Raw genomic sequence first — 137442 nt, forward strand, 5'->3', positions numbered from 1 at the left:
TGGTGGGGGTGGGGTTGGGGAAGGCTCTGGGTACACGTCTATGAAAAAATGTCTACCTCCCTTCCACAAGACATCCCTTCATACCCTTGATAACTGCTATTCTGCCACCAAGTGTCATAATGATCTTTCAGATCACATTTGAAGGCATGAATACTCAAAAGTTAACAGTAGTTAACTCTGGAAGGTAAGATTATGGTTCTGTTTTTACCGCCTTGTTTATATGTAAATTATAATTTTCACAATAAAACTTCCTTTAATAACATCAACATTAAATGTTTTGCATTTTTTCTAGATGCTAGTTCTTGGCCTGTCTAATTTTCTTATAATAACCCTAGGTATAGTGACTATAATCATCCCTATTGTACAAACAAGGAAAGTAGGGTCCAAGGTCACAGAGCTAAAATGTGGCTGAAGGAAACTGAAATACAGATTCGTTCACATCTTTTCTGTTTTGTTTTGTTTTGCAAAACTGGGTGTTGAACCACTGTTGAACCACTTCTCACCAAGCCACATCCCCATCCCTTTTTTATTTTTTATTTTGAGACAGGATCTTGCAGAATTGCTAAATAACCCAGGCTGAAATTCAGAGTGCTGGAATTATAAACCTTTTTTTTTTTTTTTGGTACTGGGGATGGAACTCAGAACCTTGTGCTTACCAGGCAGGTGCCAGAACCACTGAGCTAAATCCCTGGCCAGTGCTGGAATTATAGGTGTGCACCATCATGCCTGGCTCAGGTTTGCCTGATTTTTAATCATTCCTTTTGTAATAAGAAAAACAATGTATTTCTTTTAGCAGCAAAGATTAGGGAGTATTTGTAGTGTCCAGAAATTAATGCAATATGCTAGATTTGATTTGAACAGCACGGAGTACACAGGGATTATGACATCCTTTGATCAGACACACAGCAATCTATTGATTACCCAAAACTGTGTACTGTGTACTTGTCCCAGTTAATCTTGGCTGTCAGTCTGGACGATTGGATGGTAAGGGCACTGACCTCATCAGTGGGTTAACCCACTGATGAATTCATAGCTGAATGGGTTATTAGGAAGTGGGGCCTTGTCCAGGAAGTGGGTCATGGGGGGATGACCATGGGGACTACAGCTGGTTCCTAATCCCACCCTCTCTGCTTCCCAGTTGCCATGAGTTAAGAAATGTACTCCACTCCTTTTGCTATGATGCTTCTGCCTCGGGGCCAGCTGACCATGAACTGAAACCTCAGGAACTGTGAGCTAAAATAAACCTCTCCTCTGTTTAGTTGTAGGTGTCAGGTATTTTGTCCCAGCAACAGAAGGCTGACAAATACAGTACTTTGCCTGTGGTAGGAGATTACTGGCTCAAGTAGGGCTTAAAAAAAAAAATCCTCAAAAAAGAAAAACATGCAAGCTCAAGGACCCGAGTTCGATCCCCAGTACCAAAAAAAAAAAAAAAAAAGAAAGAAAAACAAAAACAAAAACAAGAAAAAAAAGAGGAAAAAAATCCTCTGGTTTTTATTTTAGTTTTCCTTTTTCCTTGACTACTTTTCTTCCTGCCTCCTATTTTACTCCATCAACTCTTACCCTGTCCCAGTAACAAATCTATTAATCTAATTGCTCATCCAGTCATCTACAGACAAATAGAAATGCCTGCAGGTTCAATGTAGGATTTTTTTTTTTTTTTTTTGGTACCAGGGATTGAACTTGGGTCCTTCTGCTTTCGAGGCAGGGGGCAGAACCACTGGGCTAAATCCCCAGCCCAATGTAGGATTTTTTTGTCGTTCAAAAAGTGATTACACTGTTATCCCAGCACTCAGGAGGCTGAGGCAGGAGGATCACTGTGACTTCAAGGCCAGCCTGGACTACATAGTGAGTTCAAGACCAAGCTGAACTACATAGCAAGACCCTGTCTCAAAAAAAAAAAAGTAATTACAAAAAAGTGATTACTTAAAAAAATATTTTTGTGCAAATTTTAAAAATTTTATTTTGAAACAGAGTCTCACTAAATTGCCCAGGCTGGCCTTGAATTTGTGATCCTCCTTCCTCAACCTTCCAAATAGCTGGGATTACAAGTGTGCACCACTGTTTTATTAAAAACAAAGAGAAATCATGCTTTGTAGTGTTCTTTGCAGTTGGCATTACAGTTAACAAGAATGTTCTCGAGATTAAATGTTAAGCTGCTTTCCTTACCTGGAAGGCCACCTTTCATTAGAATTCAATAATGAGACTGAAAAATTAATTTATTTTATTTCCTTTCTGAATTTATAAAGAGTATCTAAAAACTAAGAGACTTCCTTTAAAATTTCTGATAGCATCTAGGCTGTTGATTAATTCCTTCAGCTTCTCAAAAATTAACTACTTTCTTGCCTCTTTTACTCAAAACAATTGCTTGTGTAAAACTTTTCTAAGTCAAATGGTAAAGTACAAATTCATTCATAGATTTATGGATGTTCTAAAATGTGAATGTACTGTACTTGGTTTTTTTTTGGGGGGGGTACCTGGAATCAAACTCGGGACCTTGTGCTTGTGAGGCAGGCGGCAGTACCACAGAGCTAAATCCCCAGCCCTGGATATACTGTAATTATTGCAGCTATTACTTTGTTAATGGGTGTGCATAGTTCAGCTAAAGCTTTTTTTTTTTCTGGTACCGGCCATGGAACTCGGGACTTTGTGCTTTCAAGGCAGGCAGTGGCACCACTGAGCTAAATCCCCAGCCCCATTTTTTTTTTTTTGGTACCGGGCATCAAACTCGGGACCTTGCACTTGAGAGGCAGGTGCCAGAACCACTGAGCTAAATCCCCGGCCCAGCCCCATTATTTTTAAAAATACACTTCTTCACTCAGCAAACTCAGTCTTGGGAACCTACCCTATTGAAATAAAACCACTATTTCAATAAAACTATTGTATTGGAATTAGAATAAAAACACTATAGGACATATGTACAAGGATATATATTGTACTAGCAGTTTAGGTGGCAAAACACACATGCAAATAGTAAAAATAAGCTGATTATCCTTTATCAGAAATGCCTGGGACCAGGGATTTAGTTCAGTGGCGCCACGCCTGCCTGGCAAACACAAAGTCCTGAGTTCCATCCCTGGTATGAGAAAAAAAAAGAAAAGAAAAAAGAAATGTTGGCATCAGAAATATTTCAGAGTTTGCATTTTTTTCAGATTTTGGAATATTTATATATACATAATAAGAAATCCTGGAGATAGAATCCAAGTCTAAACACAAAATTCATTTATGTTTCATAATACTTTATACACATAGACTGAAGGTGATTTTATATGATATTTTAAATAATTTGTGCATGAAACAGTTTCGTGGTATGGGATTTTCCATTTCTTGTTTCAGGTTGGTGTACAGAATGCTTCAGATTTTCAGATTTTAGGTCTCAGATTTTTTTTTTTTGAGACAGAGTCTTACTATATAGTTCAGGTTGGGCTTGAATTCACTATGTAACACAGGCTGGACTTGAATTTACAGCAATCCTCCTACCTCAGTCTTCCAAGTGTGTGCCATCACCCCTGGATTCAAGATGCTGTTTTAAAAAAAAATTACTCAGTGGTACTGTGCCTGCCTCGAAAGTGCAAGATCCTGATTGTAAAGCAATCTGGCAATGGCTTTTTTTTTTTCTGGTACCGGGGGTGGAACTTGGGACCTTGTGCTTTCAAGGCAAGCAGTGGCACCACTGAGCTAAATCCCCAACCCCACAGTCCTGAATTTTTTTTTTTTTTTTGAGCCAGGGTCTCACTAAGATATATAACCCAGGTAGGCCTTGAACTTGCTACCCCCCCTGCCTCAACCTCCTGAGTGCTGAGGTTACAGGTGTGCACCACCACATCTGGACCACAGTCCTGACTTTTTTTTTCTTTTTTGGGGGGTGGGGGGCAGGGAGTGGAGGGGGACAGGGCCTTACTCTGTAGTTCAGGCTGACTTCAAACTCACAGCAATCCTCCTGTCTCTGCCATCGGAATGCCAGGATTACAGACATGCTGCCATGCCTGGCTTCCTAAACTTTCTTGACAATAGACTAAGGAGGCTTATTCCCATCCATCTTGAAAATTCTTCTTAGAAAATTCTAGAGACTGTGGATGGGTCAGACCATCTTTTTTACTTGTAATAAATATGTGTCATATCACACAATGCAGGATAAGAGTTAGTCTCTACACCCAACCTGTCCTGACTTTTAACACCACACAATAGTTTGCCTGGTTCTGAAATACCTAGTCTATTTTCTTTATTGTGTATGTCTTCTTCATTTCCCTCAACATTATCTTTGTGAAACTTCTCATGTTTTAGGTAGCAGTAGTAGCTCACTCACTTTCGTTGCCATACCATAGTGTATAGATAATAGGCAGCAATTCATTAGTTCAAGGGTTTTCAAGTACTTCTGAATTGAAAACCTGCCACCATACTCCCAGTTTTGGGTCATTAGAAATTTGACACCAAAAGGACGGTGTCTGCTTATAGTTGAGCACTAGGAATGCTAAGGCAGGCGGATCATGAATTCAAGGCCAACCTGGGCACACAGGAAGACCCTATCTTTAAAAAACAAAGCAAGCAAACAAACAAACAAAACCAAGCAAAGAGATTGTGAGCTCTTCTCTCTGTCCTGCTCCCACCCTGAGGAGTGTATCCTGGCTAAGAAATCTATGCTTTGCTTTCACTTCTTAAACAACAACAACAACAAGCAAATAAACAATAAGGAATTTGGATAATTATAACATTTCTATCTACACACAAATTATTGACTTTTAGCTGTTTGACAGGAACAGACAAACTTATATTGGCCCATTAGGGATCTCTCTTCAGGTTAACCTTAATACACTAATAAGTATGTATTATTTTTTTTTGTACCGGGAGTCGAACTCGGGTCCTTGCACTTGCACAGCAGGTGACGAAACCACTGAGCTAAATCCCCAGCCTAAGTATGTATTATTTAGGCAAATTTGTTCAATTAGCTAAAATTTTAGCTATCTATAGTATAATTCAACATATGCACCTCATCCAATTGAGTTTAACAAATACTTATCAAAAGTCTAAAAAAAAATTAAAAGTCTATTGTAAAAAAAAAAAAAAAAGTCTATTGTGTTCAGGCCCAGGGATGTAGCTCAGTGGCACCGCACCTGCCTGGCAAGCACAAGGTCCTGAGTTGGATCTCCATTACCAGAAAAAAAAAAAGAAAAAGTCTATTGTATTCACCCACACATGATGGCAGACACCCGTAATCTAAGCACTCTGGAGGCTGAGGCAAGAGAGTCACTGTGAGTTCAAAGGCATCCTGAACTATATAGCAAGACCCTGTTTCAAAAAACCAAAAAACAAAACAAGAGTCTATTGTGTTCTAGGTACTGACTAGGGCTGGAGCAGTGAACAGAAACTGACCAGATCCACACCCTCCTGGAGCTTACATTCTAGTTGATGAGATAGAAATAAAAACAAGTAATTTAGTCTTGTTTATGTACATGGTGAAAGTGAAATAGGGTAACATTATAGGGACTAATGAGGAGGGAGGCGGGCAACTTTAGAAGGGGCTGGTCTTGTGCAAACTGGAATATGAGATTCCAGGCCCGGGAAACAGGAAGCAGAGGCCCGGAGGAGGAGATGGGCTCCAAGACACAGGAAACCCAGTGTACCCAGAGCAAAATGCAGAAGCAAGTGGAAGAAGGTGGACAGGAGCTAGGGTGTTCACTGTGTGTGTGTGTGTGTGTGTGTGTGTGTGACTGAGTATTTAACTCACAGCCTTCACACTGAGCTACATCCCCAGCCATTTTATTTTATTTTATTTTATTTTTTATTTTGAGACAGTCTCACCAATCCACTAAGTTACCCAGGCTGACCTCACATTTGCAATCTTAACTGCCTCAGCTCCCAGAGTGCTAGAATTACAGGCATGAGCTACCGCGTCTGGTTTATTTAGAGTATTAAAGTACTTCTATTATAAGTGCTTCGGTGGGATGGACCGGGAGATGTGCCACCGAGGTCTCTGGAAGGCTGTGGTCAGCAAAAAGCTTTGAGTTTTCAGCTGTGTCAGGGTCAAACTCAACCACAAAAAGCCCTACTACTTAAGAAAAGAGATTTCCTGCAGCAGGCCACATCTAAAGACTGGGAAGAGATATAGATAAAGCCCCAGCAGAGTGTGATGGCATAAGTCTGTAGTCCCACTACATGGGAGGCTGAGGCAGGGGGATCTCCAATTCAAGGCCCACCTAAGCTACACAGCAAGACCCTGTCTCAAAACATAAAGTCAAATGATAAAGCCCTAACCATGTCCCATTCTGATCAATTCATTTTTCCTCCTTTTTTTGGTTATATTTTGTTTCTGGGGATTGAACCCAGGGCACTGAGCCATATCCCCCACCTTGTCTATTTTTTATTTTGAGACAGAGCCTCACTAGGTTTCCCAAGCTGAACCTGAACTTGCTGTCCTCCTGTCTCAGCCTTCTGAGTAGCAGCGATTATTACGGTCATGTGCCATCCCACCTGGCTCTTTCTGATCAATTCTGAGGGACAATTCTTGTTTCAGAGCTGATGGATTGGCCAAAGTGTTATTGTGCTACATCACTAATTCTTTCCTCTGCCAATTTTGTTTCCTCCCACTTTCTTTCACAAATATTTAACTTGAACAAGCCAGGTGTGGAGCCACACCCATATCCCAGCCCTTGGGAGGCTGAAGAAGGGGGACTGTCCTAAATTCAAACCCAGCCTGGACTACAGAGTAAGACTATCTCAAAACAAACAAACAAAAAACAATTAAAACCAAAACCACACACACAAAAAAATCTTAACAAGTATCTCAAGTCCCAAACTTCATCTCTGCATCTGTGGTAAACCCAACATTTAACAGATTGGAAGCCATTGAAGGATTTTTTAAAAAAGATCCAGGCATGGTGGCACATACCTGCAATCACAGCACATAGGAGGCTGAGGCAGGCGGATGTTGGCCAGCCTGGCCTATGTAGTGAAACCCTGTCTCAAACAAGCAAGGAAATGAACAAACAAAAATTCAAATGATCTGATTTAGGTTTCAAACAGGGCATGGTGGCATATATCTGCAGTCCCAACCCTTTGAGAGGCTGAGGCAGGAGCATTGAAATCCCAGAGTCCCAGCCTGGGCACCTTAGCCACTTAGTGAGATTCTGTCCCAAAATAAAAAATTGTAAAAAGGGCTGGGGCAGTAGCTCAGTGTGATGGCCCTGATTTAGTTCTTTCTTCTGAGTGCTCTTCACACTTTGCCATCTGACTTCTACTCGTCCTTCAGGGCTGGGTTTGAGTGTGTCGCCAGAGTGCCTCTTCTCTTGGGGAGGCCAGTTCCCCTAAGGACCACAGAAGTCCCTGTTTCACCTCACCGTTTGTAGTTACGCTACGACTGGCCATATCTCTCTTCTCCACCTGTGTTCCACCAGGGGCAGGAATGTGCCTGTTTTCGACTCCACTCCCGTGCTGCGCACATAACTGGGGCACAGAGGGCACACAATAAATATTTGTTGAATGAATGAACTCTCCCTCAGTCCAACCACCTTGGCGGTGAGGTTTAATTCCTTTTTCTTTTTTGCCATGTTGGCAGCGAGGGTTAATTTTGTGTGTGTGTGAGTGTTTGTGTGTGTGTTAGTAGGAATTGATCCCAGGCCTACACACTGGGGCACTGAGCTACATCCTGAGCCCTTTCCATTTTTTTTTTTTTTTTTTTTTGAGATGGGTTATCACTCAATTGCTAAATTGCCCAAACTGGAAATCCTCCTGCCTCAGTATCAGAGTGCTGGGATTAGTGACATGCACCACCACACCAGTCTTCTTATCCTCTGGGAAGGTGCCATGCATTCCAGAGTGAAGGGGAGGAGGGAGAGCAACAGTGACTGCAGAAAGGCAGAAGCCGAATAGTGTAAGTCAGAGACTCTATCTAAACAGAAGGAAGTAATGAGCACCTTTCCTGGTTCCTGTCATAACTAGCATATTGTTCTTTATTCATATCTTTAGTTCTCTTTCAAATGTTGTAGAATTAGATATAAATTTACTTTTATATAGTTTGGAGTTATGCTACTGAGGTCCACTTTAAGAGTCTTTTGTGCTCTAGAGATTATTACCTCTGGATATATCAAAGTATAGTTATATCCCCAGTCAAATATCAAATGTTGCTGTGAGTTGGGGTATAGCTCAGTGGTAGTGTGTATGCTTAACATGAGCAAGGTCTTGTGTTCAATCCCCAGCACTGGGCTAGGGATGTAGGTCAGTGGCACTGCGCTTGCCTTGCAAGCGCAAGGTCCTGAGTTCGATCCCCAGTACTGAAAACAAAAAAATTCTGCAGCACCACTAAAAAGGAAAGAAAAAGGCATGATGGTACACACTTGCAATTCCAGCACTCTAGGAGGCTGAGGCAGGAGGACTGCAAGTTGGAGCCCAGCTTCGGTGTTATGGTTTATATCGAGATGTTCCCCCAAAGCCTCATGTGATCATAGATGAAGAGTTTCAAAGATGGCTGGATTAGTGTGTGTGATTGTGGGTTAAAGTTGTGGTATTGAGATTAAGGCTGTGGATAATGGAAGCCCCACCTTGGATATGGGTGGCATCAATCAAAAGGCTTAGTGAATGGGATAAAAGGAAAAGGCCAACTAGATGTTTACTGCTCACTGCCTTGCTGCTTCTTGCCTGCCATACCATGCACTGTTTCTCCTCACTAATGCCCCTCTGCCATGCCATCCTGCCTTAGAGCCAGCCTACTATGGACTGAACTCTCAACAACTGTGAGCTGAAATAAACCTTTCCTCTTTTAACTTATGGGTGTTGGGTATTTTGTCTCAGCCATGAGAAAAGTAGACACTAGGCAACTTAGCAACTTAATAAGACCCCATCTCAAAATAAAAAATAAAAAATGGGATGATACATACCTCAATGTGAAAGCCCTGGCTTCAAACCTCAACATAGCAAATGAAAGAAAAAGAAATTTTTTTTTTTGATACTAGGGATCGATCTCAGGACCTTGTGCTCGAGAGACAGGTGCCAGAATCACTGAACTAAATCTCCAGCCCAAGAAAAATTTTTGCTCAAAGATTATAACAGAATTTTGTATAGCAGCATACCCCCGCCCTGTCTCTCTCTCTCTCTCTCTCTCTCTCTCTCTCTCTCTCTTTCCCCTTCCCTTCCTCTTCTTTCTTTTGTGGTACTGGAAAAACCGGGGTCTTCACTCTGAGGTACATCTTCAGCCCATTTTTAAATATTTTAAATTTTGAGACAGGGTCTTGCTAAGTCACTGTGTTGCCCAGGCTGGGTTTGAATTTATAATCCTCCTGACTCAGCTTCCTGAAGTGCTGGGAATACAGGTGTGTGCCACAACGCTTAGCTTAATTTTTGCTTCAAAAAATGTAAAAATGTGGGGCTTGTGGAAAAAAATCTATCACATTTAAAATTCTGAGGGCCAGGGATTTAGCTCAGTGGTTCTGATGCCTACCTCGAAAGTATAAGGTCCTGAGTTCTATCCCTGGTACAAAATAAATAAATAACTAAATACATAAATACATACATACATACATACATAAAATTCTGAAATCAGGCGTGGTGGTACACAACTGCAGTCCCACTAATGTGATTGGGTTGCTTGAGTCGGAGAATGTGAGAGCAGCCTGGGCAACCTTAGTATAACAAGACCCAATCAAATAAATAAACAAACTAAAATCAGATTGGCCTTAATGAGGGCTCCTTCCCCAAATGGGAAGAATAGTAGAGAGAATAAAAATGAGGAGAGGAAAAACTGATTAGGTTGATGGACTGAAAGTCTTTAGGCAAAATTACTGAGTTTGACTATTATGCCTTTCCTGTGTAGTTTGGGAAGAAGTCTCCTTGGCAATCAGGACAACCTTGCCCTGAGGGACTTTCCTGCTAGGCAGAGGGGAGTTGGGACCAAGCTGATGAAGATACGTTTTGGACCAAGCTTAGATCTCCCTCAGTTCTCAGATCACACCATGAGCAGCCTCTTCTTGGCCATAACACGTTTATTTAGGCTGAGTCAAAGTTTCTGAGTCAGACTGACTGGGGAGGGGGGCCATCAGGAAAGAGGACTTTTCACGACACAGTATATCTTTTGTACCTTTTGAATTAGTACCCTAATGTTTTATTTTGTTTAAAAAATTAAGTTGTTATTAAGAAGACTTGATTAAGGCTGAGAAGAGAAATTTAGGGTTTCATTTTCTGACCAGTATGACTTCCTGGATTTACTCTTCATGCCCACCTTGTTCACTAGCTTTGTGATTTTGCACTGTGAAGTTCCAGTCTGGGGAACTCCCCCTGCACGTCACAACCAAGTCATCTCATGGAAACAGATCGGTTTACGCGCGACATCTCCTTTCTTTCCCTCCACTCTTTGTGTCCCTCCTGCATACACCGCGTCTCGTTCAGACAGAGGCTGTCAGCCGGAGCTGGGGATCGGAATGCAGTCACGTGCCCACCCCGCGCTTTACTGGCTCCGACCCTGTTGAGGCAGCAGATGCTCTGCATTTCCTGTACCTGTGCTGCGCAGGGGAGGGTCAAATTGTGCGCTGGGGCTTCTGGCTCTCCCACCTTGCTGCTGGGTGAGCTTCGGCATGCTGCTCATCCCTCAAGCTTCAGTGTCTATAAAGTGGGGCCAATACTTCAGTTTTACTTTTTTAAACGGGAATTGCCAGCTCCATAAAGCCGGCTGTGCAGTTTCCTTGCCTCTCTGAGTGGTTTATAAAAATGTACAGCAGAAAGCAAAATTTGTGGCTCTTTGAGCACGAAGCTGTGAATTCCTCTGACCTTTCTAAATTGTGATTGAATTCCAAAAAAGATCTGTTTTTCTAGTTGGGAATTAGGCAAGCTTTTCACAGGGCTTGCCCCAGGCATCGGGGTGAGGGTTGAGGGCCAACGATTTCCCTGCTGGAAGGGAAGCCTGAGGTCCATACTCTTCTTCAGGGCTGGCTGTGGGCTCACCTCTCAGGGGCACGGATGCTGCTGTAGACCTTTGAAACACTTTATCAAAAACTGAAACAGGATGCCCAAACTGACAAGGATGATGATCCTAATAATATTAAAGCCAGGGTTGGTGATGCATGCCTATAGCCCCAGCTACTTGGGAGGTTAAGGCAGGAGGATCTCTTGGGCTCAAGGATTGGCTAAGTAGCAGCGTCTTAAAAAACAAAACAAAACATCAAAACCAACACACACACACACACACACACACACACACACACTCTATAATGAAGCGCACCTGCTGTTCATATACTTTGCTTTCATATACTTTGTGTGCCCTAGGAGAGGTCAGCACAGTGACTTCAACATAGTACTTTGATATTTATTTAAGGCCTTATTGTATTTTCCATTCCTTCTGAAGTGATATAGATAATTTAAAATTTTACATCAGGGGAAAATTTTTTTTAAAATGGGTCGAATTGATGAGTACGTTCTCTACCCAAGAACAGTAACAACAAAAAGGTTGAGATATTGTACTAGACACTGAAAATGAGCTCATCACGGTTAACTCACCAGATACGTTCCTGGGCAGCAGCAGAGCGTACGTGCCTAAGTCAAGTTTCATGTATAAATCACAGGTAAACTGTTTCTCAATACATTGTTTGTCTTCTTCCTTTCCTACTTAAAAAAATTACACATGAAAAAAATTATACACATAGCCAAGTGTGGTGGTCCATGCCTATCTCCCAAAACTATGGGAGGCTGAGGCAGGAGGATCATGAGTTCAAGCCCCAGCCTGGGAAACTGTCTCAAAACAAAAACCATAAAAAGGGCTGGGGATGTAGTTCAGTGAAGCCCTGGCTTCAATCACCAGTTTAAAAAAAAAAATGACCTGGATAATTGATGAAATCATTCTCGGTGTAAAAGAGTCAACACCCCAGAGCAAAGAGACAGAGGGGCCTTCTCCACTGTACCAGCTCCCAGGCCCCTGCCCTTCACTTCATTCCCCTGGGCTAACCACAATGACCACTTGGTTTTGTGTTCCAGGCCATTTTCAAATTAAAGTTTCCTTGTTGCTGTCTTTAAATTATTCCATTAAGCAAACAGAGACTCTAAAAAGAGGGAGAAGAAAGTAGGGTTTAGTAACCTGTGAACCAGGCTGGCCAGGATGCTTTTCAAAATGCAACATGCAGAATGCAAGTTGACCCTTGTGCAGCTTTCAGATAGGGCATCTGGCCACTTTCTTCTCCATAAATCCTGCTGATGAACTGGCTCTGGCTTCCCTGCCAGAAGCAGCTGAACCTGGGAGACCTGACAAAACCCATGATCCTGCGGTTCTTCATGTTGATTCTTCATGCTCAGCTGTCTCCCTGTGCCCTGCAAATGGCTGGGAACAGGAGTTTCTTTTACAGTAGCAGGGACACACTTCTCTTGTTTCTTTCCTAAAGGTTAATGTCAAAGATCTGTCCAGGCCAGGTCAGAGAATGTTACATCAGAGTTATTGCTGCTATATTTACCTCCCCACTTGCCTTTCAAGCAAAGCAACTTGTACACGTTGAAAACTGGCAGAGACAAACTGTCCTCAGTTATGTTCAGAGGAGGAAAACATTGAATTTTAAAGTCTAATTTTACTTTGCAGTAATTCCTTTAGGGGACAAATATCCTTTTCCTTTCTCATTTCATTCCCCTGCCCCATACTGGGGATGGAATCCGGGGCTTTTGCACTGAACTGCATTCCCAGTCTTTTCATTTTTTCTTTTTGAGACAATCTTGCTCAGCAGACAGGAGGTTTAACAGAGGCATCCCTGCATTTGCGTTGATTAAAATCTAAAGGAAACATATAGACCTCTGTACCTTCCCCCACTGCCCCTTATGGATCAGTTGTTTTTATTCTTCAAGCCTCAGGTTTCTGCTTTCGGTAAAATAGGACAAATCAGTACTATCTCACCTGAAAGGGTATTGTTAGGAAAATAAATGTGACAAATGTGAATGAAGTCTTGGAGTGTGTGGTTAATTCAGCTCTGATCCAACTCAACAAACAATACCCCAGGGCTGGGACATAGCTCGGAGGCACTGTGCCTGCTTGGCAAGCTCAAGGCCTTGAGGTTTTTTGGGGGGGGTACCAGGGATCGAACTCGGGACCTTGTACTTGGGAGGCAGGCGGTGAAACCACTGAGCTAAATCCCCAGCTCCCAAGGCCTTGAGTTTGAACGCGGGTCTTTGACACTACCTTTTTTTTTTTTTTTAAACAAAGTCTCACTAGGCCGAGGATTTAGCTCAGTGGTTCTGTCACCTGCCTCACAAGCGCAAGGACCAGAGTTCAATCCCCGGTACCAAAAAAACCCCAAAACAGAACAATAAACAAAGTCTCACTATGTTGCCCAGGCTGCAGTTGAACTCCTAGGCTCAAGGGGTCCTCCTACCTCAGCCTCCCAAGTAGATGGGACCACAGATGTGCCCTAGGACACTGCCGGGAGGTGCCTAAGTGTGGCAGGAGGTACTACCTGGAGTAAGACAAAGGGTTTACAATCTGATGACAGGTAAGAGACAAATTTACAAAGAGCCACAATCTCCTAATCTCCTGCAGCAAATGATAAGACTCTCAAGGTTCATCTGAAGGAAAGCTAAGGGGATTAGGAGATTAGGGGAATTTTGTGAGAAAGGAGGTATGGAATTTGAAATGGAAAGGGACCAGAGGACATTCTAGATAGAATAAAGAAAGGTGTGGAGGAGCAGAAGTTCAGGATGTGCTTGGGGGATGATTATAGCACTCTGGCACATGTAGAGAAGCCATGGGTCATAGATCCGGTTCACACTGGAGAGGCAAGGAAATCTGTGATTAATTCCATGGATAATGGAGTATTGCTGATTTTTTTTCCCCCAGTACTGGGGATTGAACTCAGTACCTTGTGCTTGCCAGGCAGGTGCAGAACCACTGAGGTAAATCCCCAGCCTTTGCTGATGTTTTAAGTGAGGAGTGACACGATTAAAACTGTGTTCTAGGACAAATAACATGGCAGCTGTGGTGATGGTGGGGAGAGACTGAGGGAGAAAGGCCTATGTACAGTGGTGAGGGTGACAGCAGAGTCACAATGTCTCCCTCGGACAGTCAGTCATCCACAGTAAGTTTCTGTCCAATACTGTTCAAGAGAACCTTCCCTGCCTCACCAAACATACTTCAGGTGGGCTTTCTTTCTTTTCCAAGAGTTCACACGGTGGAGTGGCATTTCAGATGGGAGGGGACACAAGGACATTCCAGACAGAATAAAGGCTCCTGATTCCCCGGAGAGGATGAGCTTCCTGAAAGTGGGCCTTTGTTTTTTCTTTGCCTCTTCCTGCCTTCTGTGGTAGAGGCCTAAACCCCACCACGCTGTGGGCAGCTTTGCTCAGGGTAACAGACATGCACTCTTCTGGCCACCTACACTTTCCTGCACTTTTGTTTCAGCCATTTTTACTTTTCTGCATGGAAAAAAGGGATTAATTGGTTGGCAGGTGGGGAATGAGATGTGCCTATGTCATAGTGAAAGATAAATTTGGGTCATGGTCCTTTTAAAAAATTTATGACATTTATCAAGCAGGTATCTTACTTTTTTTTGTGGTACTGGGGATTGAACCTAGGGCCTTCACACTGAGCTACATCCCAGCTCTCTCTCTCTGTTGTCTGTCTTTCTCTGTCTCTCCCTTTCTCTCCCTCCTGCCCTCCCTCCCTTTCTTTTTTGAGACAGGATCTTACTAAGTTGCTAAATTGCCCAGGCTGGGCTTGCATTTGTGATCTTCCTGCCCCAGCCTGGTGTGCACCCCTACACCCAGCTGGTGCATGCTAGGCAAGTGCTCTACCACTGAGCTCCATCCCCAGCCCACATTTTGCACTGTTTATGTGTATATGTGTGTACATAGATGGGTAGGTGCACTACTGGAGATGGAACCCAGGGCCTTCAAACTGAGCTACATTCCTACCCTTTACTTATTTATTGTTTGTTTATTTGTCTGTTTTGATAGAGGGTCTTGCTAAATTGCTGGGACTGAGTTCAAGCATTTGATCCTCCTGCCTCAACCTCCCAGAATGCTGAGATAAGATAGGTGGGCACCACCACACCTGGCCACCTCGCACTTTAACTGCATGCCATTGGCATCCTCTGAGATAGTTATTTTTATTTTACAGATGAGCAAAATTGATGCACAGAAAAGTTCAAGATTTGGTCAATAGCTCATAGCAAACAACAGAGTCAGGATTTTAGTTGTGCTTGTTGTCAAAGTTATTTCTTGAAGAATTTTCACACACCCTCTCCACCCCCCACCCAACCCCCCAGTTCTCAGCATGAATAAAGCCCATTATTTTAACCCTGCAGAGGACAGATTCTATATTAGGGTCCTAGATATCAAGGTCAACGTATCTTCAATGAATTCAGTCCTTCAATTCATACAGCTCTCCTGCAAAATAGTGGTCCCACTGAGAGGCAACCTCTGCCCACCACCGAGCTGCATTTCCAGCCCCCGGATGTTTACTGAAGGAGTTTGGTGCTTTGGTTGAAGACTTTCTTCCCAAGGGTTAAATTGCACCGGGATAGCCTTTTCATTAGTAAGTATCTCTCAGGAACAGATCTCAATGCTTCAAAAGATCTTTCATTTCATTAATCCCTTTTCCCTTAAGATAACCGGCAAAACCCATGGGACTCAAGGCAAAAGCAAAGAGAAAAAGCCAAAGAAGCCGAAAAGAACTGACAGTTTTGATAAGGTTCTTTTGTACCAAAGGGAACTGCTGCCACGTCTTCATTAGCACCTTGGTAGAGCGGGGGGGGGGGGGGGGGAGCGACACTGCGGGGAGGGGTGGAAATGGTTCAGGACCCATGATGGAAACCCCAGTTCCCACCACTTTCTGGGTTTTTTGGAAGCTCCATTTGATAAGAAGGAGGTTGAGAAAGAGGAGAGACCAGGTTACTGAGCAATGTGAGCGGGAGGAAAGGATGGTGAGAGGGAGACAAGGAGAGAGCAAGAGGAAGGGCTCTGCTCTGGGTATTTGGCCTTGAGCATGTTGTTTATAAAGCTGTAGCTTTTAGCCAGCTAAGTAAATAGAGCTTACTTGGGTCCAGCTGAGAAGGCATTGTATTAGAATGGAGAGATTACAGATTCTGGATAGAGGCACATTTGGGTTTCAATTCCTGCTTTTTTCACTACCTCTATAACTTCCAAATCTCATGGGATGAATTATTCTTGTAGTTGTTGTGTATGAGATAGGATATGTTCAAAAAAAAAAAAAAAAGAAAGAAAGAAAGAAAGAAAGAAAATCCTGGGCTAGAGATGTAGATATACCCATAGTCCTGAGCATGTTTGAATCCCTGAGTTCAGCTATCACCCCCCCACACACACACTCCTGGTATTAATAGGTATTAATTGAAATTAAGAATTACCATTATGAGGGCCGAGGATTTAGCTCAGTGGTTCTGCCTCCTGTCTCTCAAGTGCAAGGACCTGAGTTCGATCCCTGGTACCAAAAAAAAAAGAATTACCATTATGTATGGATTTTTTACTTTTGAGACAAGGACTCCCTATGTCTAGTAGTTCAGGCTGGCCTTAAACTCACAGTGATCTTCCTGCCTCAGTCTCCTAAATGCTGGGATTACAGGCATGCACACCATTCCTGGCCTTAAGAATGGATTTTGAGGCCTAGAATTAGAAGACTTGCACAATCTACATCCTCACATATTTTTAGTTGAGATAAATTATGAGCCAAACTGAAGAATATGACCTTAATGAGTTTGCTGATCCTCAGGGAGGGATAGAATGGGGGCAAAGCCACCAAACTGGGTCAAAATTTTGCATTTTGGGTAATTGTTTTCAACATGAAAGTCAGCAAGAATGTACTGAGTGCCCTTATTTCAAGTTAGATCTTGAGATATGATTTTTTTCCTATTTGAGAGTCCTCATTCTGAGACCTTTTGTGTTGGAGGTGTGACATTTCAGGGGTGCAGTTTGTGCTTCCAAGCTTCTGCCTGACTCATGTTTGTTCTGTTTTGCTGACTGAGATGCTGAGCCCTAGCCCCAGGGTCCTGTCTAAACCAACAGCCTGGTCTCTCCATCTCCCCAGGGGTTGGGGAGGCTGGGGGTGGAAGGTGAGCTCCCTAAGTGCCCCCTAAGGAGGTTTATTTTTTGTTTGTCTTTGTTGTAGTGATAATCTTTGTGTTTTCAATGGGTATTCTTGTTGGGTCTGAGTCCCTCAATTTCAGAGAGAGTAAAATAAAATAAAACAAACCGCCTTCATTATAATTGACTTTAAAAACTCAAAGAATGAATAAGGTTCAGAGGGCTGGCTCTCTTCTTTGCCTCTTACCCAACCCCCAGGTTGGTCTGCTGGAAAACCGGTTTAGTCAGGTGGATGGACAGAGAGATTTCTCCCTATGTAAGCACGTTCCAGAGACAGGAGTCAAAAACCAGCGAATATGTGATGGATTTCTCTCAAAATGGTCAGGAGCTCCTTGCGCTGATCCAATGAAACAGCAAGACCATCCACGAGCAGGGTCTCCTTCCCATTCTCCCCTGGGTCAGAGTGAGCTCAGCCACCCTCAGGGGAGCTTCTGACCTCCCCATAGGAGTGTGGCGGCTGTGAGCTTACAGCCTCCGTAAACTGCCTTAACCTCCAGTGTGGTGTAGTAGTTATTACGAGTAGGCAGCTAGAAGAGCCTGAAAAAAGGGGTTGGTCAAGGGATCAGATAAAGCCCACATTAAGAGCTAATTCAAACAGCCAGCTGGTTAAATTGAGAAATGTAAAAGAAAACACAGGAACAAAAGATAAAGGGTTGGGATAAGAATGGAGAGATAAAGACCTTTCATCCCAGGAAGAAAAGTTCTCAGGAGCATGCTCAGTTAGCGGGCAGCTCCTTCCCACCTAGGGATTTGAGAAACTGCAGAAATGCAAGAAATGCAAAATATTTATAGCTCAGTGGATGCACATTGAGGCAATACTCTTAAGTGAAATAAATAGGATACATATGTGTAAATACTGAATAGTTTCTCTGGTGTGAAAAACTAAAAGTGTAAATAAGGATCAAAATGTATAATTGGTAATGTGAAATAGGAAGAAAAGGTCTGAAGGAATAGGGGAAGTGGGAGGGGTAGGGGAAAGGAAAGAAGGGAAAAGAAAAAATAAGAGAAAAGGAAAAAATGGAAACAAAGTCTTGGAAATAGGGAAGGGTGGAGGGGGTGAAGGGAGGGCAGGGGAATGGGAAAAAATAAGAACCGAGATACATCATGTAAAGATACAAGATCCCAATGATGAGTGTAACTGTATTGCATACCTAAAATCTACCAATAAACTTAATTTAAAAAAGAAATGCAAAATAACTAGTTTCTTTTGAACTATTCCTATGTGCTCTGCTATTCACACAAAAGCAGGACAAAGAACACAATTTGGACTTCCTTTTGGAATCCCCTCGTGGTGGGCATCCACCGCAGCGTTTTCCTATTTCCAATAAATCTCTCCTAACTTCCTCCTTTTGGTTTGCGACTTCATTCTTCCACTTTGTGCGACCAGCTCAGATCCGTTTGTACAGAGTTAACCTTCTCAGTAGCTTCGTAAGAGACTGATCGCCACGGCACAGCATTATGTCTCTCAAGAGGTTTTTTTGTGTTGTTTTGTTTTTTGGTATTTTGACAAGTATTTAATACCAGTTTCCTCATAGAAAGGAGGCAAGGGAAGAGAGGAAGAGAAGGAAGGGAGAAAAGCAGGGAGGAAGGGGAGCAAACATCACCAGCTCCCTTCTTTTCAAGTTCCAACTCCACTAATCCCACCCTTAACTCCGTCATCCTGCCCTGCTTCCCTCTCTTCTAGGACAATTTCCCCAGTTGCCAGGCAGGGAATATCAGTAGTTTCCTGTTAAAGCAAATGCATGTTTAGTTCCCAGTTCTTCAAGAATGGCATAGAAACATACAAGGTGTTTATGCACTGATAGCATATTTTTTAAAAAATTCCAGTTTCTGTCAACACCTTTGTTCTGAGTCCAGTCTAGCCCTGTGAAGAAGTTGAAAGGTCCATCTCTGGTTTTGACTGATGATAACCTGAGGGCCTTCCCTTTGCTTCAGTTTGTTCATCAAATGAGTCTGTGTTTTAGTGTGTGTGATCCGTGATCCCCCAGTCAGTTGTGTCATCAATTTATGAGCAGGTTGAGACTGGCATTTTAAAGCTGAAATCAGAGTGTACCATTTGTGATAAGGTAAAGGTTATTTCATGACACTTGGGTTTAGCTGCATTTTCTGACACAGGTACTGGATCATGGTGTAAAATATACTTACTGTGCGTCAAAGTTTTAAAACAAATTAAAGAAAAACAGCAACAAAAACTAATGAGCAAAATGTAAAAAGACTTTGGACAAGATGATTTTTAAAAGTCCCCTCTTGGCTTAATCCACATGAATTTGGCAATGTAACCATTCTAACAGGGGGAAAGAAAGACTGGCAGGAAGTGAAGAGAGGCAGTTTAGAATAGTTCAAAACAGGAAGCACACTATAGAACAGGAGGAACTGAGAGAAGGGCACCAGACAAGTAAAAAACAGAAATTCTCTTCAAAAGAGTTGTTCAGTTTGGCCCTGAACTGCCTTTCCGGCCTTAAGTCTCTGGCTTGTCTATCGCCCCTATCTGGCTCTGCCTGTCTGTGCAGTCCTGCAGTCTGCAGGACGCACTCCACACTGTGTCTGGAATGGGGGTTGGGGTGGGGCATACAAGAGACAGGTGAATTGTAGATTGAGTCTGCAGTGTAGGGGTAGAGGGAAATTCCCCCTCCACCTTCTGAAGGCTCCCTGAAATGAACTGACAAATGTGAATTATATGGGAGATACAAATTTATTAAGGTGCAAAGGGGGAAATCACAGCACAGGAAAAACCACAGGAGTGTTATTAGCCACTTGCCCAATACGAATGAGAAACTTACGTACCAAGACTAGTGTAATGGTACATCATTCTGGGAGGCTGAAGCAGGAGGATCAAAGGCCATAGGTTCATTCACCAGTACCAAAAAAGAAAAAAAAGAGGAGGGCCGGGGATTTAACTTAGTGGTTCTGCCACTTGCTTTGCAAGTGCAAGGTCCCAAGTTTGATCTCCAGCACCAAAGAAAAAAAAAGAATGAAATTTGTAGAACTCTCTCTCTTTTTTTTTTTTTTTTCTTGGTACCAAGGATTGATCTCGGGATGTTGTGGGACCTTGCACTTGCGGGGCAGGCGGCGAAACCACTGAGCTAAATCCCTGGCCCTGTAAAACTCTCTTAAGGACAGAGCAGGGAGTATCAGAGAAATTGTAAATGAATTTTAGGGGAACTTAATGGTTTTGGAGAACAGTACCCTTGAGATAAAGTCCAATGAACCTGCAGAACTGAAAATGGATTGTAAATGACTCTCCACAGATTTTTTTAAAATTTTAAAGTTAAAACATTTAAAAAAAGTTTTAGTTAAAAAAATATCCTTGGACACAGTCTTGTTATATAGCCCAGGCTAGCTTTGAAACTCTCCCTGTGATCTTCCTACCTCAGCCTTCTTGAGTGATGGGATTACATAATTAAAAAAAAATTTTAAACATTTAAAAAATTTGAGATAAGTTCTGGCTAAATTTCCCTGGCTGAGGTAGAATTTGCAGTCCTCCTGACTCAGCCTCTTGAATAGCTAGGATTACAGACATGCCTCATCACTACCAGCAGATTGTAAATGACTCTTTATGGTACCAAAATAGAAGATAATGCTGTGTAACAAGTCTGTCCAAGTGAGTAGACACACTTATCTTTCTTCCTACCATATGAAATTTCAGCAAGAAGACTGAAAGCAATTGTGTTCTTTTGGCTTCCCGATTCAGGTATAGAAAAGGGACTTTGCAGAAAGGCTTTCACTCAGCTGGGAAGGGGAGAAACAAAGGAAGTTGAGAGGAACTTTGGTGCTGAAGTAGATTCTGAGGCTTCTCAGCACGTCAAAGCCCCAGTCTTTGGGGTATCATTTTCCTAGCCCCAACACTAGCAATAATTTACTTCGGAGCCAGTCTTCCCAGGGAGGTGGACGCATGTAGGTAAGTTGAAAACATATTTGATTACCAGTCATCATCTCAGGTTTGAGATAGCGTGCTCAATGGTCAGAAGTGCCTCCCATTGCCCAGTTCCCTCTTCAACCCCAAGCACCAGACTTCGTTGCAGGGTGAGGAGGCCAGGCAGAAAGATCTAAGCAGAGAGAGATAGAAAGGAATCTGAGTCTTCAGCCATACCACTGGGGCCTGGTTAGTATTTGGATGGGAGAAAGGAGTCAGAAACTTACCTTGAAATGACGGATTGGAAGTGTTTGGGCCTTAGGGCAAGGACAATCTGACTCTAAAATTCCTTGTAATTATCACATTTTAAAAGAGCTTTAAAGATTTAATGAACAAATGAGAAGTGACAGAGATTTTATCAGGTATTTACTGTTTCAGCCCAGCTTAGGATAAGGAGATAAAAGCCCTCAGTTCCTAAGCCTAGGCCCCCTTCTCTGGCTATGGGTGCTTCAGGGCAGTGCTTAACAGAAATCCATGAAAGAAATGATTATTCTGAAAGTCTGTGGAGGAAAAGATGTTAAAGCCATCCTTCCAGATTTTTGGACAACCTGAGTCTCTGCCTGGAGAGCTGAAGGTGAGTAAGATAAAACAGATTTCAGGGTTCTCATTTTTTACGACTGACCAATCAGATGACCTTTGACTTTTGGCTTGTCCTCTATTTCTCATTCTTTTTTTGTTACATGAATACTCATGTAGGCTTCCATTGCTAGGTACTTTTAAGGTAATTTACATAAATTTTAAAAAGTGGTAGCAGCATATATTATTTCCATTTTATAAATCAGAAAACTGAAGTAGGGCCGGGGATTTAGCTCAGTGGTTTCACCACCTGCTGCGCAAGTGCAAGGACCCGAGTTCGATCCCGGGTACCAAAAAGAAAAAAAGAAAACTGAAGTAGAGAGAGGTTTAGTAACTTGCTCAAGTATGCTGAGGTATTTGTGTACGTGACTAAGTGAGGCTTGGCTTTACCAGAGGCTGTGACACCAAGGTGAGTAACCCCTGCTGGTTGCTGGGAAGTGGGGCTGGAAATAGTTAACAAGGAAGTCAAAGACCATTCCAGACTTGCTCTGGAGGAATCATGGATTCCAGTGTTTCCTGGGAAAGGCAAATCTTGGTTATTCTGGTTTCTCCTCCCATGACATTGGCCTAGAGCTGCAGTCTTCTAATGCTTTTTGCTCTTGTAGCTTGTAAAGAAAATTCTGAAAAATCAAGTACTCTTTCATACATTTTATTAGTTTTTTGTTTTGGGCTTTTTTTTGTTTGTTTGAGACAGGGTCTTGCTTTGTAGTCCAGGCTGGGCCTGAACTCATGTAGCCCAGGCTGGCCTTGAACTCATGGCGATTCTCCTGGCTTTGCCTCCCAAGTGCTGAGATTACAGGCATGTGGCACCATGCCGGGCCACTTTCATACATTTTAAAGTTGGTATCTAACATTTTTTGTTGTAAGTTTAAAAGTTGTAAAAATATAATTATTGTGACTATTAGTATAATAAAACTATGAACTCATTTTTAAATGGATTTAAAGGAACATAAATATAAAAATAATTTTCTATTATTTTGTATCAGGAGTCACTAGAGAAACAGATTTAATATATATGCATATATATATATGATATATAAAGGATATTCAAAGTAGGCTTACAATGGCTGCCTGCAGAGCCAGAGGATGCAGTCAGAAGTCAAAGGCCTGGAGCTCACTGCAGAGTCCTGTGCCAGTTTGTATTAGAAAGCCAAAGAGTCTACGTTGGAAGGCTCAAGGAACTGGAGATGAATGTCCAAAGGTGATGGAGAAGACCAGAGCACCTTCCAAAAAGCAAAAGGGCAGACTTTCTTCTTTCCCTTTTTATACCATCTAGGGTACAAGCCTATTGGTTGATGCCACCCATATCTGGGATGGGTCTTCCCTACTCATTTTGCAGCCTATGTGTCAAGCATCCACACCCAGAACTATGCTCCACTAATCCACTCGGTGTTTCTTTTGTACCAGGGATTGAACTCGGGACCTTGCTCTTGCAAGGCAGGAGGCAGCACCACTGAGCTAAATCCCTGGCCCCCACTAGTTGTTTCTTACTCCATTCAGGTTGATGTCACAATGACCAATCACACCATAACTGAGTTAGAAGATTTATGACTACCTTCTTTCAGTTGGAAATTTTATATTGTTCTTTTTTTCTTTGAAATTATATTTTGTTGTTTGTTTTTGTTTGTAAGACAGTGCCTTGCTATATGGCCCAGGCTAGCTTCAAACTCTCCATCTTCCTCTTCAGTCTCCTGAGTGTTGGGATTATAAGTATACTTCACCACACCCCGCTTTTTTTGTTTGGTTGGTTGATTTTTTGAGACAGGGTCTTGCTTTGTAGTTCAGACTGTCCTTGAATTCACTATGTAGCCCAGGCTGGCCTCAAACTCATGGCGATCCTCCTTTCTCAGCCTCCCAAAGGCTAAGATTACAGGCGTATGCCACCATACCCAGCCACATCCAGCTTTTGAAATCATATTTTGATTCTACTTTTATGTAATCTTGCCTTAAAATGACTTAGTAATTGAAAACATCTTTTTGATCACCTTCCTATGAATATTTTTTTTTCCAGTACTGGGGATCAAACTCAGGACCTTGTGTTTGCAAGGCAGGCACCCCGGCGCCACTGAGCCAAATCCCTGGCCCTCTTATGCATACTTTCTGTAACAAAAACACTAACACGTATATTGGAACTGTCATGCACAAGGCCTTGGGTTCATTTTCCAATACTAAAAAAAACAATATAAATATTGAAATTGATTGACTATTTTCAGTGAGCATAAGGTTCTATTTGAGAAATATTACTGTTACAAGCAATGTTTACCAACCAAGGGATAATACAAGTTTTTGTTTTGTTTTTTTTTTTGGTACCGGGGATCAAACTTGGGTCCTTGCGCTGGCACAGCAGGTAGTGAAACCACTGAACTAAATCCCCGACCCCAATACAAGTTCTGATAATTAGTAAATATTAATGTTTCACATTAGTAAAATTTTATTATAAATTTGTCTCTTAAGGAGATGAAAGCAGTGGGGTGGTATTTATAGTTCCTTAATTAAAATAATTATGGAATTATCCCTTTGATATCTGGAAGATTTTCATACCCTAGAGCAATGTATCATTTACCAAGATTAGGGGAGGGGAGGGAGGGTAAGAGGTAGACTTTTTTTTCTTTGTTTGAGACAGGGTCTCACTGTGTAGCCCAGGCTGGCATCAAACTCGAAGCCTCGGCCTCCGGAGTGCTGGGATTATGGGTGTGCACCACCTGTCTCAAAATAGAAAGCCTCCCCACCCCCTTTGCCCCTTTCGGGGTTTTTTGGGGGTTTTTTTGGTACTGGGGATCGAACTCAGGTCCTTGTGCTTGCACAGCAGGCGACGAAACCACTGAGCTAAATCCCCAGCCCCCCTGTAGGTTTTTTTAAAAGATTTTTTGAGACAGGGTCTTGCTGTAATTCAGGTTGGGTTTCAGCTCAGATATGTAGCCCAGACTGGCTTTGAATTTGCAGCAATCCTCCTGCCTCAGCCTCCCAAGTGCTGAGGTTACAGGCATGTGCCATCACACCCGGCATTCTCTAGTTTCGGAAGGTGGCTTATTGGTACTAACAAACCGTTCCTGGCTCCTTTGTGCTCATTTCATTCATCTCTACAACATTGCAGAGCTATTGACCTCTATCTGCTAGAGTAAAATACAGTAGTTTCCCTTTTGCACGATTTCACTTTTCAGTTTCAGTCATTCATAGTCAACCATAATCCAAAAATACTAAATGGAAAATTCCACTGGAGTCATAAGTTTTAAACTGTACACTGTTTTGAATAACATGATACTTGGAAGGTAAATCATCCCGTTATCCAGCATACCCAGGCTGTGTACGTACGCTGCCTGCCTGCAAGTCACTTAGCTCTCTCAGTTACCGGATTGACTGCTCAGTGTCACAGAGCTTATGTTCAAGCCACCCTTGTTTTGGTCAGTCCTGGCCCCAGACCACACTGCCCATTTAGGAGTGCTGAGCCATACCTAGCCCTTTATATTTTTCTATACTGAAACAAGGTCTCTCACTAAGTTGCTAAGGCTGACTTGAAACATGTGATCAATCTATCATTGGCTAGCTGGGTTTTTGCTTCAGTGAAATTGAAATTTAAAACTGAGACAACAGCTAGGCCTGGTGGTGCAGGCCTGTAATCCTGGGCCTGTCTCAAGAAAAAAAGTATATATACATACATATATATATAATACTCATAATTATTAAATTATTAAATATCTGTTATATGTCTATTATATATTATCCATGTTATATATTATTTTATATATCTATTATATATCTGTTATCTATTATATATATAAATTATTATATATATATGAAGGCCCTGGGTTCAATCCCCAGTACTGCCAAAAGAAAACTCTGAGGCAACAGCATGAATTTACAAAGGGAAAAGCTTAAATTGGGAAGTAACACGGACTAATTTTAGGGTAAAGTAAAAGTTTATTATAGAAAAAGAAAGAGAGGGGAAAGGGAAGTAAAAATGATTAAAATGCACTATTCCCCAAGATTAATGTAGTTATTGTGCATTGGAAACACATACTAACAACAAAAGAGAAAGGAGTGAAAGAGTGGGGGAGGGAGCAAAGCTGGACCTCCTGTAGGTAGCCCCAGGAAAGGGACAGAGAAATTGGCCTCATTGCAGACAGCAGACAGCTGCTCCACAGACAGAAGCAACTAACAAAGGATACAGTTTGTTTTTATCAGGTCTCAAAGAAATACTCATTATTCATTTTTTCCCAAAAGGGGCAGGGGTCTCTGGACAGGGTGGAGTTTAGTTATTGCGCTGGTGTGAGTTTGCAGGAGGTCCAAAGTGTGCTTAGAAATGTGTTCTGTCCCTCTGTGGATAGAGACTTTATTATGGAAATGCATTATAATGAGGATATATTGAAGTTTAGGGTCAGATCTTGGTCAGAACTGTGGTCATCTTTGGCTGCACTGGTCTTACCCAGTTTGCTTGCACTTCCCTTTTCGTTTTTATCTCAAAGAAGACAGCAGCTTGCTTGTTTAATTGGTACCTGATTTACTTCCCCTCTCACATTGCCAAATGTTCCTGCTGCCTGTTCACTTTTTCTCAGGCTTGCCAACGTCTCCTTGATATAGTTTTTTTGCGGGGGGTGGGTACCGGGGATCAAACTCGGGTCCTTGCGCTTGCGCAGCAGGCAGCAAAACCACTGAGCTAAATCCCTGGCCCTATTTAAAGCTATAATAGTTTTTTTGACTGTGGTGCCAAATTTAAATTCTTTTTTCATGGGGGTACTGGGGATGGAACTCAGGACCATGTGCTTGCAAGGCAGGCAGCAGCACCACTGAGCTAAATCTCTGGCCCCCAATTTAAATTCTTAAGTGGAAGAACATACTGAAGGCTACTGAGAAGTGTTAACAGGGAGGAATTAGGGGGCTGGGTGTGGTGGACCACACCTGTAATCCCAGCACCCAGGAGGCTGAAGCAGGAGGATCCTGAGTTTGAGCCTGGCCTGGACTACATAGCAAGACCCTGTATGAGGGAAGGGGATGTAGCTCAGTGGCACTGTGCCTGCCTGGCAAGCTCAAGGTCCTGAGTTTGATCCTCAGCACCAAAAAAACACACCAAAACTGTATGAATAAGTAAATTAAAAAATGTTCAACATCTCTGGCCATTAGAGAAACGCAAATTAAAACAAGACTGAGATTTCACCTTACTCTAGAAAAAATGGCTATAATCAGGAAATTAAATAATAACAAATGCCAGGGGCCAGGGATTTAGCTCAGTGTTTCCTCTGCCTGCCTTGAAAGTGCAAGGTCCTGAGTTCGATCCCTGGTACCAAAACCAAACCAAACCAAACCAAACAAACAAAGAAAACACAAATGCTGGTGAGGCTGCAGGGGAAAAAGAAGCCCTTCTACAGTTTTGGTGGGATGTAAACTAGTTCAACCATTGTGGAAATCAGTGTGGAGACACCTCAAAAAATTAAAAATAGAAATTCCATTTGAACCAACTAATTCCCTTCTAGGTATTTTTCTGAAAGTTAAAAACATATTACAAAAAAAGTATATATATATTATATATATATATATTGGTACCGGGGATTGAACTTGGGACTTTGCCACTTGTGAGGCAGGCACTGGAACCACTGAGCTAAATCCCGAGCCCCTGCTATGCCTGTCTTGCAAGCACAAGGTCCTGAGTTCTATGTCTGGTACTGAAAAAAAAAATTAAAAATTAAAAAAAAAATTACAGTGGTACATGCACACACATATTTATTTATTTATTTATTTTTGGTACCGGGGATTGAACTCGGATCTTTGTGCTTGCACAGCAGGCAGCAAAACCACTGAGCTAAATCCCCAGCCCTCACACACATATTTATAGTAGCAAAATTAATAATAGCTAAGCCTTGGAAGCAACTTATATGTTCATCAAGAGATGAATGGATAAAGGTATATATGGTGTAATGGAGTATTGCCCTGCAATAAAGAAGGATATATTTGAGTCATTTGTGGATAAATGAGTGTACGATGGTGCCTTGCTTTATGAATTTAATTTGTTCTGTGATTTTGGAAAAGATGGCTACATTTGTGTCTGTGTGGGAAAGATGGCTGTGGTTGTGTTTATTACCAGATGCAGATTTTGCAAACAAAAACAAAAATTTCCCAAACAATCCTGCTTGCAAATTTGTGAACCAAGGTTCCACTGTACCTTGAAACCATAACGTTATGTGAAATAAACTAAACATATAAGCTTAGGTGTTGCATGGTTTCTCTTATATGAGAATCCCAAAGGATAAATACATTAAAGAGGAAAATAAAAGATAGATAATAATAAAGGAGATAGACGGGGGTGTGGGGAGAAAGGAACCCTGCTCCACTGCTGGTGGGAGTGCAGACTGGTGTGACCACTGTGGAAATCAGTATGGAGATACCTCAAAGAACTAGGACTGGAAGTCCCATTTGACCCTGCTATTCCCCTGCTGGGGATCTTCCCCAAAGAATCAAAAGAATCATACCACAGTGATATATGTGCACCCATGTTCATAGCAGCACAGTTTGTAATAGCTAAAACTTGGAAACAGCCCAAATGCCCATCAACTGGAGACTGGATAAAGAAGATGTGGTTTTTTTATAAAATGGAGTACTACTCAGCCATAGAGAATGAGAAACTAGAGACATTTATAGCTAAATGGATGCACATTGAGGCAATACTCTTTTATTTTTTTGGTACCGGGGATCGAACTCTGGTCCTTGCTCTTGGGCAGCAGGTGGTGAAACCACTGAGCTAAATCCCGGCCCTTGAGGTGATACTCTTAAGTGAAATAAATAGGACACACAGGTGTAAATACTGAATAGTTTCTCTAGTGTGAGAAACTGAAAGTGTAAATAAGGGTTAAAATGATTAAAATGAATAATTGATAATTTGAAATAGGAAGATAAGTCCAAAGAGGTAGGGGTGGTGGGAGGGGAAGGGGAAAGGAAAAATTATGAGAAAAGAAAAAAAAAATGGAAATGAAGTCTGTGTAAATAGGGAAGGGTGGAGGGGGTGAAGGGGGCAAAAAATAAGAACCGAGATACATCATGTACAGGTACAAGCACCCAATGATAAATGTAAACGTATTGTACACCTAAAATGTACCAATAAAAGAATTTAAGAAAAAAAAAGGAGATAGATCTTTTACAAAGGGGAAAGGGACCAAGAAATAGAGGGAAGGGAGAGGAATGGGATGTTAAAAGAATTAAGATGTGTTATGGGCCAGGGATTTAGCTCAGTGGTTTCGCAGCCTGCTGCACAAGCGCAAGGACCCAAGTTTGATCCCCAGTACCAAAAAAAAAAAAAAAAATGTGTTATGAGACGGGTGTGGTGATGCACGCCTGTGATCCCAGCACTCGGGAGGCTGAGGCAGGAGGATCCCCTAGAGTTCGAGGCCAGCCTGGGCTATATAGTAAGTTCAGGGCTAGCCTGAACTACAAAGGGAGACCCTGCCTCAAAAAACAAAAACAAACAAACAAAAAAAGATGTGTTATGTACATGTACAAGGTCCCTACAATGAATATAATCATTATGTACTGCAAATGTGTACTAATGAAAATAGGTAAATAAACAAAATATAAAAAGAGGAATTAGAAGACTACATCTACTGTAGATGGGGAAGATGAAGAAGAAACTGGGCCTGGCAAGGTGGCAAGTGTCTGTAATCCCAAGAGGGTCACAAGTTAGTTCTCACTTGGGCTACATATGGAGTTCAAGCCTGGCCTGTGCTGCAAAGCAAGACCCTGTCTAAGGAATGGGGATGGAGCTCGGTGCTAATGCTCTTACCTGGCTTGTGTGAGGCCGCAGGGTCAGGCCCTATGTGTGGGGAGGGTACCCAAGATGGCAGGGCTCAGGCTTTTTGCCTAGGCTTCGGGCTTGCTAGTGAGTCAGTGTGTGTTATGTTACCTGCACGGGCGCAATGAAGATGTAAATAAGTTGTGTTATATAACTCGGTGACAAGCTGTCGGCTTTGTGTGATATTGTATGTAAGAGAGTGGGACTTTTCAGTGTTGCTCTCCATGCCGCTGAGACAGTAAAGGCATGTCGCACGTTCCCGTGGCTCCGAGTCTTGTCTTTGGGCTGCCTGAATCTCGAGTTAAACCTTCCTGGCCTGGACCAGTGACAGAACATAAAAAACGAAGAAATGCGGGTCAGAGATTTAGCTCAGTGGTGCCGCCGCCTGCCTCATAACCACAGGGTCCCAGTTTTTATCCCTGGTACCAAAAAAAACCAACCCAAAAACAAACATACAAAAGAAGAAATGGAAGCAGATCCAGTAATGTGGATATAACTGAAATTTACCAAAGGGGTTTGAATTGCACAGACATTAAAAGACAAAAATTATGGAATATGATCTTCACATGGAACAGTATTAAAGTCATCCATATGACTGCTGGCATATTAACACTTCATGAGTTAAAAAGAAAGAGACAGTAGGGCCGGGGATTTAGCACAGTGGTTCCGGCCGCCTGCCTCGCAAGCTCAAGGACCCAAGTTCGATCCCCAGTACAAAAAAAAAAAAAAAAGAAAGAAAGAAAGAGACAGCAAGCAAATTACAATGTTCTTTCAAAAGGTTTTGGAAAAACAAACAAATAGTCCTACAAACCACTGACTGTCAGGGTCTCCAGCCATTGATATCAGCATAGCCATCATCTGGTCCTGACATCCAGCACTGACACTGGGGTGCCTGGTGATCCAGGATAGTTAGAAACAGGTACTCCTCCTTTTGAAGTATCTCAAGACTCAAAAGTATCCCCTCTGGAGGATGAGGATGTACCTCAGTGGTAAAGCACTTGCCTAACAAGTGCGAGGCTCTGTTTGATCCCCTGTACAACAACAACAACAGCAAAAGACTCCTTGCCTTTTGTCTCCTTGGTTGGGTCACATTTAATCTCCAAATCTCAACTCAGTTTTGGCAGTACTTAGGTTTGAACCTAGGGGTGTTTTACCACTGAACTACACATTCTCAGCCCTTTCACTTTTCTTTTTAATTTTGAGACAAGGTCTTGCTAAACTCCCCAGGCTGGCCCTGAATTTGTGATCCTCCTGCCTCAGTCTCCCAAGTAGTTGAGATCACACAAGTTTGCCACCATACCTGGTCAATCATTTCTTTTGGGGGGGGGGCAGGGGTTGTTTTTTGTTTTTTGGTACCTGGGATTGAACTCAGGACCTTGTGCTTGCAAGGCAGGTGCAGTGCCACTGAGCTAAATCCCCGACCTCAATCATTTCTTTCAAGACACTTCCCTTTCCTTTGATGGCCTTGAAGGTTTTCAGTTAACGAGCAAGAGGCAACCACAGCTCTTCCTATCCCGTATATTTTACCCAGACTACTTAGGGAAGGTAGCACTCACACCCTTAATCCTAGTGCCCTTGAGCCTAGCATTGCACCATGAATCAATTCCTGAGTCACATACTCTAGACCCAGCCACTTTTTAAAAAATTAATTTTATTAGTACATTTTAGGTATACAATATAACATTCATCATTGGAAATTTGTAACTTTATGTAATCTCTCTTGGTTCTTATTTTTCCCATTCCCCTGACCTCCCTTCAACACCTCCATCCCTCCCTGTTTAGAAAGACTTTGTTTCCATTTTTTCATTTTCTCATATTAATTCCATCTTCTTCTTTCCTTTCCCCTACCCTTTCCACTTCCTCTTCCCCTTTGCCCCTTTTCTTCCTATTTCACATTATCTATTATACCTTTTAGTCCTCATTTACACTTTCAGTTTCTCACACCAGAGAAACTATTCAGTATTTACATGTGTGTTCTATTTATTTCACTTCAGAGTATCACCTAGGGCCGAGGGTTTAGCTCAGTGGTTCCGCTGCCTGCCTCGCAAGCACAAGGTCCTGAGTTCAATCCCTGGTATCAAAAAAAAAAAAAAAGTATCACCTCAATGTTCATCCATTTAGCTATAAATGTCTCTAGTTTCTCATTCTTTATTTTTTATTTTTTATTTTTATTTTTAAAAATTTTTTTTGGTACCGGGGATTGAACTCAGGTCCTTGTGCTTGCAAGGCAGGTGGCGGAACCACTGAGCTAAATCCCCACCCCGTTTCTTTATAAAAAAGTACATTTTATTAAAAAATACTTTTTTTTAATCCAGTCTCCAGTTGATGGGCAATTGGGCTGCTTCCAAGTTTTACCTATTACAAACTGCTGCTATGAACATGGGTGCACATATATCACTGTGGTATGATTCTTTTAATTCTTTTGGGAAGATCCCCAGTAGGGGAATAGCTGGGTCAAATGGGACTTCCAGTCCTAGTTCTTTGAGGTATCTCCATACTGATTTCCACAGTGGTTGCCCCAGTCTACACTCCCACTAACAGCGGAGCAGGGTTCCTCTTTCCCCACAGCCCCACCAGCATTTGTTATTGGTTGATTTCATGATAGCAGCCATTCTTTCTGGGGTGAGGTGGAATCTCAGTGTTCTTTTCATTTGCATCTCTCCAATGACCAGTGATATTGAACATTTTTTCATATGTTTATTTGCCATTTCTACTTCTTTGTCTGAGAAATGTCTGTTCATTTCAGATGCCCATTTTTGGATTGGGTCTTTAAATTTGGGAGGTCTGATTTTTTTAAGTTCTTTATATATTCTTTGTTTGTTTGTTTTTTTGGTACCAGGGATCAAACTTGGGTCCTTGCGCTTGCGGGGCAGGCGGTGGAACCACTGAGCTAAATCCCCGGCCCTATATATTCTTGATAGTAGACATTTGTCTGAGGAACAACTGGTGAAAATTTTTTCCCACATTGTGGGTTGTCTCTTCACACTGTTGGTGTTTCTCTTGCAGTGTAGAAGATTTTATTTATTTATTTATTTATTTGGAGATTTTTAAGAAGAGATCCCACTTGTTGATTCTTTGTGCTAGTTCACGTGCAACTGAGGTTTTGTTCATGAAATCTTTTCCTATTCCAATGTCTTCAAGAGTTATACTTAACCTCTTTTCCAGACAGTTTAGTGTTTCTGTTTTAATATTTAGATCTTTAATCCATTTGGATTTTAGTTTAGTGCATGGTGAGAGATATAGGTTTAGTTTTAATCTCTGGCAAGTTGAAATCCAGTTTTTCCAACAGCATTTATTAAAGAGGCTATCTTTCCTCCAGCAAGGGTGTTTGGCTTCTTTCTCCAAGATGAAGTCTGACTGTATAGCCACTTCTGAAAAACCCCACCTATGACCTCATGAAGCTTTCAGGAGACATCTATTTCTTTTTGTACTGGGGATTGAACTCAGGGCCTTGGGCTTGCCACGAAGGTGCGGCCCCACTAAGCTAAATCCCTGGCCCTTGGGAGACATCTAAACGCAATTCAAAACACAAACCAACCTTATGAATAAACCTAACTAAGAAGGTGAAAGACCTCTAAAATGAAAATTACAAAACACTAAAGAGAGAAATTGAAGAACATATAAGAAGATGGAAAAAAGTCCTATGTTCATGGATTGTTTTTAAAATTTTTTTTCTTCTTTTTTCTTTTGTGTTTTTAATTAAAATTTTTTTTAAAAATTTGTTTACTTATTTAATTATGACACTGAGGATTGGACCTAGGACCTTTGCACTGAGCTACATACTCAGCCTTTTTATTTTTTTACATTTTTAGACAGTTTGTCACTAAGTCACTAGGTTGCCTAGGCTGTGCTCAAAGTATTGATCCTTCTGCCTCAGCCTTCCAGAGTGGCATGCACTTCCATGCCTTTATTATTTGTTTGTTTGAGTATTTATTTGATTTTTTTTTGAGACAGAGTCTAGCTATAGTGCAGATTTTCCTTGAACTCATGATCCTCCTGCCTTAACTTCCCACATCTAGGATTATTGGCATGTGTCGAGGCAGCTGAGTTAATTGGGAGAATTAATACTGTTAAAATGGCCATATTACCAAAAGTGATCTACTGATTCAATGCAATTCCCATCAAAATACCAATGATATTCTTCACAAAACTAAAAAGAAGTGCCCGACATGGGGGTACACATCTATAATTCCAGCACTTGGGAGGCTGAGGCAGGAGGATTGCTGTGAGTTCAAGGCCAGCCTGGGGTACATAGAACTGAGACCCTATCTTAAAAAAACAAAAAACAAAAAAATCACAAACCCTGGAAAAACTTCATATGGAAGTACAAAAGAACCCATATAGCTAAAGCGATACTAAGCAGAAAGAGCAATGGCTAGAGGCAGTAGGTTAAAAATATGCTCTAGCCAAGCACAGTAACCCATATCTGCCCGTAATCCTAGTACTCTGGGAAGCTGAGGCAGGAAGATCGCAAGCTTGAGCCCAGCCTCGGCCACTTAGTGACAGGGAGTCTTGCTGTGCATGATGGCATGTAGAAAGCCAATGATACAGGTGGTAAATAATTTACCAAGAGTAGAATAAGTACAGAAGGAAATTTATTGAAATACACACTAGGAGAAACAGCAGGGCAATAGGAGAGGGGACTGCAGTAGAGCTGGAAGGATGCTTTTCTTCTGGCAGGCAATAGGCGTGGGTCTGTTGTTGCCATTGGCAACTGCATCTTTGATTGTGAAAGGCAACAGCACACAGTGTGCTTGTGTTTCTGGGTAGGTTTCATTAGTTTCAGTTTTTGTGTGTGGGTTTGTTTGTTTTTGAGACAGTGTTTCACCATGTAGTCCAAGCTGGCCTGGAACTCTCCGTGATCCTCCTGCCTTAGTTTGTGGAGTGCTGGGATTACTGGCATGTGCTACCATGCCCTATGTAAAGTTTGTGTTTTGACATTTGAAATGTTGGTTGTCAACCATACACTGAGGGCCCAGATCATGGGGAATGTTCTCATTGTCCTTCTGTCTGTAATGGAAAATTATTTTCATTGAACTATTATCCACAAGACTGTCTCAAAAATCTAAAAAATAAAAATAAAAAAAGCTGGGGGTGTAGCTCAGTGTAAGGGTTCTGGGTTCAATCCCCAGTCCCATAAAAACAACAATAACAGGGCCGGAGATTTAGCTCAGTGGTTCCCATGCCTGCCTCGAAAGCACAAGGTCCCGAGTTCGATTCCCGGTACCAAAAAAACCCAAAAAACAACAATAACAACAGCAAAAACCTCAGAGTCAGGCCGAGGATTTAGCTCAGTGGTTCCGGCGCCTGCCTTGCAAGTGCAAGGTCCTGAGTTCGATCCCTAGTACCAAAAAAAAAAAAAAACAAGAAAAAAACTCAAAACAAAACAAAACAAAAAACCTCAGAGTCATAGTAACAAAAACAGCCTGGTAGCTGGGGATTTAGCTCAGTGGTTCCGGCACTTGCCTCGCAAGCACAAGGTCCCGAGTTCGATCCCCGGTACCAAAAAAACAAAAAACAAAAACAGCCTGGTAACAAATACAGACAAAATAACAAAATGGAAAACAAACAAACCCCAGAAATATAGTACAATGGAATAGAATAGAAGACTCAGCAATAAACCTAGGCACCTATAACCAACTGACTCCCAACAAAGGTACGAACACTATTCATTGGAGAAAAAGAACTCCTTCACAAATGGTGCAGGCAAAGTTAGATATAAACAAGTAGAAGACTAAAACTAGACCCCTGCAACCTGTACAAAAATCAACTCAAAAGGATCAAAGATCTGAAACTTTGAAAGTACTAGAAGAAGCTGGGTATAGTAGTGCATGCCTATAATCCTAGCTACTTGGAAGGCTGAGGCAGGAGGATCTTGAGTTTGAGGCCAGCCTGGGCAACATAGTGAGATCCTGTCTAAAAATAAATAAATAATTAATTAATTAGAAATGAAACTACTGGAAGAAAACATAAGGAAGACATTTCAAAACATTGGCACAGGCAGTGATTTCCTGAATAGGACTCCAATAGCTCAGGAGACAGAAGCAAGAGCTGAGAAATGGAATTACATTAAATTAAAAATCTTCTGCACAGAAAGGAAACAATCAACAGAGTGAAGAGACAACCTACAAGCCAGGAACAATGTTGCATGCCAGTACTCCTAGCAAGTCAGGAAACTAAAGTAGGAGGGTCTCAAGTTCTAAGCCAGCCTGGCAACTTAGTGAGACTGTCTCAAAAATAAAAAGGGTTGAGGATGTAGCTCAGTGTAGAGTATTTGCCTAGCCATGTGACAAGGCCCTGGGTGGTTCAATCTCTGATACTGCAAAAAAGAGAAAGAGCCAGGTGTGTTGGTCCACATCTGTAATTCCAGCCTAAATGACAGATAAATATATGAAAAAATGCTCAATAGTCTTAGCTGTCAGGGAAATGCAAAGCAAACTACATTGAGATTCTAGCTTATCTGAGTCAAAATGATTATTACCAAAAACAAAAAGTGTTGGTGAGAACATGGAGAAACCGAGCCCTTATACACTGTTGGAGGGAATGGAAATTAATACAACTGAGCTGGGGATTTAGCTCAGTGGTTTCGTCACCTGCTGCGCAAGCGCAAGGACCCCAGTTTGATCCCCGGTACCAAAAAAAAAAAAAAAATTAATACCACTGTTACAGGACAGGTGTCCAGGTGTCTGTCTCAGCAGTATCCAGGTGCTTTGCATCCTGAACAAAGGACTTGCAGGACGCAGAAGTCGTGAGAAAGGGAGAGATGTATTCAAAGGAAAGTACACTCTACTGAGTCACTGAGCAGAGCCAGAGAGAAAGCTCAAGAGTGAGTTTGACTCAGACCTGCCCCTATTTCAGGCTTGAGGTTAATGTCCCCTTGGGAGAGTTCCAAGCAGGCAGAGATCAGAGATGGCAGTTGACAGTGACGAAATCCATCTTCAAGAGCAGGCTCTGCAATGAGTACCGGGTAGGCTTCTGGAAATTGGTCAGTTGTCAGGGGAGTAAATAACGGGACTCTGTCCAGTGATCTGAGAGTCCACTCTCACTGGGGAGGGGAGAGTTTGACTTTCTATGGATCTAGGGGGTAGCATGTCTGCCAAAGCCCGCCGCAGGGAATAGAACACTGGGCTAATAAAGCCATGGTGATGACATTGGGTTACCCTATGGTACACTGAAACAGTTACAGTGTACACTCCGCCGTGCATGCTCAGCTTGAAGCTCTAGAAAGTGTAATAAGAGAGTTAGTTGTTTAGAGTCAGGATGTTGAGGAGACATGGTAGGAGCAGGACCTGACTGTTGTGGTTCATATCTAGATGCCCCTCAAGAGCCTCAGGCACTCAGGTAAGGGTTTTGCAAGGTGACTGGATTATTGGGCTTGCAGCTGACTTAGGAGGTGGGGTGTGGTAGTGAGTTCAAGGACAACCTGAACTGCATAGTAAGACCCCATCAAAAAAAGGAAAGAAACTGGCCTGTTTGGGAATATGGCTATCTCTCTAATCCAGAGTTCTCAGAAGAACTCAGAGAAACAGTTTAGTTTCAGCTTGGTGATGTGGGACCCTAACTGCAGTGACATCATTTTAATTTTGAGCCTGGCTTGTTGGGGCCTAGTGCAGGAGCTTAATCTAAAACTGTGGCCTTCTGTAATTTTTATTTAACAAACCCTAGAGTTTAACACAGCTTGTGCAGAGAAAACGCTCAAAGATTTTTTTTTTCTGGTACTGGGGATGGAACCTAGGGCCTTCATATTGAGCTGCACCCCCAGCCCATTTCTAATTAAATTAAATTTATTTATATATTTGTTTTTACCTTGTTTATTATATTTTATTTTGATATAAGGTCTTGCAAAATCACTAAGTTCCCCAGGCTGAGCTCAAACTTGTGATCTTCCTACCTCAACCTCTCAAAGTGCTGAACTTACAGGAATGGACCTAGCTCAAAGGATACTTGTTGTTGTTGGTTTTTTTGGTACCGGGAATCGAACTCGGGTCCTTGGGCTTACACAGAAGGTGGCGAAACCACTGAGCTAAATCCCTGGCCTTCAAAGGATATTTGTTGACTTGAAAGACCTACCATTTGAAAAAACTGGAGGAAAAAAAAATAGGAGAATTCCATTGATTTTGGCATGTGTCTTAAATGAAGATGAGAGATAAGAGGTGTCCCTTGTCTAAAACAAAATACTATAGATTGAGTAATTTATAAACTATAGAAATTTACAGCTATGAAGAATAGAAAAGCCAAGATGAATGTGCCAGCAGATTTGATGTCCAGTGGGCTGGTTCGTCATAGGTGGTTCTTTCTATGTTCTCACATAGCGCAAGGGAACTCCCTTCACCCCCATTGAACCCAGAGCTTTTGCACTGAGTTTCATCCCTAGCCCCATCCCTTAAGTCTTTTCATCTTTTTTTTTTTTTTTTTTTTGGTACCTGGGATCAAACTCGGGTCCTTGCACAGCAGGCTTCGAAACCACTGAGCTAAATCCCTGGCCCAAGTCTTTTTATCTTGAGATAGGGTCTCATTAAGATGCTAAATTGCCCAGGCTGGGCTCAAACTTGTAATCCTCCTGCTCCAGCTACCCAGAATGCTAAGATTACAGGCAGTTCTCAAGCCTTATTTATAAAGGCTGCGCCCTGATGATCTAATCACTTTCTAAAGGCCCCAGGCTTCAGTGGTAGCTATGATGTTTTTCAAATCTAATCTTGCCAGATGTGGTACTGGGTGTCTGCAATACCAGTACTCTGGGAGGCCGAGGCAGGAGAATCACAAGGTGGAGCCTAGGCTGGGCAATTTAGTGAGACCCTGTCTCAAAATAAAAAATAAAAAGGGCTTGTAGTGTAGCACAATGGTAGAGTACTTCCTAGGGTGATTGAAATCTTGGGTTTGATCTTCAGCAGTGCAAATAAATAATAAATAAAAGGAAACAAAAGCCCCAGCTCTTAGCCCTATTACATTGGGAAATACATTCAAACAGATGAATTTGGTGTGTGTGTGGGGGGGACATATCCATATTCAGGTCACTGAGACTTCTCTCAGTCTTGTTATCTTTTGGTGTGTATAAACAGAACAGACTGGCTCTCTAAATCCACCTTAGTGCCTTTATTTATCTTACTTAGTTTCTTTTTTTATTAGTATATGTTTGTGATACATGGCGATTGCACTCACCCTGGGGAATTGGTGTATACACTGTACTTATTGTACCTTAATCGTTTTTGCTTTTCTTGCCTTTCCTAGCCCTTGAGTGGCCTTAGGTGTCTTGAGGATAGCAGTTTATTCCACCCGCCCCTGTGGCTCTGGAGGCTGTCAGCCTGGAGGTCCAGAGTGGGGATAGAGCCTTGGGGCATGAATTGTTGAGCCCAGTGGGGGGCCATATTTATGTAAGTATCCATTTCTGCCCGGGGGTGAAGGCAGGACCTTCTGTGATTCTTCTGCCAGCTAGAAGGAAAGAAACAGTCCATGGAGAACCAGGCTATTATCTGAAATCAGCCTCCTCCAAACAATGCTCTGGTTGATTCTTTCTCAGTGCTGCTTTTGCTGCCTTTTCCAAGGGGAGGGAACAACAGTTGGCTGATCTATGAAATCTTCTGGTTTGGAGTTGCAAGGATCCGACTGACTTCTAGGAGAGGTCATCTTATCAGAATCTTATCCAAAACCCCTGACCCACATTTACACAATCCATGCATTGCATTTGTACACAGTGGAGTTATCCATAATATGATCCTCTCCGGCATTATTGGAATGAATACCTTGGGAGAGTTAAGAATGAAAATTCTTGAGATCCCTCTCCAGAACTACAGGGTCAGAATTCCAGGGTGAGGTCCAGAAAGCTGTGTTGTAACAAGATTAGCCGGTGACTTTTGTGTAAGCTGAAGTTCAAAAAGTACTGCCATGTGAATCATAGCCACAATCTCTCTCTCTCTCTCTCTCTCTCTCTCTCTCTCTCTCTCTCTCTCTCTCTCTCTCTCACACACACACACACACACACACACACACACACACACACACACACACAGTTGTCTACAACTCCCGCAGCTGCTAAAGCCACTTGCTTATTTTCCTGTGGTTTCCCTCAGCAGGGCCCTGGGATTTGTTTTTCTCCACTGTGGACCTTGTTGGCTTTCTACTGCTTTGCAGAGGCTGGGAGAGGAAGGGGAGCGGGAATAAAGGCTGGAGGCAGGGAAGGGGTTAGATGAGGTAGCTAAGCTTTCTGAGAATGAGAATGGAAAGAAAAATGCTTAGTGACAATGTTCCTTTGTGCGCAGTTGAGCTTTATGTTGACGGAGCTGCGAGCCATTAGCAGCCCTGGCGCGCAGCGGGAGTCGACCAGGTCCTTCTCCAGGGCCAGATCGCCCCCTGCTGCCAGCCGATGAACAACAGGTCGGGACTCGTCCTGCCAAGGAAGAGGAAGAGTCTCACGAGCTGGAGTAGGAGAGGACGTGAGGAAGACCAAGAGGTCAAAAAGTCACCTCAGAGGCTGCAGCAGAATGTTGTTAAATTCTTGTTTGCGGGAAAGGAAGATACAGCCAATTCAGTGGGTGTTTCCAAGACTCACCCAACAAACGGGGTTCTGCCAGGTTCTCTACCAGCTCCCAACTGATTCCAGGCGCCTGCCTAGTCTGGCTCTGCTGCCACTTTCCCCTTACTGCTCACCCTGGCCTCACCTTGAGCAGAAAGGGTGTTGAAAATAGGCGAGAGAGACAGAAAGAGAAAATACAGTGGAAATTTCTGGTGTGAAGACATTTAGAGCGAATTAGTCAAGGCTCAGGGTCCTCTCCCCCCCCCCCCCATCTCTTTTTTCTCAGAGTGTCTTTGTTTCTTTTGTTTCCATGCAAGCGCCGTGCCTTTCAGGCTTTCTTCTCCTGCCAGGAACTCTTACCCCACAGCTGTGGCGTCAGCCCTTCTTTCCAACTTTATTGCCCCACTTTATTGCTGTTGGGAATGATGGTTCACGTGGCCCACTGGTGGAAAGAGCAAAGATTTGTTCCCCAATGAAAAGATCAGGCGCAGCAGTTGCTCCTGCCAACCATGAGCAGTGACCCATTTCGTCCTGCTTCTTGCCTTTGTCTCTTCCCAGCCCTGACTGTAGCTGACACCACAGTGCCTTCACCCCTGTCGCCCACCCTTGGCTTTCTGCAGCATATAAAACTCCTGCAGGGGGGAGAAGCCTTCTTCAGCAGTTTGGGAAAATAATTTAAACTAACCTGAAGGTTCTGGGGGCTGGTGATGGGAGGTGGAGGGGAGAGTGGAGATGAGAATACAGATGGGGAGGAGATGGGGCAGCGACCAAATTCCTCAGGCTATTATGTCACGAGATCCTCCAGCCGTTCCCCAAACATCCTCAGGTACCATGCCTTTCAACCCAAATTAACATCTTTAGGTATAAATTTGTTTGCTTGGTTTCTGATCTACATAAGACAAAATATCTGGATCTTTAGATAACCACATTTGGATAGTTTTGTCTATATGACACCAAATATATGCTGGTTATGTATTTATTTAAAATGAGAGTGTTTTATTCACTGTCTTCTGGTTATGGTACCTGAAGGAGAATTTCATCTCTTGCAAGTAATTTACTTAGTTGCCTTCATTGCGAGCAGCGTTGCATCTCTGGAATTGTGTGCCTGGAGTTGGACCAGATTTCCAAGTAGGAGGGCACTGTTTATTCATGGTACTTGGCTTGGTGAGAGGTGATTTGGGCTCTTCATACACTGGTAGATAGTGGCTGAAGGAGAACAACAACTGCATACTCTGTAGGGCCTGGTGCAAAATGAAAACACAGTGTCTGTTGCTCAGATATTATTAAGAATTTCAAGATAGTTATAGTAGAACATTAAACTAGGCATGAGGCCCCTTCTAAGATTGGGGACTATATGATCTATAATGGCACAGGTCACAGACCCATGAAGCCAGCTGTGGTAGAGAAAGTTCCTGCTCTAGTTTGGGTATGAAATGTCCTCCAAACACTCTTGTTAAAGCCTGGGGCCCCAGCCTGTGGTATGAGGGAGAGGTGGTAGAACATATCCTAGGCAGTGCCCAGTAGAAGTCAAGTCACTGCAACTGTGTCCTTGAAGTGGGTATTCAAACCCTGCTTCTGATTTTGCTTCTCAGACACTATGAGGTTAATAAGTCTCTGCTATGCACTCTGGGCAGTGTACTGTGCTGCTGCAGGCCCAAAGCAACAGGGCCCAGTGACACAGACTGAAACCATGAACCAAAATAAACATTTCCTCATTTTGAATTGACTGGATCAGGTATTTTGTAACAGCAACAGAAATCTGAGGGAAACAATCCCCTAGGGAGGGTGAGGGCTAACAGACTCAAGGAGCAGTATACATTCCCCTTCAGGTGTGATTCCCTTCCATTTTATCATCAATCTTTTCTATAATCCCCAAGACTCTATATAATCCCCAAGGCTCTCTTTTTTTTTTGGTACCAGGTATAGAACTCAGGACCTTGTGGTTCCCAGGCAGGCACTGTGCCACTGAGCTAAATCCCCGGCCCCCCAAGGCTCTTTTTCAACACCCCATTTGTGATCTTAGATGTTCTTTGAGGGGTGATGGGTGGAGCCTGTGATGGGCTCTGGGGAGATGTGCTTGGGGTAGATCAGCAGCAGCAGTGTTGGAGGTGGCTTCAGACGGCGGCAGGTAGCCTCAGACCTACAGAACTGCAGGAAAGGTAGCAAATGTGCTCGGGGAGCAAGCCTGCAAATGCCAAGATCATATGGGATTCCTTTCAGGATTCCTGCCAGAAAGGAAGGAAGGCAGGCAATGTGGGAGGGAGAGAGGGAGGAAAGAAGAAAGGAATGGAGGGAAGAAAGGGAAATCTAGTAAGAATCAACTTACCATATCCTAGAGAGAATGTCTTAAAGTCATTACAGTGTGTATATTAAAGAAATTGCGACCTGATTCTGTAGTCTTGGGTCAATGAAGTCTTTTTTTTGGTACTGGGGATTGAACTCAGGACCTTTCAATTGTGAGGCAGGTGCAGTGCCACTGAGCTAAATCCCCGGTTCCAAGTGAAGTCTTAAAATACTTGGCTGTATAGTCAGCTGTACTGCCATAGCATGCTCTGTAGCTTGAGGGTATAACATAGTCTCATCTCTTATTCTTCCTTTAATCACACAAAACCCCAACAACCAGCCAGCCAGCCTGCCTGTCTTCCTTCTTCCCTTTCTGTCTTTTTTCTTTCCTTTCTTCCTTTCCCTTTTCAACCTCTTTTTTTCTCTATATCCAGTAACCCAGAGCCTTTGTACTGAGCTACATCCTCAGCACTTTTTATCTTTTTTATTTCCAAATAGGGTCTTGCTAAGTTACTAAATTGCCCACACTAGGCTTGGACTTGCAACCCTCCTGGCTCAGCCTCCCCAAGTGCTAGGATTACAGGTGTACACCACCGTGCCTGGCAGCCCAGAGAATTATATCCCATAGTTCAGTAATTTGTAGATGACACCATAGAACTACCATCAACAATCTATCTTTGGATGTAAATATATATATTTTAACTTTAAAATATTTTGGGTGTTGGGGACTTTAGCTCAGTGGTTTTGCCGCCTGCTGCACAAGCGCAAGCACCCGAGTTCGATCCCCGGTACCAAAAAAAAAAAGATTCAGTTTTTCAGGAACATTTTGTGTCAAAATATCTACATTTATTTTTATAAGGTTAATAGATATGTAAATTAGCACAATAGAACACACTGTATCTTACTTTTAGCAAGATGATTGCCAAGTCCCTTGATACCATTGTGGAAATGACAAAAAAACATGACAAGATCCTAACAAGGCTGGCTGGATTGTAGAGGTTAAACAGTTTGTGTCAAGGGGAATAGATTCAAGGCTCTTTGATCCTATCCTGGTTTCTGTTTTTATCAAAGGCTAGAGAAAGTACTTTTATTTAATTTGTAGATGACAAATTTGGGAACAGTTTATTTTATTTTATTTTTTATTTTTTGGATACTAGGGATTGAACTCAGAACCTTGCATTTGTGAGGCAGGCGCGGTGCCAGTGAGCTAAAACCCTGGCCCATATGCCCATCAACAGATGAACGAATAAAGAAAATGTAGCATTTATACACAGTGGAGCACTACTCTGCCATAAAGATAAACTTGAATCATTTGTAGGAAAATGGAGACCATAATCTTAAGTTTATAAGTTTAAATATCACATTGTTTCTCTTGTGTGAGAAACCCAGAGGGTAAATAAGGAGCAAAATGGAGGATAGGTATTGGGAAGTAGGAAGGACATGTTCAAATGGGAAGGGGAACAAGAGAGGAGGGAGGAGGAAGGGAAGGAAGGGCAAAGGAAAAAAAGAGAATGGAAAGAAAAAAATGGAAACAAAGCTTTTGTAAATGGGGAGGGGAAGAAGGGTTGAAGGGAGAGGAGGGGAATGGGGAAAAAGAAGAATTAAGATATATTAGGTACAGGTACACATTTCCTATGATGAATGTGATCAATATGTATGACAAATATGAAGTAAAAAGAAACTAGGGAATATTCAGTGATTACATGTGCAAGGGGGCTTTATTATGTATTTTGTCACTTTATTCTTTTTTTTTTTTTTTTTTTTTTGGTGCCAGGATCGAACTTGGGACCTTGTGCTTGCGAGGCAGGTAGTGGAACCACTGAGCTAAATCCCAGGCCCCTGTCACTTTATTCTTGTAACACTTTTACATAGTAGCAATGCCACCTGTATTTGACAAATAAGAAACTGGGCATAATAAGATTAAATATTTACCCCAAATCCTACAACTACAATCAGAATTTAAACACAAGTCTAGATGACTTCCACACCCATATGCTTAGTCATTCATTATGTACACTGCCTTTCAGAGGAAGGAGGATCGAGCCAGTAAGTTTTTACATTTTTGGTGCTACTAGGGATTGAACCCAGCACCTTCACATTGAACTACCATCCCAGGTCCCTTCTTAAAAGATATTTTTATTTTGAGACAGGGTCTCCCTAAGTCAGTAAGTGTGGGCTTGAACTTTTAATCCTCCTACCTCAGCCTTCCAGAGTGCTAGTTAGTAAGATCTTAGACTGTACCCAAACACAAATTGTTGAAAGGCGTTGGGTCTGTTTTATTTAGAGAAACAAAAATGTTATGGCTATTTTCAAATATTTTAAGTTTCATGTGGAAAATATGGGATGTGAGGGTATAATTAGGCAAAGAAGTAGATCAATTATTTATTCCACATAAGGAAAAACTTTATGATCACAGAATTGTTAAAAAATGGAACGAGGGCCGGGGATTTAGCTCAGTGGTGCTGCGCCTGCCTTGCAAGCGCAAGGTCCTGAGTTGGATCCCCAGTACCAAAAGAAAAAAAGAAAAAAAGACACCTGGACATAGACATTCAGAGCAGTTTTTTTTAGTACCGGGGATCCAACTCCGGTCCTTGTGCTTGCGCAGCAGACGGCGAAACCACGGAGCTAAATCCCCGGCTCAGAGCAGTTTTATTTGTGACAGAAACTAGACATGACTTAAGGGTCCATCAGTAACGAATAGATAGTCAAGTTGAGAAACAAAAAGGAACGAAGTATTAATGCACATAACAACATGAATGAAACTCAAAATAATTATATTGTGTGAAAGAAGTCAAGAAAAATAGTACATGCTCTGTTATTTTATTTGTATAAAATTCCAGTGTATGTAAACTAATCCAGACGGACATAAAACAGATAATTGGTTGCCTGCAGACAGGGTTGGTGGGTGGGAAAGTGAGAGGGGGATTAGAGAAACACAAGGAAATTTTGGAGGCGAGTGTGTAGTACATTTCTTTCTTTCTTTTTTTTTTTTTGTAGTACATTTCTTTGTTTTGATTATGATTAAGTTTCCACAGATGTATACATTACGTCAAAACTCATCAGATTGTGCACTTTAAATATCGGCAATTTATAATGTCAATTACACTTTAATAAAGCCGAACTTTAAAAAAAAGGAAAGAAAGGCAGCTGTAACAGTAACTACCTCTGAAGCTAGGACGGTGGAAAGGATGACTTCATTTTCCCTTTTTGTGCTGTTTAAACTTTTTATGAAAAATCAAAACAAAATATTTTAAAAATAAAACTGTTCACACGGGCAAAAAAATCAGTCTGCACTGAGGTTAAAAACTAATGGATTTAGCTCAGTGGTTTCGCCGCCTGCTACGCAAGCGCAAGGACCAGAGTTCGATCCCCGGTACCAAAAAAACAAAAAAAAACACTAATGGATTTGGAGAAACTTTTCAAAATGGGATCTATGTGGAACAGAAAAGGCTGTGGTTGGGAGGCACCTTCCGATGTCGTTTAATTGCTGAGAACTGCAAAGGCTGAGCTGTAAACTCTTTCAAAGGTTCCCTAGTGTTCCTCTTTCCTTGAGGCCAAAATCTTTGGTGCTCAGCAATAATCCAAGAATAAACAGCGTTCTACCTCTCTGGGATTAAAATAGACATCGCTAGCATAGGAGATCTGGTCATTGTTCATTTTCAACAATGTGAAACTTGTTACCGAGCATTTAAAACATACAAAGCATTTCGCCGCCTACTGCGCAAGCGCAAGGACCCGAGTTCGATACCCGGTACCAAAAAAATACAAAGCAAAGTACGGGTACTAATTGTCAGTGTTGTGTAATTAGCACAGCCTGTGCTAGGCACTTTGCTAAAGGATTTTAGGTGGAGTATATTGTTTAATCCTGTCATTTGTGCTATGAAAATTTCTCCCTCTTCCTTCCCCGATGGATATTATTTTTAACTCTCATTTTGCAGATGAGGAAATTGAACAAAGAGAAGTATTTTATCTTAGGTGTTAGAGATACTGTAATGAGTGCTGGAGCTGTGATTTGCTTTTTTTTTTGCCCCAATGCAAATCCAGGACCTTGAATACTAGGCGAGCACTCTTCCACTGAGCTACCTCTCCAGCCCTAGAGCTGGATTTTAGGCTAGGTCAGTGATGGCAAACCTTTTGGAGTTTTCAATGATACAAACAGTCTGCGGCACCACATGTGCCATAGGTTTGTCACCACTGGTGTAAGTTCTTCCAGAACCAGTTTACTTTACTATCACTCTGTATTGCCTCTCTGTGTACCTGAATGAAAAAGACAGCAGCCCTGTTCCTGAGGTGTTTATGGTCTGGTTGGGGTTATGGTTACTGAAACACATTGATCCTTTCACCTGATGAACACTATAATGAAGGTGTGTATCAGGTACCATGAAGGAACCAAGGAAGACTCCTCCCAGCCCTCCCTGTGGAAAGCAGGGAAAGTGGCATTTAAACTGGACCTGAAAGGACAGAGGAGATTTGTCACAGCGAGAAGGGATAACAGGCATGGCAGGCAAAGGAAATTGCATGTACAAAAGGTGTGGGAGAATGAAACATGAAAGCATGTCAGATTTGGGGTCAAGCAAATAGTTAGAAGAGGAATAGGGTGGTACAGTGGAGTTGAGAAAGGAGCTGGTTTGGGGAGATGCATTGCTGACTGTTGAGGAGCCACACAAAGGGTGCAAGCAGAGTGACAGGGTCAGAGCTGCAGTGATGAATCCGGGGATACTCCACCTCACCCACTTACCATGGAGAACCGGGACTTTGGCCACAAGTTCAAAGAGACCTGGAGCTCAAGCTGACTATGACTTTGGAAGAAATGGTGTTACTGGTTGGTTTGTCGTTTATTCTCTTTTGCATAGGAAAGTCAACTTTAGGCTGCTGATTCTAAAAGGCTTTAGCAAAATACTTGCCATTTCCCTGTAGGATAGAAGGATAGAAACAAACACTAGAACAAAGGGGATGAGGAGAAGCCACTTAAAAGTCAGTTCTCTCTCTCTCTCTCTCTTTTTAAATTAATATATATATTTTTTCTTACTATGTTTCCCCTTACTGAATTGCTAACTTGTCCTTTGCACTGATGGAACCTGGGGTAGGACCCTAAAATAGCCAGTCAAGTTGTAACACCCTCCAAGGGGGAGAGTGTTTCTTCTACACTAATCAAACTGGCTGAGGACCAAGGACCCGGGGTCTTCCATCTTTCCTCTTTATCAAGGTAGCTGTCTATCTCCTCCTTTTCTCTCTCCTTTCCAATAAAATGCCTTCCTTTATTAAAAAAGAAAAGAAAAGAGGAAGAAACACTAGGAATTCCTCCCTGACCATTTTTCTTGCTACCTATATAGGGAAGATTACTCTCTTGAAAAGCTTTCAGGTTTTTTTTTTTTTGGTACCAGGGATCGAACTCAGGACCTTGCACTTGTGAGGCAGGCAGTGGAACCACTGAGCTAAATCCCCGGTCTGCTTTCAGTTTTAATTAATAGAAAAGCAGATTTGAATCCAATGATTTATCAGCTCACAATGCTGTAATGTTCAGAGGCAGCTTTAGGTGAGGCTTGATTGAGCAGCAAAACACTGTCCTATGTGCTTCTCTCTTGTCTTGAAACTAAAGCTGACTCCTTTTGGTAGCAAGTTGGCTAAAAACAGCTTCCAGGACTATCTGCCTTCTTATTTACATGGAGCAGGAAAGACAGCACCTTTGCCTTAGTATACCCAACGGCAGTGCCGAGATTCTAACAGCTTTGGGCACATGCACACAAAACCAATCCCAGTGGCAGTGGATAAGATATAATGATTACCTTAGTCTTTAGGGGACCCCTGTTTGGCTGCTGAAGTCAGCTTCCCAGAACTGCTCATATCTCCAAATAGAAAAGAGGAGTACTGGGAAAGCATAGAGGGATCATTCAACCATCATCCTCTGTAATCATGTAAAAAAGATTTGGAGGACTCACCAAGACTTGATTTTCACATAGTATCATTTATTGTACTTAGTAGTTCTTAATACCCAACGTGGCCTCTGTTTAATTCAGTGGTACTAAATACCTTCAAGGATTCTGATTTCACTGGTCTAGGCATCAGTCTGTAGTTTTCAGCTCCTTGGGTAATTCAAATGGGCCCCAAGGGCTGAGAACCACTGCTTTAATCTTTCATTATTGCTACTTCTTCAGTCATATGCTTAGTTTTATGTAAACCTGGATGATGTTGAATCTAAACAAACAAGAATAATTTCGGTGCTATGATTTAAACCTGTCTCTCAAATTTCATGTGTTGGAAACGTAATTCCAAAAGTCATATATTAATGGTATAAGGGGTGGGACATTTGGGAGGTGACTGGGTCACAGGGTTCTGGGCTCATGTCCTAATACACTCATGATTAATGAGGCATTGTAGAAGTGGCTTTGCTATAAAAGTGAGCTCTCGCTGGATCACTTTCTCCATGTGATGGCGTCTGCCATACTATGATGCATAGAGAAGCCCTTATCAGATGCCAGCATCATGCCCCTCGATGCCCCAGCCCACAGAACTCTTATGGTGCCTCCTCTCCTCCTTCTCTTCTTCCCGCTCCTCCTCCTCCTTGTTCTTCTTCTTCTTCTGTATTTTCAGATGAGCTCTTGCAAATTTGCCCAGGTTGGCCTTGAATTTGTAATCCTCTTACCTCAGCCTTCTGAGTATCTGGGATTACAGGCATGTGCCTGGCCAGACTCTATTCTTTATAAATTATCCAGATGTAGGTATTTTGTTATAGCAACAGAAAATAGATGAAAACAATAGAATATAATAAAAATAACTAACCCTTATTGAGACTTACATGTCCCAGGCACACTGTAGGTTATTTTATATATTGTATGTCATTTTATTTACTCAACAATCTTATGACTTAGAGAATATTGTCTCTTCTTTTTACACATGAAAAAACCAAGGCTTAAGGAATGTTACTCATTTATCCAAGGTCATATATCTAGTATGTATATAAGACAGGACTTGAGGGGCTGGGTATGGAGTTTAGAGGTAGAGCACTTGACTCTCATGCATATGGCCATGGGTTCAATCCCCAGCACCAGATGAAGGGAGAGAGACCCTGAACCTACATGTACCTCACTCCAAAATTGCCTGCAAGTGACCTCTGCTAAACTTTGTTCCAGAATCATGATTATAAGAGATCTTATTTATAATTTAACATTGCCCAACCTTTTTTAGTCCCTGACACACCCAGGGCCTGCCAGGTCATGTTTAGGTGGGGTTTTTTTTTTGGTACCAGAGATCAAACTTGGGTCCTTGTGCTTGCACAGCAGGCGGCGAAACCACTGAGCTAAATCCCCGGCCCAGGTGGGGTTTGTTTTTACAACCACCTCTTAAATGTCTTCTGTACCACCTACCACATTTTATATACATTGTATTACACACAGAGATTATACTTAGTATATATGTATATATGAAATAGGGCATAATCTAAACGTGTATTCATAAATTGCATATAATGCACTCAGAGTTTATATCTGCACACACCCCTATATTTTATACACATATAAAAGTTGTGGATATAATAGGAGGGAGAGAATACTGACTTAGAATTCTGCTTTTGACTAGCTCTGTGAACTTACACCCAGTTTATTGACTATCCTTTTAATTATCTGTAAACAAAAGACAGTGTTTGCTTTTTCCAACTTCCCAATTACCTGAGAATAAATGATATCCTGTACTTAGCAAGGAGTCTTGCCTATATATTTTTTTCCTAGCTAATGAGCTAGAAAAAACCCAAATATATATGATGTGCAGGCACCACCTTTACAGAGCCATGTTGTGTCTCTGTATATCCCGGACTTCGATGCCCTAAATTCCTCTCCTGTTCTTATTTGCTGACATAATTCTGGACTTCTGTGTAATAAGCATGGCTTAAAGATTGTGAATTTAATAGAATGTAGGGGAAAGGGCAGAAAGAAAGAGAAAAAAGAAGAGGGATTTTTAGTACTTTTCAAAATTTTTTTATTTTTTTAGTACTTTTTTTAAGTATAAAAGAAATCCCTTGGTTTTGTCTTTTGTTTTTTTTTCTATTTGAGATGTTGGGATTGAATTCAGGGCCTCACATATGTCAGGCAAAACTGGATCACTAAGCTACACCTCCAGCCCCAGGTATGAGCACTTTTTGGTTTTTTGAGGCAGGGTCTTGTCATGTAGCCCCAGCTGGCCTTGAACTCAGGAGTCTCCTGCCCTCACCCTCCAGAGTGCTAGGATTACAGGTTTGTGCCACCACCCCTGGCTCTGAGATGGGCATTTTACATGCTATTGGTGGGTGTATAATTTGGCAAAAAGTTTGGAGAGCTTCTTATCAAACTGGAGACCAATGTATCAGCCCCATTTTGTACTAGATAATCAAAAAAAAAATAGCCAGGTGAGGTGGCACATGTCTGTAATTCTGGCTACTCAGGAGGCTGAGGTAGGAACATCTCAGGTTTGAGGCTAGTCTGAGCTACTTAGTGAGACTTTATCTCAAAATAAAATATAAAAAGGCCTGGGAATGTAGCTTAATAGTAGAGGTCCTCTGGGTTCAACCCCCAGTACCAAAAAATGTAAAACTGAAGCTCATATTTATATCAAGATTTACACAAGAAAAGGTACAAAAAGATAGACAATAAATGGTTAACAGGCTATCCCTGGTAGGTGGTAGTATCTAGTAGAAAAAGTTTCACTTTTTCCTTTACATTCTCCTTATGATGTGAAGTTGTCTATAATTATTCTTTATGTATACGTGTATGTATGAATGTATCTTGGAAATACTCAATAAGCTGAGAGCAGAGAGCAGCTAGATGTGCACGTATCAGCTGCATGCCTGAGTCCTTAATTCTTGGCTCCTCTGTTGGCTCGCAGCAGAGGAGCTGACCCCTGCCTGCCCCTTGCTCCTCGTGCTGTTTTGCAGTCCAATACCAGCTGCTTAAGCAGCAGGTTCCCAGTGGCTGGTCAGCTGGAACTGCTTCAGTAGGACAAACAGGAAGGACACAGCTGCCAGGGCAGATTACCCTGTTTGTGTCCTTGATGGGGAGAGAAAAAAAAATCTTTAAACCTCAAAATGTTGAGGAAAATGTCATGCCATTAACAACTCCTCCATGCCCCTTCCTGCATCTAGCGGTGAGCTGGACTGGGGTTCCTCTGAAGGAACCTTTGCAATTGCATGAAACAAGCTTCTAACCTGCCCCCTGGCAACCTGCTCCTGACACACACTTGTTACCGCTTCAGTTCCACAGGCTAAATTCCAAGGCCACCCTTATCCTGCTGTCAAACTGGAGCTTCCTTTATGGGAAAAGAGAATCTCTTATCATTCTTGTACTCAAGAGGCCTTCACTTCAGTAGCTCAGAGCCAGTGAGGCAACAAAATAAGGAAAGAATTCCAGCTCTGGAGCCAGGTAGCTGAACATCCAACTGCTGTACTGACCCTTCCTAGTTATATGCCTCTAGGCAAATTACTTTACCTCTCTAAATTTCCTCACCTGTAAAATAAACATACCTGCCTCATAGGGTTGGAGGTGCTGCTGCCTGCAAAAGGCTTGGTACTCTGTCTGACCCAAGGAATGTTCAGAAAGTGCTACATTTATTTCGCCTCATTTTGTCACTTCCCACATAGTAGTGGTTTAAGTTCTGGCCCCAGCTAGCTCAGGGTACAAGTGTAATTTTGGGTAATCTGTTTTGGGTTTCAGTTTTCTCATCAGCCAAAAGAAAATGAGGATTCCCATCTCATACAGGTCTTGAGATTTACTGAAGTGAAGCATGTAAAGCAGTTCAGTGCCTGGAATATAGGCATTTAGGAAATGGGGAGGTTAGAATTTGCTGCTGGTGAAAAATTATCACGCTTCCTATCAAGAATATGAGGTTGTAAAAAAGGAAGTAATTCCAAGAACAGGTTTTATATATTTTATTTTCACATTGAAAATCAATCAGATTTGCTTCAGCCTTAAAGAGTGTGTTTATGTAAAATTAAATAAATGCTGACAGGAAAAGAAAAGAATATGAGGTTGTAAAAGCACCTTCCCAATCCACTCTGTTCCCACTCCAAACAGTCAGAAAGTGAGGGCGAGTTCCAATGTGCATCCTAGTCCTTCCTTCCTGTGCTGTTGAGATGTTTCTGTCTTCACACCTCTGGCGGCCTCTTTTCCAGCTTCATTTTCCCTCTGCCCAAGGCCTCTCATTAGTCCAATTAATGAACAGTTGCTGTCATTGCAGTTCAGCTCCAGGATCAGGGTCCCTTGGGGATAGGCATTGTGCTGGGGAAGTGAGATGGTGGGGGCTTCAGGGTTATCCTCATTTCCACAGGAGTTAACAAGGAACTAGGGTTGGCAGCATGAACCTTCCTGGGCCTGGTCTCCTAGGCATCATCAAGATAATCACTGAGAACTTCATTAGACAGAGTGCCAGTTTGTCCTTTTGGCAGAACAAAAGGGTCCCTTTCAGGGACAGGAAGGCTCTGGCCTGGAGATAAGGGACAGCCTTAGGCCTCTGGCCTTCTTCCATGCACTGGGCTTCAGCTTGCCTTGGGCATGCACACACATATGCAGGCAGGCACGCATGCAAGTTTCCCTAAGCTTTCAGTCAGCTGAAGAGTTTGTGGGTTCATTCCCAGCCTCAAAGACCAGTGAACAGGGTAAGGCTGGAGGGTTCAGGAATGCAGGAGTGCCCTTGCTGATTGCTGAGAATAACCAAACTCTGAGGTTCCCAAGAGCTCATTAAACCACCGCCAGTGCCTCATCTGCAGTGAGCGCTGGTTCCCTCCCACCCTTGGGAAGATAATGCAGCAGGCGTGGGGAATGGCCTAGCTAACTAAAAATAAGAAAATGGGACTTGCTGCAGGTCACCTTAAACCTCAGGCAGCCCAGGCACAGGTTGGTTGGTTGGGTACTTGTGGAGGTCAAGACTTTCAGCCCATGCTTCCCCACACATTTGTGGTATAAAACTAGTTTATACCAAGGATGAGGGGTGGAGTGGGGACTGAGGGGCCCTGGCTGGATTAGAAGTCAGACCAGTTAATGTCCCAACAAGTCACTTCACACATGTCTATTTTCTGGCATATGTCTGGGAGAGAGAGGGTTCCCTGGCTCCTACCTGCTGTACTGTCAACACTCCCACTCACCACCTAGAATTATGAGCTTCTCCGCTGGCCTTAGGCCAAACAGAATATGGAGGAGGAATGCTACATTTTCCTTCATTGCCTTGTCTCTTAATTCCCTGCAACCACAAAAACATATATAGTGTGTATAATAGACATCATTGTGAATCTCAAAGTGTGGTTTCAAAGTGTGGTCCATGCTCCAGCCACTTAAGCATCACCTAGGAACATGATAAAATGTAAATTCTCAAGTCCCACACTCTAGACCTATTGAATGAGAAACTTAGGGGCTGTTTCAACAATCTGTTGATTGCAAGGCCTCTGTGTGATTCTGATACTCGATGAAATTTAAAAGTTTTATGTTTAAAGGTAACTTGGGATAAGAAACAATGCAGGGAAAAAGGAGGAGATTAAAACTGAATTGTAAATAGGACTGTTCGCAAACTTGCAGGAATACAAAAAGGTTTTGCTTCCTCCGCTGGGAGCCCACCTGTGGAGGCTGAGGAGACATGTGCTTTCTTGCTCTCCCTCTTCTCCCTACCTCATGTCAGACCTCTCTACAAAAGCCACAACATTTTTGAACTTGGTACTTATCATTTCTCTGAATGTTTTCACCAGATATTTACTGCCTCATATATTTTGCATACCTAAAACTTTGTATATTTTGAAAATACTGTAATAATTTGCTTTTTTCCTATTTGCTATTAAGATTGAGATTTACTTTTGTTGCTCTTACATTTACCCATTTTCTTCTTGGTGGATTTTAGGTTGCTTCCAATATTCAATGACTTAAATCATGATGCAATTAATACTCGTGTATATGACCCTTTCTAGTAATGTTCAAGAGTTTCTCCAGGATACACACCTAGGAATGAAATTGCTGGGTCATTGCCAATGTGTATCTTCAGCTTTCCTAGATTTTTCACAGTTGTTCTCCAGAGTGGTTGTATTGATTTAAGCTACTAGAAAAACAGGATATGAGCTCCTGTTGCTCACTGACATTTGGTATTGTTAGACTTTAATATTTTTTACTAGTTTTTCCAGTATTTGGATGTGAATGGTATTTCATGTAGTTGTTTGATTTTTCTCTAGTCTTTTCTTTCTCTTCTTCTTCCTCTTCTTCTTCTTCCTCTTCCTCCTCCTCCTCCACCTTGTCTTCCTCCTTTTTCTCCTTCTTCTATTTTGTATCACCTTTAGGTCTTGAATTGTTTTTTGTATATGGTAAGAAAGAATCCAATTTCATTTTTTGCATGATTATCTAATGAGCTCAGGTTTACCTAATGAAAAGTTTATCTTCTTAGCTGAGCGTAGTGGCACATGCCTGTAATCCCAGTATTCTGCAAGGCTGAAGGCTGAGACAGGAGAATCTCAAACTTGAGCCCAGACTGAGTAGCCTAACAATTTGGTGAGATCCATTCTAAATAAATAAATACGCTGGGGACTAGTTCAGCAGGGCGGCTGAAAAAAAAAGTCTACCTCCCACTACTGGTATGAAGATCTGTGTCATAAATCAAATGCCTAATCAAGTCTCTGACATGTACTTTCCCCAGGGCAATACTCTACCTTTTATATTACAGTAGCTTTAAAACACATCTTGATACCTGGTATGGCAAGTTTTTTTTTTACATTTTTAACTCAAGAATCTTTCCTATTATTTTTACTTTGCAATACCATATATCATACATTGGAATATTTATTGGGATTGCATTAAATCTATAAATCAATCTGAGGGAACGTGACATCTTTATATTCTTTTAGTCTAAGAGCATGGTATATCTCTCCATCTATTTAGTCTTCTTTTATACTTTTCAACAATATTTTATAATAGCTGGGCATGATAGCACATGCCTATAATCCCACCACTTGGGAGATTGAAGCAGGAGGACTGCTTAGTGCTCAAAGCCTGCCTGGGATGCACACATAGTGAGTTCAAGGCCAGCATTTCTTTAATGATTAGTTATGTTGAACATACTCCCCCCCCCCCCGCCTTCAGATGAGGTTTTGTCATGTACTTCAAGCTGGTATTGAACTTGAGACCAGCCTTGAACTTGAGATCCCCCTGCCTGAGCCTCTTGGGTCCTGGGATTATAGGCATATGCCACCAGCATGCATTTTTTATTTTTGGTACTGGGGATCAAACTCGGGACCTTGCGCTTGTGAGGCAGGCAGCAGAACCACTGAGCTAAATCCCTGGCCCATGCCTTTTTTTTGGTGTATGGTGCTTCGATTTGAACCTCTGACCTCCTGCATTCTAGGCAAGCCCTATTACTGAGTTACAGCTCCAGCCCATTGTGGATACTGGCTGTAGGAGACTAGATAATGAGGATTGAGGCTTAATTGACCTTTTCTATGAGCACAAAAGAGAAAAAAAGCAAGCTATGCGTCCTTTGGCAACATTCAGGCATACTAGCATATTGCAAGTTCCAGAGAAGAGTCAATGCAGCTGAGATCTGGATGTTTACCTGGGTACATGGTATAGATAACAAGAGGCAGATGAACCTTCTATTAATCTAATGTTTGTTCCTGAGTCTAAGTGAATAAAAGCAAGGTGAGTCAAATGTGCAGGGCTCATTGTCCACTAGAGGCAAGAGCCCCCTGGTCCCCTCATTCCAAAGTCTCTTTGTGTCTTTTGTCTTTCATCCTCATTTGCCCATTTGTTGGGGATAAACTCATAGGCTGGCTCCTACACTGGCTATTTGTGTATCTTTGGAGAAATGTCTTAAGTCCTTACTCATTTTCCAAATTGGGTTATTTGGGTTTTTGTTGTTGTTGTTGTTTAGTTGTAGGAGTACTTTATATTCTGGATTTTTTTTTTTTTTTTTAAGTGCTGAGGATTTAATCCAGGGCCTCACATATGCTAAGGCAAGTGCTTTACCACCGAGCTACTCTGCAGCCTTATATTCTAGGTAGTAATCTTTTATTGATATGTAACTTGCAAATGCTTCCTTTTATTGATAGTGTCCTCCTCTCTCTCAGTACTGGGGACAAAACTCAGGGCCTTTGCAGTGAGTTATGTCCCCAGCACTTTTAAAATTTTTTATATTGAGACAGAATCTAATTTCTTTGGCTGGACTCAAAGTTGTGACCCTTCTGCCTTACCCTCCCAGAGTGCTGAGATTACAGGCATGTACCACCAAGCCTGGTGATCCTGTTTTTTTTACTGCTGTACTTTTGGGGTGGGTGGTTTGTGGTGCGGAGGATGGAACCCAAGGCCTTACACATGCTAACCAGCACTATAGGACTGAATTACACTCCTAGAAATGTACAAAACTTTATTTTATTTTGTGGTGCTAGGAATCAAACCTAGGCCCTTACATATGCTAGGTGAATATTCTACCACTGAGCCACATCATCATTCCAGAAAGGTTTTAATTTTTTTTTTTTTTTTTTTTTTTTGGTACTGGGGATTGAACTCGGGACCTTGCGCTTTCGAGGCAGGCACTGGAACCACTGAGCTAAATCTCCAGCCCAAGGTTTTAATTTTGTTGAAGTCTAATTTATCTATTTTCTCTGGCTTTATATTTTGCTTCAATGATAATAAATAGTAAATAATGATTATCATTCTTTTTTTTCATTTAGTGGGAAAAGGAGAAGGAGGAAGAAGTGGCAGGAGACAAAAGGCAGTGTACGTAGATTTGGGTTTATTTAGTACAGTAGCAGTGAGGACAACCAGAAAAAAGTAATTTCCACACAAAGCGATGACATGGAAGTGGCATATATACCATCTGTGTGTGTATGTGTACCATGGACTATTGTAGAACTGAGGCAGAAACCAAATGCCTAGAAGAGTCAAAGCAATCTTTACAGAGGAAGAAGACAAGCACATAGAAATGCCTGGCCATGAAGGGGGGGGAAGAGCAAACAGCATGTGGAACAGCACATAAAAATAAGTGTATACATTTATGGCCCAGTCTGTGAAAGGTAAATAGTTTTTCTATGGCTGGAATATGGAAAAAATGAAGAGAAGATATGGGAAATGTGGGAGAGAAGTATGCTCAGATCTGAGAGCCTTAAAGAGTGGTACAAAGAATTTGTAATTTGATAACATAGGTAATGAAGAGTCATTAATTTAAATATTTTTCCTGTGATCCAAAATAGTTCATGTTCATTATAGAATGTTAGGAAAACAAAAATAATGAAATAAAAACCACAAGGAACATAAAATATTTTTATGTAGGGAGAAACTATCAACTTACCTGTATCAGTATTCTTTGGAAAGATCATCCAGTCACAATTTATTTTTAATTTTTAATTTTTTTTTTTTTTGGTACTGGGGATTGAACTTGGGTCCTTGTACTTGTCAGGAAGGTGGCAGAACCACTGAGCTATATCCCCAGCATCCAGTCACAGTTTAGAGCAGTGGTGGTGAACCTTTGGGATGCATGCGCCAGAGGGCACACAGAGCCCTCTCTGTTGGCACAAGAACCAAATTGCCCCAGCTGCTGAGCATTGGATAAGTTTGGTTTTTTTTAAACTAAAACCTCAGTATATCAGGTTTAATTGCAGTGACCATACTTTTCCATAAGTTGGTTTGGGGTTGCAGTTTGGGCACTTGTCTCTAAAAGGTTCACCATCACTGATTTAGAGGCTGAGAGAATGGATAGACAGGAGGACAGGAAGCTATTGCAGTAGTACTCATAAGGGACGAAGGTCTAAATAAGTAGCAACAGAGATGGATAAGTGGAGAAGTGAGTTATTCCTGAGCAGGAATCAAGTAAGTCTAGTGACTAATTGGATATGACAGGTAAGGGGGAAGCAGTATGGGTGATCCTGAAATTTCTGAGAGAATGAAGTCAATCAGGCTAGTCAGCTATCATTTGGCAAACACCAAACTTGTGCAATAATGAGACTTAGGTAGGACAGCTAAAATGTAAGGGGACTGGGCTCATGCGAAGGTTTGGAATAAATGATGCAAAGTGAGTGAGAAGGCTTCTTTTTCGTGTGTGTGTGTGGGATCCAGAGCTGAGATACTCTTTGCTCATGTATTTCACTGGATTTTAAGAATTCTGCCCAGGATTAATTAGGCAGCTGTAGGGTAATGAATATAAAATCCCTAATTCCATTGTTAATGAGAAAAGAATCACTAAACTGTTAAAAACATGTTATTTGCCAAATCCAGGTAGATAGATGGGGGCTTATTCTGTGATTCCCTTTATTGCTATTTTTAGTTATAAAATTTATAAAGAAAAATATTTAGGTAATTTTATCATATTAGTTGTACTATAATCTCATCTACTCATTCATCAAACATTTACTAACTATCCATTTACTATGTGCCAGGTGGTGTGCTAGCTGATATGGGGAATACGAAAAAATATATAGCGATATAAGTGCTATCAGAATGGTAAAAATTATGCGAAGAAATAAAGATGGAGAGAGTTCTTTAAGTTGGGGTGATTTATGCAGATTATTGGGGAGGACATAGGTTAGAGAACATGAATTCCTAAAGGGCCCATTTTGCATAGTTTTATGGGGAAGCTCTGAAATCATAACGTGGAGAGGTACTCTGATGTCCCCCCTAATTGTGGGGCTCATGCCTATTCCTGTTTCTTACTGGATTTTATTAACCCTACTCAACAGCCAGGGAAAGGAGGCTAAGAGAAGTTTCACGCTGTTTTTATGGCTTTAAATATTTGGTTTGGGGGCTGCATGTAGAGGCACATGCCTGTAATCTCAGCTACTCGGGAGGTTAAAGCAGGACAATCACAAGTTTGAGGCCAGCTTGGGCAATTTAGGGAAACCCTGCCTCAAAGTAGAAAAATAAAGGGCTGGGGATGTAGCTCGTAGTAGAGATCCTTGGGTTCAATCCCCAAAACCAGGCCTTGAGGGGTGTGTTTTGTTTGAGGCCTGAGGATATAGCTCAGTGGTGGAGCACCTGCACATATTGAGGCTCTGGGTTCAATCCCTACCACCCCCAACTTCCACCCCAGTTTGAATTTAAACAATGGATATGGTCTAGATTCCAATAAGAACTTCCACATTTAAAAAATGAAAAATAAAACTGAGGACTAAATCCGGGGCCTTTGCACTGAACTACATCCCCAGCCATCTAAAAAAATGTTTATTCTGAGACTAAATTGCTCAGATTGGGCTTGCATGCATGATCCTCCTGCCTCACCCTCCCATAGTGCTGGGATTACAGGCATGCACCACTATACCTGGCTTGGTAAAAGGCTTTTAAAAAGTATTATTATGACTTCAAAGCTGCCATGGGAAAGCCTGACTTCAGTTACTTTGTAGCACAACCCTATAACCCAGGTACTATTACTTTTTAATCTGCTCAGGTTTTAAATTTACAAGTCAGAAAACTCATATTATTTCCAACCTTGCATCTGCCTTGGAGTAACTCAGCTTAACCACTCAGACACTGTTTTCTTGTAAGCAATAAAACTGTCTTGTCTCTTTCACAGTTAGAGGTCATACAAGGTAACAAATGCAAATACTTGAAAAGTATAAACAATCGACACTTAAGTGAACCATTACTGTTATTCTCCAAGTCTTATTAATAATGTTGGATATAATTCACAGCTGAGTGAGCATAAAGTAATTAGACTTTAAGTTTTCCATAGCCTCTGCATCAGGACAAGTAAAAATTTCCCTCAGGCTTCATTTTGACGACAGCCAAAAACCCCTATCTTTATCTACTTGTTCCACTTGTTTTTCTGAAAGTATGCATCGAGACCATCACCTTCCCAAAAGGAGCAGAGTATTTCCTGAGACACGCTGGAGTTCAGCACTTACTGAACTGCAAGCTACAACAGAAGCTGGAAGTGCCGAGATGAATAAACTGAGCCTGTGACTTCTGGAATTTACAGGCTCTTTCCAGACTTGAGTATGCTGTCAGGAGAGCGGAGATGCAGGACCTTTGCACGCGCGGCAGACAAGCAGCAGGGGCCAGTGAAGGTCGACGAGGCCCAAGCCAGGATGGAAACACACGCCCGTGTTTGCGGTTTGGAAGGCAGCCCTTTCTTGGAGCCTAGAGAAGAAGGTAAAACTTTCCCAGTACGAAGGTAGCTACGCCCGTAGTGAGCACTGTGGACTGCCAGGGCTTCGCTCTTCTGCTCCCTCTTAAGGAGTCACCGAATCCTCCATCCGAGAAACTTTGGCGGAACTGCAGAAAGACAACCAGATTGCAGCACACTTTAACACCCTCCTCCTAAATAAACCGGAAGGCTATGGGGCCTCGCCTCCTCCGGAGTCCTGCCCCGACGCAACCCGTCCTGTGGTGCCGATTGGCTGGTTTTTGTGCGTGAGGACGTTGCGTCGCGAGGCGGGGCAGAGGAGCGTTGTCGGTAGTGCTTTAGCCTTGTGTCCCCGGCCGCCGCCCCAGCTGTTCCACGGCGTCTGGCTTTCGTCTGTTTTTAGAGAGTACACGTGACGACCAGGGTTTCAGGGAGTCTCACAGCAGCCAAACGTCTCCGCTGAGCCGCCTAGTCTAGCAGGCGGCTCTTTTCGACTGGTACAGGTTGCGGGGAAGATGGCGCCGGCGCCTCTAGGCGTCCGGGAGGAGCAGCTGTTGGGGTGTGGGTCCGGACCCCTTTCCCGGATCCTCTTCCTCGCCCAGGCGGTCCTCCTGCTGCCCGGCGCCCATGCAGGCCCCTGCCCCGCACCCTGCTCCTGCAACGTTCCTCTGCTGGACTGCAGTCGCAGGAAGCTGCCCGCGCTGAGCTGGAGGGCGCTGTCGGGCCCACTGCCCCCCGACACAACCAGCTTGTGAGTAAAGTGGCCAAGCTGAGGGACCAAAGGAGGGCGAGCTCCCCTCCACAGGGCAGAGCAGGTGACAGGTCTGGTGGGGAGGGGGGGGGGTCAGGTGGGAACCTCAGGTGTTGAAGGGAACTGCCATTTCGATGTTGTGAACTTTGGGGTGGGTGGGGAGCCTGAAAAAGCCGATGTTAAGGTTTCTAGAGACGTGTGAAGACCACGGTTTTAAGATTTTTCCTGTCGGGGAGTCTGGTTTTCTGGAGTAGGTAGGAGTTGGGGCGGGGATAGTTGATGTTAAGGACTCAAGGGTTCCTGCACTATCACAGACTCTGATGGCTGAGGGGCGGGTCGAACACGCAACCTCTTTCGGCTGTATCGTTTGTTGTGTATCTGAGCTTGTAGGGCCCGCTGGCACATGATTTTATAAACACGATCGCCAAAGACGCGTGAACTTTTGTCTCTAGTTCGCATATTTGCTCATTTTGTGCTGCAGTTTTGATACTTAACAGGACTGAAAATTTCATCATGTATCAGGAGATTCAGTACTAACCAAGAATATCTTTGTTTTTATTTTTTTGAGTCAGGGTCCTTTTGTAGAGTTCAGGCTGGCCTAGAACTCAGTATGTAGCCCAGGCTGGCCTTGAACTCCCGGTGACTCTCTTGCCTCAGCCTCTCAAGTGCTGGAATTACAGGTGTGTGTCACCACTCCTGGCTCCAAGAATATCTTAATTTTTTAATTTTTTGTTACCAGGGATTGAACTTAGGACCTCGCGCTCACAATGCAGGCGGCGAAACCACTGAGCTAAATCCCCAGCCCCCCAAGAATACCTTTATAAGTAGCATTCTTGGATTGACTTAATATAACCATGTAAGGCAGGGAAGGAGTACTTTTTCTAGAGCCATGTGATGCTTTAGGTGTTTTCAGCCCATTTCTTTGTGGCAAAGAACCCCAAAATTAGGCCTCTTTGTTTATGTATGTTAGACAAGTACAGTGATTGAATGAATGAATTCTGAAGTCTGCACTGCTGAGTTTTCATCTTGACAGGTCTTTATTAGCTAGTGGCACCTGAAGAGCTCATTAGTCTGAGTCAGCCTAGTGGCTTTAAGAACAACATTAGGTATTAAATACTGCAATTACGGGGATTCCTAACTACCAACATACAGTTACTTCTCTGCCACTAACTGAACAACACAATTATTAATTGACAGGCTTGTAATAGAGTCGATTCTAAAAAAAGTCATCATTAAAAAGAACATCTTGGAGTATAATTAAAATTTGAGGGGCTGTTTGCATTTTCATTGGAAATAGAATAAAATAATACCTTTTTTTTTTTTTTGGTACCGGGGATCAAACTCAGGACCTTGCACTTGCAGGGCAGGCGGCAGAACCACAAAGCTAAATCCCTGGCCCTGAAATAGAATAAAATAGAAGGTCTCTGTTGGAGAGATGAATATATATGCACATGTATATTTACATATAGGTTAGCGTAAATAGGAAAGAAAGCTACTTCATATATTCATTGAAGAAATTAACCAAATGTTGTACTAAACAATTGCAATCTAATAATACGGTTTCTTTTTATAATAGTGACTCCTGTAGCTAACTGATTCTTTTGACTCAAATTTAAAAATTCATATCATTGTGCAGTGCTGTGGATCTTGTTTGCAGCAAGAATCTTTTTCTAAGAAATTTCTGGAACAGCAACCTGATTATGACAAATAAATCCTGCTCAGGTTTAAAAACAACACAACTTCATTTAGCAGTAATTGAAATAAATGTGGCCTACTTTTATGATTCTCCATTGGTAGGTAAACAGTAATTAGAAATATTTTTATGTAAGATATATTTATTTTTTGTTTGATTTTTGTTTAATCAAGACAAGTTGCCTAAAACCAAGTGATATTCAGAAATTTTAAATGTCCTATAATGAAATCGACATTTTCAGTTGAAGTGAAATGCTTTGGAGAGCAGTTCTGTCACAGAAATGTAATTGGATGGGTCTTATATTAGCAGAAGAGCTCTTAGAATATTAAAAAATAGGATTGTGCTGTTTTAAACTGGGAAATGAAACATTCTTCAGCAGTTGCCATTGCCATAAAATCACCAGGTACTCTTGGGTTTATGTTATATGAATTTTTAAAACACGTATGTGATGCTCTGTATTAGTAATTTATTTTTATTTATTTATTTTTTTTGGTACCGGGGATCAAACTCGGGTCCTTGCACTTGCATAGCAGGCGTTGAAATCACTGAGCTAAATTCCCGGCAGTAGCTTTGTATTAGTAATTTAAACTTAGATGTTCAAACTTGTGGCAGTTGTTAAAGTGATTGTGGGAAAGAATCATCATTATTATTATTATTATTATTATTATTATTATTCTTGGGTGATGCTGGGGATGGAACTCAAGGCCTTGAACCTGTGAGGCGAATGCCCTGGTGCTTTGCAAGAATGCAACCCAAACCCAATCCTGTTTTTTTGTTGTTTTTGTTTTTGTATCAGGATCGAACTCAGGACCTTGCCCTTGTGAGTCAGGTGGCGGAACCACTGAGCTAAATTCCCAACCAATCTTGTTTTTTTGAGACTGGATGTAGATACTGTCTTTTTGCTTCTCTAAATATTAGTATTCAGAACTTGACTGAATTCTTTGTATCACATTGTTCAGATTACACACACACTTTGGGGGACCAGTTATATTAGTTTCTAGTTTTGTCAAGGGTGTTAAAACCCATACTTCCAGTTGTTGTCATGATCACTTCATGATAGTGTCAAAAATACTAAGAATTATATATAGTACTTATTATAATAAAGGACAGTTCTATTTACCAAATAAATTTAGCTTTATGAGAAACTTGTAATCTTGTCCTTACTATTTTCATTGCACTATGGACTGCGAAAACTCCATCATGGGTCAGTATTTGGAACAACTGCTGTATTAGATTAATTTCATTGGATTACATGTGTTTAATGATCATTTTTTAGTCCCTTCTGTTCTCGTTATAGTAAGTGTTTCAAGAATTATTTGCATTTGCTCCTTTAGAATGGTTGTAAACAGGTTAGTTTTTAGTGCACAAAGGATATTAACTTATGTTGAATTACTCTAGGGAAGTCTTGTCTAGTCATATGAAACTTGAGGTTGAACCTCAGTAGCTGTCACTGTACTTTAGTGACATTGGCAAAATGTTTTCACTGTTGACATGTGGACTTAGTCCTAATCTCTTTAAAAATCCTGGGTTCTGGGCCGGGGATTTAGCTCAGTGGTTCTGCTGCCTGCCTCGCAAGCGCAAGGACCCAAGTTCGCTCCCCAGTACCAAAAAAACAAAAAACAAAAAAACAAACAAAAAAAAATAAAAGTCCTGGACTCACTACCAATGACCTGTGTGATATCAAGCAAAAAATTACATAACTTTGCTTGTATTTCATATTTCCTTCCTAGAGGAAGGATAATTTGTTGTATCCTTCCTTTAGCCATTTGTGGTGATACCGGTAAATATTGAAATACTCTTTGGAAAACACTGTCAGGTTTTAGAAGGTGATAATGGTAGGGAAGTTAATTCCAGTTCTTGTTTAATTCTCTGAATATAAACCTTTTCTTTTATTTGCAGTAATGGGAATTGAACCCAGGGCCTTTGCCCTAAGCTATTATCCCTACACTACCCTTTTTTAAAGTTTCAAGGTAGGGTCTTGCCAAGTCCCTAAGTTGCCCAAACTGGACTCAGACTTGCAGTCTTCCTGCTTCAGTCTCCCTGAGTACTAGGATTATAGGCATGTACCACCATACCTCCATGAACTATTTCACTTTCAGCAGTCATTTCCAGACATATGTAATGTGCATTCTTTAACTGCATTGAAGATTTTAACATAGTTTATCTTTATTCTGGTATATTGATAAGTAGTAAACAAGATGTGAGCCCACAAAATCTAATGCAGTATTCTAGGCATTTTTGCTGAGAAGATACCTGAATAAGAGAGTCTGCAATGAGAGAGCCTTAAGGTATTCAACCTAATAATGATCTGATACAGATTGCTTAGATTTGGTGTTCATGCAAGTCTAGCCTGAATCATTTTAATATTTTAGATTGAGCCTAGTATAATTCACTGATTTAAATACCTTTTGGTGTTATGAATATGCCTGTTTGATCACACATTCCCTAGAATTGATTATCATTGTTAAATTTTTTTTTTTCTAATTTGAAATGAGAAAAATCATATACATACCTCCCTCCATTATACTGGGGATTGAACCCTGGGCCTTGCACATGGTAAACACATGCTCTACCACTGAGCTGTCATATCATTTTAATTGCTTTAGTTTCTATAGGCAATCAGATTGTCTTTTTTTCTTTTTTTTTTTTCCGTACTGGAGATTGAACTCGGGACCTTGTGCTTTCGAGGCAGGCACCGGAACCACTGAGCTAAATCCGCAGCCCTCAGATTGTCTTAATATTAACATACCCACACTAATTTTGTTGCTATGCATGGCACCTAATTTTAAATATGAGAGCCACTTAGAAGAAACTGCTAAGTGTATCCATGAGAACTTTAATATTCAACCTTTCCCCTTTTTGATATGATCTTCCTGTGCATGGGAACAGTAGCTGAGGAATTAGGAAAGATGAACAAGGCTTCTGTTGGAAAGATGGAAAAAGTAAGCTAGGGCTATGCAGCCTCAAATCTCAACCTTCCTCCCTAATGAAATATATAGCAATGACGTGGTATTTCCTTCTTCTTCTTTTTTTTTTTTTTTTCTTTTTTGAGACAGGATTTTGCATGCTGGCCTTGAACTCTTGGCCATCCTCCTGCCTCAGCCTCCTGAGTGTTGAGATTACAAGCATGTGCCACTATGCCTGGCAACATGATATTTCTTTAAAAGTTACTATTTTGGGTACTGGTGATCTAACCTGGGGCCTTGTGCATACTAAACAGATGCTTTGACCCTGAGCTACATCCCCACCTCAGTGAAATATGTTTGGATAGGATAATCTACCAATTTGTCTTGCTGCATTTAATCTTGGCATTCATTTAAAATATTATTTTAGAAAACATAAAAAATTATAAAAAGGCATATGTGCTCATCTAAAAGCCAATTAAAAAAGAAATATGTAGAAATAAAATATTTCTTTCTCTGTCCCTTCCCTCCCACTTTTCTGAAGTACAAATAGAAATTCATTTTACAGCCAGGGGATGGTGGTGCATTCCTGTAATCCCAGCCCTCGGGAGGCTTCTGCAGGATTGCTGTGAGTTCCAGCCCAGCCTGGGCTACATAGCAAGACCCTGTCTCAAAAAACAGAACAAAAAAAATCATTTTATAGATATTTCATATTGATAGTAAGTAAAACTTAGTGGTATTCTGGTGCCTCAGTGAGGCTTTAGTTTACAGTGATGCTATAAACTTCAAATGGTATCCTATAAACTCCAAAAATGTCTGTTTGGTTCACTGCTTTGTGCAGTTTGCAAAAAATAGTGGGAGTCAGATCTTTGTTGATAGGTTTACTGTAAGGTGAGAAAAAGAAAATTGAAGGAATCTTAGTAGAGCATCTTTTGCCTATCAGGCTTTGGGTACACTATTAGATAGATTTCTGAACTACTGTAGTGATTTTCAATCTGGCTGGACATTTGAGAGCTTGACAAGATTTTAAAAAATCCCTGTGGTTGGGTCTTACCCTTCAGTGATTCTGATTTAATTGGTCTGGGATAAGACTTCAACGTCAGTACAAGTTGAGTATCACTTATCCAAATTGCTTAGGATCAGAAATGTTTCAGCCAACCATAGTGATGCACTGTGTATTCTCATCACTTGGGAGGCCGAGGCAGGAGGATTGCTGCAAGTTCGAGGCCATCCAGTGCTATATAGGGAGTTCAGGGGCATCCTGAACTATATAGCAAGAGACCCTGTCTCAAGAGAAAAAAAGAAAAGAAACAAATGTTTCAGATTTTTTCAGATTTTGAAACATTTGAATATATGTAATGATATAGCTTAGAGATGGGATTCTTTTCTTTTTCTTTTTTTTTTTTTCTGGTACCAGGGATTGAACTCAGGACCTTGCACTTGCCAGGCAGGCATGGCACAACTGAGCTGCAATTCCAGGCAGATGCCATTCTTTTCTAAACATGAAATTCATTTATGTTTATGTTGGCACCTAAACCTTATACACATAGCCTGAAGATAACTTTATACAGTCTTTTTCTTTTATTATTTTATATTATTTATTTTTGATACATGGTCGTGCTATGTAGTTCAGGCTGGTCTTGAACTCACAGGGATCCTCCTGCCTCAGCCTCCCAAGTACTGAGATATATAGTCTTTTTAGTGCACATTTTTTGTTTTGTTTTGCTTTGTAGTACTACAGATTGAACCCAGGGCCTCGCACTGAGATAAATCACCAGCCCTTTTAAATTTTTTTTTAATTTTAAGGCAGGTTCTCACTAAGTCATCAAGTTGTTCAGCATGGACTCAAACATATAGTCCTCCCTCCTCAGCGTCTCAGAGTGTTGGGGTTATGGGTGGTGCCGCCATGTCTAGTTTATACCTGTATTTGACTGTGACTCATCATGTGAGTTCACATGGAATTTCACTTGTGGTATTCCGTCAGTGCTCCAGAGTTGGATTTTGGAGCATTTTGGTTTTTAGGTTAGGGATGCTAACCTGTATTTTAAAATCCTCCCAGATTGTACTGATGTGAAACAGTGGTGGAGAACAACTGAACCAAAGCAGTTGTATGGTGCTAGGGACCAAACCCTGGGCCTTGTGTTTGCTAGGCGAGTGTTCTGCCACTTAAACTGTAACCTCAGCCCTGGTTGCTGCTTATCAAATGTTAATTTAGGAGATCCTGTGCTTTGCTTAATTCTTTTATTGTTTTTTTTTTGTTGGTACCGGAGATCAAACTCGGGTCCTTGCACTTGTGCAGCAGGCGGCGAAACCACAGCTAAATCCCCGGCCCTTGCTTTATTCTTTTAAAAACCTTCATGTATTGGAGGATCCATTTATGTTTATACAAATTAGTGTCCTAATTATGTTTCATTACATTGAAAATAATTTGCATGTCTCATTTTACAACTTACACAGTCAACATACAAGTAATCAGATACTTTATATTGAGACTCACTTGGCTTCATAATGCTTGAAAATTTATTTCTCTTGTCTTAGGTCTATGCCATTTTATACTGTATTCTTTAAAGGTCCTTCTAATCTAATGAAAAACTGGCATTTAACCAGTGGAGAAAAGATCACATCATATTAAGAGATTACCAAAAATGTTTTTGAAGAGTACTCTAATGCATTCTTGACTTTTTTTTTTGTACTGGCGATCAAACTTGGGTCCTTGCGCTTGTGAGGCAGGTGGCGGAACCACTGACCTAAATCCCTGGCCCTCCCTAATGCATTCTTAGGCCATATTTTCTTTTCTATACCAAAGTAAGTAATTCAATGCATTTATTCTCTATTATTTCAGTCATGAAAAGTGTTAGGATGTTCAGATGATACAAGTAAATAAAAGCAATTTAAGTAATTATACCAATTCCAAATTATTGATTTCATGTTTGGGACAAAAACCAGAAGAATGGGGAAGAGTTAATATAAACTTTAAACTAAGTTTTTAAAAAGTATGTGTATTCTTTACCCCTGCTGCTTTTGCTCTTCCCCAGCCTTTCCTTAAAAAAAGAAACTGTAATTATGTCATTTGTAACAACTGCCAGAATAACACGTAGTGATTAGCAGTTTTAAATTTAAATTGTAAACAGTTAAATTGTAGTGAAAAAGTTAAATTGCAACAGTAGTGAAATCTGGTGTAAATTTGTAACTAGAAGCTTTTTAATTTTGGTTTCTTTTACAAATTTTGTTTTTTATAAAGTCACTGTGACAATTTGCTTATATAATGAAATTCTTCACATACAAGTAAGAAGAGCATAGCAAACCCTCAGCCTAAGTGTGCTTGCTTTAGAAGATAGTTGATTTGGTGCCGGGTTAAATTACATGGGCATTAAGGAATGATGGATTCTGTAGGAACAGTCATTTTATTTTTTTCTTTTTGTGTGTGTTGCTGGGGATTGATCACAGAGCCTTGCACATGCTAGGCAAATACTCTACTACTGGGCTGCATCTCTGGCCTAGTTACTACTTAGATTTGTTAATTTTTTGTTTTTGTGGTGCTGGGAATTGAACTCAAGGCCTGACACACGCTAGGCAAATACCTTACCATTGAGCTACACTCCCAGCCCTTAGGAAGAATTGTAATCTCAAAAAGGAATTAAAGTCCTTGGATAAAGAAGATGTGCTTTTTTTTTAATAAAATGGAGTACTACTCAGCCATAAAGAATGAGAAGCTAGAGACATAGCTAAATGGATGCACACTGAGGCCATTTTTTTTTTTTGTGCTGGAGATTGAACTCGGGACCTCGCACTTGCGAGGCAGGCGGCAGAACCACTGAGCTAAATCCATGGCTAAGGCCATACTCTTAAGTGAAATAAATAGGACACACATGTGTAAATACCGAATAGTTTCTCTGGTGTGAAAAACTAAAAGTGTAAATAAGGTTCAAATGGTATAATTGATAATATAGGAAATAAAATGAAATAGGAAGTAAAGGTCTAAAGGAGTAGGGGAAGTGGGAGGGGTAGGGGAAAGGAAAGAAGGGAAAAGAAGAAATAAGAGAAAAGGAAAAAATGGAAACAAAGTCTCTGTAAATAGGGAAGGGAGGAGGGGTGAAGGGAGGGCAGGGAAATGGGGAAAAAATAAGAACCAAGATACATCATGTAAAGGTACAAGATCCCAATGACGAATGTAACTATTTTATACCTTAAATGTACCAATAAACTTAATGAAAATGTAAAAAAAAAAGATAGGAGGCCAGCCAGATACTGAGAGAATACACTGACAAAATACACACCCAGTAAAGGACTTTTATCCAGAATATACAGACGCTTTATACTCAGTAAGAAGACAGCCTGGATAAACCCGGGTAGACGCGGACAGACCCTTCCCAAAAGGCCCCGGATGTAAGAACGCCCAGAAACGTGCCCAGCATCCTCTGTCCTCAGAGAAACACAAATGACAACCTCAGAGGCCCCGCTGCAAGTCCACCTGGGGTGGCAGATGCCTCTGAGATGCCCTTCGGTCCTACTGGTCCCTCCTCCCCATCTGGCCCAAGCCGGGCACCTCCTCAGAAACAGGATGTGCCAGAGTATTGGAGGCCTCCTCCACGGTGAAGGCGCAGAAGGACTGTGGCTCTTGTCTGGCTCGCTGCCCTCCGCAGAGGCCAGTGTGGCCGGGAACCAGAGAGCTCTGGCAAGCGCCCTTAAGAAGTGGACCCTTCCGACAGCCACTGGACCCTCCGACCCAGCCTCAAGGGAACAGCAGCTAGCTAACACCTCCGTGAGGCCAACCAGGGACGCAGCTGAGCCTGGCACCTTGGGGGAAAATACTGGTTGTATCAAGCTGCTGAGTTTGAGGTGATTTGTCACACAGCAACAAATAACTAATACAATAAGTCCCCGACTTACGAACATTCGAGTTGCGAACTTTCACAGATGTGCATGGACCTCAAATTACAAACATTCATGGACGCAAAGAAATCGTGGAAGTAGAAATCATGTGGAAATCATGTGTCTGCCAGACACTGTCACAGCTGTACTGCTGTGTGCTTCCTGTACAGTGCCACGGGTGTGAAGGGAATTCCGTCTTTCCCTCCACCTCCTGCTGCTGACGATCCTTCAGCTCTGCCTTCTCTTCCCGACCGTCCCTCCTCCAGTAATCTCTTGTCAGCTCTCTCCATGCAAGCCCCTCATGCCAGCTGCTGTACTGTACCATACCACTTTTTTTTTTTTTTGGTACCCTGGGGTTGAACTCGGGTCCTTGTGCTTGTGCAGCAGGCGGCGAAACCACTGAGCTAAATCCCTGGCCCTCGTACCACTATTTGAAGGTGACTGTATAAGTAATTATTTATTTACAAAAAAAAGAATTAAAGTCTTATTTCCTGGAACATTCTGGAAAGGTAGACTTTTTAAAAAAAATGTTTTTGAAGCATTTAGAAAGGAAAAGTACAAGTTCTTTTATCAGACTCAAGGAAATCTCACTATTAATTATTTCCTGGATATGCTTCTTAAAGTTTTATACAAATAGTTCCTTTTCTTTTAAAACACACACTGTACCAGTGATGTTACACACACATATATATTTCCTTTTCTTTTAAGATACACACTATACCAGTCATGGCGAATCTTTTAGAGCTTTCCATAATAACAGCCCACTGAGGCAGGTTAGCCATAGGTTTGCCACCACTGCGCTGTACACTTTGTATAAATATGTATGTTCCTTTTTTAATAGCTGCAGAGAATTCCATTATATGGAACTTTCATAAGTTATTTAACTGATCTCATCTTGATAAACATGTAGGTTTCTTTTACAATTTTGTTAGTATAATAACTTCCTGGTAGATAACTTCATAATCCCATGAATAAATAGGTAGAGAGCTGTAGAAATAATATCACTGGGTTATTTTGAAACATCAACTCTTGTAATATAAGTATATACCCCAATATGGATATGAACCCCAGAAGGTTGACAAAATCTGTGGCAGGCTATCTTATGATTGACATCATTCCTATGAAATTAGAATTCAAAAGCAACACTTAGATTAGTACTTTAATAAATTAATGTACCAGAATAGTTCAATTAAAGTTTTACAGTAGGGGTGGCTTATACTTGCATGTGCAGGAGATAGATACTCAGAGATCATTCTGGACCATATTCATATTTAAAATCTAGTATTAAAATAACATTTACACATTGAACTGTGTGTTAAGCATTTTATTTATATTCTTTTATATTTAATTCCTTTAATTTTGTTTATATACTTATAATTTTCAATCCAATATAGTTGGCACTGATATTCTCATTTATTGATAGAAGAAACTGAAATTTAGAGAGGTTAATGACTTGCCAGCAGTCCCAGAATTTTTTTGTTGCGGTGCTTTTTTTTTTTTTTATTTTTTGGTGCCGGGGATTGAACTTGAAACCTTGCGCTTTCGAGGCAAGTGGCGGAACCACTGAGCTAAATCCCCGACCCTTTTTTTTTTTTTTTAATATTGGGAATTGAACCCAGGACTTTCACACTGAGCTACATCCCTAACCCCCTTTATTTTATTTTGAGGCAGGATTTTGCTAAGTTGTTCAGGCTGAGCTCAAACTTGTGATCCTCCCGCCTTAGCCTGCCAGAGTGCTGGGATACAGACGTGCCCCACCATGTCCAGCTGCAAAGACTGTATTCTTAAATGTATCTGTAGAATTATTATTTTTTATTTTATTGTTGCAGTCTCCAATTAAAATATTTTTAATTAATAGGTACCCAAGGAAAGATAATGGAAAAAAAAAATATGTCCCTTATTCTTTTTTTTTTTTTTTGGTACCGGGGATCAAACTTGGGTCGTTGCGCTTGAGGGCAGGCGGCGGAACCACTGAGCTAAATCCCCGGCCTTGGCCCTTATTCTTGAAGCAAATGTTCCCATTTTCCTACAGTCTTTTACCTTTTTTGGATTCACATAAAAGATATTGTATAATGTATTGCAAATTAGTAGTACAAATGAAGGATAGAAAGTTTAGTATGGAGTATCATTATGTCTCATGCTACGGTAGATCTTATTTATCCTGAAGATACGTACCCAATATCTTCGACTATCTCTACTTTAACCATAAAGCACAGATGCTTCCAGGAATCCTTTATTCATAGAGTAGACTCTTCCTCATATCTCATTTAGTCCTAATTCAGACAGTGCTAACAAGCACTGGGGGTTTCTAGACTTCCGATTAGAAATGACAAATTTGAAAAAGTAAGCAGGCCATTACAGACAGGAAGGGTGACAGTTCCAAGAAGTGAGAGCCTTTAGTGTAAAGCTTAGTGGTAAAGGAAAAGCAAACCTATAAGAGCGACAGAATTTCAAGTTATTTTGAAATTCTTGTGTTTAGGTCATTATACCCCAAGAATATCAGATCACTGGCATACCAAATCATAGCATGATAATTGATTATAATAGCAACCCTTAGTATTTTTAAAAATAAATAATGCTAGGTATATTCTAATAGAACAGGGCTTTCCATTCACAGAAGATGGCAAATTTTGCTAAGTGAAACATTGTCTTACCTAAAATACTAGCTGTAATATTTTTGTATCTTTTAACTTTGCAGAGGCCCCCTCTATTAGAGGTTTTGTTGTTGAAGTTCGCTGGGCCTTTTAGTGTTACAGATTCTTGAGAAGGCAAATTGTTGATGATTCAGAAGTGTGCATGTGTGCCTGTGTGGAAGAAAACCCCTGCGTCTCCGCAGCCTGGGCCTCTTTTCAAGTAGCTTGAGGGACTTGCTTTGCTCTTCAAGCTGTTGTGATTGCCCAGCACATTCTATAAATAATTTACACCCTGAGGGTACTGCACGGCTACATTAATGGCACCTCTGGCTCCACATGATATTAAGACCTTTAATAATTCAGCATTTAGTACAGCTGCATCCCCATAGATTAGCACAAGCAGGAGCTGAATTTACAACTCTGAGGTAAGGCCTTCTGTGAAACCTTTATTCTTCAGTCATCATATTCATAAATACTCAAATACTAGGGGTATTAGAAAATAAAGGAAAGTGTTGACTGCTAGTTCTTAAGTACATTTTGGGGATATTTCAAGGGAAAATACTTTGAAAAATGCTAACAACAAAATACTAAACTTTAGGAGTCATGAAATACATAAATCATTCGTTTATGCAAACTAAATGGAATTAATGCTTGGACATAGGGAAGAATAGTGAGAAACCAATTTTTAAAAGCTATCCGACTGCCCCCCCCCCCCAATTCTGGGGATTGGACAACCCAGGGCATTCCACCACTGAACTTTATATATCTCAGCCTTTATTTAATTTTTTTTTTTCCGGTACCAGGGATCCAACTCAGGACCTTGCATTTGCGAGGCAGGTGTGAGCTAAATCCCCAGCCGACAGCCTTTATTTAGTTTTGAGACAAGAGTCTTGCTGAGTTGCCTAGGCTGTGCTCAAACTTGTCATTTTCCTGCCTCAGCCTCCTTAGTATCTGGGATTATAGGTGTGCACCACCAGGCCTAGTTTAAATTCTTAATCTAAAAATCTTCAAATTTCAGTAAATTGACGTACATTTTATTTTTATTATTATTATTATTATTATTATTATTATTGGTACTGGGGATCGAACTTGGGACCTTGCGGTTTCGAGGCAGGCCGTGGCACCACTGAGCTAAATCCCCGGCCATTGACGTACTTTTTAAAGAGAAACAGAAGCTGGGCATGGTGGTGTGTGCCTGTAGGCCCAGATACTTGGTAGGCTGAGGTGGGAGTATCCTTAAACCTATGAGTTGAGACCAGCTTGGGCAACATGATGAGACTATATATTTTTTTTAAAAAAAGGAAAGGCATGCTTAGTTTATTCATTTCCAGTGAAGGAGAAGAGTCACATTGATGTTGATTTGTTTTAGTGTTGGAGTGACTCTGAGAAATAGAGAAAGGTTACTAATGTTGACATATTTGTAACCTTAGCACTTAACACAGTGCATGTCACATGCTTCAGTAAATGTTCATTGTATGAGTGAGTACCTGTTGATCACACTGATCCATAAAATTCTAGTTAGAGGGGCCAGGGATTTAGCTCAGTGGTTTCAGTGCCTGCCTCGCAAGCGTGAGGTCCTGAGTTCAATCCCTGGTACCAAAAAAAATAAAAAAAATAAAAAACCCAACTAAACAAAATTCTAGTTAGACACCTTATATATATATATTTTTTTATACTGGGGATCGAACTCTGGTCCTTGGGCTTGCACAGCAGGCGGCGAAACCACTGAGCTAAATCCCTGGCCCAGACACCTTATATTTTAGTAACAGCTGTAATGGTATGTATGTATACTAGTTTCTTTCTATGGTAGTACGATGTTGGGAGTGTATTTCACTTCATCTTTAGTGTTTTTCAGTTTCATTCAAAGTAGTTCTTTCAGGAAGTTTTGTGGGGTCTGACGTAGTAGGCAGTATCAACCATATATATTCTTTTTTGGGGGGGATACTGGGGATCGAACTCAGGACCTTGCGCTTGCAAGACAGGTGGAGAGCCACTGAAGCATATATTCTTTTTTTTTTTTGAAGCATATATTCTTAAGACAGCATTATCTTATATAGAGGATCCAAAGTATTTCAGGTATCCTTTGGGCTCCCTTGAAAAGCCCTAATTTCTTCAAAGATAGAAAAAATTACTCTTTCCCCAAATAGAGATTGGACAGTTTTCACTCATTCTGCAAAGTTGTTTATACTATGCAGAAATTGAGTTTAATTTTGTTGAGCTTAATTTTGTTGTTTAATAATTATTTCCTTTAAAAATGATTTTAAGTGTGCCAGGGATTTAGCTTACTGGCACTGTGCCTACCTCACAAGCACAAGGTTGTGAGTTCAATCCCCGGTACCAAAAACAAACAAACAAACAATGATTATAAGTATTTGTGCCCCTAAACCCATGGCCTTATGCATGCTAGGCAAGAGCTCTATCACTGAGCTAACCCTAACTCCAATCAGTAACACTGTCACTCCCCTTCTCTTCCTCTCTCTGTCCTCTCCCCTCCCCCTCCCCTCCCCTTCCCCTCCTCCCTCCCCTTCTACCTCCTCCCCCTCTTTTTCTTTCTGTAGTGGGGATTAAACCCAGGACTTCATTCATGCTAGACAAGTGCTGGGCTTTACTACTGAGCTGCATCCCCAACCCTTTTTCTTTTTTCCGTTAAATTTATTGGTACATTTTAGGTATAAAATATAGTTACATTCATCATTGGGATCTTGTACCTTTACATGATGTATCTTGGTTCTTATTTTTCTTTTCCCCTTCCCCTCCCAACCCTTTTTATTTTGAGACAAGATCTTACTAATTGACCAGGTGGGCTTTGAATTTGCAGTCTTCTTCCCCCAGCTTCCCTGGTAGCTGGGAGTAGCAGGGATTATAAGCATGCATCCCATGCTATCTACTGTATATTGATGAGTAACATCCATAGAAGAACTCGGTGGTAAGTATAGTCAAGAGTTATACTGCTAGAGAGATATATAGGCATCAAGAAGGCATTATGGCTGGGGATTTAGCTCAGTGGTTCCACTGCCTCCCTCACAAATGCAAGGACCAGAGTTCGATCCCCGGAACCAAAAAAAAGAAGGCATTATGAGCATTTATTTATACCAGGTGTGCACCACTGGGCCCAATTTAAATTCTTAATCTCAGAATTTATGATTAAATTGAAAATGTTTATAATTAGGATGAAAGCCCTGAATCTCCAAGGGGGGAAAATACTAAATTTTAGGAGTCATGAAATACAGAATTAGATCATACTATCCTAGCCTGATGTTATTAGTTCTTCATTTGCCATACCAGTGAGTTTCAAGCAGAATATGGAATAGCTAATTTAAAGTAGAACAATTGAATTTCTGCTAGAGTTGAAATGGTATAAAACAACAACAAAACTTTTCATTTCTGTGAAATTCTGTGTTTAATAGTAAGTGCGAGCAAGTATCTGAATATAAGGGGCTTACTCTTACTTTTTTGTGTGTGTGCTGCAGATTAAATTCAGTGCTTTGCACATTTTCTATTTTTTTTGGTACCAGAGATCGAACTCAGGTCCTTGTGCTTGCAGGGCAGGTGGTGGAACCACTGAGCTAAATCCCCAGCCCAATCTATTTTTTTTTTTTTGCATATTTTAATCTGTGTGCTTTACCAATGAGCTACACTCCTAGCCCTGAATGTAAGACTTTTACAAAATCTTTGTACTTTGCAGTGTTAGGATTTGAATCCAAGGCCTTTTGTGTGTTAGACAAGTACTTTACCATTAGCTGCATTCCCAGACCTGATATAAGATTTTTATGTGGAGCAAATTTGTATTTGTGAAGTTTCCTTTCATTCATGAGTATCTTTGAACTGCTGCCTTGTGCCATATATCTTGGAATAAAAGCTTTAGAACACTTGTGGAAAAGTGGTGATTTAAGGTAGCCTTAATTATGTCATGGTGTAAATTAAGCTCTTAGATGAGAGTGGTTAGGTTTTACAGATGGCCAGGCATGAATCTAGCTGAGAACAGATTATTCTGCTGTAATAGAGACATCATTTAAACCTGCATGCATCCTGTCAACTGCCTGTGGTGGCACAGTGAGAGAAATTGATTCGTAATGTTTCTCCAGTGTGTCCTTATTGGTAGCCATATTGTAACACACAATACATAGCACAAGCAGACAGCTTGTGTGGATTGGATTCCACCTCAGCCTTGTAAAGATGCCAGGAAGCATCAGAGTGAATTTTTTTTTAGCCTACTCAGGTATTTCAACTTGTGACTAACCTCAGTGGACTCTACTGTATCTTATAAACTGCTTGCTGGAAGTGAGCTGGAATTTTGAGTTTGTGGCTTCCTCACTTATTAGTTGTGTGACCTTGGATTGACAAATTGTTAATCTCTCAGTGCCTGTTGCCATATTAGGAAAATGAAGATTATAAAAGTGCCTTGCTGGGCTGGGGATTTAGCTCAGTGGTTTCGCCACCTGCTGCCCAAGCGCAAGGACCTGAGTTGATTCCTGGTACCAAAAAAAAAAAGTGCTTTGTAAAGTAGTTTTTGTGTGAATTTAGTAGCTAATGTATATACAATATATATAGAAGACTACCTGATACTTAATAAATTAGCCACCACTGTCATCATCATTAACATAATTTAAGGTGACATTAATTTCCCTCTCCTGAAGCTATAAAAATATTGGTAAACTTCAATTTTAATATAGATGCCCAGACTTTTTTTTTTTTTTGGTGCTGGGGATCAAACTCGGGTCCTTGCGCTTGTGCAGTGGGCAGTGAAACCACTGAGCTAAATCCCCAGCCCTAATGTCACTGAGCTAAATCCCTGGCTCTAGTATAAAATATCTGGAAGACTGCACAAGAAATAGTATGCACTAGGGCTGGGGATTTAGCTCAGTGGTGCCACTGCCTGCCTCTCAAGAACAAGGTCCTGAGTTCGATCCCTGGTACCAAAAAAAAAAAGAAAAGAAAAGAAATAGTATGCACTATTTTTATTTGTTGCAGGTGGGAAGGGGAATTGGGTGCTTGGAAGCAAGGGTAGAAAATTTTTAATGTATAATTTTGTGATTATTGAACCATATGAATATATTTTCTAATTACTAATGACATAAAATTAAAAGTAATATAGCTATTTTGAAATTTAGACAAATTTTATTTATAAACATTTCTTTTTGTCTGTACTACTCAAATTCACATTTAATTGGACTTTTAGTATTACTATTTTAGTTGCTTTGCTTTGCTTTGCTTTTGGTGGTGGTGGGGATTGAACCCAACTTTTCTCATATGTTAGGTGCTCAGCTACATCCTTAGGTCCTGTTTTATTTATTTATTTATTTATTTATTTATTTATTGTTAAATTCTTTTATTGGTACATTGTAGGTATACAACACAATTACATTTCTCATTGGGAATTGTACCTTTACATAATGCATCTTGGCTCTTATTTTTTCCCCATTTCTAGCCCTCCCTTCACCCCCTCCACCCTTCCCTATTTACAAAGACTTTACTTCCATTTTTTCCATTTCTCATCATTTTTCCTTTCCTTTCTTTCCTTTCCCCTGCCCCTCCCACTACCCCTACCCCTTTGGACCTTTTCTTCCTATTTTGTATTATCAATTATTCATTCTAATCATTGGTACATTTTAGGTATACAATATAATGACATTCATCATTGGAAATTTGCACCTTTACATAGTCTCTCTTGGTTCTTATTTTTCACCCTTGCCCAGCCCTCCCTTTAACCCGTCCATTCCTCCCTATTTACAAAGATTTTGTTCCTATTTTTCCATTTTCTCATATTAATCCCATTCCCTTCTATCCTTTCTCCTAGCCCTCCCACTTCCTTCCCCTTTGCCCCTTTTCTTCCAATTTCACATTACCTATTGTACATTTTAGTCCTTATTTACACTTTCAGTTTCTCACACCAGAGAAACTGTTCGGTATTTATACATGTGTGTCCTATTTATTTCACTTAAGAGTATCGCCTCAATGTGCATCCACTTAGCTATAAATGTCTCTAATTTCTCATTTTTTATGGCTGAGTAGTACTCCATTTTATTAAAAAACTACATTTTCTTTATCCAGTCTCCAGTTAATGGGCATTTGGGCTGTTTCCAAGTTTTAGCTATCACAAACTGTGCTGCTATGAACATGGGCACACATATATCACTGTGGTATGATTCTTTTAATTCTTTGGGGAAGATCCCCAGCAGTGGAATAGCAGGGTCAAATGGGACTTCCAGTCCTAGTTCTTTGAGGTATCTCCATACTGATTTCCACAGTGGTTGCACCAGTCTACACTCCCACCAGCAGTGGAGCAGGGTTCCTCTTTCCCCACAGCCCCGCCAGCATTTGTTATTGGTTGATTTCATGATAGCAGCCATTCTTTCTGGAGTGAGGTGGAATCTCAGCATTGTTTTCATTTGTATCTCTGGAATGACCAGTGATGTTGAACATTTTTTCATGTATTTATTTGCTATTTCTACTTCTTTGTCTGAGAAATGTCTGTTCATTTCAGATGCCCATTTTCAGATTGGGTCTTGAAATTTGGGAGGTCTGATCTTTTTAAGTTCTTTAGGTCCTGTTTTTTTTTTTTAAGTCCATTTTCCAGCATTAAACTAAGAATGATATTTTGTCTTTCAGGGATTTGAGTCATAATCGATTATCTAACTGGAACATCAGCTTGGAATCACAAACATTGGAGGAAGTGTAAGTTATTTTTATTTATTTAATATTCTTTTAAGTGATTTAATAAATTTTGAGCTGGGGATATTCAATCCAGGGACACTTCAAAAAAATTGAAGGAAAAAGTTTTTATATAACTCTTGTCTTTGGCTTTGTTATCGGAAACTCTTTGGGCATGATTATTTCAAGCACACTTTAGAAATATTGTTCTATTTCCCAGGGGCCAAAAGTACAATTTTTTCTTTCTTCAGAATAAATATGTTTTGTATTTTTTTTTGGCCAAGTTTTCAGCTAGTGAAACTATCTCGTATAAACTCTTTCAATGTCTTGATATATCATTTAAGATGGAAGCATCATGTCTAAAGTAGGTTTATATGAAATAATATCTTGGATATTATTTGAGAATATGGTGGTTGATATAATTCAATTTTTTTTTTTAATTCAATTTTCTTAACTAAAACTTTCTCTTTAATGAAATAATATATATGGAATTGTGAGAGAATTTTAAAAAATTATGTATGTATGTAGTACTGTAGATTGAACCAAGGGCCTTTTTACTGAGGTATATCCTTAGCCCTTTCGTATTTTTTATTTTGAAACAGGATCTGCCTAACTTGCTGTCACCTCCCTCAGCCTCCCAGAATGCTGGGAGCACTTAATATCAAATTATTTCATTGTGATGTTCCCAGAGGCACAATTATTTGAGGTATATATCCCTGTTTGCCTCTTTACTAAACACGCTCGGAACCTTCAGGTCTCTTTTTTTCCTTTAATTCTTTGTGGACAGGATAATTTGTTCATATTTTTGTCCCTGCATTTTTTCTCCTAGGACCCAAATATATGCTCCTAATTTGTTATGGAACTGGATAAACAGTTGACAAGTTTGTTAGGTGAAAGAGTAGGTACTGAGGAAAGGCCTAAAGATGCTCACTGGGAAATACATGAGCTTTATTGCATGGACTTTGTAACTTAGATTAGTTTCTTGGAGACAGTGTATTTTAGTTTCTTTTCTGTAGTCTAGATTGTTGAGGTTATTCAGTGATTAAAAAATGGTTAATGAAATATAATTGTATTAGATTTGTTCCTTAATCATTGAGATAGTCTGTTTAAAGGTCTGCTGGGAATAGATGTGACATGTCATGTGTAAAAGTAATCATAAGTTTGATCTCTGGATGGACAAATTTTTCATTTGTGGTCCTAAGCAACATTCCTTAACTTTGAATAACGTGTGTGTGTGTGTGTGTGTGTGTGTGCGTGTGTGTGTACACGTGTACGCCTGTGTGTGCTCGGTTGGGCACAGGAGGAAAGATTGATATCTGGATGAACTCCCTTTAAGGACTCAAATCATCTGTCTTCAACTTTTCTGGGACTCCAAATATTTAATGTGCAAAATATTTCCTATCCTTTCTTATGTTGATATCAATAGTAGATCGACACTATGAAAAAATTTATTAAAAACTCTACTTTCTCTTTTTTTTTTTTTTTTTTTTTTTGGTACTGGGAATGGAACTCAGGTCCTTGTGCTTGCACAGCAGGTGGCGAAACCACTGAGCTAAATCCCCGGCCCTACTTTCTCATTTTTATCATAGTCTTTCTGAATAATCTTTTTCAAATTTAGCACGTACCCTAAAAGAATATGTATTAGTCAGAAAACAGAATTTAAGAGGTAGCATTTCCCTCATTAAATTTTTGAATCTGTTTTTCTTCTGGCCTAGGAAAATGAATTACAATGAGTTAACAGAAATCCCATATTTTGGAGAACCAACATGTAATATTACTCTGCTTTCATTGTAAGTAATTGAGATTTCAGATCTTTCACTTAAATTAAGAATAGTATGTAGGTTTTCTTTTTCTTTCTTTTTTAAGTATTCATATTGTTGATCCTGATTAGTTAGCATTCTTGTGGCCAGGAATAGATCACTGGCAATTGCTTTAATATAATCTTTGTTTTGTAGAGTCCATAATTTAATCCCAGAAATAATTCCAGAGGCATTCCAGTTTTATCCTGCTCTTGAGAGTTTAGACCTCAGCTCAAATATAATATCAGAAATTAAGACATCTTCATTTCCCCGAATGCAGCTTAAATACCTGTAAGTAAAGTTTAAATTAGATTTACTTTAAAGTGTATTTTTATTATTCATTGTTGCCCCTCTGCCCCCAAATGTCTGTATTTATTGGGATTTTAGTATGCATGTGTGAAACAAACCTGGAGTTGAGTTTTTGGGGTTATCACCCACTTTCCCCGCAAAAGAAAGAGTACACTATAGGCATTTAGGATAATTTTTGGGATTTCATCCTAGATTTTTCTTTTTAAAGCACTTTCCCATTGAAGTATACCCCAGCCTTATCATATCTAATTTTGTAGATGAGGAAACAAAGCAGTTAGGGCTGGGGATTTAGCTCATTGGCACCAAGCCTGCCTTGCAGGAGGAAGGTCCTGAATTCAATCCCCGGTACAAAAAAAAAAGAAAGAAAAAAAGAAACAATGCAGTTAAATGATTTGTGAAGTTGTACGTAGTTAAGTATAGAGTTGGGGCTCAGTGACTAGACTTGGGTAGAATTTTTATTTTACTAAATTTTTCTTTTTGCTGTTGTCTTGCTCATCTTAGGAATTTGAGTAATAATAGGATAACTACCTTGGAAGCTGGTTGCTTTGATAATTTATCAAGTTCCTTATTAGTGGTAAAGTTAAACCGGAACCGAATTAGCATGATTCCACCTAAGATCTTCAAGCTGCCTCACCTCCAGTTCTTGTGAGTAACTAAATAGATGGATTATAAGGAGATAATTTCTCCTTACAGTGTTTTTTTTTTTCTTTCTTTTTAATTTTTGGTAGAGCATTTCAGCAAACCAGTTGTTTGATTGTAAAACTTTTTGTTTAAGGGAACTTAAAAGAAATAGAATTAAGATTGTGGAGGGCCTTACATTCCAAGGGCTTGACTCCTTAAGATCTTTGAAAATGCAGCGGAATGGAATTAGCAAACTTAAAGATGGAGCATTTTTTGGCTTGAATAACATGGAAGAACTGTAAGTACTAGTAACTTGTCTTAGTCACTTTCTCCTTGCTGGGACAAAAGCCTCAGGCTTTTGAGAGGATTCAGTTCCACAGTCAGTTGGCTCCAAGGCAGGAAGGGTCTGGTGAAGGAAAGCTGCTTAATGGCAGCCAGAAAGCAGAGAATGAGAGGAGCAGGGAGGGAGATATACTCTTCTAGTGACCCACCCCTTCTGACCACACCCACCTCCTAACTGCACATTTAGCTTTGAATTCATCAGTGGATTAATCCTGATGAATATAGCCTCCCATAATCCAATTACCTACGAAACACGTGGGCCTTTGGAAGGGACATGCTAGATCTCACCCATAACAGAACTAGCAAAGGAGCCTGTCTGGAACTTTTTAATGCCAGATGGATAGGATAGCTGCTTAATTATACCGAAGTATATTAGTTCTTTCTCCATTTACAAAGCTTTTTTTTTGAGGGAGTGGCTCGAGATTGAATTCAGGGCCTTGTACATGCTAACTACCTATTCTGCCACCAAATTGTGCTCACAACTTTCACACGTATCTTTTAATTTCTGTTGGTTACCTGGTATTTGTTCATTGGTCACCTGGTATTTTTGTCATTCTTACAAACTTCTCTGATGAAAATTATCAGAATTTATCCAGAAGAAGAGTATTATACCACTTGGCATGTTGATTTGGTAGGGCTGATGTTTTAGATAGTCTTATTATCTTCTAGCACTAAATGTTAAGACATAAATGTTTATCAAATAAAATGGATCATTTGGTTGAACAAAGGTATGTGGGTCTCTGAGAAAGATGTAATGAAGATTTAAAATTGCTTGCTATTGAAATGCCGCATTTTGAAATACTTTTTTCATCTCATTCTCTAATTCTGCAGAGAACTAGAACACAATAATCTTACACGAGTGAACAAGGGTTGGTTATATGGCTTGCGAATGTTACAGCAGCTGTATGTGAGCCAGAATGCTATTGAAAAAATCAGCCCTGATGCATGGGAATTCTGCCAAAGACTATCTGAACTGTAAGTGTTGGGTGGCATTTCATCGGAGGCTGTAAGACTAGAGCAGGTTGGAATAAATCATTCCCATGGCTAGTAATGAAATCTGTTGTCCCTCTTTCCTAGAAGTTTGTTGGAAGCATTAAATTATTGTATAAATATAATAAAAATTTAAGTTGATTCAAAATATAATGAATTCATTACCTCCCATATTTCCTGTTTTAGTGATTTGTCCTATAACCAGCTGACCCGCCTGGATGAATCTGCCTTTGTGGGTCTAAGTTTATTGGAGAGATTGAATTTAGGGGACAACAGAGTCACTCACATTGCCGATGGTGTATTTAGGTTTCTTTCCAATCTTCAGACACTGTAAGTACACTCATTTTCTTTCTTCTTTAAGAAAAAAAAAAAAAAGAAAAAGGAAAACACGTAATCAGTCTGTTTTTTTTTTCCTTGCTCGCTGGAGATTGAGCCCAGGGCTTTGTACATGCTAGGGAAGTGGTCTACAACTGAGCTACACCTCAGCCCCAGTCTGCAAGTTTGTTTGTTTATTTATTTATTTATTTATTTTTGTGGTGCTGAGGATCAAACCCAGAGTCTCTCATATGCTAAGCCAGTGTTCTACCTCTGAACTGCATCCCTAGCACCTTGCAAATTTATTACGGTAATTCTTTTTTTTTTTTTTGGTACTGGGGATCAAACTCGGGTCCTTGTACTTGCGCAGCAGGTGCCGAAACCACTGAGCTAAATCCCCGGCCCTATTACGGTAATTCTTTGTGGTTCTTCTTCCTTGTGCCTCAGGGCAAGTCATTCTTACTTGTTTATATCCCATAAATAAATCTTAATGCATATAGTAGACAAGTTCAGTGTTTTTTGTTGTTGTTTGTTGTTTGTTTTTTATTTTTGTTTTTTGAGACAGGCTCTTGCTATGTTGCAAAGACTGGTCTCGAACTCAGCCTTTGAGTGCTGGGATTACTCAGTTTATATTTTAATTATGGGTTAATCACATAAACAGTAAGGCCTCTCTTATTCTGCCAGTTGTTGTGGCATAGAATACAGCTGCTAGTGTCAAGAATGCAGTAATTTTCTTGTTGTCTGATCTTGACTATGCACCAGAACTATTCTCATTCAAAGGATGTAGGATATGTGATAGGAACAGCTCTGTTCACTATTACTAGTTTGCTACATGACTTTGGACAGAAGAAACTAATACTTTTTTTTTTTAATGTTTTGGTGTATTTGAAACTAATACTTATTATCTGATATATGCCAGGTGCTTTCAAATATTAGGATGGTGGGCCAGGGATTTAGCTCAGTGGTTCCACCACCTGCCTCGAAAGTGCAAGGTCCCGAGTTCGATCTTCGGTACCAAAAAAAAAATATTAGGATGGTACTACTTTTTTCCCTATTAGGCTGAAATTTGAGAGATTAAAATAATTTCTTAGAGGCACATAGCTCATAAATGTTTGGATCAGGATTGGAATCCAGGTCTGTTTGATGCAAAAGCTAAACTGTATTTTATACAATCAGATAAACAATTACTTAGCTTTCCCTGATCATCGTTTTCTTTGTTTCTTCAAATTAATTAGATGGTTGTTAAAGGAAATTTTAACTGTAAAATCCTGTGGTTTTGTAAGTCAAATTTTTTGCCCTGTCATGGAATATAATCATATTGAATGATATAGAGGTTTTAAAATGAAATACTAGCAGTCCTCAATATGGAACAGAATAAGAGGGGAAAGAAAGGAGTAATTAATAGAATTTGTAGATTTGTATTTTATTTATTTTTGTAATGTTGGAGATTGAACACAGGACCTTTTCACTGAGCTACATTTCCAGCCTTTTTAAAATTTTTTTATTTTGAGACAGGATCTTGTTAAGTCACTCAGGTTGGGCTCAAACTTGTGATTCTCTTGCCTTAGTAATTTTGTGAAGGTGTATCTATACACATGTAAGTATATGTTTGATTTTCCTTGTTAACTTTCTCTAGATTTGGCCTTGAAAAATTAAAAAGCAATCCTCTTCTTTCTTTTTTCTACATCATCAGGTGAAACTAGATGAGTGCAGGCTCAGAAACTTATATCAAAGTTAGCTGCAGCCTAGGGCCGGGGATTTAGCTCAGTGGTTCTGCTGCTTGCCTCGCAAGCGCAAGGTCCAGAATTTGATCCTTGGTACAAAAAAAAAAAAATTAGCTACAGCCTTTTGACAGTTGAAGGGACAGCAAACAGGTGTTTTCAGAATATCCTACACTGATTATTACTTTTAGGATTAAACTTTAGGAAAGTAATTGAGGAAGTAAATAGTTGTCTAAAGCCACAGAAGTAAGGCAGAATTAGAATCAGGTCTGAAAAACTCTGGCTTTAGCCCAGTACTCTCACAAGAGTAGATAGTTGTTACTCGCTTCATTGAGTGATTTCTGTTTATGTTCTGCAGTGGAGGAGATGGTTCTGAAGTGACAAGCCACTGATAGTTATTCCTTAGTAAAATAAAATAAACTGTGTTGGCTTTTCACTTCAAGTAAAGATGGCTCAGCAAGAAGAAGGACTTCCTGCCTCCTTGCTGTTACTGACACAACTTTGTATATATCTTATAAAGAAGAAAGCTTTGTGTTTTATTATTAGATGGCTTAAGGAAGCAAAAGTGATTAAATATTTTTAACTTGTATTTCTTCTGTCAGTACATGATGTGGTACAATTGCGTTTCCTCTGAGAATGGAATAATGGATTTTAAATGATCTATACTTTTCCTTTTAAAGAAAATACAGTGACAACTCTAACACATGGGCATATCATTCTTGATTCCCAGGGGGGATGTTTAATTGCTTTTGAGCTGTGAAGCTCTGTATTGATATTACTCTTTGTCAGCCATTTTAAGGGCCCAGGAGGAAGCTTAGGTAGCCTGAAATCCAATTAGTTTGAAATCAGATTGTAATACTTATCTCCTGTATCTTGAAACCCTCCTTCTTTCTGAAGGAACTTGTCTATAATTTTTAATATGCTAACACAATTAAATGCTGTTAACTAGGAAGATTGATATTCCTAGCAGGTTGTTTAATTTATATATTAAGGCCATCTTAATTCTTAGCTTATGAGAAGCAGTTTTTCCGTGTTTATCACAGACGTTTGAAAAAATTTTTTTGTAGATTTTTTTAAAAAGTAGAATTGGGGGCCAGGGATTTAGCTCAGTGGTTTCGCCGCCTGCTGTGCAAGCACAAGGACTTGAGTTCGATCCCCGTTAACAAAAAAAATAATAAAAAAATAAAAAGTAGAATTGGGTCTTCTTCATGAATAACTTAAGATAAGGATCAGAATTAGCATGTGCACCTTGCATTGTCATACCAGGCTGCTGCCTGATGGTATGATGGTCCTGTTGATTAACATAACCTCTTTCTTTGACTGTTTTTTTAGAGACTTAAGAAACAATGAAATTTCATGGGCCATAGAAGATGCTAGTGAAGCCTTTACTGGACTCACAAGTCTCACTAAATTGTATGTATTTGCATATGTCTACAAAGGTATATTTTCAAGAACCAGTTGTAAATGTGATAAGATTATGTTTATTTGATACCACCAGAAACTTTGAGCCTTCTGACCCATCTGCAAAAGGAAGGAGCTTTGTTGTTTATCAAGTGATTTGTTTTTAGTGGGGCACTTTTTATTGGTAAAGCACTCCTAATGGGCCCTAAAAGAGAAGTTATGGAATCTTTTGTTAAAAACAGAAAAAAGGGGAATTTAACTCAATTTAACATAGAAAAACTAACATTTTATTAGTGGTCAGGATGGTTGTTCAGAGGTACCTCACTGAACTCCAACATCATAATAAAAGCCTTCATGCCGTGCTTAACAAGTTGAGTGAATTTATTTTTATTTCAGAATCTTACAAGGAAACCAGATTAAGTCAATTACAAAGAAAGCATTCATTGGTCTTGAATCCCTTGAGCATCTGTAAGTATTTTACATACATTTCTCACTATGTAAATAATCTTTGCTGTTATCAGAGCTTGTTACAAGCATATAAGAAAGTGTTTATAGGGCCGGGCATGTACCTCAGTGGTTTTGTCACCTGCTGCACAAGTGCAAGGACCTGAGTTCGATCCCTGGTACCAAGAAAAAAAAAAAAAGTGTTTATATGACTTAATTGGAGAAATGGTGACTGGTAATATTTCATTTCTCTTCATTTCAGAGATTTGAACAACAATGCTATAATATCTATCCAAGAAAATGCTTTTTCTCAGATTCACTTGAAAGAACTGTAAGTAACTTATGTTTTTCTTTTTTCTTTTAAATCATTAGATCACGGTGTGTGCTTTTGTGCTTGCAGTGTGGTGAGGGTGACCCAGATGTTTCCAAGTATGCAATTTAGAGAGGAAAAAAATATACAGATAATATTTCAGTTATATTAGTGGCTGAATGAAATTTAAAAATAACAACACTGACAATGTGGCTCCAGTGCACATAATCAGGAAACCTTAGCACTGCTGCCTGTACTTTATATGATGCCCTGCTGTGTTGTGCCCCCCCCCCCCCCCCCGCTTTTTGACTATCACACCGGTGGTGGACCCTATGGCACTTGTGCCATAGCCAGCTGTTTGTTATCATTGAAATCTCTAAAAGGTTTGCTGTCAGTGGATTATCAGAAATGTGTTCTCAGGTCTTACCCCTTGGATGGGTTAGACTTTAGGTATAATCTGTGATTTTGTTCTTTAGTTTGTGAGTTGATCTAGAACTTTCAATGTAAGTATCAGAGAGAATGTCTGTAATCTGTTCAAACTACTAAAGTTTTCACAATAGTTATAATAAAAAAAAAAAATTTTGTGTGTGTGGTAGTAGGCATTGAACCCAGAGCCTTTCTACTTAGCTACATCCCTAACCTGGGCTTTTTTTGGTTTGGTTTTGTTTTTAACTTTTGATACGGTCTTGTTAAGTCACTAAGTTATTCAGGCCAGCCTCAAACTTGGAGCTCCTCCTATTTCAGTCTCTTAGAGTGCTGAGTTCACAGGCATGTGCCACCATGCCTGACAAAAATACGAAATTTTCTGCCTTTTTTAAAATTCATGATTTTTAACATTACTAAGACAGTTTTGTCATAGTTTATAAAACCATTGATCTGCATTAGGTTGGAAATTTTAAAGACTGCTTTTTACTACAGATAATCTGAGATGCACTGGAAATGTGTTAGACTTTAAATTGCCTAGGTGTTCAAATCCTTGCTCCCTTGCTTAGAACTTGTGACACTGGGCAAATTGTTTAGTGTAAAACTCAGTGTTTCTTTTCCAAATGAGATAGCACCTCCCTCAGGGTTATGTGAAGGTAAAAATAAGATAATTTGTTTATTGAAATATTTATTGTCTACTGTTTGAGGTACTGTTCGGGATGCTAAAATGCAATAAACAAGACAAAGTCTCACTTCTTGTAGCATATTAACAATAAATTCTAAGGAAGATGCATAGTAAGTAGATATAGAATATATTTTCAGGTAGTAAGTTTTCTAAAGAAAAGTAAAACCAGGTCAGAAGTATAGAGAGTGACAGGAAATACTATTTTAGATAAAGTAGTCAGAGGAGACTCTTCTGAAAATACAGCCTTTGAACCAGGAACTTAATGAAATGAAGTGGCAAACCATGTGAATATGGGTGAAGGCTGGGCCAAGAAAGTGAAATGCAATCAGATGAGCAAGAGCCAGATCATGTGGAGCCAAATAGGCTAAGATGTGTGTTTTTTTTTTTTTTTTTTGGTCTTTCCTTTTGTTTTCCTAAAAGCTTCCTAGGAAACTTGGAGTGTTTGAGAAAATGCTGAGCACAGAGCTTGGCACATAGTAAAAGTTGAATAACTAATATTAACAACAAAAGTTAAAATGTTAGGAAAGTCATCATCAATTATTTTCTGGTAGTTTGTTTATTTATTTTGTGGTACTGTACTAGGGATTATATTCAGGGCCCCATGAATGCTAGGTAAGGACCCTACCACTGAGCTACATTCCCAGCCTTCTGCCAGATTTTTTTTTTTTTTTTTTTTTTGGTACCGGGGATTGAACTCGGGTCCTTGCACTTGGGCAGCAGGCGGTGAAACCACTGAGCTAAATTGCCAGCCCTCTGCCAGATTTTTAAAATGCTTTTTTTGTGGAATGAGAAGGTATCTTGAGATATTTTGAGGTATTTCACCTAGCCTTAGTTAATGTTTAGAACATGACTTACTATAAATTAGTTGTACCTTTTTTTTTGCTAGTGATAATCTGAGGGCCAGCAAGAGAATTTCTTTAACTGTTGTTATAAGAACTCAGTGGAACATTAATTTAGATAGTAAGTGAAAGCAAATGTTGTCTTTTTAAGCTTTAGTGATTTATTTAGTAATTTGGGAGTTGGGACAAAGATTTCCTTGCTTGACCAAATCTTAGGCTCATGACTTCATAGGCCTCTGTTACCTTTCTGTAAAACAGTTCTACCAACTACTAAAGCAGTTCAGTAAGAACTCCCTCACTTGGGTATCTAGGCACCTTCAGTATATGGTCATATTTCTCTGTTCAGGTTCCTAGGTCCATACCATTCTCCAGGTGACATCTGAGCATCCTGCCCTGGCTTCAACAAGAATCCTCTTAGTTGATTTAGCTAGAATCTCCTTTACTTCTTATGTTTCTTCTTAGTAGTTTTCCATCCACTGTTCCCCACCTACTCCATGGCTATAAATTTCCATTTGCCCATTCTGTATTTGGATTTAAGCCCAATTTCTCTCCCCTATTGTTAAATTCCATCACAGTGGTCACTGTACTGAATGAGATGGTCTTGAATCAAGTCTACCTTACCATGCTTTAACAAATATCTTTGAATAATTTTTCTTTAACAGTTAGGTTGCTGTGGCTTGGATAGAATCAGATTCATCATTGGACCCCCAGACCTCTCACCCAGGACCCCAAGTGTACACCTTTGAAGCCTTTGTCTTCACTCCTGACTGATTGATCGGGGATCCAATGGTGAGTCAGACTGGTGAACCATTGCTCCGGACAATGTCTGTTGAAGCTGGTGAGGAGAGATTTTGACTCCTAAGTTTCTGACTATACTTTCTGAAGCTAGAATAGAGTACCAGGCTTCTTTTGAGAGGTACCTCCTGGCTGGAAGGATTCTCCCTGGCCTGCTTTCCTGAGTGGAGATTATTCTCTGACTCCATGGGCTGGACATACCTCCTGGCACCCTTTGAGGCTTTTCTGTTCCATTGGAACTTCTGTCACCTGAATCCCCTCCTGTCCTCCTGTTATGTGCTCTGCTAACTTTTGTCTGCCTCCTTCATGTTGGAACTTCATTGGTCTCTGTGGGAAATTGAAGATCTCCTCTAAGGTCTCTCCCCTCTCCTTTTCCTATTGTTGTTGCCCCTTCATATTTTTTTTTTTTTGTCTTGATAACAGTTCTCATTAAATTGCCCAGGCTGGTGTTGAACTTGTGATCCTCCTGAAGGTCTCCCAAGTAGCTGGGCTTATAGGTGTGGGCCACAGCATCTGAGTTTTTCTTTACTACTTTTATCTTCTCTCTCTCTTTTTTTAAAATCAACCTTGTTCTTTTTATTCTTTTAATTAATTAATTAATTTTTATTTATTTATTTATTTATTGGTTACTGGGGATTGAACTCGGGACCTTCTGCTTGCGAGGCAGGTGCCCTTCTCTTTTGTTCCTGTGAATCCTTTGGTATGCCCCTTGCAAATCCCTTCTCTTGCATCTTCCATCCACCTCCCACAGATGTTTCCTCCCCATTCTAGTCTCTATTCATTTGAATTTTAGGCCATCTATCCTCCGTTGGAGCTCTCAAGGGACTGAGACCCCCAAAACCAGCCACAGGAGGGAAAAAGACTGAATGGAAATAGACTAAATTCTTTTTTTTTTTGGTTCTGGGGATCGAACTCTGGACCTTGCGCTTTCGAGGCAAGTGGCAGAACCACTGAGCTAAATTCCTGGCCCAGAAACATTCTTAACACATTTAATTTTTGTGAATGTATATAGAACCCTGCTCCCAACTGTTGAGAGATCAGCTGTTGTAGTCAGGGTTTTGGTAAGATAATACATTTACTACAGGATGAGTAGTTTACAGGATTGTTTTATGATAATTACCCAAAAAGTCAAATGCAAAGGAGTACAAGAGATTAACTGCACACTAGAGGCCCAAAGAATCCAGCCAAGGGCCTGGATCCCAGCAATTTTCCACACACATCCAGCTGAAGGCTTAGAGTCCAAGGCAATGTCCTCCACAAGTCCAGCCAGTGGCCTAGAGCCCACGGCAATGTCCATATTGAGGATCAGCATCTGGAAGGCCCAAAGGCCATTAGTGGAAGGCAGAAAACCTATGCCGGTGAGATGAAGGATTTCTGCCACTAAGCTGAGAGATCCACATTGGAGCCAGGAAGTGATGCTCACAGTGAAGATCAGAGCTCCCCTGAAGAAAACAGCAGCCATTCCCCGCAAAAATGAGGCCCCGAGGTCTTCCTCCAAGGAGAACGGCCTAGTTCGCATCAGGAAAACCATCCGCAGCAAGTTTCTCCTAGAAAGTCAACAAGCCCAGCTCTTCCCCGTCAATTCTCTTTTTATGGCTATTGGTAACACTCTTCAGTTGGATCCTCCACGCCCAGACCATGCTGATTCAGTTCAGCTGGGCGTTGCAAGTTGACCATTAGTTTCTCCACTACATCAACAGTTTTTTTCAAGTACATATTGAATGTGTGAGAAAATAGATCATGCTTTAGGCCAAGGGTTTGCAAACTTCAAGGAGTAGTTGTTAAATACTGTATTTTGGCATTGTGGGTCATATGATCTTTGTTACAACTATTAAACTTTGATTTTATAGGGTGCAATCATAGACAAGATGCAGATGTCTGGTGTGGCTATAGTTGAATAAAATTCTTTTTACAAGTGATGGACCACATGTGGCCTGTAGGTTTTAGTTTGCCACACTCATATGTAAGACCATAAGACTACAGTATCGAGAGTTTTCATGTTATGTGGGCCACATTACTTGAGTAAAGTGCAATGAAGTTCTAAGTACCCTTCTTCCCACACCAATATAACATACAGTAAGGTAGGTAACCCCCCCCCCCCCCCGCTCCCCTTACAGGGGATCAAACTCAGGACCTTGCGCTTGCCAGGCAGGCGTGGTGCCACTGAGCTACATCTCTGGGCCAGAAAATTTTGACTCACTGATCAAAGAAGAAATCAAAATGAGAATTTTAAAAGTACTTTAGATCTGAATTATAATGAAACTACTACATATAAGTCAAAGCTTATATTGTAGAAGGAATCTAAAGCAGTGCTTAGAGGAATAATTATTGTTTTAAAGGAATATATTAGGAAAGGAGAAAGCTAAACATTAATCTGCCAAACATGTGGTATAAGAAGTTTAAAAAAAAAGAAAATTAGAATTTAAGCAAAACAGAAAAGAGGAAATAAAAACACCCAAAGTTAATGAGATAAACCCAGAAAAGCCAAAGTTTTTTTAAAAGACTATTAAGAATATGGATATAGCTCAGCAGTAGAGTGCTTACCTAGTATGCTTGCCTAGGTTCAATCTCCAATAACCCCAAACTCCTTGAAAAAGACTATTACATAGATAAACCCCTGACAAGATAGACCAAGGGAAAAGAAGAAGACACTAATAAAACAGTATTAGAAAGAATGAATGGGATATAATGAAGATGCTATAAATATTAAAGAGATAAGAGAATTCTTTTGTACTGGGGATTGCACCCAGAAGTGAAAAAATAAAGTGAAGAAAAGATGAGAGCTATTTTACTTAAAATAGTGAGTATAAGATAGTTTATATTACTGTTTTACTGACTCATGGCTAAAGTTTTAGAATGAAAGCTGTAAATTCTGTGTTTGGATCAGTTTGTATGGGGTGGATGTGTGTGTGTGTGTGATGTATGTGATATTTTTCTACCTGTAGGTGGTATCATCAATTTAGAACATTCTTTACTTACTTTTTTTTTTTTTTTGGTACTGGGGATCGAACTCAGGACCTTGCGCTTTCGAGGCAGGCACTGGAACCACTGAGCTAAATCCCTGGCCCCTTAGAACATTCTTTAAAGGGAGTTCTATTCCACTTGTCTGAGAGACAATAAATTAAATAGTAAAATTCCTAGAAATATAGAAAGTAATCCAAGTGGTTTTTTGTTCTATGACTTAGGTAAATCTTTTTTTTTTTGCCATGATGGGGATTGAACTCAGGACCTTGTGCTTGCAAGGCAGGCTTGGTACCACTGAGCTAAATCCCTGGCCCTCCTGCAAATATTTTTACATTTTTTGGGGCTTTTTTTTTGGTACCGGGGATTGAACTTGGAACCTTGCGCTTGCAAGGCAGGCAGCGGAACCACTGAGCTAAATCCCTGGCCTAACCTGCAAATATTTTTGATACTTGCCTTTGTCAACAAAAAAGATAATAATATGATGGCTAGCTTTATTTGATGTCTTAGGAAATTTTCATGAGATTTCAGTTAAGTATATATAAATGGAATAAAAATTTATTAGTAAACTTTTCAATAATAATTATGTTCTATAAAATATACCCACTTAAAAATAGTTTCAAGGGCCAGGGATTTAGCTCAGTGGCACCATGCCTGTTTGGCAAGTGCAAGGTTCTGAGTTCGATTTCTTGTACAGGGGTGGAGGGGATATGCTTTTTACTTGAAATTCTAAAGTATGTACGGTAAATGATATTATTAAAAATGTAGATCATTTCCAAATAAGATGAAACACTGAGACATTGATTGCTGAATGTAAGTCTAAATGTATCTTTTAATTTCTTAAATTTTATAGAAAAACTGTATTGGGCTCTCTTAGGAATCATGTATACTACAGTGAAAAAATTTACTATGACTAAGTATATGCTTTTAGAAATTGCAAAATGATGTATTTATAAATTTGTTAATCTGTGGAAAGTTAGTGTGTGACAGTTAAGCTTTGCTTCCTAGTTTTCTCTAGATGTAATAACTACTAAGGTAGGAAGTCTAATAAATATATGTAAATGAAACTAGGAATTCTAGTAAAACAATAATGCTGTATGCAAAGAGAGTAGAATGTTTTTTGAGAAGAAGAGATAAGAGAGATGAGTAATTTTGTGTTAGTATGGAGTTTATTATTTATTTATTTATTTGGGTTTTGAGACAGGGTCTCACTATGTAATTCAGGCTGGCCTAGAACTCTCAGTGATCCTCCTGCCTCAGCCTTCTTTTTTAAAAAAATTTAATTCTATTGATATTTTAGATATACATAAGATAACATTCAACATAGGAAATTTGTACCTGTACGTGAACATCTTGATTTTTCTTTTTTTCCATTCCCCTCCCCTCCCTGCAGCCATCCCCCTTCTCTACAAAAGCTCTGTTTTCATTTTTTCCCGTCTATTTTTTTTTTTTTTTTGCTTGTCCCTCCTTTTCTTTTCCCCTCCTTCCTGCTTCCTGTTTTGAACATTTTCTTCCTATTTCACAGTATCTATTACACATTTTGGTCCTTATTTACCCTTTCAGTTTCTCACAACAGGGAAACTATGTGATATCTAAATCGTATTTGTCCAATTTATTTCACTTAGGTGTATGATCTCAAGGTGTATCCATTTATCTAGAAATATCTTAAGCTTATCCTTCTTTATGGCAGAGAAGTACTCCATTGTATAAAAAACCACTTCTTCTTTATCCATTCATTGGTTGATGTGCATTTGCGCCATTTCCAAGATTTATCTATTACAAACTGTGCTGCTGTGAACATGGCTGTGCATATATCTCTGTGGCATCATACTTTTAATTCTTCTGGGAAGATAGCAAGAAGGGGAACAGCTGGGTCGAACAGAACCTCTAATTTTAGTTTTTTGAGGAATCACCACACTGATTTCCAAAGTGGTTGCACCAGTCTACCTTCCCACCAACAGTGGAGCAGGGTTCCTTTTCGCCCACAGCCCTGCCAACATTTGTTAACTGGTTTATTTCTTGATAGCAGCCATTGTTTCTGGAGTGAGATAGAATCTCAGCATTGTTTTAATTTGCATCTCTTGAATGACCTGTGATGTTGAACATTTTTTCATATATTTGTTGTTTCTACTACTTCATCTGAGAAATGTCTATTAATTTTAGATGCCCATTTTTGGATTGGGTCTTTAAATTTGAAGGTTCTGATTTTTTTGAGTTCTTTAGATATTTTAGATATTAGTCCTTTGTCTGAAGAACAACTGGAAAAAAAAATTTTTTTCCCACTCTGTGGGTTGTCTTTTTCACTCTGTTGCTGATTTCTTTTGCTGTGCAAAAGCTTTTTAATATGATGAGATCCTAGTTGTTGATTCTTTGTGATAGTTCTTGTGTGATTGGGGTTTTGTTCATAAAGTCTTTGCCTACACCAATGTCTTCAAGAGTTATACCTGTTCTCTCTTCTAGCAGGTTTAGTGTTTCTGTTTTAATATTTAGGTCTTTGATCCCTTTGTATTTTAGTTTAGTACATTATGAGAGGTATGGGTCTAATTTTACTTTTCAGCATGTGGAAAGCCAGTTTTTCCTGCACCGTTTATTAAAGAGGCTGTCTTTCTTCCACTGAAGGTGTTTGGCCCTTTTGTCAAAGATACGGTGGCTGAGTATGTTTGGAGTTGTTTCTGCATCTTCTAATCTGTTTCGTTGACCCTCAGGTCCTTTTTTGGGTTTTTGTTTTTTGTTCTTTTTGGGTCAGTAGCATGCTGTTTTTATCACTAACTTGGTCGCATAATTTCAAGTCAGGGATTATGATACTCCCTGCCTTGTCCTTGTTGCCCAGAATAGCTTTTACTATTCTAGGTCTCTTTAGGTTTCAGATGCATTTTAGGATTGTTTTCTCTAATTCTGTGAGGTATGCTATTGGTATTTTGATTGGGATTGCATTAAACCTATATAACAGTTTTGTTATGGCCATTTTAACTATATTGGTTTTTCCCAAGAAAAAGGGATATCTTTCCATTTTCTGATATCCTCTTCCATCTCCTTTTTCAGAGTACTGTAGTTTTTTGTTTCTTTGTTTTTGTACCAGGGATCGAACTCAGGATCTTGCTCTTGAGAGGCAGGCGTGGCACCACTGAGCTAAATCCCTGGCCCCAGAGTACTGTAGTTTTAAGTGTAAAGGTCTTTTATTTCCTTCATTAGATTGATTCCTAAATATTTCAATTTTTTGATGCTGTTGTGAAAGTTGTGGTTTCCGTGATTTATCTCAGTGAGTTTGTTATTTGTGTACAGGGATGCTATAGATTTTTAAGTGTTGACTTTGTATCCAGCTATGGTACTGAATTTGGTTATTTACAAATCTTTTGGTGGTATTTTTGGGGTCTTGTCATCTGCAAATAATGATAATTTAACTTTGTTGTTTCCTATCTTTATTCCTTTTATTTCTTTCTCTTGTCTAATTGCTCTGGCTGTTGTTTCCAGAACTATATTGAACAAGAGTGGTGACAGTGGACATCCTTATCTTGTTCCTGATTTTAGAGTGAAAGCTTTCAGTTTTTGACCACTTACTATGATGTTGGCTGTTGGTTTTTCATAGATGGCTTTTATCAGGTTGAGATAAAGACCATCTATTCCAATTTTCTGTAGGTTTTTTTTTTTTTTTTAATCAGGAATGGGCATTGGTCTTTGTCAAATGCATTTTCTGCATCTATTGAGATGATCATATGGTTTTTGTCCTTGGCTCTGTTAATATGGTATATTACATTTATTTTGGGGGTTTTTTCCCCCAGTACTGGGGATCGAACTCAAGACCTTGCATTTGCGAGGCAGGTGCAGTGCCACTGAGCTAAATCCCCATCTGTATTACATTTATTGATTTGCATATGTTGAACCATCCTTGCACCCCTGGGATGAATCTTGGTTGGTTATGGCATAATCTTCTTGATGATTTGCTGCATTCCATTTTCCATTATCTTATTGAGGATTTTTTTCATCTATGTTCATTAGGGAGATTGGCCTGTGGTTCTCTTTTTTGGTTGTATCCTTCTCTGATTTTGTTATTAGGGTAATGTTTGCTTCCAGGAATGAATTTGGGAGTATTGCTTCCCCTTTAATTTCATTAAAGAGGTTGAGAAGTAGTGGCATTAGGCCTTCTCTAAATTTCTTGTAGAATTTAGCAGTGAATCCATTGAGGCCTGGTCTTTTCTTTGTTGGTAGGTTTTTAATTACTCTTCAGTTTCATTGACTGACACTGGTTTATTTAGAATTTTTATGTCTTCTTTCTTTCTTTCTTTCTTTCTTTCTTTCTTTCTTTCTTTCTTTCTTTCTTTCTTTCTTTCTTTCTTTCTTTCTTTCTTTCTTTTTGGTACCAGGGATCGAACTTGGGTCCTTGCGCTTGCACAGCAGGCAGTGAAACCACTGAGCTAAATCCCCAGCCCTATGTCTTCTTGACTTAGGTTTAGTAATTTATATGTATCTAGGAATCCATCCATTTCTTCTGTTTTCCATCTTATTAGAGTACAGGTACTTGAAGTAGGTATTGATGATCTTCTGGATTTCTGCAGGATCTGTTGTGATTTCACCCTTTTCATTCCTAATTGCATGGATTTGAGTCTTTTCTTTCTTTTGATAAGATTGGCTAAAAGTTTGTCAATTTTAATCTTGCAAAAAACTAATTCTTTAATTCATTGATTCTTTGTATTTTCTTAGTCTCTTTTGCATTAATTTCTGCTCTGATCTTTGTAATTTCCTCCCCTGTACAAGCTTTGGGCTTGACTTGCTCTTCTTTTTCTAGAAGCTTGAGTTTCGACATTAGGTTGTTTATTTGCGCTTGCTCTGTTTTTCTGATGTGGGAATTCACTGCTATAAATTTCCCTCATTTTTCATTGTGTCCTATAAGTTCTGGTATGTTGTATTGGCATTATCTTAATTTCTTCTTTAATCTGTGACTCATCAGTTGTTCAGCAGGGTGTTATTTAATTTCCGTGTGTTAATGAAGTTTTTGTGGTTTCTTTTAGGGCTTGAAAATTCTTTTTTTTTTTTTGCGGTACCAGGGATCGAACTCAGGACCTTGCGCTAGGCTTGAAATTCTTTACACCAAGCCCTCCTTGATTTAATGGCTTGTATTGAGAAGTCTGCTGTGATTGTGATGGGCTTTCCTTTATAGATGATTTGTTTCTTTTCTCTACTAGCTTTTAATAATTTTGTTCTTGTGTTGAAATTCTGGAATATTGACTATTATATGCCTTAGGGTGGATTTTTTTTTTTATCATGGCTAATCTGAATTCTATATGCTTTACTTATCTGTGTAAATTCTTTCTTCATGCTTAGGAAGCTTTCAGCCATTACTTCTGTGAACAGGTTTTTTATGTCACTTGCACTATCTCCTGCTTTTTTGTTGACTCCAATCAATCTTAGTTAATCTTCATCATTATGCAACTGTTGGATTGATTTTTTTATAGTCCCTTGCTATTTTTAAGAAAGTTTTCTTTTCATGATTGCTAACTGCAAACCTGTCTTCTAGATCTGATATTCTGTCTTCATTTTGGTTCATTCTGCTGTGTATACTTTCAGTAGAATTTTTAATCCCATTCATACCTGATTGAATTTGTTTCATGAATTTCATTTCTTTCCTATGTTGGGCAGTCATTGTTTTCCATCATTTTCCTAAGCTTGTCAATTTTTTTTTTTATCTGCATCTACTCTAGATTTACTGTGTCCTTCATTACTGTCATCATCTCTGAAGTTATCTGAGAAATTATTTCTGATTTGATTTTTTTCTAGAGCCTCATTCACCTGCTTTGTTACTTCAGAGAATCCAGGTGGGTGGCTTTAGCATTATTCCACCTCATTGCCCCATGGATTTGCCCTTGGTGAGCTGAAAGTCTGGGGTTGTAACTTGCTTCTGTGTCTTCTCATTTTCTTTTTAAAAAAATTTAATTCCTGCATTGATGCTTGTAAATTGTTTATGGTGGGTAGCTGTATTGCTAGTATCAAAAACCCTTAGGAAATGGCTACTTCTCAAAAATGTCTACCAAGTGTAGCTGGCTTTTGAGTTTTGAGTGTATTGCAAGATTCTACCTCTTCAATTTATTGGGGATGAGAAGTTGCTGCCTATTTGGCCTAGACCCTTGTTCTTTGGCACTACCCTATAGTGTTTGTTTATGGCCCTCAGGCAGTCTCTGTTTTGGCATACAAGGAGAACAAGTGATTACAACAGTTATGTCAAATTGGTTGAAGAAGTACAATCAGTAATAATAGTGTCAAGCTGGGGATTTAGCTCAGTGATTCTGCCGCCTGCCTCGCAAGCGCAAGGTCCTGAGTTCATTCCCTGGTACCAAAAAAAAAAAAAAGCATCAAACACTGCCTAGAAAATGACAGAGTGTGACAACTATTAATTTGCCACCTTTAACCATATGAACATGATTTGTAGTTATATAACAAAGTCTAAAACAAATCAGATAGTTGTATACAGTAAATATCCCTTCAATATGGGGATTTTACCCTCAGGGTAGAAAATTTAAAAGGGGTTTCGGGAAAAAAAGTAGAGAAATAGAAGAGAGATTAGAAGGAAGACTGGAGGACCAACGAAGATTACGCAAGCTTTGGGAAGCTAGTGAAGATAGGAGGAAAAGAAAGGATGAGACAGAATCAAGAACAGAACAAAACAACAAAACCAGATACAAGGTTCACACTCATATAAAAACAATAATAATCAAGAAAAAGAGAAAAAGAATTAAAAGGAAAAAGCAAAGGAAGGAAATAAGGGGGGAAAATAGTCCACTTCAGAGCATGTCTGTGCTATTACTGGTAGGTAGAACTCAGATCCCAGCAAGCCAGCAGTAGAATTATGGTGGGGTGGTGGATAATCGCATCAAACCTGCACCTTTAGTTTCACTGAAGTTGACATGCTGCTTCTGGTTTCTGGCTGTGAGGCTAGACTCGAGTTGTTCAGCTCACCACACTCCTGGTGCCTCCTGCCAACTTGAGCTCGGCTGCACCTCATCCTGCCACTGGGAGCTGTTAGATACAGCCAACCCTAGCTGTTCTGAGTTCTGAGTTCATTTGTCCCCTTTCCAAAATGGCAACTAGCCACCCAATTGCCCTCTCCTGGGGGATGTCTGAACTGGAATAACTCACCAGTCACTGCAGTCTACAGTGTTCACTGGTCCGTTCCACTTATACGTGTCTCCGTGGAGGCCCCTTTGCTCGCCAGTAGTCACTGTGCACCTGCAGGTTTGAGCCTCCCCTCCTACGCTGTGAGCTAGGGCTTAGGGAGAAAGTCCAGCTTGTCATCTTCCTCTTCTGTGTTGAGGTCTCTCTCTTTGCTCTCCCCATGGGCTCCAATTCTCACTTCAGATCCTTGCAGGGTCCCAGGGACCCACTTCCCTCCTTCCTCCCTTTCTCACGTTGCTGTATTCCAGCATCTGGACACCAGATCTCAGAGAGACTGTTTTTCTGCTGTTCACCATTCCTCCATCTCCTTGGAGGTCCTCTGGTTCAGCGTTCTGAGTTCTGGGATTATAGGCATGCCACCATGCCTGGCTTAGTATGGAGATTACTTAAAATTGTTCCATGGGCCGGGGATTTAGCTCAGTGGTTCTGCCACTTGCCTTGCAAGCGCAAGGTCCCAAGTTCGATCCCTGGTACAAAAAAATACAACCCAAAAAAACATTGTTCCAAAATGAAAATGGAAAATAAAGAACAAAAACAGGATGGATATAGGAAGTTGGGAAGAGAAAATATCTCGTGTGGTTCAGCTGGCTACATTTGAAGGAATTTACTGCAGGGATTTAAAAAGAAGCGTTAGTATCAACAGCATGCCTATATAAAACTAAAATATAATTTTCTTGCATCAAACAACGTTATCTTGGGCTATTGTTTTGCTTTTGTTTTTTCCTGGGGTATTGGAAGCCCTCATGCATACTAATCAGAGGCTCTGCCACTGATCTATGCCACTAGCCCTATTGGTTGATCTTGATAAAGTTTTTTTGGATTGATTATTTATTTATTGAGATAGTCTCTCTATATAGTTAGGCTGGCCCTGCCTTTGTTATGAAGCCCATGCTGGCCTCAAACTCTCAGTGAACCTCATGTATCAGCCTCCCAGGTGCTGAGATTATAGGCATGTGCCATACACTGGCTTATTTAACTGTTCTTGAAAAGAGACTATGAATGAATGAATTTTCTCTTTCTTTTAAATGATCTGCCTAGAAAACAAAAATTATTCATCAAAATAATTTCCTGCATTTCATGTTGTCATTGTGAGGTCTTTGATTACCTAAGAAAACTGAGTATTCTTGATACTAAAAGAGCTAAGTTTTATTCACAACTATGTAACCTCTTATCTCTGCAAGCTTTTAAATTTTTTTTTGTCAGTTTGGTTATTAAATGTTTAAGTATTGTTTCCTAATTATCTGTGATCCTATTTAGTAAATTGTTCGAACCTTCAGATTTTTTGGACAGATTTCCCAAATTAAATTCTAAATAAAGTTTTTTTGACCCTATGTTAATGTGTGATTTCCCAGTGGTCTCCTGGTGAGATCTCATTCTCTGCTGGTGCTAGGGATTGAACCCACGTCTTTGAGCATGCTCTACTACCGAGTTACCAACTCTGCAAAAATAGGAGAAATTAATTACTATGTTTTCTTTCAAAACAAGATCTTCCCATACTACCCAAGGCTGGCTTTGAACCCTTGGGCTCAAGTAATCCTCTTGCTTGACATCTCCTAGTAACTTGGACTACAGGTTCAGCATGGTATCTGGCTCTCCCTGGAAAAAAACTTTTTTTGTTTTTGTATTCAGAATTGAACCCATGGCCTTTGCACTGAGCTACACTGATAGTCCTTTTTTTTTGTTTCTTAAATTTAACCATGACCATTCTAAGTCATTTCTCATTCACAGGCAGTTATTATTTACTTTAATGTGTTCCTGAAAGGTTTTGCAAACAGTTAAAATTTGGAAGTGCTTCATCTTCAAAGAGGTTCATGGAAAACATTTTTATAAGTACAGGTTTCTGATAACTTCTGATATCGCACTGGTAAGCATGTCATTGGACTAACAATTTCCAGAACTCTAATGAAGGAATTGGTGGCTTTATGAAACTAGTAGCCCAAGATCAAGCAGAAAAACAATTATATGAGATTGGAAGAACTGATAAAGGATAATTACAGGTTTGGTTTTGAAACATTGCTGGTTCTATTTCCAGATTTAAGGAACTACTTCTCTTTTTTCTTAAGCTGTCTATAACTTAGAGCAATTAGGCAAAATACATCTTTGTCAGCAAAAATGAAACAACTGCTTTTTCTCCCTGCCTGATCCCTCCCAAAATTCACAAACTTAGTGAATATTCTTACTTTCATGGCAGTGTAGTTATTTACATACGTTCAGTAGGAATATATTCTTGCAAGAGGACACAGTTGGAAACACTGGTTTTATTACCAAGGCTTTAGCTGGAATGTCATATTTAAGAATGTTGTATAAAATTAAGCGTGACCAGTTAGTTTTAAAGAACTAAGATTGACCTTGAGATGCCAGTGCTTTTAAGAGCCCCCTTGGAAAATCTAGCTTTATACTTTCCTTTTGTGTTTATTCTAGGCCAGTGATGGCGAACCAGTTAGAGCTTTCAGTGATACAAGCAGCCTCACTGAGGAACATGTGGTGTAGATTCACCACCTCATGTAGACCTTACAAGTGAGCAAAGAAGCTTCAGAATGTTTTGAGAACCTCAAGAAGAGAAGAATTCCTTCAAACTTATAGTACTGAAAGTAAAGTTTGGTGGCAAATCCCTGGCTTGGCTTTGTAACTCTGAGATACTTTCAAAAATGTAACCAGAAGCCGGCTGTGGTGCTATGCACCTGTAATCTCAGCTACTTGGGAGGCTGAGGCAAGAGGATTGCAAGTTTGAGGCTAGTGTAGGCAACTTAGACTTTTGTTTCAAAATAAAGGGTTGAGGATGTAGCTCAGTGATAGAGTGCTTGCCTAGCAAGAATGTGGCCCCATACAAAAAAGGAGGGAGTGTTCTGAGATTTCTTTCAAAAGTTATAGCAATGCAAATTCAAATAGGACTCTGGTCAGTTGCCATTCTTGTTGCACTAATGCAAATAATCAGACCAAGTCTAATAAGACTAGATTTATTTTGTAATCAGGAATGGAAAGTGGTGGGGAGGGGTGATTGTAGAGAGAAAAATCTTTGTTTCAGTGGAAAACTGTATTGTACCTTTGTGGCTTCTGTCACACACATTTTGCTAGTCTTTACCAAGATTCTAATCTAGTTTCCTCTTAATATCTGGCTACAACTCTCCAAGCTGTTATTTCCAGTTTTTTACCACCCTCCTGACTTGGCATAACTAAAATGACCTTTTTCCTAAATCCCTGTACACCGAAGCTGGATGACTCCAGAGAAATTTCAGAGAAATCACCATAGCAGATATGTACAGTCGACCTTCATGCCTGTTGCTGTGTGGAGTGCTCAGAAAGTTCACCTGTACTCCAGGGTGCATTACCAGAGATACTTACACTGTGAACCAGGAAAATCTGTCAGATTGCCCTGATTGTCCTAATTCCATCTGTTTTGTTTTGCTTTTTGGTACTGGGGATTGAACTCGGGTCCTTGTGCTTGCGGGCTAGGCCGCAGAACCACTGAGCTAAATCCTCAGCGCTCCTAATTCCATCTGAAGATGCTTTTGAGTTGAACATCTAACTTTTTGTGTGAATACCCTCTGGACTTAATAACTGAATTTATCTTTTGTTTTGTTAACCTTTTTTTCTTTTATTTTCATAGAAGTACCCCTCATTAAATGTCTTGATTGTTCATACACCTAGTAAATTACCTTTACAAGCAGGTGCCAGTTGATGATTGAGCTGGTCCTACTGAACAAAAGGTGACAGAATAAAAGGACTTGCCTTGTTCCATGGAAAGAAAGACATGTCTCTTCCTTCCTTGCACATATTGTGCTTAACAGTGCTTTTTTCTTTTTTTTTTTCTTTCTTAAATTCTTTTATTGGTACATTTTAGGTATACAACACATTTACATTTCTCATTGGGAGCTTGTACCTTTACATGACGCATCTTGGTAACAGTGCTTTAACAAGTACTTCTCAATTTTTTTCCTCTAACAGCTGCTTCAAACATAATGACTGTTGCAGGAACTCCAGTGCATTCTTTTTTTTTTGGTAGTAGGGATCGAACTCGGGTCCTTGCGCTTGCGAGGCAGGTGATGGAACCACTGAGCTAAATCCCTGTCCCTCTAGTGCATTCTTTTACTGAAAAGTTTTGGCAGGAGGATTACAAGTTCAAGGCCAGCCTGTAAATTCACTGAGACGCTATTTCAAAATAAAAAATAAAACAGAAAAAGGCTGTGTCTTAGTTACTTTCCTCATTGCTGAGACAAAATACCTGACACTCCCAAGTTAAAGGGAAAAAGCTCACAGTTTGTAGAGGTTTCAGGTCATGGTTGGCTAGCCTCTAAGGCAGTGTAACATGGCAAAGGGGCTTCACAGAAGAGAAGCAGTCCATGGCTCGGCAGAGCAGACAGCAGTCAGCAAGTACCAAAGCAGCTTCTTTCTGTCTCTTTATATTCTATCCAGGCTACCTGTGGTGCCAACCACACCCTGGGTGGGGCATCCTTAATCCCAGCATCTAATCCAGCCACCTTTGAAATTCCCTGTGACTTGGGGGACCTCTAGATACAAGCTGTAACAGGCTGTGTTTGTTTATTGCTTGCTTGGTCCACATATACAAGCTCTCTGAGAGCTGTCTCTATGGCCTATAATGGTGCCTAACATATAGCAGTCCACTCTCAAATATTTCTCTATAAATGAATGAAACTGAAGAATTCTTAAATGCAAAAGATAATTTTTGCTGGTTTAAGTAAAATTGCCCTGGACAAATTACAGTCATACCTTGGTACTTGACTACTTGGCCCCTATATTCATTGTTACTCGATTGCCTGTGACTTACAGCCCTTTCCAGCCAAAACAGCTTGTTTGGTACCTGTCAGTTTGGTTGCTTGTTGTACCTCCTGGAACCATTAATGCCATGTACCAAGGTACTACTCTATGGCTTTGAGGTACTGTTAAAGACTGGAACTTCTGGGCTGGGGATTTAGCTCAGTGGCGCCTCATCTACCTAGCAACCACAAGGTCCTGAGTTTGATCCCCAGTACTGCAAAAAAGAAAAGACTGAAACTTCGGTGGAGCCACAGTTTATATACCTTTATACTGAACTCTCAAACTAGATGAAGATTTTGAACCTGCATACAAAACAAGTTACAATGTTTTCAGAATCATTTGGCTTTTCTACTTTTAAGTGGACAGAACATTTAAGGGGTTATGGAGTGAAAACACTGATTTTTTAGGTATGTTTTATAGACCTCAAATACTTAATGCCTCTCAGTCTTAAGTTGAAGTACACGTTGTCACAGGGCTAAAAAGTTTTACTCACTATAGCGAAGATTTCTTTCTAAAATATATAGTAAGCAGCTTTTGCTCTCAACTTTTCAAAAATTTAAAGGGAGATACAATGAATACCCATATGCCTACCTAGATATATCAGTTGTTAACTATTTGCTGGGTTTATATTTCCCTTCCACACTTTTTATCTCTCTGGCTCCCACTTTCACTGTTGTTCTCTTCCCTACACTCATGCATATATACATACATGTTGGTGGTTTTTGTTTTGTTTGGCTGACCATTAAAAGTTGTAGGTGACATGTCACACCAGTATCTCATTGTGTACCAGCGCGATCAAAAATGTAGTGAATGTCTACACTTCTAAAAAATTTATTAAAGACATTGCCATTAATCCCTCTTAAAATCCTCCACCTTGCTTCAAACACATCTATCCCATGCTTGCCATTTTCTGAAGCAGTTCTGGAAATCCTCTTCTCTGTCCTTAGTTGAGGCTTTGTTGCTGCCTCGATGTCCAGAATTGATTCAAAACAATCACCTTTCATGGTTATTTCCACTTGGGGAAGAGCCAGAAGTCACACAGTGCCAGGTCTGGTGCGTAAGGCACACGAGGACACACCGTAATCTTTTTTGTAAGCCTGCCTTTCTCTTGGTTGGCACTCAGCAGTGGCATTCACTATGTTTTTGGTCACACTTTGTAAAGACCTGAAAGGGGACTTACAAAACATCTCCAGAGAGTGGCAAGGTGATGGAATAAGTGCGTTCAGAGTGAGGGGAAGTATTTTGAGGAGTCTGATGGGCAGAGTGTCTGTTACTGTAATAAATTTATAAATGTAAATATTTACTGTGTACTTCGGTCACATTGCATATTTCCTAAGAATAGGGTCCACCTGCCCATTTTAGTACATGCCCACATCACCATTATCATACCTAGGGACATAACATTGAGAAAATAATAACATCTAATATTCCATACTCAGATTTCCCATTGTCAAGTAATGTCCTTTATAGATTTTTTTTTCCTAATCAAGAACCATATGTTATATTTGGTTGTAATGTTTCTTTAGCCTTCTTTAAAATGCCCTTGTTTTCCCCTTTTTGATTTTTTTCATGACATTGACACTTTTGGAGAATTGAGGATGACAGCCTGAACTTTTTTTATAATTAGATTAAAATTAAACAAAAAAAATTTGGTGAGAAAAATGTATAAATTTGTAACCAGGTTTTGATGATAAGGAAACTTAGAATGAAAAGGAAAACAAAAGGTAATTTTCCTCTTTTCTGCAGGATTCTGAACACAAGCAGTTTGCTCTGTGACTGTCATTTGAAATGGTTACTTCAGTGGCTGGTTGATAATAACCTTCATCATTCTGTAAATGTAAGCTGTGCACATCCTGAATGGCTGGCAGGGGAAAGCATCCTGAATGTGGATCTAGAAGATTTCGTCTGTGGTTTGTATTTTTGTTTCTAAAATCTTTGGATAAATTTGGTTTGGTTTTGTTGGTACTGGGGGTCAAACTCAGGACCTTGTGCTTGTGAGGCAGGCACAGCACAACTGAGCTAAATCTCCAGCCCTTCTACAATTTTTATTACAACAGAATTTAAAAAGTTTTATTAATACATGTTTGCAGTACATAATGATTATATTCACTGTGGGGAATTGGCACATGTATATAACACTACTCAATTTTTTCCCCCTTTCCCTCCCTTTTTTACCAGCATCAGATTCATTTATTTTATAATTCCTTGTAAAGTTAATATTGTACATACAGATTAACAGCCAGACTAACAAACCAAAAACCATATGAAACACATAAAACAGTTACACTAAAACAGGGTACACATTGTCTATGCTGGATTACAAACACAGTTTTTCCCCTACTGTTTTCAGTCTGCAGATGGTTAAATTGAATGTGGAGGTCATGGGTAGGGAGGACCAACTATACAGCTTTTAGTGTATGTTTTTGCGCCACTAGGATCTCTATCCATGTGAGTACTTGTAGATTGCCAAATCTTGTTTTCACAGTCCACCTAAAGATAACTTGGAACACTTGGAAGTTGAAGCCCATGGACCTTTGTTTCTACTTCCATAATTTTTACAAATCTTAAAGAAGGAAACAAAGAATCTAATGCAGATAGATTCTTCTTATGTTGTCATTCATCGTTCTAAGTGTAGATAAGTGTACCAATTTTATCCTCCATTTCTGCTTACAACTTTTGTAGCACAGTGAAATGTTATCCAATGAAGATGCTAGTTAAGAATTCATAAACCTTCTTCTCTGAATAAATTCAGCAACATTTTCTTTATGAATCTAGCGTTTATTAGCCAGTCCTAAACCGATCTTCAGTTGTACATTTGCTATGTTTGGAACTTTTCACTATTTTGGAAGTTTCAGACCATGTTCACCGCTGACTTAATATCTTTGAGCAAGCCATTTGATTTTTCTGGCCTTCATTTTCCTCATCTTTCTTTTTTTGGTACCTGGGATGGAACTCAGGACCTTGTGCTTGGGAGATAGGCATAGCACAACTGAGCTAAATCCCTGGCCCTGTTTTCCCCATTTTTTTTTTTTTTTTTTTTGGTACCAGGGACCGAACTCAGGTTCTTGCAGCAGGTGGTGAAAATACTGAGCTAAATCCCTGGCCCTGTTTTCCCCATCTTTAAACAAGGGTATTAGGTGGTAGCTCTGTGGTCTCCTTCACCCTTAATATTGCCGATCTGTTTTCAGAACTCACAGTTTCACAGTATTTGTTTTAAAACTGGACTTTAAGAAGCAAAAATAAATAAGTGACTTGGCTACTGCTGCATTTTTCTTCTCAGATGATTTTCTAAAGCCACAGATAAGGATACATCCTGAAACCACAGTTGCTCTACGGGGTATTAATGTGACGCTGACCTGTACTGCAGTGAGCAGCAGTGATTCGCCGATGTCCACGGTGTGGCGCAAAGACAGTGAAATCCTATATGACGTGGATATTGAGAATTTTGTTCGTTATCAGCAGCGAGCTGGAGAAGCTCTGGAACATACTAGTATCTTACATCTTTTCAATGTGAATTTCACAGATGAAGGAAAATATCAGTGTATTGTTACTAATCACTTTGGTTCCAATTATTCTCAGAAAGCCAAACTAACTGTGAATGGTAAGGAATTATTCTCCTTGATATTTTGTTTTGTTTTGTTGAGTCAGGGTCTCACTATGGAGTTCAGGTGATTATCTTGCCTCAACCTCCCAAGTGCTGGGATTATAGGCAATGTGCTAATATGCCTGGCTTTTTCCTTGATGTCTATATGTATCTATCTATCTATATCTATATCTATATAATTTTTTTTTTTAGTTTAGAAGGGGTTTTCATGATCAGTTTTAAAATCACTTGCCCCCCAAAATTGGAGTAAGCCTGCCATTTGAGGGGGGGAAATCTTACTGTTAATTGTTTTTTGAGTTTTGATGTGTAGAGTGGGTGGGGTTTGGATTAGCTCATATATCTACTTATCATCCATAAGTGATCTTTGGTTAAGAGGTAAATTCCATGACCCTAGGAGACGAGCTCTTTTCCTTGCATTTTGTGCTTTTGGGAACCTTCTTTTGATATTCTTAATTTTCTAAAACCATAATTCTCTGAAAACTGAAATTCCTGATATTGTACACAGGGCCTTCTAATAATAGAGTATTTAGGATATTTCTGGGTCCAGTTATCATTAAATGTATTTACACAGAATCATTTTAAAAATTAATGCTCTTATTTCCTGTGGCTGCAAAACTTCTTCAAAGCTGCTTGATTTATTGCCTGTTGGACTGAGTAACTTCAACATTTCAGGCTTTATACACCCAAAAGATGGGTCTTGCTTCTGTGCTTTTATGTTTTTGAGTCAGGATCTTGCTTTGCAGTTTAGGCTGGCCTTGAGCTATGTAGCTCAAGGCAACAATCCTCCTGTCTCAGCCTCTCGAGTGCTGAGATTATAGGTATGCACTACCATGCCCAGCTGCTTCTGAGTTTTTAATGGTATTCTTTTAAAGGCATAATTTTTTTTTTAAAACATCCATTTCCCTTGGCAACTGTGTTGATGTTAGTTTGAGAAGTGCTGTATAGCTTCATGAGAGAGTACCATTAAGTATCAAATTTTCAAATACAGAGTTCAGTAAGGCTTATGGCCTTTGGTTTCTCTGTTCCCATCAGGATAATCAGATAGTCATGCTATACATTCTGGAAGAGTTAGGTGTCACATTCTGAGGTTCAGGGAGAAAAGATAGTCTCTAAAGCCATCTTCACTGTTATTTCAGAAAATATGTGTTCTCTGAGAAATGGAGTGTTATAATGATTGTTATTGTGTGTGTGTGTGTGTGTGTGTGTGTGTTCCCTTCTGCCTACTTTCGCTTGATGATCTTTCTTGAAACAGAGATGCCATCTTTCCTGAAAACTCCAATGGACCTAACTATTCGCACTGGTGCCATGGCCAGATTAGAATGTGCTGCAGAGGGGCACCCTGCACCTCAAATTTCCTGGCAGAAAGATGGTGGCACTGACTTTCCCGCTGCTCGAGAAAGACGGATGCACGTCATGCCAGAGGATGATGTCTTCTTCATTGCCAACGTGAAAATAGAAGACATGGGAATCTATAGCTGCATGGCACAAAACATAGCAGGAGGCCTCTCAGCAAATGCTTCACTAATAGTGCTAGGTACGTTTACTGCTTTTTAAGGGTGTCTGAGTTTTTGGCGCCACTGAGACTTGCTGTTGTCTTTATGGGCGAGAAAAATCATTCAGAGGTTTCAGTCATGATTCTTACCTTTGTTGTGATTTTGCCACTTTTGGAAGGGTTATATCAGCTTAGGACATCAGTGGGTCAGATATTTGAACTCCGGGAAAATGTTGAGGTCAAAACTAGGGATCTTTATCACATGAATTAAAAATTCAAAACACTGTATCACTTTATTCTTGTATGTCTACCTCTGTAAGGTTTTCGTATATATTTTTCTACTATCCAGTGAACTTGTATTGAAAGTTCTGCTGTGTTTCTTAAAAGAATCCCAGCTCTTTGATGTTGCTTCATATACTGATTCACAGAGAAACTAGAACAAATTTGTTTTTTCCCTGGTTAATTAAAATAATACAAAAAATGTTATCTGTCTTCTGATTAGATTTTCTATTTTCCTTCCAGTGCGCCTCTCATAACCCTCTATTTTTTTTCCTGGAGTTCCAATTAAAAAAAAAATATTGAGAGCTAGGGATTTAGCTCAGTGGCACTGTGCCTTCCTTGCAAGCGCAAGGTCCTGAGTTCGATCCCTGGTCCCCCCCCCCAAAAAAAATTATTGGGTATAATTAACAAACCCATATATATTTAAGGTATACAGTATCTTTTTTTTACAGTATCACATTTTGAAGCACATATATGTTGTTAAATGATTACTAGAATCAAGCTGATTAACATACCTACCACCTCACATACTTAAAGCCATTCTTAATTTCCTTCACCTAGAAACATTTTATAATAACACAAGTTAAGTTTCTGTCTTAAACAGAAAGATATGTTCAGCATCTCACTCCCAGAGACAGATGAAAACAATTAAGTGAATATCATGATAGACGATTTCTTGGTATCTCTATACATTAATGCATTTTTGAAAATAAAAAAAATTGGCAGTGCCATAATTACTGGCTCAGATTTAGGTTTTTGTAGTTTGAGGCTTTTATTTTTCTGAAACATTACTTTTCCAGCTTCCCATGAGTATATGAAAATACTCATTTCATCATAGCTTCAGTAGTCTAATTCAATAGGATTTAGGGAATAAAATTGCCTAACTTGATTTTTTATAATGATTTCTTGTTAGAGACACCCTCATTTATTAGGCCTCTGGAAGACAGGACAGTAACCCGGGGTGAAACAGCCGTGTTACAGTGTATAGCTGGAGGGAGTCCCGCCCCTCGCCTCAACTGGACTAAAGATGATGGCCCGCTGCTGGTGACAGAACGACACTTCTTTGCTGCAGCCAACCAGCTTCTCATCATTGTGGATGCTGGGCTAGAAGATGCTGGGAAATACACTTGCATTATGTCTAACACTCTTGGGACAGAACGCGGTCACATTTACCTACATGTCATTTCATCCCCCAACTGTGATTCCTCTCAGAGTAGCATTGGGCATGAAGATGATGGCTGGACCACAGTTGGCATTGTCATCATTGTTGTGGTCTGCTGTGTTGTGGGCACCTCTTTGATCTGGGTCATTGTTATTTACCACATGAGAAGGAAAAATGAAGACTATAGCATCACAAACACAGGTGAGTGGTATCCAGATGACACCTGTGGTTTGTACTTGAGTTAAAATGTAGTATAGAAATTGGAAAAATAAATAACACTGAGGAACTATATAGTACATTATCTGATAGGAGGTATAAAGAAGTTTTTCTGTTAAAATGCTCACTTCCTTGATAGGACCTATTTTTTTTTTTAAAGATTATCTTTTTAATGTTTATGTTTTTGGTACCAGGGATCGAACTCGGGACCTTGCACTTGCGAGGCAGGCGGCGGAACCACTGAGCTAAATCCCCAGCCCGATAGGACCTATTTTTAGAGCTATTTTAAGAATTGAATACTCTCTCTAAGCTGTGCTCTTCTAACTGTTACATGTACACCTGCTTTATTTAACATGTCCACAACAAGGACAGTGATTCATATGTCTCACTGCTGGCAGCACTGATTTGAGTGTGTTACTTGTTACCTCTGGCTTGAACCATTGGTGGTTAATGCATGACCGTCCCATCGGGTAGCATAGGACAGTCCCATTGGACGGTTCAGTCATGCGTGTGGCACCAGTGGTTCAAGCTAGCAGCAAAGTGTAATGCCTAAGGTTCATTTCCACAATTTTGCTGCAGGGAAGAGTAGAGCCCTTATGACTTAAGTCAGTCTTGTAGCCCTCTTACTGAAATCTGCAAGAGAAGAGATCCAGTCAGATTGTGCACATGTGGCTCTAGATAAACTTCAACCTTCAGGTTTTGTTTCTTTTGGTAAATCCCCCCCCCCCCCGCTTTTTTTTTTACTACTGGGGATTGAACCCAGGGCCTGTGCAAGCTAGGCCAGTGCTGTACGCTGAGCTATACATCCCCAGTCCTGGTCATAGTCCTAAAGTGAAACTGAGAACTCTAGTGTAAAGTAGTTTTAGGGAAAGTATGAACAGCTTGTGGGGTTTTAAGTCCATACCATTTCCCTGAGCAGTTGTATCACAATGGAACACATTTACAAAATAGTCTTGTGAGTGCTAGCTTCAGCTGCTTACCCAGAGAGTCACAGACGTTTCTTTTTACAGAGGAGCTCAATCTGCCTGCAGACATTCCCAGCTACTTGTCTTCTCAAGGAACACTGTCTGAGCCACAGGAAGGCTACAGCAACTCTGAGGCAGGCAGTCATCAGCAGCTTATGCCTCCTGTCAGTGGGTACATGCACAGAGGCACCGATGGTAAGGCTCTTTGTTGTTCATGGTTGTACCTTCCCTAGTCCTGGTTGGTGTATGCTTCTGCGTGTAGTTTCCCCGTTAACCTTAAGTGATATTTTAAAAGTAAAATATTCAAGCCAAACATTCGGCTGGATGCAAAATAGAATGAAAATTGTTTAAAGACTTAACAAGAGAAGAAGCTCTTTTACAGAAAGGAGAAACACATTATCCTTAAACAAGGGTAGAGTCTGTTGAACCTCTATTAGTACAGAAGAGGGTGTCCTTGGAACTCACTTCAAATATTTCTTAACTTGGGGCCAACGATTTAGCTCAGTGGCGCTGTGTGTGCCTTGCAAGCGCAAGGTCTTGAGTTCGATTTTTGGTACTGAAAAAAAGGTGTTTCTTAACCCTTTCAGGGAAAGCATCCTTCAGACTATGCAGTGGAGGTGTGCTACTGCTGACAGGTAGATATGTAGTAGTTAAAAGGGTAACAGTGCTTCTCAGTATAAAATGGAGAACATTGGAGAGATGTAAAATGTTTCCTAATTAAATGAATCTGAGCTGGGCATTAAATTAAATGAATCGGAGCTTGTCTGTACTCCTGTGGAATCCGAGGTGGGAGGATTGCTTGAACTCAGGAGCGTCAAGGTCAACCTGAGCAACATAGTGAGACCCAGTCTCCAAAAGAAGAACCTGACTCCTCAATACTGCTTCTTGCCCTTTCTTGTTTCTCACGTCCTCACTTCTGCAGTGAGACAACATAGGGAGGTGAACTAAGGGATAGAAAGATTAGATTTGAGTCCTAACACTTTCTCTTTCTAGCTCTGTGACTGGGAACAAGGCACTTAAGATCTGCACTTCAGTTTACTTGTTTTTGAATAGAGAAGCAGTACTCTATTAAGTACTCCCCAAGATTGCCACAGATCCCCTTTGTGGTACTTCAAGTACCATACTGAAATAAGATTTATTCCATTTCTTCAAAGATTTCTTAGGCTGACTGTTAACAGAACTCCTCTAATTTTTTTTTTTTTCCCCATTAAGTTTATTGGTACATTTTCGGTATAAAATACAGTTACATTCATCATTGGGATCTTGTACCTTTACATGAGTATCTTGGTTCTTATTTTTTTCCCCTTCCTTTGCCCTCCCTTCACCCCCTCCACCCTTCCCTATTTGCAAAGACCTTGTTTCCATTTTTTTTTCCTCTTTTCATATTTTTTCCTTTCCCTTTTTTCCCTTCCCCAACCCCTCCCAATTCCCCCGGTCTTTTAGACCTTTTCTTCCTGTTACACAATATCAGTTATACATTTTTTAAATTACAATATTAAGATCTAGGAGTCATTACTACAGATTTTACAGAATTTAAAAGGATATATAGAAAGCATCTTACAAAAATCTTTTTTGAAATAAATTTGACAACTTCTAAGAAGTACCTTGGAAGACAAATTAATGAAACTAATTCTGGAGGAAATATAAAATTTGAATAGCACCTATTAAAGTATATTCCTAGCTTGAAAACCTACCTGTATGACAACAGCAGGCTCATAAACATTTTAACTGATAAATTATATCAAACAATTAAAGCAGAAAAAAGAAGGAACACTTCTCCCCTCATTTTAGGAACTCAAAATTGTGCTAATCCTAAAACTGGATAAAGATAATAGAAGAAAAAAGTATGAACATAGATAGAAATTTGTTTAACAAAACAAACTATTGGAAGTCAGATCTGGCAGGATGTAGAAAGTAGTTTTATAGGGATGGCAGTGTTGAGAACTCCTCTAATTGATAAATTAGGTTTTATTTTGTTGGGGGTTTTTTTGTACTGGGGATCGAACTCGGGACCTTGTGCTTGCAAGGCAGGTGGCGGAACCACTGAGCTAAATCCCTGGCCCAATTAGGTTTTATTTTGGCTTTCCATAGAAAAGGGTGTGTTTCTGGGCAAATGCTGTACCCCTGAGCTACATCCAGAGCCATAAAGGGGGTATTTCTGACTTTCTGAAGAATACTTAAAAGTTTTTATTCTTTGAAATCTGTAGGAAATAACATTGCTTTTGGGATTCCATGAAATGATTTCTCAGTCTGTCCAGTTCTGATGTTCTGTTGATTGATGATGAATAAATGACTTGTTCTTTACTTCTTACAGTCTTTCCTTCATCTAGTTTTCAAAGCACATAACAGTCCAGGGAGCTTATTATTAAATTCTGTTACCTACATATTAGGCAGGATTCTTGACTGGGGATACTTTTAGCAGTTAGTGTTGCTTACCTCTTGACACATGAAAGTAACATGATCTTGTGAAGTGAAGTCATCATAGCTTCTTGATCCCTGCTTTAGTCTGCTTAAGCCAAACATACATTTTGTAGCACAGTGCCAGCCCTGTTTTGGATCCCTTGATTTGAACTTGGCCTATCCAGGCTGGACAGAGAGGGTTTAATATAATATTCAAGAGTATAGGCTCTGAAGCCAGGCTGGGTTTAAATTTCAGCTCTTCATTCTGATAATATTACTTCAGTCCAGTTACTTAATTTCTCTGCTACAGTTACTTTATCTGTAAAGATCATTTTATTTATTATTCCTGTGATAGTAGTACCTGCCTCAAAGGAATGTTGTAAGGATTAAACGAGTTAATTCACCAACAAACCTTGAAACTTCACATGGTTTATAAAAGTACTCAGCAGTGACAGTAATAACTGTTGAAAGAAACTGATGATTGAAAAATGAATTCCTTAACAGAAAAATGTTTGGGTTCTTTCCCATGTTGTCATTAGGTGGCACTGGTACCCGGGTGATCTGCTCAGATTGCTATGACAATGCCAACATTTACTCAAGGACTCGAGAATACTGTCCATACACCTATATCGCTGAGGAGGATGTTCTAGATCAGACACTCTCCAGTCTCATGGTCCAGATGCCCAAAGAGACATTTTTGTCATGTCCTTCCCAAGATGCCGCTGCCTTGGAGAACTTAGTATCATTGGCAGACAGAGAGCTGTCTGCCTTTCCCACCAACCACGAGAGGATAAGTGAAAAGAAACCTCCCTCCACACAGATGAGCAATGGTAAGGAATGCTTGCTTTTGTTTTGTTTTGATTTGATTTTTTTATTTTGCTTTCACTTCACCTACTTCATTTTGTCTTATAGGTAGCATTCTCATTTGTCAGGAAACAAATTGGTATACTGGAATTATTATCACTCTTAACTGGTGTAAATTAGATCCAGAGACTATTTTATTTATTTGAGTTACAAAGTCTTTATCAATAGGATGAAAACAACTTTTGTGGGCTAATAAGATCACTCTACTGAAAGTTGAGAGGCAAGGCAGAAAACTGAAAAAAGTTTCATAGAGGGTATTAGTATTTTTTCTCTTCTCTCTGCTTAATGGAGATTCAGAATGGTAAGAATACAATTTGGGCATGATTTGGTGAACATTTTTACTGAAAAGACTTTACATGTTTGGATGCTGTTCTATTTTGCAAATATTGAATCTCAGCATCACCTGTCCTGTGATGTATGGTTGAGGCCATAATTGAGAAGGTGGCTTGATATAGTACCTTCTTTCCTGCCTGGCCCAGGAAAAGACTATTGTACAAGTATAAATCAGGCCTTTGATAACAGTAGAGTAAAAGAGAGTTCTCACTAGACTCTGAAGGGTGGCATTGAGCCTGTCTTCCTGGCCCTCCGGGCTTTCCATCAGCTGTCACCTCCTGTCAGCCTGAAGTAGAAGAGCACTGGAAGTGGGGGTAGGGGCAAGAATTACAGGTTTACAGGAAAGTAAAGTGTGTAATGGTACTTTCAGGTATGGTTCTGGCAGGAATAATAAAATGATCTAACATGAGACTTAAAATGTAAGTGCTCTTTTGGTCTTAAGAGACCAGCTCTAGCAACATTTCTTAAGAGGATACAGATAAAAGAAAAGTACTGTTTTTGAAGTTAATTTCTTACCTTTATATTTAGTATCCATAAAAGCAGTGTACCAGCACTAAATTCATTTTTCCAAGTCCTAGAAGAGTTATACCAAAAGGGTTTAAGAACCAAAAGTGCACCACCTCTTTCTTCAATTCATTGCTGGCGATTGAACACTCACGTGTATGTTTAGCACACACCCTCCATTAAACTGTATGTCAGCCCTGGCACCTCTCTTTTTAACCTTGGAGAGTCTTCACATTTTGAATCTGGTCTCTAAGTAAGGAAGTTAGCAAATCAGAGTGCTTTGGTCCATTGTCCATTTTTTACCTCAGGCACTTAAGATTCTCACTACATGAAGCATGGGCTAGAGACTCAGTGTCGTCATTAATCCCAGAGCTTATTAGAAATGCAGTCATGCTCCCTCCTTAGATCTAGTGAATCTAAATGCACATTTTAACAAGATCCTCAAGATTATTCCTGTGCATATTAAAGCTCAGGCCACCCTACTGTAGCTTACTTTTCCCATGAGATTCATTTTTACTTGCGGGTATTTGTTTTCAGAATGTTAGGCTAGCTTTTCCCAGAATGTATCCCATGAAGTTAATGCAATTTTCAGTAAACCTTCTTTGGTTAAAAGCGCTCACCACTGCTGTGAATAAGAATGAGAAATGTGTACTTTCAAAACCAAAGTACAAACAATCTGATTTAATGTAGCTGTGTTTAGTTACTGTTCGTTGCTTATCATTTGTTTGGTTCTTTTTGTGTATGTCCCTGGATTGAACCCAGGGACTTTGCACTGAGGTACATCTCCACTCCTTTTCATTTTTAAATTTTGAGATAGGATCTTGCTGAGTTGCTAGGTTGCCCAGTCTCAGCTTGAACTTGTAGTCCTCCTGCCTCAGCCTCCCAAAGTGCTAGCTAGCATTGTAGGCATACAACACCATTCCTGTCTCGTTTGGTCTTACTTACTAGAAGTTGAAAGGCAGTGGTTGTTTACTTTTAAAACAATTTAAGAACAATTTAAGGATGTAGTAGCTGTACTGCTTCAGCCGTTATTATCTGTGTATCTTGAAACTTCATTACGATATGGATACTATTAAGTTTCTTTAGTCTTTTTTCTGCGTATCTGAAGTTTTATTTTAAAATTTTTGAAACAGCAGAACCACGAAAATAAGTGAAAGAACATGATACATAATATGTTTTAGAAATTGATTACTTTTTTATTAGTACATGTTTATAGTTGATGCAGGTTACAGTCATCTTGGAGTGGTTACATGTACATATCACAGCTTCTTCTTGTTTGTTTGCTTTTTGGGGGTTTTTTGGTACTGGGGATTGAACTTGGGACCTTGTGCTTGTGAGGCAGGCGGTGGAACCACTGAGCTAAATCCCCCACCCTGCTTCTTTTTTTTTTTTTAATCCTCTTCTCCTTCTCTCCTCTCTTTCCCTCTCTTCCTCTAATTCCCCTGTCCCAGTTTTCATTCTTCTTGATTTTATTAATCTTAGCTCATATTATGGCCTAAAATGTTTACATTCATTGAAGTTACTAGGTTCCTGTACATGGCATATCTTTGCTCTGTTTATTTCCCCTTCCCATCCTCCTCACTTCTTGCCCTAAATTGATTACATTTGATGAGTAAAAGGATTCATTGGACCACAGTTGAGGTTTTTTTTTTCATTACGGCTAAGAAGATGGCAAGTGCATGTTTGATCTCTGTCCTTATTGAGGAATATTGGGCATCTTTATTGCTTTGAGAATTTGGTTAAAGGCACATTAAGTTTTAGAAAATTAAGAACTTTTAGTCACCACTGATAATTTTTGTCTTTTCATTCTCAGAAACATTGCAGCAGCCTCTGTGGAGCACAAACAGAGAAGCAGGCCTGCCTTGTCCTCCCTTTCCCCAGCAGCCAGCCCTTAAGTCACCACAGCTGCATCAGAATGAGGACCTGGCAGAGAGAGAGCCAGACTGTTCTTCCCCCATGCCCTGCCACAGGTTACAGGACCATGCTTTTGACTTTAGTAGGACTCGGAACATTCAAAGTGGTAGTGAGGACACATGAAACCCATACCAGAATGAAATTTGGGCAGAGACTCAAGTTAATTAATTTTGTATTTACTACCTCACAATTGAGAAGAACCTCAAAGTCAGCATTTGCTGTACTCTTGTTTATGATTACATCTGACCACACCAAGGTAGGCCTGATGTATGTTTGGGCTTACGCTTGACAAGGAAAGGGGAGCGGCTGACAGAAGTGAGAATATGTGGCACTGGAGAGGAAGATGTGGAGCCCGTGTGTCTCCTGTGGTCCACGGGGGTGTGCCAGGTGCGCACTGCCCATCAGGAAGCGACTCATTGCTGCTTAACCTGCTGGATTTTCCTAATTTGCAGACTGTGAAAACGTCACCACTTTGATGTTCCACTTTGCCCTCCAGGGAGCAGAAATAACTTCGGAGCCCTCTAGGACGTGTACCTGGGGTCATTCAGTGGGTTTAAGCAGGTAGCTGAGACCAGGGCTTTGATATTCAAGGTCCTTGGCAAGAATCCCAGGTTTGACCAGCTGGTACCAGGTCAAAGGTTTTTGTATTCTTGTGAATTATTATTAGTTTTTGTCCCTATTGCCCAGGGATCTCACTGTAAATATATGTGCATTTATAAATAATTTTTCTATTCCTTGACTGTGTGTTGGTGGCAATGTAAATATTTTTGATATGCCAAAATTATATATAATGTCTAGTTATTGTGAGTAGCTTCTTAGATCAGAGAGTTTGTATAACTAAAGTGAGATCTAAAAACTTTGTTTAAAGAAAAAACTTTGTTGGGGCCAGGGATTTAGCTCAGTGGTGATGCCACCTGCCTCGCAAGCTCAAGGTCCCGAGTTCGATCCCCGGTACCAAAAAACAAAACAAAACAAAGAAAAAACTTTGTTTAAAGTTCTGAAAACTTACTGTTAAGAAGTATATGTATAGAGGCAGAGTACTTAGTGATTGCATACACACAGACACAATCTTGGTGTAATTAACTGCTTCCTTCATGCCTAAACGTTCACTTTCCTAGTCATTTGTCATCTGTGTACAAGTGCCAGGCAAGATTCCCTTTGTAGCGTAAAAAGTCTTGCTCTTTCAGAGCCTGACGATTTGTCATTGCTATATGAACCAGAAGACTTATTTTAGGACTTTTTTCAGCAAATTACTTCATTGACACGGAAACCAAAGATTGCTGCTTTTCTTCTTATTTGTTTGTTTTTAATTTCTCTTTACAAGTGCACAGCATATCTTGGAAGGGAAGAGTCCTCTTGAGAATAGAACGTACATAAATTTTTATACTATAAAGCTTTGGAATGTTCCTTGTTTTGTCATGTGATTGTTTAAGCCAAAAAGTTTTCTTGAATTTCTGATCAAAGAACTTTATGTAAACAAAGAACTTAACACTTTGATGAAATGTGATGGACATTCTTCTTGCTTTCAAATTTCCTTACGTAGGCTGTTCAATTTTATCTTCTAAATCTAATATTAGGCTTTTACTAGATAACTTTACTCTCTTAAATAAAAACATTTAAGTCCTTATGCATTTCCAGGGTTCTAAACTCACATAATTTCTCAGCATTTTATCAGAAAGTTTAGCTGAATTTTATATTCTTTCTCTGGACAGCAGTACCTTTCTTTTTCTTCTTTGAACTGCCTTCTTTGACTCTGTTCATTTACACTGTGAATTTTTTCTTTCTTTTTTTGATGGTACTGGGAATTGAACCAAGAACACACTGAGCTATATCCCCAGCCCTTTTTTGATTTTTATTCTGAGACAGAGTCTCACAAAACTGCCCAGACTGGGCTAGAACTTTGCGATCTTCTTGCCTCAGGCTCCCAGAGTGTTGGGAATACAAAAGTCCCTTCAATCTGCAGTCCTCCTTTTTACTAAGTTATAATGATAGTTTGTCCTGGACTGACTGGGAATTAAGAAACTTCTCACTTTCTCACCGTGCTCCCTACTAGCTGTGTAATCTAGAGCAGGTCTTTTTACTTCTCTAGGCCCATTTTTCTCATTTAGGAAATGAGGCCCTTTACTAGATGCTTTTAGAGCCCCCTCCAGCTGTAACATTATCTGAATCTGCAATTCCCTACAGGAACCAAAGAGGATTATGCTACTTTAATAAAAAGCTGCTTTCATGAAATATTTGTTAGCATAGAATAAGAGTGTTGCTGCTTGCTCTAAATTGAGCCGGGTTTATTTCCTCTGTAGCAGGAATAATGGTCTAAGAAATACTCATAAGGCAAAAAAAAAATCTCTGCTTTTCTGCGTGTGTGTGTGTGTAACCAAGGCTTGAACCCAGGGCCTTCACACTGAGCTACATATCCAGCCTGTAAATTTTTTTTTTTTTAATATTGAAATAGGATCTGGCTAAACCTAGACTGGGCTTGTTTAAAATCTTCCTGCTTCAGCTTCCCCAAGTGGTGGGATTATAGTGAGCCACCACGACTGGCTAATACTCTGCTTCTAAGAGTATCTATCCGTAAACCTAAAGAATCTTGTCTCGGGTGAAAACTCAGTTGCTTTCTAGAGCAGCAGCTTTCCAGAGTGTCAGGATCTGCTGAGGAGTGTGCGCAGCGAATCCGTGGTGAGTGTGTGCCTCACTGAGCTTTCTGGTGTAGTCAGCGTCACAGTACACTCACTCAGATTCAGATGGATCCTTCTGAATGGGAAGTGTGGAGTTATGGCTGGGTGACCAGAGACCACACCCATGAGCCTCAGCTGTCAGGTGTGAGAGAGCAGGAGATAGGCTATGAGCCAGCATTCTAGAAACTTCTCATCCAGGAGCACCACCTCCATCTACCAGCAGTGGTCTTTCCACACCAGTGGTGTCAGGCTGGACTCCCGAAGGTTCAGGTTATTCTCCAGGACGTCAGCTCTGGTGGTTGAAACATCCTCCACAGGTACTCCTAGCTTGCTTCAAAAACTAGTCAGGAAACTGTCTAAATGTGAAGAGCCTACTCTGGTCTTAATAGCATAAATTCTAATGCCAAGACAAGAAATTTCTCAAACATCTTTATTGCATATGTTTTTCACCAAGCAAAATATTGACTTAGTGACTCATCAGTGTTTCTTCCCAGCAGTACAACACCTAATATTAAGTTAATCGGGGACGTTGCAAAGCAGGGCAGACTTGAAAGGCTGAAATACTGCCTTGCTGCCCAGTTACCACTTCACTGAACACATAGATGCTTGTTGTTTGTGCCCCTCTTAAGCTGCTTCTCCAAGCCTGCCTGGAAAAAGAAGTAGCACTTTCTTTGAGTGCCAAGCCTTAACTGGCAGTCTGAATCTACACCTAAGCTATTGGCTCTCTGTCACTCATCATCTTCTAAGTACTTTCCCTCAAATGCAAGCTATCTGTAGAAGAGGTATCAGAAACCCAGTCCAATGTACAGTTGCCCCTGAAGTGGCACCTCTGGTTTAAATGCACATTTTCCTGTAATGTTCATGTTGCCTGCACATCCCCAGCTGAGAGGTTGTAAGAGGGACACTAGGCTATCAATTTAGACTGGTTACCCATTTTCCTATGAAAGGGAGCTATGAATAATAGTCTTAGAGGTGATCATATGAAAGGACAGGAGTTATCTACATGGTGGTGTGTATACACCTGCTGGTAATTCTGTATAATCTAACAAATACATTTATCTGACAGTTGGAATAGTCAGGATTTCAGGGAAAAATATATGCAGAAGCTAACTAAGCATCTGTTAATAGTGTTGAAGAGAGTTCTGCTTGAGGTGGAAAATGGACAAGATGACTTTTAAGGTCTTTTTCAATTTTGTCATTGGAAATATCCAAATGCAATCTGATAGTCTTAAAACCTTTGTCCTCTAAAATCTTATGTATTCAATTTAGAGTATTTCAGATTTTTTTTTTTCTTCTGGTACCGGGGATCAAACTTGGGTCCTTCCGCTTGAGAGGCAGGTGGGGGAACCACTGAGCTAAATCCCCGGCCCTCAGATTTTTTTTTAACTAAAGAACTTTGGAGCAGGGTTGACAAAAGTGACATGAAGGACCCCAGTTGAAATGGAATTGGAATTCTGGTGTTCAGGTCTTTTTTCTTTTCATTATTTAGAGAATACTTTATATCTACAGAAATGCTAGAGGGGTAAGGGAGCAACAGAGGTGATAAGTTTGCTGTTGGGTGTTTATTTTTTCTTTTTTATTCCCAGTGCTGGGGACTAAAACGAGAGCCTCATGCATGCCAAGCATGTGCTCCACCACTGAGCTATACCCTCAGCCCCAAATTTGCTTTCATTTTATGGTCCATTTTTAATCTTTCTTGTTGCAGATCATAGAGGCAATAGTGAAAACAATTGGACCTTAGGAGGTTGAGCTAAGTCTTCTTTTTGGCAGCCTGCAAGTAATTATTTTCTATTATATGATCTCTTTCCCAGTTCAATTTGGTTTGTTTGGAGTATAATCTAAATCAACATTAGTTACCCTTGGATGTCTTTCTCTTTTGGACAACTGCCTGGTTCACTGACAAAAGTACTAGTTCTGAATTAAGAGATGTACTGTGTTATGAACTGTATTTAACATTTGAAAACCCCAGCATCATCTTGAGGGTTTGTGGAAGAGAGAGGTGTGTGTGTGTGTGTGTGTGTGTGATGCTAGGGATCAAACGCAGAGCCTTGTATGCAGTGCTAGGCAAGCACTGCACCACAGAGCTACATCTCCAGTCCCTGGGAGGGTGTTTTAAGAGTTAAGATTGGTGGGGCTGGGGAATTGACTCAGGGGCACCATGCCTACCTGGCAACGCAAGGTCCTGAGTTCAGTTTCTGGTACCACAAAGACAAAGTTAAAATTGGACCCACTCCTTCAAGATTGTTTCTCAGCAGTCCTAATAATCTCCAAGGGGTGGGGCGAAGCCGAAGAGCAGCTTGACTTGTTAGTGCCTGTTTCTAGATGTAAGGAGTAAAGTGTTCTTGTAAAAAGTGTAACCGTTTTTTGTGTTTTTTTTGGTACCGGGGATCGAACTCAGGTCCTTGTGCTTGCTAGGCAGCCAGTGGAACCACTGAGCTAAATCCCCGGCCAAAAGTGTAACTGTTTTGAATGAAGTTGATCAAGTGGTCCAGTGCTCTTGAAATATTTCTTGACTGCTTAATGTGTCTTCTTGGTCCATAAAGAAACTTCCTTCTTCGTCTACTCTCTGTTCTCTCTCTCTTTCCCCCCATTAGAGGATGTCAGTCTGAGCAGCCCTGGATTAGACATCCCTAAAGAGAAGTATAACAAAGTTGTTGTTCAGTGTGGCTCTTTCCTGGTATCTGTATTTTCTCATGCATAAGAATGTATATTTTATAGAGCATGTGTTTTTGTTTGTCTCCTGTAGTATGTCTCAATAAAGCTCAGAATACATTATAACCTTCTGGTCTCTTGTCTGAAGTACAGGAGTGAAATGGTACGTTTCCGAGTTGCATCCTTTTGATGGAGTCTTCACTTAGTGGAACAAGTTAAAACAAGAGTTGTTCTTCTCTAGTTCTTGCCCAGTCACATACTCCCTCAAGCCTGCCACTGGCCACACTCACCACCGAGCTATTCGGGATAGGCACTGTGTGCTCTTCTGCTTCTTCCCTTGTGCTGTCCATCTTGGTGCTAGATGGCTGGCAGGTATGGAAGCTAATCTGCTTTAGAGTTCACTAGAAAGTATTTTCTGCACAAGGAAGAACTTGAGGCAATGTTCCTGATTAGGTAAATCTTTAACAGAATATGTGAAGAATGTCAGTATTTAGTAACGTTATTGTACTATCTTGGGGCCGTTCCCTTTGAGAATGTCAGCTCTGAACACTGGGCTCACAATAGGTAGGCATTTTGTTTTGTTTTGTTTTGTTTTGTTTTGTTTTAGCTAAGGTTCTGAACTTGAGCTCTTCCTGCCTCAGTCTCCGAAGTGCTGAGATTACAGGTATGCATTGCTGTTCCTGGCTTGGACTCCCAAAATTGTTATCATTGTGTACATCTGCTGCATTTCATCTCCCTCCCTCCTCCTTTCAAAGAGCTGGGGATTGAATCTAAGGCCTTGTGCCTGCTACCACAGAGCTGTACCCCCAGTCTATGCACTTTATTTTTTATAAGGTAATTTCCATAAATTCTATCCCATTCGAATCTCAAAAACATTATGTAGATAGGACAAATAATTTTGATCTCTGCATTTGGTAGTTAAGGAAACTGGCTTAGTGAGATTATTACATACCCAGTGTCAAAAAGCTTTTAGACAATAAAGTGAGGATTTGAATCCAGATTTCCCAGTACTTTCCAATTTTGAGCAGTATATTTTATCTATAGTCATGTAAACAGTTGAATAAAAAAAACCCTCAACTTGAATCACTTCCAGTGTGAAAGCTAGATATTATAGAATGTACCTGATTAATAGTGAATATATTCTGCCTGGCTCTTGCATGTGCTATTAAGTAGTTCATATACTTGGTATTTTATTGTCTCAGCAAACCCCTTCGAGGGAGATATTCTTATTCCCACTTTATAGATGATCGAACAGATTGTGCAACTTGCCTAGAGTCACATAATTAGCAAGTAGCAGAAGGAGGAGTTGAAATGCCTTCATGAACTCAACCACAAATTCTTTGTGTCAAAGAAAGGAGAAAAGTGAGCTTTTAGTAAACCCTTATGTCGTCACTTAGTGTGTGTGTTTGTTCTGAAACAGGGTCTCACTGTGTAGTCCAGCCCAGCCTTGAACTCACTATGCAGCACAGGCTGGCCTTGAATTTGTCATCCTCCTGCCTCAGCCTCTCAAGTGCTGGGATTTACAGGCATGTGCCACCGTGCCCAACTACCTAAATCTTTTTATTGGCTGAATTTCGTCCCCTCCCCCCAAATTTCTATGTTGAAGCACCTAGGAATGTAATCATATTTCAAGACTTAAATAAGTTAAAATAAGGTTTTTAGAGGGAGCTCTAATCTGATCCAATATTCTTCTAAGAACGGGAAATTAGACCCCAGACATGTAAGAGTACAGAGAAAAAGACCAAAGGTGGTGTGTGGAGTCATCAGGAAGGTGATTGTTGGCAACCCAAAGACTGGGCTCTTCCACAGAAGAAACCCAGCTTGCTGACACAGTGATCCTGGACTTTCAGCTTCCAGAACTGTGAGGAAATAAATCTTTTAAGTCACCCAAATCTGTGGAATTGTGGCAGCCCTGATAAACTAAGACAGTCTTGCAACAACCCAGTGAGATGGGTAGAGTTTTCTAAATAAGGAAATTGACTCAGGTTGTCTGATTTACCTAAGTAGGTCATACACTCCAAAGCTCCTGCCCTTCCTACTGAGCCTCACTGTCCCCTGACCCTGGGGGTTTCTTTATTGCTGAAATGCATTGTGGAGACTTGATATTTTCAGACCCCTGAGGAGAAATGGAAATCAAGCCAGTGAACACAATGGCTAGCATGCTTTAGTTCTGACACATCCCCAGCCTCACAGAAGTTCAGACAAAAGACATTGGCAGCACTGAGCCAGGCCTGCCAGAGAGCAGGACGCTGACACGTCTTCATGGTATAAATAAGTGCACCAGGGAACCAAGGAGCAAGGCATTTGGAACATTCCAGAAAAATGTGTTTAAGCTCCTGTTTTATTGTTCCAAGGAGAAACCATATTTTAAAATCAGTACATAGAATCCCATGACTGGCTGCTCTTGAGTCAAATGTATGATTAAGTAGTTTTAATTTTGTCTCTTTCCTAAATGCTCCATCAAAGCCAGTGTCAATTTCTGCCTTGAAAATAATAGGTATGTGGTTCAGGTCGGTGATGATGGAGGCCAGCTTGAATTGTTTATTCCTTAGGGCAAGCTCCAGAGATAGGCACAGCAGTGTATATTCCATGCTAGAAACAACTAGTGCAGAGAAGAAACACAGCTGTCTTCCAACAGTGAATTACTGCTGCCTCAATGGCCTTGTTCATGCATGTAACCTGGCTCAGAACTATACAAATATCACTCTTGCTAAAATGGGGTTTAAGGTTAAGATTCAGGTGTGTGGCTGGGCGTGGTGGCACATGCCTGTAATCCCAGCACTTGGGAGGCTGAGGCAGGAGGATTGCCATGAGGCCAGCCTGGGCTACATAGTGAGTTCAAGGACAGTTTAAACTACATAGCAAGACTCTTGTCTAAAAAAAAAAAAAAAATTTAAGTGTGTGATGTTGAGGACTTCTGACTTTTGGAGAAGCACAAAATCAAAATAATTGCAGGTCTGGGGGGAAAGTAATATATCATGTTGGCAGGAGTGCTGCCTCCTGGGCCTCTCCTCCATGAGCACCAGTTTTCTCTCACACCTCTTCTAGAGCCTGGTCACCTGTCTCACCTGCCAAATGCGTTGTTTCCTGAAGTTCCCTGGAGTACAAGAGACTCTCATACCCACGGACATAGGGAGAAATTTGAAAACAATGTTGTGTCTTCTCTTGTTGAGTATTTCCATGTTTCTACCTGTGGGAGCCTAAATCAAGGGAAGGCTGTAAGAGCTGCTGTGCTCATTAGTTTCCTCAGGCCAGGAAAGGGGTCTTGGGAAGAGAAATGACTGGTTCATCTTTCTCTCAATTCCTTTCTTGTGTCTAATTTAAGTTCTGTATGATGCAAGAGTTGCTAGTGAAATAGTTACAGAGAGCAGAGAATTTCTTCTGTAGCTCTTGAAGGCGAGTTGTGGCTTTTAGAATATCTGGTTCAGAAAACCTCTTTTCTTTCTCACCCTGGTGAAACCCAAACATTTCTTTCTTCATTACTCTTCCTATCCTTCTTCCAACCCTGAATAAAAGAGTTGTGAGTAAAAGAAACAAGCAACTAAATTCCCAAGTCCCTGATTTGCCATCCCATGGTAAGCAGTATCTATTCCATGGTATCCCATGGCTAAGCAGAGGTGGCTCGTTTCCTGTTAAGACAGCTGGCTGGGCATCTGCATTTACCATCTGATTTTCAAAAGTCAGTTGTGGACCCCAATCCTACCAGTTTCGGGAGCATAAGCGTTTCTTAGGTGGTTACTGCCTCATGCTCTTTATAAAGTGGAAATAATTATGCCTACATTACATGTTTGTTGAGAGGACTAGGTAAACTAATGCCTATAGTGCACTAAGCACAGTGTTCAGTAAATTTTGGCTGCTTTTAGCTGTTGTTATGGGCACTCCGAATGGAGCACTCCCCTCTTCCATCCTTTCCCCATCCTGAACAGCACATGACAGAGAATGGGGGATGTTAGTTTCTCCAATGAGTCATTTCAGGGCTAGCCCTGGAGATTTGGGTTCCTAGCTGGATTTTGCTTAGAACCAAGAAACCATGACGAAATGAACAGTGCATTCAGCTGAGAGTCAGTTGGTCTGAGATTCTGACCAGCTCTGCACTCACTGTGACCTTGGGAGGTCACTTGACTGCTGAGTCTTGATGTGGCCTGCCAAGGGCACATGTATGCTGTCATGAGATGTCCTTGGAGGCCCTTTCCAGCTCTGAAATACAGTGGTCTTCCAGGCACAGTGAGCCATCCTTACCACTGCCCCAGTGAGTCTTTGTTTTTTCTAATTGTTGTACGGTGGTTCTTAACTCCCAGGGAAGACTCACTTTATCAAGTGAAAAATATTTACAAATGCTTGCATGGGATTTTATAGAGGACAAATAAAGGGAATGACTTAAATAAAAGGAATGAATGGGAGACAAAGTCAGGAGAAATCTTTTTTCTTTTTTTGGTACCAGGGATCAAACTCGGGACCTGCAGTTTCAAGGCAGGCAGCAGAACCACTGAGCTAAATCCCTGGCCCAGGAGAAATCTTTTTGTTTGAGAAATTTTGAGCCTCCTAAAAAGTATATTGTATGAACTGAGCAACAATGAGCATTTTTGAGGATCATACTTGGTCTACAGTTTTCACCTTATAGCCCCAGTGATTGCATAGGAATTCATACAACAGTCTGTGGCAAACTGAATTGCTTCTCAGAATGTGCTCTTCAGAACTTAGCATGTTGGCTTTATGCCAAGAGGGAGATGGCATTTGGAAAACTGCAAATGTTCTGGAACAAGAATGTTTTGAGTCCAAATCATGACTACTCCTCTTCCAAGCAAATTACTGAATTTCTTTTAACTTCTGTTTCCTTCTCCGCAAGACAGTAATGGTATTCATTTCACAAGATTACTCTGAGCAATGGGTGGAATCACTTCTTTTGCTTTTTGTGGTACCAGGGATTGAACTCAGGACCTTGAGCTTGCAAGGCAGGCGTGGTGCCACTGAGCTAAATCCCTGGCCTGAGTGGAATCACTTCTACTGGAGAGAAGCGAGCGCTTCCATTTTTATAAATCTAACCTACTTGTGCGTATGGGGAAATGAAACGATGACTTGGCTCCCTCTGGGCCCTTTGGCCAGTTGGTGGACTGCACTTTATCTCTGGGGAACAGCTGTGTTTTTTTTTTTTTTTTAATAGATCCAAACATCTCTCTGGTTTTCCCAAGGCCCTGTGGGTTTACTCTAAAGGGAGCCCCTTGTTTGAATTGTTGGTCTGAAGAGTGACCAGCAGCTGCTGCATGCAAAGATGTGTGGAAGCTCTGTGGGCACTGCCTGGGCACTGGGCACAGCTGCTGCTCCCAAGCAGTGTGAATGAGGATGCACTGATAGTGAGAGCTTGGGTATTTATGTGCCTTGTTTTCCAATTATGAATTCAGTAAGTTGAGCAACAGGAAAGGAAATTGGTGGCCTGGTGAAGGAATAAACAGAAATACCCAAGAAAGAAAGAGAGTTTTAAACAAACAAAAAGTCCTTACTCAGTTTGGGAGCCTGGTTTACTTCTCCTGATACTTGATATTCCCTGCTGAATCTGGGACCCTGGGTCCATATGGCTTAATTTTTCTTCGGAAGAAAATCACTCAATGCTCATTTTGAACTATTAACTTAATCTTTGGCGCTGTCGTAGACTCATCCAGCTACTTCTCAACAAATGGCCCAGGAAAAATATGTCTTTATGCTCAGTGTAGGGTAGCTGATTCCAGAAAGGGAAGCAAAATCAGCAAGTTCTCCTAAGAAGCAGGCCCCATCCATTGCAAAACTGCCTTCCCTTGCTTGCCTGAGCCTGAATTTTGAGGAAGGAGAAGACAGATGGGTTGGGGGCCAGGATGCAGGGAAAACTGGAAGGTTTTCTCTGTAAATTTGCTCTTCAAATTTAGATTTCAAGATAGGTGAGAAACGGTGACATTCTCACCCTGGTCCCAAGCCATGGAGGAATCCATTTCATTGAGAAGCAGAGACATTTCAGCCTCTTATCAGCAAACCACAGAAGGCTGGAGAAGAAGCTGTTGGGTCCTCTTAAGGACTGAGTGACATTTTATTGCTGATTTCTCTGTTCAAAAACATTTCTTTTTCTCGTTTCCTACCTGGAGGATTAAAAAATTTACCCTGCAATTGGTTTTACCTAGAACTGGCCTCTAGGTGGCGCTTCAACACAGATAATGTCGGCAGCTGGCATTCCCCAGGGCCACTATTTTTTTCAGACATACGCTTATGTAAGGGGATTCATCGGAAATCGGGCTTCTTGCTGCACAGTGGATGGTTAGACAATGGGTGGAAGGCCTAGCCTTTGTCATTGTTTGAGCTGGGACACTGAAGATGGGGCTGTGTAGGCCTGCAAAACAGTTTTAGGTTCCTGGCAGGACAGAGGCCAGAGCACCTTAACAGGGGCGGCACGCTTTGGGCTGGGCCTCTTCTGAGATTAAGCCCTGAGCTTCAGGTGTTCACGCCTTGCGTCCAGACGTTTCACTCGGTTTCACAGCCCCTGACAATCTCCAAGGGTTGGGCGCTGTCTGCCTAAGGCCTCCAAGACGGAGACGGCTCCCAGGTTGAAGTCCTGTCTCTGCCTCCTCTCCTCCCTCTCTTGCCCCTTTCCTTCCTTCTTCCTCAATTCTCCTACTTCCTCTCTCATCTCTCTCTCCTACCCAACAACCCCCAGCCATTCTCACTTTGTTATTTACAAAGCACTTTTTGCTGTGTGATCCCCTTTGCTGCTCCGAGTGGGAGGGACAGGTTGGGGCCCTCCCTCACCCCTGGTGCACTTTGAAGACACAGTGCATAGCTGCATGTGATGGATCCCTTTACCTGTCTGTCTCTACTAGTAAATAGCTCCTTTGGGCAACTATGGAATTCAGCTTAGTGGTTTTGGGGCTTGCCACAGAAGAAGAACCCAAAATGATTTACAAAATGAATAAATACATACAGATAAAAAATTGAATCAAGGCACCGTAGGTGATAGAGTCCATTCTAGAAGTTAGGGCTTTGGATTTCTAGGACCAGCAACATTGCTACATTAGGTATTAGTTACATCACATGGTTTTCCAGTTGGAAATACAGCATGTATGTAAAGGGACCCATGTGGATGTGTCTCTTTGTTAGCTTTTTGTGGCTGTGACCAGACAGCTAAGAAAAACCCAGAAGGAAAGAGCTATTTTGACTTCTGGTTTCAGAGGTTTCGGTCAGTGGTTGGCTGGCTCCATTGATTCTGGGCCTGGGATGAGGCAGAACATCACGGCAGGAGGGCATGGCAGAGGAAGGCTGCTCAACTCACAGCAGCCAGGAAGCAGAGTGAAAGGGAGAGAGCCTAAAAGGAAGGAGCAGAGGACCAGATATAGTCTCCAAGGTCATCTCCCTCCTACTGACCCTACCTCCTGTTTCCATCATCTCCTAGTGTCCCCATCAGATTATCTCATCAATGGATTAATCCGCTGATGGATGAAGTTAAGGCCCTAATGACCAGTCGTTTCCCAAAAGCCTATCAGCAACCAAGCCTTCAACACAAGGAGCCTTTTGGGGGGACAGTTTAGATCTCAACCTTCACAGTCTCAGTGCCTGGGACTCAAGAACATGAGAATGTTCTCTGGGTCAGGCACTGGGGTACCAATCTGCTGAGGGCAATAGGAGATGGGAGGGCTTTATGAGGACTTTATTAAAATCTGGGGGCAGTAGGCACTCTGAGCCTCCTCTGTCTTTACCAATATAATGTCCTGGGCATGGGTTAAGTTCCATCTAGCTATTACCCTTCCCTCCCCATTCTAGCTTTTTTTCCCTTTTTGGGGGGATGGATGCCAGAGATCTAACCCAGTGCTTCGTTTATGCTTGGCAAACACTTTACCATTGAGCTACATCACCCTTCCATTGCACTCTAAGTCATAAATCAGCACTCTCTTCGTTTTTTGGTTTGAATTTTCAGGCAGTTTAGGATTCTGGAATGAGACTACATAGGTTGAGATCCAAGCCCTATCACTTCCTAGCTGTCTGGCCTTGGATAAGTCATTTAACCTCTTTCTGCTTCTATTCTCATATTTTGAATGCTAATATGGATACAGGAAATAATACTGGAGATGAAATATGAACTATTATATCTCCCAACCTGTTAGCTGTCTGATACACTGAGCTCTTGTTCTCTAAAAATTGAAGAATGAATTCTGGGAACAAGGGAGGTTAAGAATAGGAAGATATTGCTAAGATAGCTCCTGAGGGGCAGGAGAGGACCCGAGTGGGTATCCCGGGAACCCCACTTTACAGAGGAGTTTTACAGAGCAAAACCCATGTGGGTACCATGTGAGCCACAGCCATGATTAGCCAATAAGTTTACAAGTACACTTAGGTAATAGTGGTCCAATTGGGAAACAAGTTGGAAACAAGTCATGTAACAAGTGTGGATGGAAAGAGCAAAGACTCTTTCTAGGAGATGATGGGTCCAGAGGTCTCTGGTCTCCCACTGGGGTAACTGATGTCTGTCTAGACTTCATTAGGCCTAGTGTTTGTCCTTTGAGGAAGTATGCAGGTCTGGTCATCTTGTCTTTATCTTGAGGCCTGGTCTCCAACAGATGTGTCTCCGGCCACAGCTGTGGTGTGTTTCACCTTTGTCCTGACCCTCTTGAGGACTTAGCTCTATCTGACTGCCTATAATATTTTTATCTAACTCAGCTGTCTATAATAATATGATACTTGGAATGATAATAGTATTTAACTTAAATATTGTTTTGAAGATTTAGGGAGTTAATATAGAGAAAACTATTACAACAATGCCTGGCAGTAAGTAGAAGCCAGGAGGTATGCAGTTGGACTCTGTAGAATCCTGTACTGAGAACTGGGGTGTATTCACCCAATGGAGCTCTTCATGGTTTTGTAGAATTCCAAGTTTAGCTGCCAGGCTTTTTCACTCATTTATAGCTTTCTTGAGATCTAATGAGAAGAAGCAACTTGAAGTGGATTTTTTGCTGATGGCAGTAGTAGATGACATCTTTTCTTCATATATGGCCTCCCTGGTGGCTCCAGACAGTTCAAGGGCTTTCTTCTCTACCATTGTGCCTGCCACCTAGCCCATAGTAGGTGTTTAGTAAATGCTTATGGCAGGCAGGCAGGAAGATACCTTGCAGAGGAAAAGATTAATTAGTACAGAATAGTTTATATGAACAAGATCCCAGTGGAATACACATTTGTCCCCTAAGATCTACTGATGAAGCATGAAAATCACCAAGGAAATGTGATCAACTCCAAGCAGGGGGATGAAGAGAGAAGAAACCGGAGCCACTTATCTGACCAGATACATCAGTCTTTCCATTGTACATGGTTCCATTGGCTCAGGTCAAGTTGAAAACCTTGCTATTGCTTGAGGACATTGAGGGCACCTCCAATTGCTACCAGCCCTAGAGATTTGTTATTTCGTGGGTTGTTTGTCATTTGTTTTGTAGCCTCTCAGGTGCTTTTCTTTATGGCTAAAGACCAGCTTGCTCCCTGGGTACTTCTGTGGGTTTCAGCAGGGAAACAAGATGGGTAGTAGCAGACAATGCTCCAGGGTGGTTGTCGGTAGATTTCTGACCTTGGCTGTCTTACTCCAATTCTTAAGCTAAAATTGACTTCTCATAGATCCTCACACACCCCAGATTCTTCAGTAGATAGAAAGTAACTGGAGACTACTCTACTTTTAGGTTCTCTTAAGCCAGTTGAAATTGAAACTCTCAGAACTTTTCTAGTAAACACATCAGCTATTTAATCAGCCGGGTCATTGATAGTAAGTAAGACTATCTCAGCTGCATGCCAAGTCTGATTGACTGATAAAGCCTGCCTGGGGAACTGTTCTGAAGAGGATTCTGAGTACATCATCACATCCAGGGCTTAGGGGCAAGGCCTGTGATCACCAACAATGCCTGTCGCAGGTGCAGGACTAGGGAGCCTCCCAGGGGAGGTAGGTATTTACTCGCTTGCGTTGCTAATGAGGAGCCTGTTTATTTGGAAGTTGGAAAAACAAAGATGGTTGACTGGTCAATTCTGCTCATTTAATTAAACCATGATAGGCATTCAGCATTTCAACTCTAGGGGAAAACATGCTACTAGCACAGAATCGGTAAAGAAAGAATAAGAGAGATGACTGAAGAGTGTTCTGGTTCATATCTCCGTAGAACCTTATTGGTATTCATTCAAAAACAGTCAGACTGGGATTGAGATAGACAGTGTTAAATACTTCTGAGTTGGAGTTTAAGACTTGTGAGGATCCTAGAAGAGAGTTGAGCCACTGACAGCCAGATGGAAGGGCACAGGGAATGTTTTCCACAGTTACCTGAATCACTTAGTATCCATGAGATGTTATAGGTCTTTTGTAATGAAAATTAGGCAGCAATGGATGGGGGGCTTCCATGCTTATTAAAGTTTAGGAAACCTATAAAAAAATTCAACATAATTGACAAGCCCAGTGGTTCTTGGCTTGTGAGAGTTATGGAAGAGAAATGTAATAAGCATCAAGAGTGACCGTAGGGTAGTTCAGGCTCTGAAAGGCCTTGAATGACAGGCTGAAGAGTTTGATTTCCCTGGGAGACATGGAGGATTTGTAGGCACAGTGATACAGTAAGGCTCAGGATTAGGAAATGAATGTTGATATCATGAAGAAAAGGGAAGGGAGGAGAGACCCGAGGTCAGAAGACTAGTTAGGAAGCCGTCTAAACAAATGTATTAACCTTTGCCTCATCGACGACAGTTACAGTGGAAAGAGAAAGAAGGGGCCAAAGTCAAGAGCCATTTCACTGGTAGTGATGTCAGGGTAGTCTGACTTCAAGTGGCTCTCAAGCACCTCAAGGGCTGTACTGAAGGGTGGTGGCTAGCTCTTCTCCACAGTCCTAAGAACAAAGCTGGCACAGTGGGAAGTAAATTGCTGGGGCGGAGCGTTTATTAGATAGAAAGTGTATCTGCCCAGTGCCAGGGGTGACTAAGCCTGTAAGAGCTACCTGGGCAGTAGCAGGGGTCTTTTGGAGCAGCTGGCCATCTGCCCTGGACTGCTAAGGCGCACTGCCGTTCAGAGCAGCCTTCTGCTAGATAAGCACAGGATTACTTTATTTTAGGAACTTGAATATCTAAGGAGGCCTTAGTACTTATCTAGTCAGTGGCTTTCAAACCTGATTGAACAGGGCTCAGAAGTTCAATGGTGCTTAGCATTCACAAGGCCTTGAGTTCAACCCCCAGCACCAAATACGCACACGCATGCATGTGCACACACGCACGAGCACGCAAGCACACATTCACCCACACACACGCACGCACGCACCACCACCACCTGACTGAACATCAGAACCCTCCGAGGAATTCAATAAAGTGCTGATTTTGGTCCAGGAAATTAGATTTGATTGGCAGAGCCTGAAGATTTGCATTTTATGATGTCTTGAAAGTGATTATAAGGTATGGTCAAATTTAGGAGTTGTTTTAAAATTTTTATTTTTTTTTATTAGTACATGTTTGCAGTACATGTATTTCACAGTCATCTTGGGCGTTGGGACATATACATAATCCAGCTTCTTCTTTTTTTTTTTTTTTTTTTTTTTGTTACCGGGGATCGAACTCAAGACCTTGTGCTTACTAGGCAGGCGGTGGAACCACTGAGCTAAATCCCTGGCCCCCGGCTTCTTTTTTTTTAATCTCCTTCCCTCACTTTCCCTCCTTCTCTAGTTCTCCTTTCCCCCTTTTCATTCTTGTTGGTATTGTTAATCTTAATTCATGTTTATGGCAGTGTCCCCATTCATTGAATTTTTTTGAGTCCTATGTATATTCTAGACATCAGTCCTGTGTTTGAGGAGTAGCTGGCAAAATTTTTTTCCTATTCTTTGGGTTGTCTCTTCACTTTACTTATTGGTTCTTTTGCTATACAGAAGCTTTTTAATCTGATATAATACCATTTGTTGATTCTTGCTGTTATTTCTTGTGTGATTGAGGTTGTTTAGAAAATCCTTTCCTACATCTATGTCTTCAAATGTTTTACTTATTTTATTTTCCAGTAAGTTTAATGTTTCTGTTTTAATGTTTAGATCTTTGATCCATTTTTAATTCAATACACAGAGATAAGCATCCAGTTTCAATCTTCTGCAAACAGATAACCAGTTTTCCCAACACCACTTGTTGAGTGGACTATCTTCCCTCCAATTTATGCTTTTGGCCCCTTTGTCAAAGATCAAATAACTGAATGTGTCTGGGGATGTTTCTGTATCCTCTCTTCTGTTCTATTGATCCATGTATCTGTTTTTGTTTCAGTACCATTCCATTTTTATCACTATTGCTTTGTAGTATAGCTTGTAGCTTTGTAGTATAGCTTGAAGTCTGGTAGTGTAAAGCTTTAGAAGTTGTTTTGATCCACCACTTCATTTTATAGGTAAGTAAACTGAGAGCCAGAAAAGGAGCAAGGACTCGTCCAACGTCCCACTGAAAGGGCATCAGTTAGTGGCCATGCTGAAACCAGTATCCCATGCTTATTTGCTGGGTCTAGGCTGAAGGGTACACAAGTTCAGAAAGCTTTTCCTACCCCCCCCACAATGAGTATGTGTTATTTAAGTGTAAGATGCAGACAAGAAAGTGTGGAGGCCAAAAATAATAATAAGTTAATGTTTAGTAGTATTGCTCTTAAGCACTTCACATAACAGCTCCCCATGAGATCTATTTCACCTCCATTTAACAGAAGAGGAAACAGGCCGCAGTGAAGTTAAGAGGACAAGATGCTGCTTTCACCAGATCATTTGCCTGTGCCTTGGGGCACCTTGTGGTCAATTCTTTTAATCCATACACTCAGAGTGGGCCTCTTCCTCTCCTTACTTCTCCCCACAGGCTCTCAGAACAGAGACA

General features: G+C 40.5%; 1 protein-coding gene across 1 annotated transcript; it reads left to right on the plus strand.

Moving 5' to 3' along the window:
- The first annotated feature begins 60430 nt into the window (after window positions 1-60430).
- Window positions 60431-121504, plus strand: Lrig2 (leucine rich repeats and immunoglobulin like domains 2). The gene is made up of 18 exons (XM_004853755.3): window positions 60431-60892; window positions 79603-79668; window positions 81360-81434; window positions 81600-81734; window positions 82254-82397; window positions 82528-82671; window positions 83547-83690; window positions 83892-84035; window positions 87074-87154; window positions 87539-87610; window positions 87849-87917; window positions 107286-107449; window positions 108820-109140; window positions 110396-110677; window positions 111828-112277; window positions 113303-113452; window positions 116197-116487; window positions 119172-121504. Exons 1-18 carry the CDS (start codon window positions 60657-60659, stop codon window positions 119393-119395), a joined length of 3192 nt encoding a protein of 1063 aa, XP_004853812.1. The 5' UTR covers window positions 60431-60656; the 3' UTR covers window positions 119396-121504.
- The last annotated feature ends 15938 nt before the right edge of the window (window positions 121505-137442 follow it).

The sequence above is a fragment of the Heterocephalus glaber genome, unplaced genomic scaffold (genome assembly GCF_053883595.1).
Source record: "Heterocephalus glaber isolate CG9 unplaced genomic scaffold, H.glaber_assembly_v1.0 deba00001442, whole genome shotgun sequence".
NCBI classification, from domain to species: domain Eukaryota; kingdom Metazoa; phylum Chordata; class Mammalia; order Rodentia; family Bathyergidae; genus Heterocephalus; species Heterocephalus glaber.

Bases quoted from the DNA above. Each gene is read 5' to 3' on its own strand.
- Lrig2 (XM_004853755.3), top strand. From the start codon at position 60,657: ATGGCGCCGGCGCCTCTAGGCGTCCGGGAGGAGCAGCTGTTGGGGTGT. The intron at 81,435-81,599 runs GTAAGTAATTGA...TTTGTTTTGTAG, and splicing joins AATATTACTCTGCTTTCATT to AGTCCATAATTTAATCCCAG. The intron at 83,691-83,891 runs GTAAGTGTTGGG...TTCCTGTTTTAG, and splicing joins TGCCAAAGACTATCTGAACT to TGATTTGTCCTATAACCAGC.